General features: G+C 41.5%; 2 protein-coding genes, 1 long non-coding RNA gene and 4 other non-coding genes across 7 annotated transcripts in view; 6 read left to right on the forward strand and 1 right to left on the reverse strand.

Annotated features, from left to right (window-relative positions):
• LOC138962795 (oligodendrocyte transcription factor 3-like) overlaps positions 1-1,967 on the forward strand; it is an 8,916-nt gene extending 6,949 nt beyond the window's left edge. Inside the window, exon 3 of the mRNA XM_070334757.1 lies at positions 1-1,967. This exon is cut by the window's left edge and continues 1,080 nt beyond it. The gene's annotated coding sequence lies outside the window, so the exon portion shown is untranslated.
• A 4,779-nt stretch (positions 1,968-6,746) lies between these two features.
• On the forward strand, positions 6,747-9,130 carry LOC138960985 (uncharacterized). Its single transcript, XR_011454109.1, has 2 exons — positions 6,747-7,899; positions 8,304-9,130. It is a non-coding gene; the product is annotated as an uncharacterized lncRNA (long non-coding RNA).
• Positions 9,131-29,775: 20,645 nt separating this feature from the next.
• Positions 29,776-113,488, reverse strand: LOC138962796 (phospholipase D1-like). The gene is made up of 25 exons (XM_070334758.1): positions 113,254-113,488; positions 99,956-100,121; positions 82,070-82,201; positions 80,845-80,956; positions 79,562-79,627; positions 78,364-78,521; positions 77,129-77,281; positions 75,400-75,549; positions 74,791-74,874; positions 70,433-70,514; positions 69,957-70,067; positions 68,545-68,687; positions 67,911-68,016; positions 66,228-67,105; positions 65,431-65,551; positions 54,708-54,784; positions 51,316-51,467; positions 51,018-51,136; positions 49,061-49,171; positions 47,450-47,560; positions 45,348-45,439; positions 44,034-44,200; positions 43,199-43,266; positions 41,577-41,915; positions 29,776-41,288 (listed from the first exon to the last, which is right to left on the reverse strand). The coding sequence occupies exons 1-25, from the start codon at positions 113,408-113,410 to the stop codon at positions 41,064-41,066; spliced, it is 4,080 nt and encodes a 1,359-aa protein (XP_070190859.1). The 5' UTR covers positions 113,411-113,488; the 3' UTR covers positions 29,776-41,063.
• On the forward strand, positions 55,806-56,025 carry LOC138963365 (small nucleolar RNA U3). Its single transcript, XR_011454826.1, has one exon. It is a non-coding gene; the product is annotated as a small nucleolar RNA U3 (small nucleolar RNA).
• LOC138963366 (small nucleolar RNA U3) lies at positions 56,689-56,908 on the forward strand. Its single transcript, XR_011454827.1, has one exon. It is a non-coding gene; the product is annotated as a small nucleolar RNA U3 (small nucleolar RNA).
• On the forward strand, positions 57,800-58,019 carry LOC138963368 (small nucleolar RNA U3). The gene has a single exon (XR_011454829.1). It is a non-coding gene; the product is annotated as a small nucleolar RNA U3 (small nucleolar RNA).
• LOC138963375 (small nucleolar RNA U3) lies at positions 59,551-59,760 on the forward strand. The gene has a single exon (XR_011454834.1). It is a non-coding gene; the product is annotated as a small nucleolar RNA U3 (small nucleolar RNA).
• Positions 113,489-115,681: the final 2,193 nt, after the last annotated feature.

Here is a 115,681-nt window from a genome sequence, read left to right on the forward strand (position 1 = left end):
TGACCAACTGACCAGTCAAGTGTCACACGAACGATTATATTCCGCTGAGCGATAACAAAAACGGGTGGCAGTTTTCGCTGGTCTTTTCATCAAAGTTCGGCTAGCCAACCTTCTCGGAGGTTTTGTTCTCTCGTCAGTTTAGCTTGGTGACTTCAAGATTCGACGAGACCAGCAAGTCTGTACGCCTGAGGCTCGATATTTGAGTCTTGCCCCTTGGTCATGTGAATGACTTTGAACGAAAGACAAGAGAAAGCGTATTCATCTCATTGTGAACGAGCCATGAGTATAGACTGAAGACTGAGTGTACAGAAAAGGCAAAAAAGGGTTTGAGCTTATTGTATATTGAATGAGCAGCTTTGTTTTTGAAAAAATAGATATACACTGAGGGGAAAAGGTGGATGTTGTTATGCTTTGCATATCAATGTCATAAAATATGCAACAAGCCTGGAAGACACACAATGAATACGTTTCCCCAATGAAGCAAAGGTCTTGCTCGCGAGGATGAACAACAACACGTGTAAGCCTTTTTTTGTCTTAATGCTGTCGTTTCATGCAAACGTTTAAAAATTACAGAAGGTGGGGTGAGAGATGGAGGAGGTTGGCACCTTTTACACTTCAAGATATTGCCAAAAGTATGTTTGAAAAACATGCTTGGAGTATTGAATATTTTCTGTATGTGGGTGTGTGACATGATGAGAATTTATTATAAGAGACCAGTATTTCTTTCTTATTTCTGACACTTTTGCCAAAAGATATATTCCAGTTCTTTTTTTTCTTCTTCTCGTTCTTTTTCTTTTCTTTTTTTTTCTTTCATCTTTTTCTTCTTCTTTGGTTTCTTCTTCTGCACACAGCTGTTGCCAAAATGCATTTCACGCTTCTTATGTTCACTTTTTATTTGTTAGTTTCCATGTACTGTACCTTTTCGTCAAGCCTTTTTTTTTTTACCCGGATTTTGTTGAAAGAAAGAAGGTGGGTTTTTTTAACAATATTTGTATCTACTGTTTCTGAGAGTTGTTAATGTGTTGGCTGATTGATTTTCTACTGTTTAGATTTTGGTCTGTTGGTTTATGTTTATTAGGTGTTGTCAAAAACGTATACTGCCTAGTTTCATGCTTGCAGCATTTGGATTTTTAATGCATGATAGCTATTAAGATGAATATGTTAAACTGCCGTGAAATACAATTGCTTCATTATTGCACAACTGCTTTTTTTTATGTAGGTCTAATCTAAAATATGTAATTGATGTACACATTATATTTCGTTTCGTCTTAAAAAAGAAATGCAGAACAATCAACATGTACAAATATTTTTCTTAATTAGATATTTTGCTATGGTGTAAAAACGCTTTTCTTTCTGGACTTTTTTGTATTGATAATTTGACAAATCATTGGTTTTCTAACATGCGTCTAAATCTATTCAAAGAAAATTATCAATCAATTATCTTTATTACTTTCGTTTCTCTGAGAAGGTTTTTTGTTCTTCTTAATTCCTATTTTTCTTTCTGTCACTGCAGTTTATTTTTGGTTTGCCTTTGATTTTTTTTTAATCTTTTTTTTTAGCTTGAATCAAAATAATCTTCACGAAAATAGGCATCCGAAAGAAATCATTAGAAGTTCTGTCAAAGACAAAGATTCAAGCTTGATAAAAGCAAACGCCCAAGTTGAAACTAATATCACCCTCAACCCCCACCCCCTGCGAGAGTTTTCTGTTGTCTTTTTTTTCCAAATCGACTTTCGCGAATGACTCATATAATTTTCAAAGCTGTATTTTTTGTCCATTGTGGTTGTTGTTGTTTTCGAGTGTTTACACAGCTGTCGTTTGTTACAACAATGTATGCATTTTCAGTTACCATGCAATCATGAACATTATATTCATGCAAAGAGTCCGCATCTTTTTTGTGTTTTTACTTGGTTTTAAGTGTTAACATTGTTATCATCAAGGCCACTGGTAATTTTCTGCATCAGAAATAGTATTCATTGAATCAATCAATTTGTTTTATTTATTTAGATAAATGCCGTTATGATAAGATTCGTTGTTGAAGTATGCACTTATACTTGAATCTGACTTGACTATTTTTGAATTTGTGCAACATGAATAAAATCTAGAATCATATATATGTCTTCTGTGTTTGTCGTCATTCGCTGACAAACGTTCGTACTAACTGCGTGCGCACGCGAGTGTATCAATGCGAGTGTGTGTGTGTGTGTGTGTGTGTGTGTGTGTGTGTGTGTGTGTGTGTGTGTGTGTGTGTGTTTGTGTGTGTGTGTGTGTGTGCGTGTGTGTGTGTGTGTGTCTGTGTGTGTGTCTGTGTGTGTGTAGAGCGATTCAGACTAAACTACTGGACCGATCTTTATGAAATTTGACATGAGAGTTCTTGGGAATGATATCCCCGGATGTTTTTTTCTTTTTTTCGATAAATACCTTTGATGACGTCATATCCGGCTTTTTGTAAAAGTTGAGGCGGCACTGTCACACCCTCATTTTTCAATCAAATTGATTGAAATTTTGACCAAGCAATCTTCCACGAAGGCCAGACTTCGGTATTGCATTTCAGTTTGATGGCTTAAAAATTAATTAATGATTTTGGTCATTAAAAATCTGAAAATTGTAAAAAAAAATTTTTTTATGAAACGATCCAAATTTACGTTTATCTTATTCTTCATCATTTTCTGATTCCAAAAACATATAAATATGTTATATTCGGATTAATAACAAGCTCTGAAAATTAAAAATATAAAATTTATTATTAAAATAAAATTGCCAAAATCGATTTAAAAACAATTTCATCTTATTCCTTGTGGGTTCCTGATTCCAAAAACATATAGATGTGATATGTTTGGATTAAAACCACGCTCAGAAAGTTAAAAAGAATAGAGATAAAGAAAAGCGTGCTATCCTTCTCAGCGCAACTACTACCCCGCTCTTCTTGTCAATTTCACTGCCTGTGCGTCGAGCGGTGGACTGACGATGCTACGAGTATACGCTCTTGCTGTAAAAATGCAGTGAGTTCAGTTTCATTCTGTTAGTTCGACAGCTTGACTAAATGTTGTAATTTCGCCTTACGCGACTTGTTTTTTAGTATAGTAGGTATTATCCCTCTCAATGGTGAAGTCTACACGGGGAGGTATGTTATTTTCAAAAATCTAGTATTGTGTGACTAATTTACAGAAAGAGCATGACTACTGGAGCTTCTCTTTCATCTGCCTACCAATGTGTCAAAAGCAGACGAATAGAAATGTGCCTCAAATGGTTTTGCACGGAAATATTTCAGCAAGCTCCATCAAAGCTTGAAAAAGATTTCTGGAGACTTGCTGCACAATACTTCAACACAAAAGCCTTTCTTTGATTTATTGTGTGAATTTTGTACAGCTACATAATAATTGTACAATGAAATTAAGATTATCAAAATCGTCACATTCTTCTTTGTAAGAACAACAAATACATAGACCCCCCCCCCCTCCTCCTCCTTCAATCCCTTTGATGCTAGCTACTGCCGTTTGCCAACAGATAGTCAAGTAATGCAGTTTCGCTGAATTTTTTAAAAAATCTAGATTAAAATATGTGCAATCTGGCGCATTCTGGGAGTATTTGTCATGAGTTTTAAAGGCAAAACAAACTGACTTTTTATTTTTTATTTTTAATAAATATATATATATTTTTTGTAACCCTTGGAGGAGGTACATGATCATGCCAGGGGAGGGGGTGGGGGGTCCGGGCAACAGGACCCCTCCCCCCCCCCCCCCCTGGATCCGGCCCTGAAATGTAACACCTTCTGTCGTTATCGCTACAATGAATTGACTCTGCAATCAGGAAGTAAATCTTCCACTTTGATCTTTAATCTTGTGTTTCTCCAAATTCAAAACTAGTATGAAGAATTTGTGTGGCGTGAATCTTAATCAGGACTATTGCAACGACATGTAACAATAACAAAACAAAAGAAATTGTTTCAGAAAGCAGTTGGTTCTTCGTGGACACTACCCCTTAAAAAAAAACACGTTTCTTCCCGTGCGAGTCATTTTGTAAATCACCACGGGTTCATGCATGCCTTTACATAAGGTCATCCCCCACGTGTACACATACCAACACTCAAACGCCTGACACACACAGTCAGTGTGTGCAGAGTGACAATGTTGTCCTCATTTGATTTCTCAAGATACTTTTTCATTGAAAACATTCTCACTCTGCAAAGGAAGCCGTGAGGGTGTTGATTTTTGGTATGTGTCACTTGATAGGGCGTTCCTTCGCATTGTTTATTACACCCCCGGTATAGGGGTGTGTATAGGTTTCGCTCGATGTGTTTGTGTGTTTGTGTTCGCATATAGATCTCAAGAATGAACGGACCGATCGTCACCAAACTTGGTGAACAGGTTCTATACATTCCTGAGACGGTCCTTACAAAAATTGGGACCAGTCAAACACACGGTTAGGGAGTTATTGGTGGATTAAGATTCTACAAGGACTTATAGAGTGTCAAAGGGAAATAACCTTCTCAGTTGGTGGCAGTGAGAATGGTTATTTCCCTTTGACCAACGGGGGTGTTTTTCCTACCTCGAAGGAATTTCTTGTTGCCTCCTGGTTTCGTTTGTTCGCTAGAGACACGGAGGTGGTTGCGTCCAGATTAAAGTTACATTTCTCCTCGTGATAACGATTTTTGCACTCTTAGTTGAAATGTTTCACTTTTGGACATCCTATATGTAACCAGCTTTGAACACAGTTTGACATAGTAAATAACTCTACTGGAAAAAGGTAGCACATGGTAACTATACTAGCGTTCAACTGAACACTGGTATTTTTCCGTACGCTACCTTTTGCTTCCGCGATATCATACTTTGTTCATAACCGGTTGAAGAAAGGGTGTTAACAAATGGAATAGTTCAGTTTAGTGAGCTAGTACACCCCCTAGAATCTGCTCAGGATTTTTACATGGGATGAGAACAATCTTCCACTGTAATGTACAGCATATACATGTAAAAAAAAATTAAATAAATAAATAAAAAAACTCCACAAAAAGAGAATAAAAAAAATAAAATAAAAAAAACATTCTTCCACTTAGATACGTACTAAAACTCAATAGCCTGTCTGATTCCTGTGTAGAGTAGGAACTATTTACTGAATTAGTTGTGCAGATTGACGTTAATAGTGTCACTTACATCCTAATCAATATGAAAAAAAGCTGATCTTCAGAGAAAGCAGTCAGACAATTGAAATTCGGTGTAGGTTCAAGTGGAATGATACTCTTATCGCATGTAAAATCCGAGACTGATTTTAGGTAGGGGTCCAAGTGAAAAAGGTGTTCTCATCACATGTAAAATCCTTGGCTGATTTGTGGTGGTACACACGATCACTCGCACCAGAAGGACGGAACCTTGAATATCTTCTTTACACGAGCTCAAGATTAATTAGGTACGGTTGAACTTTTGTTTTGCTTCAATGCCAAGTTTAAACATGACAACAAAAAGGTGATAGCTACACGCTCTGTTTGACGACGGATAGACTGTCACATATTCTAGCATTAGATTTGATATTGACAATATTTTTCTTGGCTTTAATTTGGTGTGATCAAAATGGCGTTGTTTTGAGGGATGATTTCACACACGTGCATACGCACGCACGCACGCACGCACGCACACACACACACACGCACGCACTCACGTACACACACAAACACAAGTAAGCCTGCGCGTACGCACGCGCGCACACACACACACACACACACACACACACACACACACACACACACACACACACACACACACAGAGTTTCAAGCGAACAAAGAGTAGTCATTAAAGTATTTTAATCAGCTGTAATTCTTCCACACACCGCATCCACCAAGAAGAATATCTATCAATTAGTATTGATAACACTAGGTAACACCCGTTCATTGTTCAACAGGATGTCCCTGTTTTGTCAAGGTTGCGTCGGTTTCTTTCTCACGATCATCACAGCAAGTTCAACTGTCAGTTAATATAAGAACTTTATGCGCGCATGAGCTTTATTTCATGTTATGTAATGCAACTGAAGGTTAAGTCAAAGATATGCAAAAGGTGAAAGGAATTGCAAACCAGCATCTACACCATTGATCTCTCAGTGCAATAATCAGTAACCTGTTAGCCAATCATAGCCGTGCAAGGTCTTAACAATTTTCTTGAGCAAGTCTGCATAAAACAGAATAAAACGTACAATAATCACATTTTCCAAAACGTTTCCAAAACAGCATCTAAACCATTGATTTTTTACACCCCCGGTATAGGGGTGTGTATAGGATTCGGTCGATGTGTTTGTTTGTTTGTTTGTTTGTTTGTGTGTTTGTGTTCGCATATAGATCTCAAGAATGAACGGACCGATCGTCACCAAACTTGGTGAACAGGTTCTATACATTCCTGAGACGGTCCTTACAAAAATTGGGACCAGTCAAACACACGGTTAGGGAGTTATTGGTGGATTAAGATTCTACAAGGACTTAAAGAGGGACATATTAATGGTCAAAGGGAAATAACCTTCTCAGTTGGTGGCAGTGAGAATGGTAAGGACGGGGGTGTTTTTCCTACCTCGGAGGAATTTCTTGGTTTTTTTTTACAACAATCAGTAAGCCAAGCAGATAGCTATTCGAGGTCTTGTCGGTTAACTGGAGTTATTCTACATTACATAAAAACAGAATAAAATATTATTCATACTTTTTCCAAAACGTTTCCAAAGCAGCATATTAACCATTGATCTTGTTGTACAACAATCAGTAAGCCAACCCAATAAACATGCCAGAACTGGGCCACTGCTGGCTTTTTGCTGGCAAGTTTGGTAAAGCTGGCCATAAAAAAACCAACACTGGGCCAATTATGGTTTGCCAACAAAGGCCCAGTTATGGCTTGCCATCACTGGCCCATCTCTGGCATTCCAGTAATATTGTCGGCCAGTAAAATGCCTTAATTGGCCCACTGTTGGCACGCCATTGGTGGCCCAGTGCTTGTTTGCCAGCATTGGGCCATAGGTGGCGATTTGCTGGCAATTATAGGTGGGTTTTTGCTGGCATGCCAGCAGTGGGCCAATGCTGGATAATTGCTGGCAAGAAGATCTGCGACAGCACAGCGGTATGACTTTCTCACTTGGAGTGACGTAATGTACAAACAAATGTCGAAATATCTTGACGTCACTCGTGATGATGACGTATTGTCAACTAAATCCGGCCCGCGGTGGTTCTGCAGATGTCCGGTTATTTGTTTTGCATTCAACTTCAAGGAATTTCCAAAGCACCTTCTTCGATTTCAGTACGCGTCCGATCTCCTCCGGCTAGAAGCAAGCGTGGTGAGTTTCACAAACAGTTGTGTGAGCAGGTCGTCGCAACGGCGTTAGATCTAGTATCTTCTTGTTCTTTTCCTCCGTTGTCGGTCTTTTTTTCAACTTTCTTCTGCTGGACGTTTGAGTCAGTTCGCAAAATATAATAGACTTTAAGAAGTCGTCCTCTCTGTAAGAAAGAATCTGCGCGCGCACGCGCGCGTGTGTGTGTGTGTGTGTGTGTGTGTGTGTGTGTGTGTGTGTGTGTGTGTGTGTGTGTGTGTGTGTGTGTGTGTGCGCCCGCGCGCGCGGTTGTGTGTGTGTGTGTGTGTGTGTGTGTGTGTGTGTGTGTGTGTGTGTGTGTGTGTGTGTGCCTTTTTCCTTTCTTTGTGTGATTGAGTTTGTTTTGTCTCTGTCAAAAGAAAAGCACCATAGGCATTACCATAAGCTTACTTGTAACCAAACAAATTGCATCTTGTGAATGTTGACATTGAGTATGTGTCTATTCACTCCAGGACAAAGATTTGTGCAAGTGTCTGACTGCCCAACTGGATAAGATGCAGCTCGCCTGGGTCTCAGTTCCTGAGAGAAACGCAAGAGAGCTGTCCGAGACAACGTAAGCTTCGCAGGTTAGATCAAAATACATATTCCTGTTGACCCCTTACTTCTGCTTGGCATTTTAGTCAGTTCAGAAAATATGATAGATTACAAGAAGTCGTCCTCTCTGTGAGAATGCCTCTGTGTGTGTATGTGTGTGTGTGTGTGTGTGTGTGTGTGTGTGTGTGTGTGTGTGTGTGTGTGTGCGCGTGTGTGTGTGCGCGTGTGTGTGTGTGAGCGCGCGCGCGTGCGTGCGTGCGTGTGCTGTTTGCTTGCATGCCTGCGTGTATGCTTGCGTTTGTTTGGTTGTTTGGTTGTGTGTGTGTGTGTGTGTGTGTGTGTGTGTGTGTGTGTGTGTGTGTGTGTGTGTGTGTGTGTGTGTGATATGGAATAATGAATTAAAACCAACAAAACTCGTTTGCTTTCATGTTTCAAGAGGTGAACGGCAGGAGGACTTGAGAGTTTCAATGGCTTACCGTAGGCTACGACGTCAGGACAAAGAAAAGAAGCGTTATCTCAACGTTGCGGATGCGAACAGAGAAATGACAGAATCAAGACAATCCTACGGAGGTTTACTGGGAAGTGAACAAGAAACATTCCTGCCTTTGGTCATCATGTCTCGAGTGTGAAATTTAGAACGCTGTACAAATAAAATAAAACAGTGAGCAACTGAAAACAAAGCGTACGTTTCTGTAATGTTTCGGTAATGAGTCGTTGCTGTTTGGAAGCTTTACATTTGTTTTGTTTTTAATATATATTACTGTATTGTTGTTGTGCCCGCTATAACTGCGTTGATGACGATATTCTGTCAAAACCACTGCCTTTACTTGCCAGATAAGTTACACGACAAATGTGATTAGCATTTCAATTGCATTTTACTGATGAATTTGATAATTACGCATATGCATATTGCTAATGTACAGCTTGACAGCATTGCCCTTTGCTTTATTTGCGCACGTCTTGCCGCCAGCATGGGTTGAAAAGTCCATTCATGTGCTGTGTTTTGTTATTGTTATTACATTCACAGTAAAAAATGACAAAACAAAGCATATTTATAGACTTCTAACAACCATCTATGGGCTAACAAGACTGTGCAGATCGAGTACATGAATAGAGCCGTCATTCTATCCGAATCAGTGGTATTGGTATATTTCCTGCAACTTATTGGCATTTTGCTGGCAATGGTAAAGACAGAAATATGGCATTTTGCCGGGCCAGTTGTGGCCCGGTAATTTCAGCAGGTAAAGGGCCATTAACGGAAAATATATGGAAAAAAGTGTTTTTTTATATGGAACTAAAAACCTGCAAAATGCTGGCGAAATGCTGGCAAAATGCTGGGTTTTTGATGGCAAGCCATCAATAAGCCATCAAATAAATGATGGGTTTTTGCTGGCAAAATTCTGGCAAAATGATGGCAAAATGATGGCAAAATGATGGCAAGCCATCAAAAAGCCATCAAATAAATGATGGGTTTTTGCTGGCAAAATTCTGGCAAAATGATGGCAAGCCATCAAAAAGCCATCAAATAAATGATGGGTTTTTGCTGGCAAATTGCTGGCAAATTGCTGGAAAAATGATGGCAAGCCATCAAAAAGCCAGCAAATAAATGATGGGTTTTTGCTGGCAAAGTGCTGGCTTGCCAGTGATGGCCCATCAATTTGCCAATGTGCATACGGGTAATATGCCAGCATTGGGCCATAGGTGGGCCTTTGATGGCAGTAGTTCTGGCAACTGGCATTGCCATCAAAACGCCAGCAGTGGCCCAGTTCTGGCATGTTTATTGGGCAAGCAGATAGCTCTTGGAGGTCGTGTCGGTTAACTTGAGTTACTCGACTACATAATCACAAAATGAAACAAGAAATTCCTCCGATAGGAACTACACCCCCGTCAAAGGGAAATAACCTTCTCAGTTGGTGGCAGTGAGAATGGTTATTTCCCTTTGACCAACGGGGGTGTCCGTCTGGGTGGCCGAGTGGTAACGCACTTGCGCTCGGAAGCGAGAGGTTGCGTGTTCAGGCCTGGGTCAGGCCGCAATTTTCTCCCCCCTTTCCTAACCTAGGTGGTGGGTTCAAGTGCTAGTCTTTCGGATGAGACGAAAAACCGAGGTCCCTTCGTGTACACTACATTGGGGTGTGCACGTTAAAGATCCCACGATTGACAAAAGGGTCTTTCCTGGCAAAATTGTATAGGCATAGTTAAAAATGTCCATCAAATACCCGTGGGACTTGGAATAAAGTAAAAGAATTCCATCTCACACGGCATTAAGTCTCAGGAAACATGAATACACGCATGCAGGAAAAAAAATATGGGTAGCGCCGTATGTATGGCAGCTCGCTTTCCCCGGGGAGAAAGCAGCCCGAATTTCCATGAGGGTAACCTCACTGGACTGTAAATCTTATCCAATCCAATCCAATCACAGTCTATACCAGGCCTTGTATAATTTTAATCCACCAATAACTCCCTAACCGTGTGTTTGACTGGTCCCAATTTTTGTAAGGACCGTCTCAGGAATGTATAAAACCTGTTCACCAAGTTTGGTGACGATCGGTCCGTTCATTCTTGAGATCTACTTGCGAACACAAACACATCGAGTGAAACCTATACACACCCCTATACCGGGGGTGTAATAATACTCAAAGCGGAGCACGATGCAAGCGTAGCAGGATACCGATTGGGAGAAGTGCTTCACATATGTGAAGCTTAGCCCCCCCCAAAAAATTGTCTGTTTCTGGTCACCCGACCGACCCTAAATTTCGGCGCCGATCCTAAACTTTTTTTTTCCAAACTCAAAAAATTTTTAATTTTATTTTGGTGGTAAAGGACAGGGTGAGAAAATGAACAACAAAAACGTGTGAAAACGAAAGTCCGCTGACGATTTGTAAATGTGTTGAGTGTCTTGTCTCTATGTATAGTGAATCCAGTCTCTTTGCGCGATTTTTAAAGTTAGTTTTATTGGTCTACATTTGGGGTAAAATAAAAAATAAATAAATAAAAAAATAAAAACATCCCGACCTACCGACCCTATTTTTTTTAGCCATGTTACCAGAAACAGACAAATTTTTTTTGTTGGCCTTACATATAATCATGTGGATTTTCTGTGGCTGTTGACTCAGGAAGGGTTTCATCAACATGCCTTTGCCGTGGGAACACTTATCTTGTTAAAGTTTGTTGTGTTCGTTTTGATGAGTAACTTTGATTTTTATGTTAGAATTTTCTTTTGTTCATTTCTTGAAACTGTTACAACGGAGCTATGGGTTGCGTGCGTGCGTGCGTGCGTGCGTGTGTGTGTGTGTGTGTGTGTGTGTGTGTGTGTGTGTGTGTGTGTGTGTGTGTGTGTGTATGTGTGTGTATAGCCACAAGGAATTAAAATCGATACCAATAGTGACAACGCTATAGGTGTTATACAAACCCGCTTTGCTTACAAGCAAAGAAAAATACAGTTTTTAAAAACTGCCACTTATTCATGCCAAGTTGTAACATACCAATAGCTTTATTTTGTTACACAAAACTGTAAAATGCAATCGAAACCAGTGGGGTTAGCCCTTTAACTCTTTTTTGGTATTTTCCGGTAATTAAATTACCAGAATCTTCTTTTTTTCTCAAGGTCTGCGTCGTGCACAAAATTGGACTAACAGCATCACACTCTGAGAAGCCAGAACAAACGGCTGTTAAAAATATTCCCATGATCTCTGCCTTTAAATCCCGACAGCCAAGTATTGCATGAAATCGACAGGTTGCAAGGGACACTTTTGGGGATGGGTTGAACGTCAACGTAGGGCCCACTCCTAAAATGCTTTTTTTGGCTCCGTGTGTTTGAACTTTTCTCTCTTTTCTTCTATGTCTGCTTTTGAACGCAAACAGGGTGTAAGCTCTGTTTCCAACCCTTTCTAATTTCCCTGCCCGAAAGGCCACAGGATTAAACATAGTCCGACTCTTTAGAGTTCAAGCCGAAAAGTGTTCCGGTAAAACTCAGCAGCGACGACTTTGTACAACGATGTTTTGTGCCTTAATATTCAGCGATTCATAAACGACAAATGAGGAATTTCAAGGCGTGTTTGAAGGCTGAAAATAAACCACACCAAATCCGTCGCAAGAACTTCAAAGGGCTGTGGCGTCAACTCACACAACAACACGCATGGCAAAAATCAAAGGGGACATTTCTTTTTGAAAGAAAAGCCGCGGCGAACAGAACAGAGAACAGATCCTGCTGTCTACGGGTAATTTACGACGCCCGCAAGGTTGCAGAGCGATGGCTAGAGTTCACCCTGAATACGCAACCACCCGGCTCAAAGCAGGGGGGATTTTCCAACCTGTCAGCCCCACAGCACGACTCCGTAAGGCTTTTGCAAGCGCCGTTCCGTTTTGGGGCAATCAGCGACGACCGTAAAGTGTACTGCATTTTGCGACAATCAATCACCGACACGACAAGACTTGCCCTTTATGGCGGATTCCCGAGGAGCTGACTTTACACGTCTCGTTCACAAAAGAGCGCTTTTTCCGCTCTGGGGAAAAACAACATTTTTGTTCTGTCCAAATCTATCGGCGTCGGCCTTTTTCAGGTGCTAGTTAGCCGCCGCGGCCGGGTGGAGAGGTGGAGAGGTTTAATGATCATGGCTGGCAACGCGAGCCACCCCTTCATGTTTTCAATTTCACCAGGTCGGTATGAGTGATAGTGACAGCTGTGTACAAAAACACGTCTTACGCCAGGATTGAGGGGTTTGAAAGCTTTAATAAAAAAACAAACTATTTCTTACTTTCTTTTTTTCCCCTTTTTTGTGGTTAGCCAAGGCGTTTAGGTGAATATCTTTTTTTTCTTCTCTTTTTGTGTGTGTGTGTGAGCCAAAGGGTGTTGGGGGAAGATCTACTTTCAGACAATGGCCGCAGAAGGTTAGGCCGTGTCTCTGTCATGTTGCACCGTACAGTCAAAGGTGACCCGCTGAGTTGTGTCCCCTGACGCCTGCCAGGTCTTCCGCTGCAGCGCTTGTGTTAGTCACACACGATTATCTTCCCCTGCGGCTTAGCGCGCTAATTATCTGCCCCTGACGGGAACTCTTCTGCTTCAACGCGCCTCCTAATGGACTGGAACCCGCGACCGCGCGCGGTTTGAAACCTGACCGAGGGTTTGGGCGAGTGACGGCAGTGTATGGGACCCATAAGCGTCAACTGTCGGACTTTGTGTTGAGCTAAACAGGCGTAAAGAAGCCATCCATGGACAGAGCTCATCAGTGGCGATGCCATTCACACCTTCTGAGTTTGGCGAAGTGGTTCCCTTGTAAAATTCTATATCGGCCGTCGGGCATCACTGCTGCTAGCTCAACGGACGGCAGTGTATGCGATCCATAAGCGTGAACAGTCGGCGCTTGTGCTTGGTTAAACGGGCGTGAGGAAGCCAGCTATGGACACAGCTCATCAGTGGTGTGGCCATTCAATTAGACCTTCACAAGTAGTTTCCCTAAGTTTAGAATTCTATACCTGCCTGAGCGAAGAGGGCTAAGAATCTCAGTGTCAGTGCGACGATCGAGGCATCACTGCTTGCTGGCCTAACTGACAACAGTGAATGGTAGTGTATGAACAAAACATGTCCGTAATTGGCTACTTCTGTCGCTGAGAACGTTAAGTCTGAACACCATCGTGCATGGAACCTATACAGAACCCGTACGCGTGAACAATCGGGACTTCCGTGCAGCTAAACAGACGCGAAAGATGAAGCCAGCAGTAAATGGACAGAGCTCATCCAGCTCATCAGGCATGACTTATCAGTGCTTCCCCTATTCACAGCTTGTCAAGTACGTACGTGAGCCTTGCAAAATCGTCCGGGTTTGCTGATTTGAAGTGGGGCTCAAAATCTATGAGTGCCAGTCATCACGTATCATTCGCCCCATCAAGTGGCCTCAGCACCGAGCTATAGAAGCGAAGACTGAGAACAGAGTCCTTACTTATGTATCGTATGCCAACATTTAGTCCATCATTTGGAAATAAAGAATACTTACTAACCTACAGGCTAAATATTTCGCCTCATGATATGGGTTATATAATAATTCGAGTGTTTACGCCCTCACGGCTTTTGATGAGATACGCAAGTGTGTGCGTGTTTAGGTGGTATCAGCCATCTGCACTTATGGCATTTATGTGATTATGATGTAGTTATATGTCGAATAAAGGCATATAGTATGTGGTTTCAGGACATTAAGCTCCCATTATTTTGTCGCCGTAGAGTCCTACCAGCGAGTCACAGCTTGTGAGCCTTGCAAAGTGTTCGCTAGCTTGTAGCTAGTGTAGGCTGGGTGAGGAGGGCTCATAAAATCTGAGTCGCATCAATTATCTCTGCCTCCCTCGTTCGCTCCACCAAGCGCCCACAGCGCTGAGCCACAGAAGCCAAGGCTGGGAACAGAGTGAATAGACGAACTCCGGAAATAACTCTGTCTCGTTTGTATGGGTTGTGAAAGAGTGAATGCCCTTGCTTTGTGTGGGGCAAGCTTTCTACACGTGTTCCTTGTCCACGTGTTTCAGACACACCCCTCGCTAGTGATTGGCCTATAATGTCACGTGGGAATGGTTCATGACTCACTAAAAGCAAGAGTATTCACTCTGTCACAACCCATACAAACCCGACAGAGTTATTTCCGAACATTGTCGGGTTATTTCCGGGTCATAGAGTCATTTTTATAAAACTGAAATGCGTAGTTCTGAGAGGCATCACGCATCACAACACTCCTAATTCATTCCATCGCGTGGCCTGAAGACTGATCCATTGATGCAGTGGCCGGGAAGAGAGTCTCTCCAGTCGAGCCACAGAGTCGTTTTGAAAAGTTGACAGGCGTGGCAGGCTGTTCACCGATGTTCACCAAGCCGGAAGGTGACAAATTCAGATAGGCAAAAGGTGTCGACTAAAATGTAATGAAGTGTGCTTTGAGTCGTTTGAATGGAACTGTACTAGCGCGTGACATTGTTCTATTTGGTCATGCTTACATTAATAAATAGGCAGTTGATTGTTGGTATGTGTCTAAGTGGAAGCATATGGTCTTATCCCAAGTAAAAGCCCAGACAAATATGAGATGCTACCGGCACGGTTGGCCTAGTGGTAAGGCGTCCGCCCCGTGATCGGGAGGTCGTGGGTTCGAACCCCGGCCGGGTCATACCTAAGACTTTAAAATTGGCAATCTAGTGGCTGCTCCGCCTGGCGTCTGGCATTATGGGGTTAGTGCTAGGACTGGTTGGACCGGTGTCAGAATAATGTGACTGGGTGAGACATGAAGCCTGTGCTGCGACTTCTGTCTTGTGTGTGGCGCACGTTATATGTCAAAGCAGCACCGCCCTGATATGGCCCTTCGTGGTCGGCTGGGCGTTAAAAAAAAAAAGAAAAAAAAAAAGATGCTGACCCGTAAGCATGCAAGGGAAGGACTGTGCTTTAAAGTTCGTTGATGTGCAGGCAGGTTTCAAATATGAAGCATGTTTTAGCTTGTGTGCTTCTTTCGCTTAGCGAATTTAAATTAAGAAAGAAGACTGCCTGCGTTTGCTTTTTTTTTTTTTTAATGTTATAGTACGTTTCAATCATGAAGCAAATTGAGAAAGCATGGGTGTTTTTTTTGCCAAGACATTGTTGCCAAGTAAACTTTACGACTTAAGAAAGATAGCATTAAAAAGGTGCTAGCGTTTGCTATCTTCTTTGATGTTTGAGAACATGTCAATCTTGAAGCTGATTAAGAAGGCATGTTTTACTTTTGGTGCTTATTTAGCTTAGTGAATGTGTGGACGACGGTGTCATTCACAGTGACTGCACTTCTATCGAGAGGAAAGAACACATGATTATCGGTGTCGGCATGGTTTGTGCTCAAAGGGAAAGAAAACATGATTATTGGAGACAAATTGTCCCCCAGTTGTTGTGGAGATAAGCCTCCAATTTGTCGTCTGCGTGTTTGTCAAGAAAACACCGAGATGGGTTCATATATAATTGTTTAGATAGGACAACTGTGTGAGATATGTTATAACAAACCACAAAAGAAACGCGAACATAAAAATACAAAACTATTTTAAAAAGTTCGGAGGTTAAACCGCAGTGATAATCTCTTTGCCTTGATTTGTTGATTGGCTGATAGATTCAGTTTTGAAAATCTTCTGGGTACGTGTGAAATCTGAATACTATTACGAATATTTATCAGATACAAAGTTTTGAGTGAGCAGTCATGAAATACGATGCGTCGAACTCAGTTAAGGATGAGTATGCCCGATAAGTTGTTGATGAGCAAACAATTCTGCCAAACAAAACAAAAACAAAACTATCCGTTGGGAAATACTGTCCAAATCCTTATTTTTTTCTGTAGCGTTCGACACTTGAGTCGTATCCAAATACTTACGTTTATTTCGTAAAAGGGTATAGGTTGCATAATTTCTTTTGTCAAAATAAACGTGGGAAAGACATGCTGAAGATGTATGATCAGTATATAGACAGAAGATACATACTGCTTGTCACTTGCTATTAAGGATCACAATTCCGGCTGTGTAAGTTTTCACGGACATGTGTTAACCCGTGATTTGTAAAAATGTAAAACATTTTACAAATCGCGGGGCGCGGTTTTACAAATCACGTAAATGCGCCCGATATTTTCTTGTCATCTCCAAAGTCAAGGGATCTATTAGATTTTTTTTGGATTTTTTATTACTTTATTGTCCCATCGCTGGGAAATTCGGGTCGCTTCCTCCGAGTGGAACGCTAGCAGCAACAGAGTCGCGTTACCCCAAAGTCAAGGGATCTATTAGATTTTTTTTTGATTTTTTATTACTTTATTGTCCCATCGCTGGGAAATTCGGGTCGCTTCCTCCGAGTGGAACGCTAGCAGCAACAGAGTCGCGTTACCCCAAAGTCAAGGGATCTATTATTTTTTACAATATTATTTTTTCATTACTTTATTTTTCCATCGCTGGAAAATTCGGATCGCTTCCTCCCGGCAGTGGAAGGTTAGCAGCAACAGAGTCGCGCTACCCCAAAGTCAAGGGATCTATTTTCTTTTCTTTTTTTGTTATGCTAAAAACCGTAATATTTTACCTATCCGGCCCAAACCACCCCCCACCACCCAGCATAGAAGCTCTAAACAACAAATATTAATAATAATAAAAGGCATGTATTACTTTGTGGAATGCGATATTTTTACATTTTTACATTTGTACAAATCGCGGATTTAGGTTCGACGTAATTTGTCAAAAGTGTTTACATTTTTACAAATCACGGGTTAACAACATGGTCTCTCTCGCCCATTATCTCTCTCGCCCATTATCTCTCTCGCCACCCCCCACCCCTCTCCCATCCCCTCTTTCTCTAGGACAGTTTGTTTGTGTGTTTAGTTTTTTTTCATGCCCGGTCTGCGGTTCATGTGAGTGTTGTAGTAAGAACTAGCGGTAAGAAAGGACCATATTCATGGACCTTACACTATTATCCTTCTGTAATAAAGTTTTCCAGTTCGCGTTCTCTCTTTCTCTCACCCCACTCTCTCTCTCTCTCTCTCTCTCTCTCTTTCTCTCTCTCTCTCTCTCTTTCTCTCTCTCTCTCTCTCTCTCTCTCTCTCTCTCTCTCTCTCCTTTTGTATCTCTCTGTCCCTCTCTCTCTCTCTCTCTCTCCTTTTGTATATATCTCTCTCTCTCTCTCTCTCTCTCTCTCTCTCTCTCTCCTCTTTTGTATATATATATCTCTCTTTCACCCTCTCTCTCTTTTTCTCTCTCTCTCTCACACACAAAACCCCCTGTCGCCCCTCCCCCTCTCTCAATCTCTATATCCAAACCTCGCCATCGCACAGAAGTCGTCCGGGCTTTAAAAGCATTATTGGTCAAGCTCATCCCAGCGGGGCCAACTGTCCGCCCCAGGGCCTTGAAGATGGTCAGTAATTAGCAGTGTTTGTGGCCACACTGCGACCCTAACATCAGACGGGGGTTTTGTTGCCCATAATCACCGTCTCCGAAATCTGTTGTGTTCCCTAGCGCCCCTCCCCCCAGCAGGGAGTACGTGTTCCTCCCATTTGAAGACTTTGAAAGCCTTGAGGGCGAAATGCCGCCACAAGCTACCCTGCAGATGAACAGATTTTCCGAGCGATTTTTATCTTGTCTTGTTTGGTTGTCGGTGGAAGTGTGCTGGTCGTAAAGTGTGTTGCTGTTTGAAAACAGTCATCTTGAATTTGTGAGCATCAAAGCTTGAAGAAAGATGTCCAGATGCTGTGCCCAAAGCCCCCCTCCCCCCCCCCTTCCCCAAACAGCATGTAAACTTACATGACACTCGTTCATCATGCTGCTAGTATAACTAGAAGGGGAACAATGCTTTACAGCTATACATGTATGACTTATATTTGGGACAGTATTATAATTTACAACCAATGCATATTCCAAATTTTAACTAGATTTGAAGAACAGATGTGAAAAGACATGAGCTTTGTTAATTTTAGAACCTTCCACATTTTTTTGAAACTAGTTTCAAGCATGGCTACTGCCATGTGACGGAGAAAGGTCTTGGATAGCTATATTTTGGCTGTGCGGACGATACAAAACAATAACCAACCAACCAACCAACCAACCAACCAACCAACCAACCAAACTTATTACATTGCACACGATATTATGTACAAAGTTCCATAACTTCCATACGCACGTTGACAATAAGTCTGTCTCGACATTCAGAATCTTAGTCCTCGATAATTGTTTAAACATGAATAGAATGTTCACTATTCTGGGCCCTAGTTTACAAGCAGGATACATTCTTTTTGGATATCTACAATTGTGTCATGTTTTAAAAGCAATGCATGTATAATGCCGTATCCGGAAACATACGACAAGTAAGCCCGTTTTAATCATATCTACTTTTCAAGAACGATTACATCTTCTGCATCTTCAATTAAACATTTAAAAGAAAAGTTATTGTCTTTATCAATTTGCGGCAGCTATTTTCTATATTTTGTCCAACGCCACATGGAACGCATAGCAATGCTGTTAACCCGTGATTTGTAAAAATGTAAAAATATTTTACAAATCACGTCGAACCTAAAACCGCGATTTGTAAAAATGTTTTTTTTTTCTTTTTCATGTCTTTTTTCTCCCATCGCTGAGAAATTCGGATCGCTTCCTCCCAGTGGAAAGCTAGCAGCAACAGAGTCGTGCTACCCCAAAGTCAAGGGATCCATTAGATTTTTTTTCTTTCTTTCCTTTATTGTCCCATCGCTGGGAAATTCGGATCGCTTCCTCCCAGTGGAAAGCTAGCAGCAAGAGAGTCGCGCTACCGCAAAGTCAAGGGATCCATTAGATATTTTGTTTCTTTCTTTTCTTTAATATTTTCCCATCGCTTGGAATTCGGATCGCTTCCTCCCAGTGGAAAGCTAGCAGAAGTCAAGGGATCTATTAGATTTTTGTTTTTCATTTCTTTATTGTCCCATCGCAGGGAAATTCGGGTCGCTTCCTCCCAATGGAAAGCTAGCAGCAAGAGAGTCGCGCTACCCCCAAATCAAGGGATCCATTAGATTTGTTCTTCTCATTTCTTTACTAGATTGTCCCATCGCTGGGAAATTCAGATCGCTTCCTCCCAGTGGAAAGCTAGCAGCAACAGAGTCGCGCTACCCCAAAGTCAAGCGATCCATTAGATTTTTTTTCTTTCTTTTCTTTATTGTCCCATCGCTCGGAAATTCGGATCGCTTCCTCCCAGTGGAAAGCTAGCAGCAACAGAGTCGCGCTACCCCAAAGTCAAGGGATCCATTAGATGTTTTTATATTTAGTCAAGTTTTGACTAAATATTTTAACATCGAGGGGGAATCGAAACGAGGGTCGTGGTGTATGTGTGTGTGTATGTGTGTGTGTGTGTGTGTGTGTGTGTGTGCGTGCGTGCGTGCGTGCGTGCGTGTAGAGCAATTCAGACCAAACTACTGGACCGATCTTTATGAAATTTGACATGAGAGTTCCTGGGTATGATATCCCCATACGTTTTTTTCATTTTTTTGATAAATGTCTTTGATGACGTCATATCCGGCTTTTCGTGAAAGTTGAGGCGGCACTGTCACGCCCTCATTTTTCAACCAAATTGGTTGAAATTTTGGTCAAGTACTCTTCGACAAAGCCCGGGGTTCGGTATTGCATTTCAGCTTGGTGGCTTAAAAATTAATTAATGACTTTGGTCATTAAAAATCTGAAAATTGTAAAAAAAAATAAAAATTTATAAAACGATCCAAATTTACGTTTATCTTATTTTCCATCATTTGCTGATTCCAAAAACATATAAATATGTTATATTCGGATTAAAAACAAGCTCTGAAAATTAAATATATAAAAATTATTATCAAAATTTTTTTTTCGAAATCAATTTAAAAACACTTTCATCTTATTCCTTGTCGGTTCCTGATTCCAAAAATATATAGATATGATATGTTTGGATTAAAAACACGCTCAGAAAGTTAAAACGAAGAGAGGTACAGAAAAGCGTGCTATGCAGCATAGCGTAACCACTACCCCGCTCTTCTTGTCAATTTCACGTTCGACAGCTACTTGACTAAATATTGTATTTTCGCCTTACGCGACTTGTTTCTTTCTTTTCTTTATTGTCCCATCGCTGGGAAATTCGGATCGCTTCCTCCCAGTGGAAAGCTAGCAGCAACAGAGTCGCGCTACCGCAGAGTCAATTAAGGGATCCATTAGCTTTTTTTCTTTCTTTCTTTTCTTTATTGTCCCATCGCTTGGAATTTTCGGATCGCTTCCTCCCAGTAGAAAGCTAGCAGCAACAGAATCGCGCTACCGCAAAGTCAAGGGATCTATTTAGCTTTTCACTGGGAGGAAGGGACCCGAATTTCCAAGCGACTGGACAAGAAATACATACACAAAAATATATATAATAGATCCCTTGACTTTGGGGTAGCACAACTCTGTTGCTGCTAGCTTTCCACTGGGAGGAAGTGACCTAATTTCCCAGCGATGGGACAATCTAGTAATGAAAAACAAATCTGGAAAAAAAATCCAATAGATCCCTTGACTTTTGGGGTAGCGCGACTCTGTTGCTGCTAGCTTTTCATTGGGAGGAAGCGACCCGAATTTCCCAGCGATTGAACAATAAAGAAATGAAAAAAAAAATCGAATAGATCCCTTGACTCTTGGGTAGCGCGACTCTATTGCTGCTAGCTTTCCAGTTGGAGGAAGGGACCCGAATCTTCCAGCGATGAGACAATCTAGTAATGAACAAGTCGCGTAAGGCGAAAATACAACATTTAGTCAAGTAGCTGTCGAACTCACAGAATGAAAGTGAACGCAACGCAACGCAGCAAGACCGTATACTCGTAGCATCGTCAGTCCACCGCGCACGGCAAAGGCAGTGAAATTGACAAGAAGAGCGGGGTAGTACTTGCGCTGAGAAGGATAGCACGCTTTTCTGTACCTCTCTTCGTTTTAACTTTCTGAGCGTGTTTTTAATCCAAACATATCATATCTATATGTTTTTGGAATCAGGAACCGACAAGGAATAAGATGAATGTGTTTTTAAATTGATTTGGACAATTTAATTTTGATAATAATTTTTATATTTTTAATTTTCAGAGCTTGTTTTTAATCCAAATATAACATATTTATATATTTTTGGAATCAGAAAATGATAAAGAATAAGATGTACGTAAATTTGGATCGTTTTATAAAAAAAATATTTGTTTTACAATTTTCAGATTTTTAATGACCAAACTCACTCATTAGTTTTTAAGCCACCAAGCTGAAATGCAATACCAAACCCCGGCCTTCGTCGAAGATTACTTGACCAACATTTCAACCAATTTGGTTGAAAAATGAGAGCGTGACAGTGCCGCCTCAACTTTCACGAAAAGCCGGATATGACGTCATCAAAGACATTTATCAAAAAAATGAAAAAAACGTATGGGGATTTCATACCCAGGAACTCTCATGTCAAATTTCATAAAGATCGGTCCAGTAGTTTAGTCTGAATCGCTCTACACACACACACAGACAGACAGACACACACACACACACACATACACCACGACCCTCGTCTCGATTCCCCCCTCTACGTTAAAATATTTAGTCAAAACTTGACTAAATATAAAAAGAAGACTAAAATCTAATAGATCCCTTGACTTGGGGATAGCCTAGTGCGACTCTGTTGCTGCTAGCTTTCCATTGGGTGGAAGCGACCCGACTTTCGCAGCGTTGGGACAATCTAGTAATGAAAATTTAAAATCCAAAAAAATCTAATAGATCCCTTGATTTAAGGGTAGCGCGACTCTGTTGCTGCTAGCTTTTCATTGGGAAGAAGCGACCCGAATCTTCCAGCGATGAGACAATCTAGAAATCTAATAGATCCCTTGACTTGGGATGTGAAGCTAATGGGATGGGAGCGAAATGAGATAACGGCGATCCGGGATTGTGCCAAAATGGGATGTGGAACTAATGGTACATGACATGGTGGTAACATGACACTTGGCCTGAGAAATGTCGCCAAAATGGGATGGGGGCGAATTGGGATAACGGCGAAACAGGACTAATAGATCCCTTGACTTTGGGGTAGTGCGACTCTGTTACTGCTAGCTTTCCACTGGGAGGAAGCGACAGGAATTTCCCAACGATGGGACATCCCAGTAATGGAAGATAAAACATCTTAAAATTAACAGAGTCGCGCTACCCCAAAAGTCACGGGATTTCGTTTTTGTCCCTTGACTTTGGAGATGACAAGAAAATATCGGGCGCAAAACGTGATTTGTAAACATTTTTACAAATCGCGGGGCGCGCCCCGTGATTTGTAAATTTTTTTACATTTTTACAAGTCACGGGTTAACAAATGCTAAATGGCAGACTCCTCGGTTTACCAGCAGACGACCGTTAGAGCAACAGAAGGAGATTACAACAGCCCCTCCTTTATTAGAGAGCGTTTCCTTGCCGTAAAGCGGTCGCGTGGGGGTGCGGCAGTTAACAGATTGTGCGAGGAATGATCCCAGAGATAAACGGCGTCGGTCAATGGACGGGTTTTACTCCCCAAGAGATGAATTTACGACAACTAGTAGAATAGTTCAGGTATTATTAAAATATCAAAGTTTTAGCGAATTGTTGGGGAATATACGGTCGGGAGGATAAGTTGGTAATGTCTGCATTACTGTCACATGAATGTGTATTTGTCGGTCGGTTTGTATGCTTGTTGGTTTGTTCGTTTATTCATTCATTTATTTGTTGATTGTTTGTTTGTTTGTTGGTTGGTTTGTTTCTTTGCTTGTTTGCATCAGTGTTTGTTTGCTCAGGTACGTTTAGCAAAAGAATAGTTGTTTTCGGCCACTCCTCCCTTCTTTTCTCAATCAATCCTTGTGTTTCTTCGAAGCGAAGTGATATACATGGTACACACATACGCTTGAATAATGCATGCAAAACACTGAAGTTATCACTACTTGAATCTCACAGGCGATACATTCACTTTTGCATGCGGCTTATTTTGTTGTGGTGAAGAATTCTGAGGCGACCATTTTAGACTAGCCAGGGGTCAGTGCTTGTGGATAGTGGACAAAGCCACATTACATCGTCTGTTGTCCAACAGGAGGTGTCCATTCACAGATGTTGCGGCAATGGGATGGTCAGTGGGAAGATCTTGTCTCCATCAGAAAATCTGCCAAATTACTGACCCGTCTGAAGGAAGCGCTGGAGATAACTCTGCGAGCACTTCAGCCGGTGATTATAATAGCTTTTGCCTGCTATCAGTCTGCAATGCTGAACTGGTGTTATTTTCGTTTCTTTTAGAAAACAGACATACTTGGCGGATAAGAATGCCTGTAATTCTTTGGTGTTAACCACACAAACACACGTTCACACACACGCGCGCGCGTACACGGAAGCACGCACGCACGCACGCACACACGCATATACACACACACACACACACGCACACGTACACACACGCGTGTTCATGCACTCACACATACATATACACACATACACACACATACACACATACACACAAACATACACACAAACATACACACACACACTCATATTTTTTTCTTTAATTTCTAATCAAGTCATTTTCACCTAATAGTATTTATTTTCAGACATTATACAGTTGCCTATCTTATCAAATTAAATTTTGTCATAGAGAAAAAGTTTTAGAAATTATGATAATATAAATGTTCAATTCTAAGTCAAACTTGTCCTTGTTTGGACTCCTCTAACATCGGCCTCCTAATCGGAAGGTCGTGAGTTCAAATCCCGGCCGCGCCGCCTGATGGGTTAAGGGTGGAGATTTGTCCGATCTCCGAGGTCAACTTATGTGAATGCAGACCTGCTAGTGCCTTATCCCCCTTCGTGTGTACACGCAAGCACAAGACCAAGTGCGCACTGAAAAAATTCTGTAATCCATGTCAGATATCGGTGGATTATAGAAACACGAAAATACCCAGCATGCTTCCCCTGAAAGCGGCGTATGGCTGCCTGAATGGCGGGGTAAAAACGGTCATACACGTAAAAACCCAATCGTGGAAAAAACATGAGTGAACGTGGGAGTTTCAGCCCATGAACGAAGAAGAATAGAAATAGGACTCCTCTAGCTCTGGTTCACGCCCTAAGTTTGCCATTCAATATTTTAAACATTTCGCTTCCACTCTCATGCTCTACCCATGCAAATAATTTTGTTTACCTGACTTCGGACATTGTTCGTATAATATCCCATCAGGTATCCATGTTCCAGTCGATCTACTGCAACATCGTTTTGTAAGCATGGACCAAGGCTGACTAATCCAAGACAATTAAAAGAGCACATATTTTGTATTAGTATAAAGGAATTTTTGTTTCGCTTTTATACATTGTTTTTAAAGTTCCTGCACTTGTGCATCTGTTTTCTTTTCGCACAGCTTCACTAGAGAGGAAGCTATTCTCTCACTTCATCTTTCGTGGTTCTTTATATTGGACCCAATACTAGTCTGGCGGGCCGAGACAATTTACGGAAGAAAGCAACGTATTCATACCACATTTCACTTCAGGTGGTTGCACTCAAACCCTTAAGTTTAAATGTCTGTCAGTGTCAACATCTTTTGTACAATATCGACGATTTAATAGCCAAAACTATGGGAAGCAATATGACCCGAACAAAACGCACTGAAACCAACATGCAGCACGATTCAAAAAGCCTCTCGAAAATGCTCTCCTCTAGAACTTTGCGAAGAAAAGACCGTTCAGTCTTAAAGTAGCAGACGTTCAAACCGTAACGCGTTTGCCAAAGGAGGTATTCTTTACCCGTGAAAGTTCGCGCTGAGTAATAAGCCTTGACCAGTGTATGCCAGTCCCAAGGTAGCAGACGATCCCTTTGTAACGCGTTTGCTGAAGAAAGTATTCTTGACCAGTGAGAGCTTTCACTCGGTAATTAGCTCTGAATGGCCAAGCCAGAGTAGCTGACCGGAGGACGACAGACGTTGAGTGGTCAGTCGCCTGCTGCTTTTAATTGACGGCTCTGTATGTCCACAGTAGGAGAAGTGAAGCTTCAAGATGGGAGGTTTCTGGGATGGTTCTGTGTCAGCCATTCTCGATATGTGGTCTCAGTCTGTCTTTTTAATTTTTAAAGCAAAAAGGAGCCTGCACGCCAGCCTCCTTGTGTTGCGGCGTGTAGCATAAGGTCTTAATTAAGCCTTTTTATTAATTGGGCTAAGTCGACTTCGCGAAGTCAACTTCACAAAGCTCGCTGCACGAAGCGTTGGAACTTAGTTTTCAGTTAAAGACTTTTCGAAGTCGACTTCGGGCTCAGTGGACGGCCTTTGGGGAGAAAATGCACTGCAGAATTAGTACATAAAATGTATGTAGAACATCATGATAGGAATAGTGAGTGTTCGATACAAAGACACATACAAATACTTTCTTTACTTTCTTTCTTTATTTGGTGTTTAACGTCGTTTTCAACCACGAAGGTTATATCGCGACGGACTTTCCTTACTGTTTCAACCGACTAAGTATCATTTGGTAAACAAGTAGAAACAGTAGGATCAGCAAAGACTGCCCTTTAAGACTCTCCTTATAATTGAGCCCAAAGTTGTCTTCGCGAAATCTTGTTACCGACAATTCAGTGCCAACTTAAGCTTCGTACAGCGAGCTTCGTGAAATAGATTTCGCGAGGTCCACTCAAGCGTTGACACTGAATTTTTGGTTAAAAAAACAACTTCGCGATTCAGCGGTCTTAGTTGGTGATTCATTTCAGCCTCGTTTACTTTGTTGCCCGGCAACCCGACCTTCAGAACTACCCTCCGCTGGAAATGATCTATCTGAGAAATGATCTATCTGAGAAATGATCTATCTGAGAAATGATCTATCTGAGAAAGCTAGTTGTGTACCATCATTGTATTCTTCAGGATGACGACCGGTGTAACACGAAATTTGTACTCCACGAAAATTTTACTCCGGAGTAAAAATTTCGTACGAAATTCTTACTCCGAGTAAATTTTTCGTACGAGAAAAGAACTTCCCAAGGCACGAACAAATTACTCCCTCCACGAAATTTTTACTCCCCATTTTGTTTACTTCCAGTAAAAATCTCGTAGGCGAAAGTGGGATGCGGGCGAAGGGATAATACCAATATGTGATCTCGCGCAAACGAATGTCGCGCTACCCTCCCTCCACCCCTTCCACCACCAAGACTAACAGGGAACAAGGGAGTACATGTATACATTTCGTACACCTGGCATGGGAAGTTAAATTGCTCGTGTTAGGGTGAAGTAATTTATTCGTTTTTTATTCGTCAGGGGAGTAACATTTGTGTACGAAATGTTTACTCGGAATTCACCTGTCGTGGGGAGTAATTTTCTCGTGTAATGGGGGAGTGCTTTTTTCGTAAAGGGAGTAACATTTTCGTACGAAATTTTTACTCCGGAGTAAAAATCCCGTGGGAGTATTTTTCTCGTGTTACACCGGCTTCTACAAGAACGCTTTTGTTCTTCATTTTCTCTACTGGCTCAGTGGTGCGAAAACGTTGACTGCAAAATCGACCGAAAAAAAGATGATGACAAAAAGGGAGAAAAAGAGTAGAGTTCAGTTGAAAGATGAGGAGAAGCCGGGATGACTTGACGTGGAGAACTACAGTTTTTCATTTCCATTACTTTATTGTCCCATTGCTGGGAAATTCGGATCGCTTTCTGTCAGTGGTAAGCTAGCAGCAACAAGAGTCGCGCCACTCCGTGTTTATGTGTAATAATCAGTCAGTTGCACTTCTGTCAGAATGACCGAGGTCTTTTACGTGCCACTGTGGTGACACGGAGTGGGACACGGATACCGTCTCTGAGCCTGCACATCATGTTGACCCGTCCCGTCTTTCCAGGCCTGGATTGGACCCGTGACCTAAGGATCGCAAATCATGGGCTCTGCCAACTGAGCTAACCGGGTTCAGCTGTAGCATATATGTCTCCATTTGAGACCTCAAAAATCTGAGAAAAGTCAGGTCTTACGAAGGAGGGAGTCTTCAAGTGGGCGTAAATGCACAGAGGTTATGGACAGACACTCTGAAAAAGCAAGTTAAACATTTGGAAAAATTAGGTTTTAAAAAGGAGCGAGTTTTAAAAATAAAAGTAAATTTACAGAGGTTATGAACAAGAAATATGATAAAATCAAGGTTTTAAAACTTAAAGGGGGGGGGGGGGGAGGGCTTACTTCGGGGAAAGGAGGGGGGGGGGGGGGGCCTTGAAAGGGAGTTCCGCTATATTGACTTCAAGAATTGCCAGTTCGTGCGTTACAAGTTCAGGAACTTTTTGTCCCTGCCGGGTGATTACTGATTGGGTCTTGACTTCAATGGCACCCGGCGGCGATTCTTCAACCCGTCACTTCTCACCTGTGAAACCCGCGGATAGAGACCCTGCACTTTCTCCTTAACCTTGTGCGCAGGGTCCCCAAAGCAACACCTGATTACAAGAGTCTTCACTCCACCACACCGAAACTATGACGACACGCTCGTGCCAACAGTGTAAGCCATGAAGATTAAGGTGATTTGTGTTACCATTGCTGAAACTTGGAAGGGGAACGTCTTAGTGTACACTCACGTATTCGTCTCCCCCCCCCCCCCCTCCCACCACCCCCCCCCCCCCCCCCCCCCCCCCCCCCCCCCCCGTTAGGGGGAAGAATTTACCCGATGCTCCCCAGCATGTCGTAAGAGGCGACTAACGGATTCTGTTTCTCCTTTTACCCTTGTTAAGTGTTTCTTGTATAGAATATAGTCAATGTTTGTAAAGATTTTAGTCAAGCAGTATGTAAGAAATGTTAAGTCCTTTGTACTGGAAACTTGCATTCTCCCAGTAAGGTCATTTTTTGTACTACGTTGCAAGCCCCTGGAGAAATTTTTGATTAGTGCTTTTGTGAACAAGAAACAATTAACAAGTGGCTCTATCCCCCCCCCCCCTCCCCCCTTTCCCCGTCGCGATATAACCTTCGTGGTTGAAAACGACGTTAAACACCAAATAAAGAAGTATTTCGTCTGGGTAAAATGTACTCTGATTTACGACCTGTTGCCCTGGAATCCCACCAGAAAAAAAGAGTGAAATGTAGCGTGTATTTAATGTACGCTTGACATTTGGCATAGCACATGCATGTTATGTTTTGATATTGATATCGGTAGTTTGATAGCAGCGATCTTTGAAATTATCACTGAAAATTAAAGTAAGATTTCTGTATTTGCTTTCGGGTTTTTACTGGCGACATACTACACTGACCTAGTCTTAGTTGTAATTATCTTACAGGATATCGGTAACTCAACTGTAGTATCTGTAATTTTTAGGCACACTGGGTAATGCCGCAAAGACCGCTGTGATAACGTTATGAATACACTTTTGTCTCAGCTCATTATTCTATTATTATTATGCCTACGTACTTGCACCAGTAGTCTACATTACCATCACAGAGGGATTACGGTATTTCGGCGATGTCCTTTGTTTTTATTATATATTATCGGTGCTAATTTGTAAAGAGTGATCCTCGTAATCTGTTTTCAGGACAATTTCCAATGATGTTTATGCTATATGGCGGAATACATTCTTGTTCTATTGTTCTCGTAATCATGACTTTTGGCGCTAGTATGACCACCATACTAAACCATTCTGAGAATCTCGCCCGAGGGTTGAGGGAGGTTTCTCCCGCCTTCGCGGGCTGGGAGTCGGATGGGAACGTATTCTGACCATTGGGCAATGGAAATTGAAAATTTCACATTCGATCGAATTTAAACGACTGAAGTAGATCCCCTACTGGTTCGGTCCAGATGCAGGATGACCGAGACTCAGCGAGGGTCTGGGACAACCACGGTGAGTACGCCCTCTGGCGTTGGTGAATGAAGAGTTGTCCCCCGTGACAATTAGCACCCGTGTGAACGGGAGGGGAGGTGAGGGGGAGGGGCAGCGGTGTCATGATGGCTTGCAGGTGCCTCTTCTCTTTCTATCGCTTTCTGCTTCCCAACACCGCCCACAATTTGTAGGGAAAGGGGGGTGGTGTTGAAAAAAAAAAGAAAAAAAAGAAGAAAAGATTCTCTCTCTCTCCCCCTCCCTCTCGATCTCTCTAACGCTATAATCCTTCTGTAACAACGTTTTTGAGCTCGAGTTCTCTCTCTCTCTCTCTCCCAGCAGGTAATTGTGGTGAGGGTCAAAGACCAAGGTTCTCATTCACACATTCAGTTAGAACACACAAATAGTTGTTGCAAGTGTTATTTGGTTGTTCAGCAAGTTATCCCTGGTGTATATGGCGTAATTAATTGTCATGATCTTAAACTAACACCAAAAAATGTGTGTGTGTGTGGGGGGGGGGGGGGGGGGGGGGGGGGGGTGAGAAGCTTTGGTCTTTGGGAACACATCTGCAACAATTTTGTATATCCCTTTCCTGAAAGTAATGCTTGAAAAATCACAAACACACACACACTCACACACACATGTGCACTATCTAACACATGGATAAACAGAAACTAGTTATTCATTCCAGTATTTTATTTGTACTCCCATGCAAATGATTTCGTTGTGACGGGAAATCTGCATACCGGTATATATTACATTTTTTTCTGCAACTCATCCAGCTATACTTCGTTTTCAAATCTTTTTGGGGGCAACTCTGCGATAATATTTGGAACACAAAATATGCATATTTGTGGAATACAGGTAAATGGTGAGATCAAAAACATGGAACATTCAAATGGAAATAACACTCAAACATACATCAGAGAAAATCCTTGCTGAACTAGCTATACCTAATAATAAACTGCCAAATATATTTTTTTAAAAATACAATTTGAAAGCAAGAGAGATACAAGTCGCAGATATGCCCATAAGTTTTTACTGGCAAGTGGAATGGAAAGTTGGATTCACATAATGATGCAGTAATCATTCTGGTTAGACGAAAACATCTGTTTATTGTTAGACTGAGAATAATTAGCTAATGAAATAGCACAAGACAGGCTGCAAACTGACTGCACTTTTTCAGCTGTTACAGTGAAACCCCCCTTTTAAGACCTCCAGAAATATGAGAAAATCAGGTCTTAAAAAGGATGAAGTTATGAACAAAGAAACTGAAAAATTAGGTCCTAAAATGGGGGTACATTTACTGATGTTATGAACAAAGAAACTGAAAAATTAGGTCTTAAAATGGGGGGAGTCTTAAAAACAAAATTATTATTATTATTTTTGTTTTATTTTTTTTTGTTTTTTTTGGGGGGGGTGGTTCCTCTGTACATGTGTTCTATCAGTCGCAGTTAGCTGACTAGATGCTTTGTAACTGTTAACATTTGACCACTGAAAGGATAACTTGTGATGGTGCCCTCTTCCTGTTCGATAACACTTAGGTCAGCATAGAGGTCAATGCACATATCTTGACAAAACCTGATCAATCTGATATTACATTACACACACTTGCCCTTGCATGACAAAAACAAATAAATTCAAAAAAATATTAAGGAGAAGGTATTCTGCGCAAATACATTACAAAGCAAAAGCAGATGCAAGTAGCTAAACAACAAACTTTAAATATGGTAAAGATAACAGAAAAAGATCGATGTAAAATTTACGACTAAAGACTATAAAACTGGCCAAAAAGTTTTAAATAAAAATCAGGATGTGCAAATATCCAAGATTGTTAATCTCATTTAAAACAAACCAAGAACATTACAAAGACTATGTCAGTCGATCTAAAACCTACTTTTGCTATGCTTAATTACCACAGTATTAATCAATTAAGCCTCGTTCCCAGGGGAGTGCACAGACCAAGATCTTATTAAAAATCAATTGTCACAGTGACATCTCAAAAAGAGTAGTACTGTACCAACACAAAACATCCAAGACTCTAGAAAAAAGCAGACATTCTCTCCATCCTGCAGATTATATGTAAAACACCATAAAAAAAAATTCAAAAAAGTTGCCATTACCGTAAAATCCCTAGCAAACGCCCAGTATCTAGCAAACGCCCACCCCCCACTTTTGGCCAAAAGTTGTGCAGAGGGGTCAATACCTAGCAAACGCCCACCCCGGTTTAAAGAAAACAAGTTTTAGGACAGTCGGCCTCCTATATCTACGATTGGTGCACACTGTTCGATGGTTCTCCTTTTTTGGGGTGGGCCCGGGGGGGAATAAAATTACGTCATGTCCCACAGTGAAGTCGTTCAGTGACGTTTTTTAATGAGTGTTTAACACTTCTCTATGTTCAGCCATGCCGAAGCACAAATCCTTTACAGCGACATACGCTTGTACAAACTAAAAGCCTTTAAATATCTTGAAAACGAAGCTGCAGACAATGTTTCTGTATGTGCCCGCGAGTTTTCTTCCAGAAGAAGCTGAGAGTGGACACGACAGTGAAGACGATGATGTTGACTTCGAAGGACTATAATGAGCCCACGATCATCAACCCTACCAGATGTCCAAACAAGAGAAGAAACTGTGTTTGTGCTGACGTTAGTCCGAGAATGAGAAGAATCAAGGTCACTGTGTTCTTTTTTTTTCTTCTTTTTTTCTAGCACAGATTTATTTGTGTAAACAAACGGTGTGTTTAATTTTCATTAAAATTGCATAAATCACATGGTTGTTCCACTTTATTTCTTCCGTGAAAATGTGATGACACGTTATCTTGCAAAGGGGTGGATACCTAGCAAACGCCCACCCCCTACTTTTACCCGAAATCTGTGCGGAGGGGGGGTGGGCGTTTGCTAGGGATTTTACGGTACACACCATTCACCAAAAAAATTCCATGCAACTATAGAGTAAATGACTGTAGGGTTGAACATTTTCAAGTTACAGACATGTACTTTGTGTCTGGGTTAGTGGTAGCACAGATTAATTAAGGCACATGAAAAGACTCGCATGGGAAAATATATACATGCAGGCACACTTAAAGACAGTAAGTAATAAGAATACTCCAACATCAGTCGACATGTCAATGCCATGGATGCCCAGTTCAACTTTCCATTAGTTCCTCATATATTGTTTCGTTGTGGTTTTTTTTCTCATTTTTTTTTTCTTTCTAAAGCTGTATGCATGCATATAATTGGTTAGAATACTGTTAAAACACACACACACACACACACACACACACACACACACACATGTGCAGGGCAGCAAATATCAACCAGCTTGCCTCTGACAATAATTGCTTGAAAGTTGGTAAAAAGATGCTCGTTAAGTCTGCCATGTGAACAGCACTTGAACATTTTCCAATTTTTGAAAAGGAATAAGATCCTGAAATTGTGAAAAACACCTGGAACCCCGACCCCTCCCCTGGACATTTAAAAAAAATGATGTAAAATCATTCTCTCTGGTGCTATCTCGAAATTTTGAGAATGATTCCTGGAGCATCCAAGACATTGAATGAGGTTTTGACTAGCATTCAGAACAGTGGAACCCCCCCTTAAGACCTCCCAAAGTCTGAGAAAACAAGGTCTTAAAAAGGAGGGAGTCTTAAAATGGAGGTACATTTACAGAGGATATGGACAGAAAGTCTGAGAAAACAAGGTCTTAAAAGGGAGGGAGTCTGAGAAATTGGGGGGTCTTAAAATGGGGTTCCACTGTACTGACAACAATGCTTTTAAAAACAATAAAGTATTTAACCATGCAAAAAAACATCAACAACAGCAGCAGACAAACAAACAATTAAGTCATGGTTACATCGAGTAAATACAAGAGTAAGAAAATGTAGTAACAGTAGAATTCGCAGAAAAGTTTGCGTAAAAAAATAAAGCAGTTAGCAGAAAAAGCTGGAGTAAAATGCTGAGTTACTTTAGCACATTCTTTCAATGCAGAACAAAATGCATCTTAACAAAGAACATCCTATAATATTCATTTCATGCACATAAGATATGGAAAATAGTTAGCTGTCAACAAGTTATGATAATACACTACATGAATGTGCATGACAGTCTGTAAAACATATATGTCGATTCATTCGTAAACAAACAGAAGAAAATGAAACACTTCTAAAAATACAGAATAAAACTAGTCCTTAAACATGTATGTATTAAGGTGGCAATTTGTTTCAAGTGATCAATGAGGATGTGCATGTGAATGTTGTAAATGTACACGCTCTATAAGAATTCACTAGTGATTCCACCACCACCACCACCCCCAACCCAATTAAGTCCTACTAAAAACTCCTACAAAAAGGAGTTAAAATGAAGCGCCAAAGTCTGTGGAAAAGAAAAACAGTGAATAGGTATATAAATCAAGTTTCTGGTCTACCAGGAACTATGGAGGTTTAAACCAATATATACCACTTAAAAGGCTATCAGTGATCTTATTGTAAAGATAAAAACAGAAAGGTCCATTGTGTCTGGCGAGAGGTACATGTATATATACCCTACCTGAAACTGAGTACATTGCAACTTGTGAGTAGTTGCTTGTTCGCTTGCTTGCTGGCATAATCATGAGATTAACTGTTGATATAAATGAATTGATCTAGGTAAATTAATTTTAGCTTAATGATCGCACATGGGACATTTATTCAATGGGGAAATCCTAATTCAATGTTTATACTGCTTGAACAAAACAAACAAAACCCCTTGGAAAACAACAATGATGCAGTGAAAAGAAACTGAAAGGGAAAATTACTACATAAAAGGGGACAACAAGAATAGAGAAAAAACTGCTATGAAAAGATGCAAGAATTCAGGTTTTGACAAAAACATGCCCACACATGAGCATTAAACACACACACACACACACACACACACACACACACACACACACACGCACCATCTAAACAAGCAAGGATAAAAAGCAATATAGACACTAACCAATCATGGAAGCTCTGCCTCTGGAGATTCTCTTACATGCAAAGCAATACAATACTGTAAAACATGAGTGACATCGATCAGCATGACAAAGCAACTTAAAAAACAAGATTTTTGGAGCATGTATTAAGATGTTCTTGCAAAAGCAACTCTCATAAAAATTGGTTTCAGAGAAAGTGTCTTACAGACAAGATTTGCAGATGCAGGAACCAAATTGATTCTGCAATAATGATTTTACACTGACAAAAATGTTGGGCATCCAACTTTGCAGTTGATAAGCTTCCATAGTCTGTGGACAACACAATATCAGAAGTCAAAATTTAGTTCAAAATTAATCTTTCTTACTTTATTTGTATTTGTAACTTTTTATATGGAATTTGTTTAAAGGAGCTGACAATAACAGTGGTATAAATGTCCGCATCAAAGCTCTGAGAGGTACATTGTGTTTTGTTAACATGCTAATTCACAAAACAAAGAATAAATATGATTTACTCAAATTACCCATAGTGAATAGAGATGTAACTCTCTAAAAGCGTGGAATGATAATGATGAGGTAATATGCCACAAGGAACAACGCAATTTATATGCACAAGAAATGCTCAAGAAAAGCATCAAAGAAATGTCATAAAAAATGTAAGTGACAGCTAGTGGCCATAATACATGTATTTGAAACATAATTATAGGTATATTTTGTTTGTTTGTTTATTTGTTGCTTAACGTCCAGCCGACTACGCAGAGCCATATCAGGACGAGGAAGGGGGGGATGAAGGGGGCCACTTGTCAAGCGATTCCTGTTTACAAATGCACTAACCCATTACTTGTGTCCCAGCAGGCTTTAGTAAAACTAAATTAATACCTACTGGAAGATTACCAGTTTCCAGTATGTTAAAATAGGCTTAACCTATCTACTGCTGGACTTACATCAGAACACTAACAGATTAAACTATACATGAATCGCGAGACAAGCGGCAAGAGAAGAGATTTTTGGAAAAAATACAGGTGAATGAGCAAGAAGGCAGAAAAAAGAAAAGAATTCATGAAGAAAAAGAGAGCATGACAGGAAAGAGGAACCAAAAATCTACCCAACAGCAAACTAGAAAGCTCCTGCGGTTCCAAAAACAGGAGGGGCCTTTAATTTCATAACCGCAGTGCCCCACTGCGGGAAATTATAGGTATAAAGATGAAATGCAAATTAATAATCATGTACACAAGGCAGATTATGCACTATATGGTTTAGAATATTTATCATTTTCAATAGCCTGTTCAATTTGTGAATTAAAAAATGAAAATAGTTCAACACCTATTAAATCAGTGTAGTAAATACATGATCTTTTCAAATGCATTATATAAATAACACTTTGAGGTCTGAAGTTACAGATTATACCTATTTTATCTTGCTAAGCATTCCACTGAGTATGAAAGTACAAGGATGAGAGTGTCATATTGTACGTGTTGTCATTTACCGGTACCTAAAGAATTACTTACCATAAAAAAAATAAGACGATAGAAAAAATAGAGAGATAGAATTACATAAAAAGTCCACATTCATTTGTTACAATACACCTATTAAATACTGTGACTAAAAAGCAATGCTATGTGGATTAACTCTTTTCATTATGTTCGTTAATATTAATGCCTTGTAGGAGTCTTAGCTTCTGCAGTTATTTTAACAATTATACCAAACATATGTTATATATAATCACACATATTCAAAGGGAACAAAATTAAACAAACATTTTTTTTACGTCACACAAATAAATTGTGTTCATACGGCACGACTTTGTTGGCACCGAGAGGAAATTTCATCAGTAATTCTTCGTCTGATCCAAATCACATCTATCTACGTTCACAACACAGATTCGGATTTGAGCAAAATGGTTTGTCTGGTCGACATATTTTTTGTTTGCAAACAATCATTCACAATTCATTCAAAAGCACAGCGATGAAGACTTCTGTAGCCTCCAAAAAGCAGATAATATATGTACTCTCTATGATTTAGATTATATCAAAGGAATGTTGGGTTTCAGGGCTGCGCAAGTACACATAGAAAGCATGAATCTCCTTATTTGGCCAAAATGAACTTACCATATGATATAAAGTATAAACCCGCTAAATTTAATCAGAAGTCCCTCTGCGACCATCTAACCAAAATGATCATGCACCTGCCTGTTATCATCACGAGTCCCCGACGAGGGTTTTTTCGTTGTATCTTTTTGCATTGTGTACATCAGACCTGGGAACCCCTGTTTTGCATTTGGAGTATTCTCAAACAAACTTGGTGTATTTTCAGGAAAATGAGCGTACTCCACACAGCATTTGAACATCCATGATTCAAACATGCTTCACACGCATCCGTCACATCGTTAATTAAGCTTACCAATACATTTAAAATAAATGTTTGTTTCAATGTTTACTGACAAAAACTAATCATGTGTCAAAATACATGGATCGGCTTCGGGATGCGCTAGTGAACAAAAGTAGTCTAGGAATTTTTCTTGTCGTATTTTTTCCCCACTGACCGTACTGATCGTATTCTAGACAATCATGCGTACAAAATATGGTGAAATTATATGGGTTCCCAGGTCTGGTACATGGTCTTTACAGACAGGTTCGGCTGTACTTACACTTTACTTAGCTTGAAATATACGACTGCCTTAAAGCCTGTCCTTAACTGGGCCAAGTCGACTACGCGAACTATACTTCACAAACCTGGCGTCTGGGTGAGGAAGCTTTAGCACTGAGTATTCAGGGGATATAGCTCAGTTGGTAGCGCGCTGTATTTGTATTCAGTTGGCCGCTGCCAGCGTGAGTTCAAACCCACGTTCGGCGGAAATTTATTTCTCAGAGTCAACTTTGTGTGCAGACTCTCTTCGGTGTCCGAACACACCCCCCTGTGTACACTATATTGGGGTGTGCACGTTAAAGATCCCACGATTGACAAAAGGGTCTTTCCTGGCAAAATTGCTTAGGCACAGTTAATAATTATCTACCTATACCCGCGTGACTGGGAATAATAGGCTGTGAAAGGTAAATATGCGCAGAAATGGCTGCAATCTACTGGCCGTATAAAATTTCATCTCACACGGCATCATTGCAGAGCGCCTAGAACTGTACCCACGGAATATGCGCGATATAAGCCTCCTATTGATCGATTGATTGATTGATTGAGTATTCGATAAAAAATCTTCGCGACGTCGACTCCGGGCTTAATCAAGGACTCCCTTTAGGGTCACGCATCCCCCCTGAATGTCTTAATTATATACCATACTGACACATGCTGAGTAAGGACTGGGTGGCCGAGTGGTAACGCACTTGCGCTCGGAAGCGAGAGGTTGCGAGTTCGACCCTGGGTCAGGGCGTTAGCAATTTTCTCCCCCCTTTCCTAACCTAGGTGGTGGGTTCAAGTGCTAGTCTTTCGGATGAGGCGAAAAACCGAGGTCCCTTCGTGTACACTACATTGGGGTGTGCACGTTAAAGATCCCACGATTGACAAAAGGGTCTTTCCTGGCAAAATTGTATCGGCATAGATAAAAAATGTCCACCATAAATACCCGTGTGACTTGGAATAATAGGCCGTGAAAAGTAGGATATGCTGCGATCTGCTGGTCGATGTGAATGCGTGACGTATTGTGTAAAAAATTCCATCTCACACGGCATAAATAGATCCCTGGGCCTTGAGTCCGAGTCTGGAGATACGCGCGCGATATAAGACTTCATATATATATAAAAAGTCTTCGCGACGTCAACTCCGGGCTCAATCAAGGACCTTTAGGGTCAGGCATCCCCCCTGAATGTCTTAATTATATACCATACTGACACATGCACTGCAGTCTAGCGGTGACCTTAGAAGTAATTTTCCAATGCTGATCTATGACCAAGTCAATGAGACAATTAACTTCATTCTCGAAAACTCTAATTGTATTTTCCTTAAGAAGTGACTGATGTTTTATTTAACGCCACTGTCGGCATTGTGAGATCTTCTTGAACTCTGTTTCACTTTTGACGTCAGAGATTTAACTTCGGAAAACTCAGGGTCACAGTAGTGATTGTCGTATCTCAAATAGGGAGAAAAAAAATTACATCTGGATTGGAATCCAGGCAGCAATAATGTAACAGAGACAAGACATCTTTGAAATTTCGCACAAATCCCGATGATGGCAACGTTGTGATATGTTTTCATCATAATGTAAATAATGTGTACAAAGAACTTAAATTTTGCACCTCAGTCATATTTCTTATTTAGCTTATCTATCACTCAGCATACAGATTTTGAAAAAAATATTTGACTGTGTCAAGTGTGATAAAATGATTTAAAAAAATTCATCTGACTCTGAATAAATGCTTAGAAAATGCACTTAAATAAGCGAATAACTAAAAAGAAAGACATGGAAAGCAAATGTCTAAAATGCTGATAATTAAAAGTTCATAGTGATTTGGGATGTTAAAAGTATAAACATTAAAAGCATAATCAAACTTTCTCATATTACTACATCGCTGAAAACGGCAGTAATTCAAAACAGTACAGAAATCATAATCCAAGGACACCAATCAAAAAAGTAATTAATCCTGACAGAAACACTACAAAAAGGAAAAGAAAAAAGGTGTGTAAGCATAATCAACTTAAACATGAAAATCTTGCTGTATAAATAGTAATAATTAAGTTGAAGAAAACGCAATAACTGAATACCTCACATAATCATTCAACAATAAAATAAAAAAGCCAATTCATATTTTTCTGTTTTCTGGTTAAAAAATCAGATCTCTACTAATTGTTTTGCTTGTTTTCATGCGAAGGTTCTTACAAATTTGAAAAAAAGCCATGCTGCGTGCTCTTCAGACTTATTACAACAACGACTAAAAAAAACAATCATGTAAAACTGTCTGCTTTTAAGACAAAGGGGTTGGCAAAATAAGATCGAAAAAAGAACATGTGACTTTAATGCATCTCTGTAGCAGTGAAACCCTTCACTGAACTCAGCCAACAACTCAACAAAAAACTAATCCGGGCAGAGCCAGATCGGCTCTGGCTAAATAAAACTACTAAGTTACAAAAAAGCTTCTTTCACTCTAAATGACAATGACTTACAATATTCACTCAATGATTGTATCGCTTGGAACCTGTGTATAATATATAGAGCCAGAAGGCTTTGACTTAATACAAAAGTTTAACTTGAAAGAAAACAAATTCTCCTTCCACAGGACATGCAAGGATTCATAACATTAACTGTCCCATACAATTGTCAGTATCTTAACATGATTGTTGTGCAGTGCAGTGATAAACACTGTGTCGCTTGGAACCTTTGGTATGTCACTATTTTGAACTGGCCGCATAAAACCTAATTAAAACTGGTCTACGTAAGTCAGGAAAAACTGTCAATAATACCAGAAAACTTTGCACTCCCATCCCCCCCCCCCCTCCCCCCCTCCCTCACATTAAAAAGAAAGTTAGAATGCTGCATCCAAAACCTTACTTAACTACAATCGTATGTGAAACATGCCAATATTAAGCCACTCAATGACTGGTTCAAAGTTCACGCATAAATAAATGTGATGTTGGGAAAAGGGAGAAAAATAAGGAGAGGACCCCAAACACACACCTCTCAGCATAAAATGAAGTTGTTTATCCTCATTTGACACAAGTCAGCAAAAATTTCTCTGCGTAAGCACAGCTCACAAGGCACATTATAATTGACAAATCAAAACCCGCTCACCCACCTACCACGTTATTCGTTGATCACTCATTTCACTTTCACAAAATCTAGTGTGGTAATACATGTTTAATGCACGCGCCAAGTGCTACTCCTTCACCAGAGGCAGGCATTTGGTTTAACATGGTTTACCATTCCGTTGTTTTCATGTGACATCATGTCAAACCAAAATTTGCCACAGCAGCCATTTTTATTCTTAGACTATAAAAGTCGCCAAGGCATGAGCTGTGAGGCGCTATATATATGTGTCATGCCGAATTCACGGAATTGCTGACTTCGCGGAATCGGAACATTTTTGCCCATTTCGCGTAATCGGCAAAACACTATCCATTACGCAAAATCGGCAGCGTTTTGCCGAAAACGCGAAAAGGTTTCTAAAATTTGCCCATTTTGCGAAATCGGCAGCCACTTTTTTGTTTTAAAGTTCTCAAATGCCTGGGATATCATCACACTTAGACAACTAGATACTTGAATACTAGAATGGATAGATATTGCAATAATCGATAAGTTATGGCAAGTTATTGCAGAAAGTGTAGTTTTCGTGCATTTCCAGAGTTATGCTTGACACAGACCAACATAGACCATAAAAAACATAGTAGGGTGGTAAGGCAATGTTAATGCAATGTTCTGGTGATACAAAAAGTAACAGACTAGCTGTCGCTTTTGCGAAATGGGCCGATTTCACATAATGGGCAGCGTTTTGCCGATTACGCGAAATGGGCAAAAATGTTGCCGATTCCGCGAATTCGGCAATTCCGTGAATTCGGCACGACATATGTGTGTTCACATGGGTGATTAAAACAACTGATTTCCATGCATGGGGAAGTTCAGTCTCATTGCACACATTTAGGCTTTTCTCCTTATAGGAATTTCTGTGTGAGACATGGCCAATGCGAGCCATCCAAAATACTCAGTAAGACCAGCTAGCAGCTGAGTTGAACTTTTTGCCTCTAATTTCTGTATGAGACATGCCTCATGCGATCCATCCAAAATACTCAGTGAGATCAGCAGATGAGTTGAACTTTTCGCCTCTGCAAACCATCCTTAAATTTCCACACCAAAATTAGATCACTTCAAAAGATTTTGGAGTTGATGACCTGTGAATAGTTTCACACAAATAAAACTCTGTATGAGACATGACTAATGCGAGCAATTCAAAACACTCATTAAGATTCAGCAGTTGAACTCTCCGCTTGTAATAGTTCTCTCAACTTTCACACCACCAAAGCTTGTTCACGTGAAACGACTTGTGAGTCGACGATCCCTCAAATTTTCCACGTCAAACTCATGTCCACAAGTATGAAGGGAGGAGAGCCTCTTTCTGGCCCATCCTCGGGGTCAAGGACTCGTCCTTGAGGAACATGAGGGGCATCAGGACAAGGTGACCTTTGACCTTGGCCAACTGGGTCATGGCCGCGTCAGGGTCAGTGGTGGCAAGGTTGGGTTCCTGGCTGTAGTTGTTCAGCTCTTGGAAGGTGTGGACTTTGTTTGTGGGAATACAGTGGAATACCTGCCAACAAGGTCACACAAAGGATTGAAGCGTCTGATTTATTTCACCTCCTAGAGGCTTACTCTCCCGGCACCACTATAAACCCCCACCTTACGTCCAATCATCATAATATCAAACCACAAGCTAATGTTAAAAAAAATTTCTAAAATGAAACACACATCTAAAATAAAACACCGACACCAACAACAACAACTGCAAAACAACACAACAACAACAACAAAAGAGAGATTATATAACTGTTGAATTGAATTGAATTGAATTGAATTGAATTGAATTGAATAGACATACCTCGTCGAAGGCGTAGGTGTTGATGGCAGCCTGCTGCACCCAGATGTTCTTGAAGAAAGCGTCACAAGAGATGTCCCTCAAGTCGATGCCCTCCTTCCCCTCGGTCAAGCCCAGGTGCTCTCGGAACAGAGTGTGTCGCATCGATGAACCAAACGGCCCTGGTTCAATGATGTGCCCGTTGAGGTGAATTTTTTCTCGCTTTCTGTCGCGGAAAATGATGGCTAGCTCGGAGTCTCGTTTTCCCAGCATGCTCCTGTCGTTGATGTTGGCTGAGCCCAGGATGACGGTGTTGTCGTCGACGATCATCAGTTTGCTGTGGATGTAGATCAGCTCTGTCATCTGTGGAGAAAGATGGAATGAAATGAAACAATGACCGGATATACATGAGTACAGCAGAGCCCCCCTTTTAAGACCCCTTCAATTCAAGATTCTTCACTTTTTCAGATTTTCTTTGTTCATAATGTTTGTAAATGTACCCTCCCTTGTAAGACCTGATTTTCACAGATTGTTGGAGGTCTTGTTTGTTTGTTTGTTTGTTTGTTTGTTCGTTCATGGGCTGAAACTCCCACGGCTTTTACGTGTATGACCGTTTTTACCCCGCCATTTAGGCAGCCATACGCCGCTTTCGGAGGAAGCATGCTGGGTATTTTCGTGTTTCTATAACCCACCGAACTCTGACATGGATTACAGGATCTTTTTCGTGCGCACTTGGTCTTGTGCTTGCGTGTACACACGGGGGTGTTCGGACACCGAGGAGAGTCTGCACACAAAGTTGACTCTGAGAAATAAATCTCTCGCCGAACGTGGGGACGAACTCACGCTGACAGCGGCCAACTGGATACAAATCCAGCGCGCTACCGACTGAGCTACATCCCCGCCCCGTTGGAGGTCTTAAAAGGGGGGTTCCACTGTACAGTCAAACTTGTCTGTTATGAACCCCGTTGTTGACAATCATTTCTGTCAAAATCGAACTGCCCGACCCAGAAAGTTGTCCTTTCAAATCTCAGAAATAAAGGGACATAAGTGCTCTAAATGCATAAAGCATGAGCGCTTACGTCCCTTTGTTTCTCAGATTTTGAAATAGCGCTTTGTCCAAGGCTCTGTCTTATTTGATTGAGATTGTCCTTCCAATTAAAAGTCAGTTTTTTTCTTCTGATTTTGTCCCTGACTTAAAAGGGAAAGCAAGTTATGCACAGATCTGGGGCAGGATATATTTGTTTTAAAATAATTTTTAAAAAAAGGCTGTATCAAAGATTCGGGTAATTATATATATATAAGAGGAGTTTAAGGCAGTCCTTGGCGTAATTAACATACTTTCCCCCATCAAGAAACAATTCAGCAGCTCTGTCGAAATGAGGGTGAAGAATTCGGCAATTTCAAATAAGTTTAGGTGTTTTTTTATCTGATGGCGTTATATAAACAACATCCCTGAAAGTTGCAAACCATACGCTCACATGTCAACAAGGTGATGAATGCTCTCTCTCTCTCTCTCTCTCTCTCTCTCTCTCTTTCTCTCTCTCTCTCTCTCGATCTCTCTCATAACAAATGGCACAAATACTTGGATCATGAACACACAAAAACAGAGTTAAACCCAGGTAGACAAACTTAAACATTGAACTCACCAGTTTGTTATCCAGTTTGTCCCAAGTTCTGAGACCACAGAACACAATGTACTTGTTGGGATCGGGCACTGTAACAAAGCACAGCAAAATGGTAGAACTTTGAGTACACCATGCAGTATAAACAACAACGAACATGCGTAGATGTGCTTCTTCAAAGAATAAGACATTAGCCAATCAGCTGTTCTCGGAGACCGCAATAGCAGTCAAGGTGAAAAATGACTGTAGAGATCTGTGTCAAATGTCAAATTTCGATCAGCAATGCAAATCATATTTGTTTATTGCACACATTTGAGTCAGAATTCTTCTTATTTGTTACGAATGAACGCACAAACACATGCACTCTTTTGTAGTCTCGGCCACCCACCTAAATATGAGTTTTAGTCAGCCTCAGACGTCACATGGCTAAAAGATAGAAAATCCAATGTTTGTTTGTTTGTTTGCTTAACGCCCAGCCGACCACGAAGGGCCATATCAGGGCGGTGCTGCTTTGACATAATTATAACGTGCGCCACACACAAGACAGAAGTCGCAGCACAGGCTTCATGTCTCACACAGTCACATTATTCTGACACCGGACCAACCAGTCCTAGCACTAACCCCATAATGCAAGACGCCAGGCGGAGCAGCCACTAGATTGCCAATTTTTAAGTCTTAGGTATGACCCGGCCGGGGTTCGAACCCACGACCTCCCGATCATGGGGCGGACGCCTTACCACTAGGCCAACCGTGCCGGTAAATCCAATGTTCAATCAATGCATAGCATATTTTCTTTCTCCATTAATCAAGCGTTTTAATTATAATAAAAACATTCTCATTTCAAACATCCAACACCCACCTTCACTCTGTGCGAGTTTCTCCAGAAGAGAGTTGCCGCCACGGCAGATGGAGGCGAAGTTCCAGTGCGTGACGGCCTGAATAGCCACACCAGTCGCCGTGCCAAACTCTCCCTCAAACGCTGGCAGCAGCGGCATCATCACGTACACCTTGAAAACCTCGTCGTTTCTGTCAGAGAGAGAAGAGGAAAGAAAATCGTCACATTCATGAGAAAATTGCATATTTCATTTTTTTGAAGTTTTGAGAAAAACGAGATTTAGAGATTTGCTCTCATGTCAAGGCATTTAGGCAACTCTACTCTTAGACAGCAGAATTATGCAGGTTTTGCATGTAACTTCTGATCCCCTTTTTTACATGTTACAGAAGTGATCCAGAGCAGTAGAATGGATTATCTGCTGCAAAACTGCCTACATATTCGTTATGTAATTATGTTATGATCATGTTGATACGGAATAAAGAATACAGTGGTACCAATTTCTCATTTGTGAGATAGCAAAGTTTTCTATGTCTATAACTTAAAGGCACAGTGCGCCTCCCGTAAACCATCACAGATACTATCAGGCTTTTACACACAGTACAAACACCCTTCCATTTGAACGCTCACCAAACGGGAACATCCTAGGTGCCCTACGTAAAGAGCGAGCAATTTTCAAAGAAATAATTTTGCGGAGAGTGTCAGAGACAATCGGACCGTGGTGCGTTTTGGCGCTAGACCTAACTTTTAAAGTCTAAATAATAAATTGACAGCTTGTTACACAAACATTCTTAAATCATAAAAGAATTCTTTTTTCATCAAGACAAGATCAGTACAATTCGAAGTTTTGAAAGTTTGAAAAAAGAAACGCCCGGAAGCAGGGTCACGCAAGGTCGTGGTTCTCGTAGCAGACGACGGTTTATGTCTATCGCCAGTTCCTCTGAACAGTCAAAAGCCATCGCGAGAGTTCTTGTGAACTACAGCCGTTTGTTTCGTGCATAGTCAGAGGTACATAATAACGTGCTATTGCAGATAAGCTCACAGCGAGTCGCATTCAAATTACTAACTGACGACTGCATTGTGAAAAAGGGAAACTGGATCACACGGGTTCATGATGGCTCAGGGGTAAGATAAACCACGCAAAAATAAATTCTTTGAAAATTGCTCGCTCTTTACGGAGGGCACCTAGGATGTTCTCAAGCGGCGAGTGTTTAAATGAAAGGGTGTTTGTACTGTGTGTAAAAAAAGCCTGACAGTATCTGTGATGGTTTATGAGAGGATTACTGTGCCTTTGATGTAAAAAGTACCAGAATGTTACCCACAAAGCACATCAATGCTCACCTGTACGCACGTATGATTCTCTTGTACAGGGCATTCCCAATGCAGTTGGACACATATGACGCATCACCCACCTGGGTGATGAAGAACTGGTTCTGGAGGAAGGGAGACAAAAGAAGTCAACATTGATCATCTTATATTCCTTGTCTTTCTTCGGCATTCATGGGCTGCACATGCACATGCGTGTACATGTACCGTAAAGTACCGAGTATAAGCCGAGTATAAGCCCACCCCTCCTCTGCACGAATTTCGGACAAAAGTGGGGTTTGGGCTTATACTCGGTACTTGACCCTATGCACAGACATATTCTTCATTGCAATGGAGACATGATTCATATAATGATACCATCTGGTATGTAAAGTGTTATGTTTGTTCAAACTAAAGCAAATGTGAAGCAACATGAAGATATTTTGTGTATTATTAAAAAAACACGGCGAGGAATCTCTCCAGTGCGTTCTTTGAAGATCAGAAACGCTGGCAGTTTGCTGCCGTCAGCAGCGGCACAGAGGGCGACTGTAAAACCCTTCTTCTCTGCTTTTGTTGTCTTGAGGCGCACCCGCTTTGATCATTTGATCTCATTTGTGCGGTTGGGTGGCATGTCAAACCTGACCATTGTTTGGTCCATGTTTAGCATTTGTCCTAATGCGTACATGTGGCGGTGACGAAGTCGTAGGATATTTCTTCTGAAGTGCAGGAGCTGCTCCTCAAAATCTGCCGGCACCTTCTGGTTACTGGACGTACAGAGGCAAATGGATACATGGTGCCGTTTTTTCCACCTTTGTAGCCACATGTTTGACGCATCAAAGTCTTGAAGGTTCAGACCCGCCCCTATCTGTCGCGTTTTTCTCTGCAAGTCTTTATTTCTAACAACTCGCCCTTCGCTTCTTTCTTCTTGTAGAAACTCAAAAAGTATCACCTCCAACTCCTCCAACTTCACAGTCTGACCAGGGTGCAGTTTCCACTTTCGCTTTTCTCTGCCAGTTTCATGCTGCAGAAGGACATCTCTGTTGGCTCGCTTTGTTTTCTGTCCACACCAAACTCTTCGGCCGTGGCACTGACATTCCCGTGTCTGTCAAGTGGTCCAGAGCAGTCAACTTGAATTCTACTGTGTAAGATTTTCGCTTCGGCATTTTCTTGGAAACAAGCGCCAAAAGCAAGGGGAAGCAACTCTGACACGACATTCTTCGGCATTCCTTTTTTCTCTCCCTGTTCTCGATTTTTCGTTGTTTTTTTTAGCCATGCAAAAGTGGGGGGTGGGCGTTTACTCGGTACTTCACCTTTTGTACGGATTTTGCTCCAAGGTGGAGGATGGGCGTTTACAATGTCATGGGCTTATACTCGGTACTTTACGGTACATGCATGCATACATGCGCACACAAAGATATGCATGCATGCACGCATACATACATACACACATGTAAACACACACACACACACATAAACACACACACTCACACATATATACACACTCACGTGTAAACACACACACACACAGTGACACACATGCAAATCACATATACACCTGTATTTTTGCACGACTGGGCCTTTTCGTGTATAGCTGTTGTTTCCTCCCAAAAATTAAGCAGTCACATATACTCTCTTCCTGGTAGATGCATACTGGTTTTTTATTTTTTATTTTTTATTATATAACCGGCCAAACTCTGTCATGGATCACAGGATCTTTGTGTGTGTACTTGGTATTGTGCTTCTATATACACACAAAGAGGGATAGTTAAAGACACTAGCTGGTCTGCACATAAGTTCACTTGGGAGATCGTAAAAAAACAACTCAACCCTTATCCCACCAGGCGAAGCCGGGATTCAAACTCCAAACCTTCCACATGGAAGGCTTAACGCCTTAACCATCTAGCTATTTTGTCCATCACATACACAACAATTCGCTTCCCTTCTATTTGTGTTTTGAGATCTTTTTTTCTCTCCCGAATATGGTGTATGATTTACTTCTTCTTGTGTTTTGAGCAATTGTTTTTTCTCTTTAATGTTTGATGTAATGCCTACTAGGGTGGGGGGGGGGGGGGGGGGGATGGTCGTACCAGTAACAGCCTCGTGTGAAACACAAATGCACATGGGAGTTGCGTACAAACCTCAATGTAGATGTAGTTCTTGGCACTCTCAATGAGGAACTCGTATGCCTCATGGATGGATTTCTCCGGAGTCTCTATGCCTGACGACCAGCCGCACAGACTGCGCAAAACCTGGAAAAACATACGTTGGCAGAGTAGGAATTAAAACATTCTTACATGTGTAACCCAGTGCTTGAAGCACAACAATGACCTTCGGAGGTAAATCCAACCAAACAGGGTTGAGATTTTAGAGCTAAGTTAAAGGCACACTCAGCTTCACGTAAACCATCAGTTTCTAATCACAGGCACTGCCAGGCTTTTACACATAGTACAAACAGCCTTTCATTTAAACACTCACCGCTTGAGAACATCCTAGGTGTAAGTGTGTTCCATAAGGTTAGAACTGCTTTTTTCGTGAGAAGATGTAAATCATTCTGTAAACCATTTGAGACAGACTGCAGGGGCTTTAAAATAGCCCAATAAAAACTGCCATGGGTACGCAATTGTTCCCAAGAGCATACAAGGAGACAGCGGCAGCCAGACTCTATCACAAACAGAACCCTGCAATAACAGGTGTCTAGCCCGCAACGTAAAAGAAACGTTGAGCTACTATAAATAGCTTGCGTTCTTCGCCGGCAGACAATTCTGCAGAGTCATGCCGTAATGGGAGACTATTAAGTCACCCTGTCACACATGTAATGAGCTAAAATAGATCTGAAAGTAACGTGGCTGTATTCTGTTGGTGTGCCACTGAACGCCCGGTTTTAATTGTTCACGGAGATCAAGGATTTCAGCATATTTTCCTTCATGTACTGAATCGACTGGAGATGAAGTTTAGTGAACCCAAATCATGAGAATTGTTTTTTTGGAAAGTTGTAATGAGTTCACTAATGGTCGGTCATAAGTCGCAATAGAGAGAATAATATTAAACAAAATAGAAGGAAAAATATTTCGTCAGAGAAAAGTGGGTGGTAAGGCCAAAAAAAAAAAAAAAAAGGTCTGTTTACGGTAACATAGGCCAAAAAAATAGGGTCGGTAGGTCGGGATTTTTTTTTTTTTTTTTTTTTTTCCCAAAAAACCATATTTTTACGTTATTTTACATAAAAAAACCAAACGATTTTTTTTTTTTTTTTCCCCCAAATGCCAAAAAAAAGTCTAGGGTTGCGCGAAAAAAATAGGGTCGGTCGGGTTACCGTAAACAGACCTATTTTTTTTTGTGCCTAATATTGAGGGAGCAGTTAACTCTACTCAGCTTTAATCTCAACCCAGTAAGGCAGATCAAGTACTATACTAGTGACAAGATCTGGAACAAAGGGGCATAAGTGATCTAAATACAGACAATACTGAGTGAGAATTGTATGGAACCAGCCTCCTGGCATCTAGTAGGGAGAATAAGTCTAAGCATTGAAATGCAACCCCTCTAGAGTGCTTACTTTGCTTATTAATACTTCATTTCAGCATATCCTTAATTAACCTGATGAAGACCTCAGGGTCGTAATCGTAGCTTTTTCCTATCAACAGGGGTGAAACAAGCACTTCAAAAATTCCCTAAACAGCAGTAACCAGCTTTTTAACCCACACCCCTGCAACATTTTGTATCTCCTCCGAAGCTGGTCAACTGGTCATTCTTACCTGCGTTTCCACGTCAAAGGTGATATCCTTGATGGCCTGGGGGACGCTCATCTGGGGGTAGTTCTTGGGCAGCAGTAGGGGGAAGGTGGTCTTCCTCTTGTACTTTGCTAGCTGTGAGGGGGTAAAAAAACCAGACAGACATTAAGAATAAGAAATACACAGTCTGTGTCTGTGTGTGTGTCTGTGTGTGTTTTGTTTGTTTGTTTGTTTGCTTAACGCCCAGCTGACCACGAAGGGCCATATCAGGGCGGTGCTGCTTTGACATATAACGTGCGCCACACACAAGACAGAAGTCGCAGCACAGGCTTCATGTCTCACCCAGTCACATTATTCGGACACCGGACCAACCAGTCCTAGCACTAACCCCATAATGCCAGACGCCAGGCGGAGCAGTCACTAGATTGCCAATTTTAAAGTCTTAGGTATGACCCGGCCGGGGTTCGAACCCACGACCTCCCGATCACGGGGCGGACGCCTTACCACTAGGCCAACCGTGCCGGTTTGTGTCTGTGTGTGTGTGTGTGTGTGTGTGTGTGTAGAACGATTCAGAGAAAACTACTGGACCGATCTTCATGAAACTTAATTGACATGAGAGATCGTGAGTATGGTATTTCCAGACGTTTTTAAAATTTTTTTGATAAATGTCTTTGATGACGTCATATCCGGCTTTTCGTGAAAGTTGAGGCGGCACTGTCACGCTCTCATTTTTCAACCAAGTTGGTTGAAATTTTGGTCAAGTAATCTTCAACGAAGCCCGGACTTTGGTATTGCATTTCAGCTTAGAGGCTTAAAAATTAATTGATGAGTTTGTTCATTAAAGTTGTCATTAAAATCGATTTTTTGCAAACAGGTTTAAAATTGATTGCATCGTATTCTTCATCACATTCTGAATCTTAAAATATAATACATATGTCATGTTTACTCTTAAAATGTGATCACAATTAACGAAAATAGATTAATTAGTCTTACGATTAAAATGTAAGAAATCGATCCAAAAATAATTTCATCTTATTCTTTATCATTTCCTGATTCCAAAAGCATATAGATATGATAGGTTGTATTCAAAACAAGCTCAGAAAGTTAACAAGAATACAGAAAAGCGCGCTTTCCTGCTTAGCACAATACGCGACCGCGGTATTCTGGCGTGTTAATTTCACTGCGTTTTGCACGTGGGAGGTGAGCGATTTCCTTCTCGCGGGGATTGACAAAGCTGTACTGTCTTGGTGAAAAAATACAGTGCGCTCAGTTTCATTCTGTGAGTTCGACAGCTTGACTAAATGTAGTAATTTCGCCTTACGCGACTTGTTAAGACCTGATTTGCTCAGATTATTGGAGGTCTTAAAAGGGGGGTTCCACTGTACCACTAAAATTATTTGTACTGGGAGTGGGAGGTATTGTACAAATGTTTCTCACTATTACATGAGTTGAGTTAAAAACTGAAAGTCACCTAACTTTACCTCACAATCCACTGTCTTCTTTGGTAGTGTAGCTGTGTGGAGATTTCAGGGCCATTGTCTAGTTCTTCACTTTCAGCCCTGTAAGTCTTTGTCAGTGTGGTGTTATACTTGTGTGTTGGATGCTGTGTCTTGCTTGGTTAATTGTTGACATGCTAGTGTTGATTGGTTAATCCTTAAATAATGTGCACGCTCAGGGTCTGCGCTAAAATGATGACTCTGGAAAATAAATCTCTTGCCAACCCTGGGACTGCAGGACCCTGACATGTTGGCGGAAAAAAAGTTGTGAAAGTTCCCCCTCTCCCTGACACCCCCACCCCCCCCCCCCCCTCCTCCATTAGGAGTGAAAGACAAATTATATGATTATTGCAGTGCCTTAACAGTGCTTCATGAAATTGACTATTTTCAGCTAAAAATCAAAACAAAAAGGTGATAATTCATAGAATATTTATGCACTAGACAAAATGTCACTGTAGTTTTGACACCAAGTAAACATGTCCAACCTTTGTGTAGTTCCATCGGCCAATGAAATGCCTGGAGATGTCTCTGGCAGCCTTCCCATAAACCATTGCACCGATGTCGTGCCAAGGCATTCTGGGAGTCTTTGTTCTGTCAATGAAGTCTGAAAATACAGAAGGGTAATTAAAGTGTCTCTTACGTTTTATACTGAATTAAACAAGACGAAATTGGAAACAAGATTGCAGATTTGTTAGCTTCTTCTGTGAAAAACTGTTACAAGCCCTTCAAAGCTCAGTCAGAATGCCAACACTCAGAGGGAGTCATAAAATAGAGAAAAGAAACCTTCAAAGGGGTTGTGCAGGTCAATGAAATCCTTGTGGATGAAGTTGACGTAGTCTTTTCCGATCCACAGTCTGGTCGCCTCGTGAAGACCCCGCTCCAGAATGTCCTGTTCACTGTGGGTGCGATACACGCCTGTCGCGTTCTCGTCAAACCTGCACACATTCCAAAAAATAATAATTTTGAAATAGAAGAAGAAGAAACAAGTCGCGTAAGGCGAAAATACAACATTTAGTCAAGTAGCTGTCGAACTCACAGAATGAAACTGAACGCAATGCCATTTTTCAGCAAGACCGTATACTCGTAGCATCGTCAGTCCACCGCTCATGGCAAAGGCAGTGAAATTGACAAGAAGAGCGGGGTAGTAGTTGCGCTAAGAAGGATAGCACGCTTTTCTGTACCTCTCTTTGTTTTAACTTTCTGAGCATGTTTTTAATCCAAACATATCATATCTATATGTTTTTGGAATCAGGAATTGACAAGGAATAAGATGAAAGTGTTTTTAAATTGATTTGGACAATTTAATTTTGATAATAATTTTTATATATTTAATTTTCAGAGCTTGTTTTTAATCCAAATATAACATATTTATATGTTTTTGGTAATCAGAAAATGATGGAGAATAAGATGAACGTAAATTTGGATCGTTTTATAAATTTTTATTTTTTTTTACAATTTTCAGATTTTTAATGACCAAAGTCATGAATTAATTTTTAAGCCACCAAGCTGAAATGCAATACCGAAGTCCGGGCTTCGTCGAAGATTACTTGACCAAAATTTCAACCAATTTGGTTGAAAAATGAGGGCGTGACAGTGCCGCCTCAACTTTCACGAAAAGCCGGATATGACGTCATCAAAGACATTTATCAAAAAAATGAAAAAAACGTTCGGGGATTTCATACCCAGGAACTCTCATGTCAAATTTCATAAAGATCGGTCCAGTAGTTTAGTCTGAATCGCTCTACACACACACACACACACAGACAGACACACACACACACGCACACGCACGCACATACACCACGACCCTCGTCTCGATTCCCCCCTCTACGTTAAAACATTTAGTCAAAACTTGACTAAATGTAAAAAGAAGAAAAAAAGTCCTTTTTTTAAAGGTCCTTGTCTACATTTTTATACCGAAATCGCCATTTGACCATTAAAATGCAGAGTCTATTATCTACAAATATCAACAATACACCCCCTTTCGATCAGGAAAGACGAAGCCAGTGTAGCCGTTTGAAAATTCATTGTAGTATTCCAGCGTAGTACTCATAGTAGGATATCCTTATTTGGAAAATGCCAACCGCAAAACTCCTCTCAAATCCCGTGCATTTCGTGCGTTTAAAAAAAAGCGTGGACAGCGCTCCAGTGTCAAACGGTTGCTGCACTTGTTTGGGCGTGGCTATAAGCACAGTGACATGAATTTGATTGGTCAGTATTTTTAGGCAAAGCACGTGTTCTCAGCAAACAGAAAACAAAATATTGGAAGCGTGAGTCACGCTACCCAAAAATAAAATCTTTTTTTACATATACGTATTTTGTTTTCTATAACTTTTTTCCCCATGGTTCATTCATCATTTGACATAATTTTGTATCGAAATCTAACCATAAGATTATTGGAAAAAAAAGCAAAAATGTAGACGACCACCTTTAAGATGAAAGTCGCTTGTTTATTTCCATGCTTGTTATTTTCTCAGGTGCCAGGAGACTGGTTCCGCGTAACACTCACTAATTACTCTGTTACATACGTTGTATGCATTTAGAGCGCTGACTTCCCTTTGTTTATCAGATCTGTCCAAATTCAGACAAAATGCAATCGGTTTCTGGCAAAGAATGGAACAGTCAAACCTGTCTGTCATGACCACCCAATGACTGACATAAAAGCGATCGCTATAGACAGGTGAATTCCATGATGAAAAAAAAATAAAAATAAAAATACAATCAATATTTGTTTAAGAACTTATGGTGGATCGTTTCCGGTGGTCTTAATGGGTGGGAGGTTGTTATCAAGAGGTGTTTGCTAGGACAGGCTTGACTGTACTTAGGTTTCCTATGCAACAGAGAGTAACTTATTTTACATGTGGCATCTTAGTTAAAGGACATGTTTTTTTTTTCTTCTGCGTTTGTGGGCTAAAACTCCCATGTACACTCGTGTTTTTTGCACGAGTGGAATTTTACGTGTATGACCGTTTTTTTACCCCGCCATTTAGGCAGCCATACGCCGTTTTCGGAGGAAGCATGCTGGGTATTTTCGTGTTTCTATAACCCACCGAACTCTGACATGGATTACAGGATCTTTTTCGTGCGCACTTGGTCTTGTGCTTGCGTGTACACACGGGGGTGTTCGGACACCGAGGAGAGTCTGCACACAAAGTTGACTCAGAAATAAATCTCTCGCCGAACGTGGGGACGAACTCACGCTGACAGCGGCCAACTGGATACAAATCCAGCGCGCTACCGACTGAGCTACATCCCCGCCCCTAAAGGACATGTATCACAATAAAAGCTCTTGTGTCTGGTATGAAACACATTAAAGTACAACTATCGACAACTTTTGTTCTTCCTCTTTATGTTATATGCAGTCTTCAGGTGTTGTTTTGGGGAAACAAACAAACACGAGTTGATTAAAGTGTATTATAATTGCAGCAGAGTTACTTCTGCCACTCTCCTCTGTGGAAGGTGAGTGTTCAAATCCCGGCTGCGTCTGGTGTCAGTTAAAGGGTGGAGATTTGTCTGATCTCCCAGGTCAACTTATGTGCAGACCTGCTAGTGCCGGCATGTACACACATTAGCCCAAGACCAAGTTTGCACGGAAAAGATCTTAGTGTAATCATACCTGTGAACCCCTGTTTTGTACTTGGAGTATTCTCACACAAACTTGGTGTATTTTCAGACAAACGAGCGTACTCCACACAACATTTCAACATCCATGATTCAAATATGCTTCTTACGCATCCGTTGCACCGTTAATTAAGTTTACCAATGCATTTGAAACAAATGCTTCTTTCAGCAATATTTTACTGACAATAATTAACCGTAATCATGTGTCCAAATACTGGATCGACTTTAGGATGCTCTTGTGAGGAAAAGAGGTCAAGGATTTTTTCTCGTCGTATTCTTCCGCACTGACCGTACTGATTGTATGCTAAACAATAATGCGTACACAATACGGCAAAATCGTATGGGTTCCCAGGTCAGTGTAATCCAAGGCAGAGTCGGTGGGTTATTATATAGAAACACGAAAGACACAAAGCATGCATCCTACGAAATCAGCGCTGCAGCGTATTGCTGCCTAAATGTCAGGGTAAAAACGGTCACAAAAACCCTGGCTTGCAAAAAACACAAGTGTACGTGGGAGTTTCAGCCCATAAACGCAGAAGAATCAGAAGGCTTACTGGTCTTTGATGTCTGGCTTGCTGAGGTCAAAGCTCCCTCTGCGATCGCCTTTGAACTTGTGCATAAAGGACCCTGACTGCAACAGACAGAAACAACCATTCGTAAACACAAGAAAGGGTTTTATTGGACTTTTCAAATCTCAACAAAAAGGTTGGAGGCAAGAAGCATGTGTGCCTGTGTGCAAAAGGGGAGGGGGTGTGGAGAGTGGTGTTGTGTGTGTGTGTGTGTGTGTGTGTGTGTGTGTGTGTGTGTGTGTGTGTGTGTGTGTGTGTGTGTGTGTGTGTGTGTGTGTGTTTGTGTGTGTGTGTTCAGAAGTATACTTGCATAAAAAGCAAATAACAGAATCAAGCAAAACAACATGTGCACACAAAGCAAAAGCAGCTAGTTATGTACCATAGTATTATAACATTCTATGATGCTACTCTGTTTCATTCTTTCATCAATGATCTATAGACATAAATCAATAAAAGAATGGGGGAAAAACACAGTATTAATAACCATGTTAACCCATTTATTATGACAGGCTAACCATATGTTGATGATAAAATCGTGTATTTAACGTCACTCTGTAAAAAACATTGGCGAAATTTTTTTATTTAAAAAAAATACTTGGGGAATTAATCGGCTGCAATTTGGAGCAAAAAAATTCCAGACTGAAGTCAAAGCATTTTACGACTTATTTTCAATGTTGAGAAAAAGCTTAAGCTGCAGAATAAAAAAAAACAAGCAAAGAAAGAAAATATAAAACCAACATTTTGAAGTGATGCAAGTGGGTTCGTAACACGCAGGTGATTTTAACATGGGAGACAACCACTGTTGATAGTAAGGTTCCTGTGTCAAGGGAAGTAACTGCGAGTAGTTCTTGTTCCTCGATACTACCTACATCATCCCCTTATCATTTTCAATAATCTTACTTGGATCTCTTAAAACAGATGACATTGTAAACAGACATATTGTATATCTTTTCCTACTCAACCAAGTACGTGATTTGACTTCTGAGTAAAATCAACATCTATGATCTATAATACATAAAGCACATCCCATATTTTGAGACAAACGTCCCTGAGCTGGGGTCTCTATTAACCCAATTCCTAATTAAGATCATACTTTTAGGGATCACTTCAAAAGTATGTTCTGCCGAGACGTCAGGTAAAACTGACAGGACCGTAACCCGCGAGGACGAGAAGCAGCCTCCCCTTCTGAGCGCGAAGCGGGCATGGCTGACTGCTGGCTCTAGCGGTTGGCTTGTGCCATTGATGAACGTTCCTCTCCTCCCTTCTGTGGGGAGTTGGAGGAAGGGGTGGCATTCTGAGCGGTTACGGTTCAAACCAACCAGTTTAAAAACAATAGTACAACCTTCATAACCGAGAATTCAAATCCGGCCCGCAACCACGTAAACGTTATCGAGATCATGCTTACTCCCTGTCAACCTCTACATGTATAGAAGCAGGATACCCTGTGGTGCACACCCTACCCTACCATAGTAAACATGACATATGTACAGGTTTTTGAAATCAGGAGAAATTGGGGAATACGATGAATTTGTTAGTGAAAATTTTATTTTAATGACAACTTTAATGAGCAAACTAATTATTTCGCTGCGGAGCTGAAATTCAATCCCATAGTCCGGACTTTGTCAAAACTTGACAAAATGTAAAAAGGAACAGAACAATCTCCCCCCCCCCCCCCCCCCCCCCCCCCCCCTTCGGAGGGAAGTAACTGTGATTAGTTTTTGTCCCTTGAAACTGCAGTATCCCACAAAACACACATCCCTTTAACACTTAAAATAACGTCACTAGCATCTCTTTAAACAGACGACATTATGAACAGACATATGGTACACCTTTCTCTGCTAAAATCTAGTCTGTGCTTTGACCGCTGAGTAAAATCAACATCTGTAATCTATAATACATAAAGCACATCCCATTTTCTGGGTCAAACGTGCCTGACCTGGGGTCTCTGTTAACCCATAATCCAATTAAGATCATACTTTAAGGGATCACTTCAAAAGTATGTTCTGCCGAGACGTCAGGTAAAACTGACAGGACCGTCACCCGCGAGGACGAGAAGCAGCCTCCCCTTCTGAGCGCGAAGCGGGCACGGCTGACTGCTGGCTCTAGCGGTTGGCTTGTGCCATTGATGAACGTTCCTCTCCTCCCTTCTGTGGGGAGTTGGAGGAAGGGGTGGCATTCTGAGCGGTTACGGTTCAAACCAACTATTTTTAAAACAATTGTACAACCTTCCCCCACAACACTTCGAGAATTCAAATCCGGCCCGCAACCACGTAGACGGTATCGAGTTCCTATCGAGATCATGCTTACTCCCCATCAACCTCTACATGTATAGAAACAGGATACCCTGTGGTGCACACCCTACCCTACCATAGTAAACATGACATATGTACAGGTTTTTGAAATCAAGAGAAATTGGGGAATGCGATGAATGTGTTAGTGAACATTTTATTTTAATGACAACTTTAATGAGCAAACTAATAAACTAATTATTACGCTGCGGAGCTGAAATTCAATCCCATAGTCCGGACTTTGTCAAAACTTGACTAAACGTAAAAAGGAACAGAACAACCTCCCCCCCCTTCGGAGGGAAGTAATTGTGATTAGTTTTTGTCCCTTGAAACTGCAGTATCCCACAAAACACACATCCCTTTAACACTTACAATAACGTCACTAGCATCTCTTTAAACAGACGACATTATGAACAGACATATGGTACACCTTTCTCTGCTAAAATCTAGTCTGTGCTTTGACCGCTGAGTAAAATCAACATCTGTAATCTATAATACATAAAGCACATCCCATTTTCTGGGTCAAACGTGCCTGACCTGGGGTCTCTGTTAACCCAAAATCCAATTAACCCTTGGGCTGGTTATCGCGACATATGTCGCGCTACTTTACGTATACTGTCACCTGGTTGTCACGACATATGTCGCGCTACTGGTTCAGTCTGTTTGGTCGGTTCCGATTACCTCCCATGGATGCGAAAACCTATATGACTGTTTTTTGTTATTTTTCTCTCTGTTAATTCACCAGTGGCTATGTAACATGTGTTACAGAATTGCACCAGTGTAAGGGTTAAGATCATACTTTAAGGGATCACTTCAAAAGTATGTTCTGCCGAGACGTCAGGTAAAACTGACAGGACCGTAACCCGCGAGGACGAGAAGCAGCCTCCCCTTCTGAGCGCGAAGCGGGCACGGCTGACTGCTGGCTCTAGCGGTTGGCTTGTGCCATTGATGAACGTTCCTCTCCTCCCTTCTGTTGGGAGTTGGAGGAAGGGGTGGCATTCTGAGCGGTTACGGTTCAAACCATCATATTTTCAAAGAATTGTACGACCCGCCCTCCCCCCCCCCCCCCTCCTCCAAACCCAGCCCGTAACCGCTATTAAGTTTCTATTGAGATCATGCTCCCTCCACCGTTTCCTCCTGCCGCCTTACTCGTTATCACCGTCTACATGTAGACAAACCTGATATCCTTTCATCTTCTTTACTATATAAACCTTGCTCTTTTATGCACCCAAAGCCCATTTTATGATGCACAGCCTCACCCATCCCCATAAAGACAAAATCCTAGCAGTTTGGTAAGTAACCTTGTCATCCATTCCCACAGACACATTTGTTTGTTTGTTTGCTTAACGCCCAGCCGACCACGAAGGGCCATATCAGGGCGGTGCTGCTTTGACATATACGTGTGCCACACACAAGACAGAAGTCGCAGCACAGGCTTCATGTCTCACCCAGTCACATTATTCTGACACCGGACCAACCAGTCCTAGCACTAACCCCATAATGCCAGACGCCAGGCGGAGCAGCCACACACACATAATTATTCTCTTTGTATACATGTAGGAAGTCTAACCGGATTTTACCCAGGAAACACAATTCTCCTTCCTTTTCTTCTTTTTTATTTTTATTTATTTATCATAAAGAAAATATAACAGAAAATGTTTTACAAAGAAATACCAGGGGCAAAAGACAAGATGCTAAAAGCTGAAAATATAACAGATATGTCTCTCTTTTGTTATATCTTACTTCTTGCAGGAATCTATTAATCTAGCAGCTTGGCAGTGGACAGTAAAAATAATGGAAAATATGTGTGCAATAAAAAGAGAACTGAACAACCTCCCTAAGGGAAGTAACTGTGAGTAGTTTTTTGTCACTTACAGTGGAGTCCAGCTATAACGAACCTGGGTATAACGAAATCCCGCTTTTAACGAACTGCCATTGATTTCCCGGCAGACAGCCTTCTATTTCTTACTTGTTACTTTCCGGCTACAACGAACCTTTGGAACTCATTTGCATAACGAACCCCTCTTATAACAAACAAGTTTTCATCGCCCCAGAGCCGTTTTGTCTCTAAAAGTCACAAGGCTACAACGAACTGATGTCAATAATTGTCTCCAAAGACAAAAATACACAAAAATACACAAACACAAGTGCACATCGCATGATGAGCGAACTCTGAACAAACAGCGGGAGGTGCACGGAACAGCCACCGCCGCTGTGTTTTCACTATTCCAATCAGCTATGAGAGGTGGTTCTGAACAACCTTCCTAAGGGAAGTAACTGTGAGTAGTTTTTGTCACTTACTGTAAAACTACGGTATCCAACAAACACACATCCTTTATGAGTTAAAATAACGTCACTTGGATATTTTTAAACAGACATTGTGAACAGACATATGGTTCACATTTCTCTGCAAAATCAAGTCTGTGTTTTGACCGCTGAGTAAAATTAAAAAAACTATTATTTTGAAATGTATCTTGCACATCCCATTTTCTGAGTCAAACGTCCCTGAGCTGGGGTCTCTGTTAAACAAAACACTTAAAAAGATCATACTTTTAGGGATCACTTCAAAAGTATGTTCTGCCGAGACGTCAGGTAAAACTGACAGGACCATAACCTGCGAGGACGAGAAGCAGCCACCCCTTCTGAGCGCGAAGCGGGCACGGCTGGCTCTTGCGGTTGGCTGTCATTGATGAACGTTCCTCTCCTCCCTTCTGTGGGGAGTTGGAGGACGGGGTGGCATTCTGAGCGGTTACGATTCAAACCAACATTTCACAAAGAATGACAAGTCCTTCACAAAAAAACTTCCTTCAGACTCAGCTCTTCACCATGTTAGGGTTATCAAGTTTCTATCGAGACCATACTACCTCTAACGTTGCCTCCTAAGGCCTGGTGCTCACCTATGTAGTTTCAGCAGGACAGACGACGCACTGCAGATTATTACAGCCCGCTAAACGCTGCATGAAAAGAAAACAGGCCAAGTACTCCCGCTGCATCAATAATCTGCAGTGCGTCATCTGTGCCGCTGACTCTGCACAGGTATAACTTGGCCCTAATCCCCCTTCAACATGCATACACTAAGAATACCCTGTTATCTTCTTTAGCATTATAAACCTTGCTCTGTCATGCACCCCAAGCCCCTTTTATGCTGACCCCCCCCCACACAAAAAAAATTCCTAGCAGCGTGGTGAGGAGTAACCTTTTTATCCATTCCCACACACATATTCTCTTTGTATGTAGGAAGTCTAACTAAATTTTCCCCAGGAAACACAAGTCTCTTCCTTTTCTTCTTTTTTTCTTTTCTTTATCTATCATAAAGAAAATAAAAACAGAAAATGTTTTACAAAGTAATATCAGGTGCAAAAGACAAGATGCTAAAAGCTGAATATATAACATAACAGATATGTCTCTCTTTTGTTATATCCTTATTCTTGCAGCAATCTATAAATCTAGCAGGTGGGCAGTGAGCAGTTAGGAAAATGAAAGAAATGTGTGCAATAAAAAAAATTAAAACAAGAAGGGCAAAGCCCATACGACTCACATGCTTGACCTTGACATGACCTTGGCCTTCAGGGTCAAGGTCAAATAACTAAACCTAGCAATGACATCATACACTAAGAACTGCTTTACACATTTTTCCTACCAAAATACATGTGACCTTGACCCAAGGTCAAGGTCATCCAAGGTCATGCAACACAAAGCTGTTAATTCAAGACATAGGAAGTACAATGGTGCTTATTGGCTCTTTCTACCATGAGATATGGTCACTTTTAGTGGTTCACTACCTTATTTTGGTCACATTTCATAAGGGTCAAAGTGACCTTGACCTTGATCATATGTGACCAAATGTGTCTCATGATGAAAGCATAACATGTGCCCCACATAATTTTTAAGTTTGAAACAGTTATCTTCCATAGTTCAGGGTCAAGGTCACTTCAAAATATGTATACAATCCAACTTTGAAGAGCTCCTGTGACCTTGACCTTGAAGCAAGGTAAACCAAACTGGTATCAAAAGATGGGGCTTACTTTGCCCTATAAATTATATCATATATAGGTGAGGTATTGAATCTCAAAAACTTCAGAGAAAATGGGAAAAATGTGAAAAATAGCTGTTTTTTAGACAACATTTATGGCCCCTGCGACCTTGACCTTGAAGCAAGGTCAAGATGCTATGTATGTTTTTTGGGGCCTTGTCATCATACACCATCTTGCCAAATTTGGTACTGATAGACTGAATAGTGTCCAAGAAATATCCAACGTTAAAGTTTTCTGGACGGCCGGCCGGCCGGCCGGCCGGACGGACGGACGGACGACCCGGGTGAGTACATAGACTCACTTTTGCTTCGCATGTGAGTCAAAAACTCCTCCCCTCTAAGGGAAGTAACTGTGAGTAGATTGTGTCCCTTGAAACTGCAGTATCCCACAAAACACACATCCTTTCTCGTATCAGTTAAAATAACGTCACTTGGGTCTCTTTAAAAAGACGATATTGTGAATAAACATATTGTACACCTTTCTCTGCTAAAATCAAGTCTGTGTTTTGACAGCTGAAGTTTTACACAAGATACTAAACAGCACAAGCAATGATTTACACATTGAAGAAAAATATCTCCCTAACAGTAACACTATTTGATGTGCAGTGTGGGTGAAATAGACAAATTCCAGAAATAACTCTGTCAGGATTTTATAGGTTTTGGAAGTGTTGCTTACCGTACCCTTGTATTTCCTTGCTTTTTCATAGAAACACTGAGGCAAGCTACACATGACATTGTAGGCTTGCATCAGCGTTTCTATGGAAACAAGGGAAAGCAACTCTTCCACAGCCTATAAGCAGTTGACATAGTCATGTCCAAACATTGTCCAGTAAATGCAGATTTCTATTCTACCTTGAGCAGTGACAAAAACACACAATGCTGTTTGCAGAAAAAGTGAATGTGATGTCATATCGTGCTGATTTCAAGAGAAACAAGAAATTCCTTCGAGGTAGGAAAAACACCCCCGTTGGTCAAAGGGAAATAACCATTCTCACTGCACCCATTCTCACTGCCACCAACTGAGAAGGTTATTTCCCTTTGACCATGAATATGTTTCTCTCTAAGTCCTTGTAGAATCTTAATCCACCAATAACTCCCGAACCGTGTGTTTGACTGGTCCCAATTTTTGTAAGGACCGTGTCAGGAATGTATAGAACCTGTTCACCAAGTTTGGTGACGATCGGTCCGTTCATTCTTGAGATCTATGTGCGAACACAAACACACAAACACACAAACACATCGAGCGAAACCTATACACACCCCTATACCGGGGGTGTAAATATGCAGCTGCTGAGGACAGATGATACACCAAACACATAAAGACAGAGAGAAGCCCGGGCTTCAAGAGCTAGCAAATAAAGTCATATTATTTAAATGCATATTCAAATTTAAAGACACACAACATCCCTGTATTCACAAGGGTTCCAGGTTTATCGCTGAGAAAAAAAATAACAAAACAAACAAAAACAGAGGTTCTGCACATATTTCTCATTCTTTAGGTTTTGGTGTGTCATCGGAACAAAAATTACCTCCTCAGGTTCACTGTCCAAAAGCTGCAAAAAGATTTACGGCAAGAAGCTGCTCACTGACAACTGTTAGCAACACCAAATCAAGCTTTGCTAAGTACAGTGAAACCCCCTTCTGACACTATAACACCCCCCCCCCCCCCCCTTCCTACACCCAACACCCCCCAGTTAAGACTTCTCCCCTTTTAACTAAGACCTTGCATTTTCCAAATTTCCCGTTCATTATGTCTGTAGATTAACTCATTGTCTCCCAGGTACGGATATACAGGTACGGATATATCCGTACCCACTCATATGGCTCTATCTGACCAGGTGCGGATGTATCCGCTCAGACTGTTAGCTTCAGTCGCTTCCTGTAACGTCCATCTAACGCCTGCATTCCAGCGTGTTGATACACAGTTACTACAATTCTGCGTGACCTGCTGCAGTACAGCTAGTCTCGGCTACAAAAAAACCTTGGTCAACATAGGTGGGGTAGAAAGTGTTAACCTCTGCTTTAAGATTTGATTTTCTGAGATTTGTGTGTGGTTGTGAAATGGGGATTCCACTGTAGCTGGAGCAAAGCACACAAAAATGAAAAGGCACAACAACGTCTTAGAAACCGGCACGGTTGGCCTAGTGGTAAGGCGTCCGCCCCGTGATCGGGAGGTCGTGGGTTCGAACCCCGGCCGGGTCATACCTAAGACTTTAAAATTGGCAATCTAGTGGCTGCTCCGCCTGGCATCTGGCATTATGGGGTTAGTGCTAGGACTGGTTGGTCCGGTGTCAGAATAATGTGACTGGGTGAGACATGAAGCCTGTGCTGCGACTTCTGTCTTGTGTGTGGCGCACGTTATATGTCAAAGCAGCACCGCCCTGATATGGCCCTTCGTGGTCGGCTGGGCGTTAAGCAAACAAACAAACAAACAAACGTCTTGGAAGAAAATATCAAAAGCGAAGCAGAAGCAATAGTGAATACCTGTCCTGAGGAAATATCAACAAGTCGCGTAAGGCGAAAATACAATATTTAGTCAAGTAGCTGTCGAACTCACAGAATGAAACTGAACGCAATGCCATTTTTCAGCAAGACCGTATACTCGTAGCATCGTCAGTCCACCGCTCATGGCAAAGGCAGTGAAATTGACAAGAAGAGCGGGGTAGTAGTTGCGCTAAGAAGGATAGCACGCTTTTCTGTACCTCTCTTTGTTTTAACTTTCTGAGCGTGTTTTTAATCCAAACATATCATATCTATATGTTTTTGGAATCAGGAACCGACAAGGAATAAGATGAAAGTGTTTTTAAATTGATTTGGACAATTTAATTTTGATAATAATTTTTATATATTTAATTTTCAGAGCTTGTTTTTAATCCGAATATAACATATTTATATGTTTTTGGAATCAGCAAATGATGGAGAATAAGATAAACGTAAATTTGGATCGTTTTATAAATTTTTATTTTTTTTTACAATTTTCAGATTTTTAATGACCAAAGTCATTAATTAATTTTTAAGCCACCAAGCTGAAATGTAATACCAAAGTCCGGGCTTCGTCGAAGATTACTTGACCAAAATTTCAACCAATTTGGTTGAAAAATGAGGGCGTGACAGTGCCGCCTCAACTTTCACGAAAAGCCGGATATGACGTCATCAAAGACATTTATCAAAAAAATGAAAAAAACGTTCGGGAATTTCATACCCAGGAACTCTCATGTCAAATTTCATAAAGATCGGTCCAGTAGTTTAGTCTGAATCGCTCTACACACACACACACACACACACACACACACACACAGACACACACACACACGCACATACACCACGACCCTCGTTTCGATTCCCCCTCGATGTTAAAATATTTAGTCAAAACTTGACTAAATATAAAAAGTAAAGATCTCATAAACAAAGGGAAGTAAGCGCTCGAAATGCATTTTGTTTGTTTGTTTGTTTGTTTGCTTAACGCCCAGCCGACCACGAAGGGCCATATCAGGGCGGTGCTGCTTTGACATATAACGTGCGTCACACACAAGACAGAAGTCGCAAGGCTTCGTGTCTCACCCAGTCACATTATTCTGACACCGGACCAACCAGTCCTAGCACTAACCCCATAATGCCAGACGCCAGGCGGAGCAGCCACTAGATTGCCAATTTTAAAGTCTTAGGTATGACCCGGCCGGGGTTCGAACCCACGACCTCCCGATCACGGGGCGGACGCCTTACCACTAGGCCAACCGTGCCGGTCTCGAAATGCATACGACACACACAAAAATAATAATTAAAAATAACAAAAACTAAATGTAAAGACATCAATACAGTACATTCAAAATCAAATTGTAGCAAAGCAGAGAAATTGAAAAAGCACTGCAAAAACCATGAAAAATAAAATTTACAGAAATGCAGAAGCAACAGGACAACAAAACATCAACCCCCAACCATCTACCACAGACAACCACGCAGAAGCAATCCACAAGACACCAAGAAAACTAAGAAATCGACAACAAAATGTACAGTAATACACACTGTATCTGTCCTACAAATGTATTCCCCAGTATTAAATGTTTAATTTGTGTTGTTGGCCAAAATATGACATTTTACCCACATCAAGACAGTCATTGTTCTACAAGACAGCTTATTAAGCGCTCTAGGTGAACAATGTATGTCGAGTTCCGTGTCAAATGTCATATTTTGTCAAAAAATGCAAATAACATTTACATAGTTTTTTATATCGATCCATTTCAGTTTATAATTCATGTTAGCTTTTACAAACATGCACTTTTTTTGTAAACTCGGCCAGCCGCCTCAATTAAAGTTTTAGTTGACCTCTGACGTGGCATGGCCCTTATTCTCTTTTTCTGTTTTCTACTCTTGTTTTGTTTTTTCTTACCCTCTTTTTCTTTTTCTTGTCGTTGATGGAGGGCATGAGAAGCTCGGCAGGAATCCTGTCTGACTGCGCCTGTCGCACCGTGGACTCAAACTTCTGTACGTTGAACACCATCTTCCACCGTCTGAAGCAATTTATCATAAAATGAGATGAATAGCACGGAAGGAATGTGTCTGATGTATGAATATTCAAGAAGTTACATACTTTAGGCGATTTTTGGGTTAAACATACAAGACAGAGTCATGGTCTCTTCTAATCTGGCAGCGTCATATGGAACAATTTTCCAGAATTTGTAAGTGTCCCGATGAGTCTCAATACATTTAAAAAGCTTCTTTTTTTTTAATAAATCTATAGTATTTGATGTCACAATACCAACAATCACAGTGATGGAAGACTTAAATACAGAGCCTAAAATCACGACTGTTTTATGATACAAAACTTCATGTTCTGATAATGCAGTTGAGTTTTTTTACAGTAACTTTCCAATCAGTGTACATACATGACATTTAATGTTTGTGTCATTAGCATTCTTGTGTACATATTCGTATGATTAAAAAAAAAAAAGTGTATTTAGTTTTTCTTTGTGTGTGTGCAACGTATATGTACATGTGTGATTTAGAGTAGTCCCTATCTGGGTGAGGGCTGGTATAAAAAAAAAGCTTGCTTGTATGCTTATGCTACAACCCTCGTAAATGAAACATTTATCTTACCTTACCTTACCTTATCTTACCTTATTGTTATCTTATCTTGATTCTTATCTTATCTAACCTTCGTACGCCAACAACAAACAAACAGCCTACCTTCTGGCCATATCAGCGGAGTCACTCTGCCCGCTCTCTCTGCCCTGGTTGTTGTTCTCTTCGTGTTTAGCCTTCTTACGCAGAACGTTTACCACACTGGCTGCCCCCTTGAAGTCCAGGGTATCCCTGGAGCCGTTACCGACACCCGGGTCTGACATCGAAGACATAGGAGGAGCAGGGCGAGGTCTTCGGAGCTGCAGCGCCTCAGCTTTGGTTATCAGCTCGCTGTCAGAGCCTTTGGATATGTTGGATGTGTCGCTCGAAGTTCGCAAGCGCCCGTTTTCTTCTTGGTGCACGTCTCCGCGCTTCGAGACGTCGAGTCTGTCCACCTCATCAGTAGGTTTGTTCGTCTGATCCACATCCTCCTCCTCATCTTGTGACGTCTTCTTGGGGATTTTCAGTTTCAGCATGGAAGCTTTCCCTTCCGCCCACAGGTGTCTTTTCTCACTTCCGGTCGACGTCGTGGAGTCTACGGACTCAGATCTCACGTTCTGCTCCTCTCTGATGTCGGAAGACGTTCTGTCTTTGGGGTTCTTTGTTGGCGATGCACCGTCTGTGGAAGATTCTTTGTTTTCCTGCTCTCCTTCAGAGTTCAACACAACCTTTGCGAACACATGCTGCTTGGAAGCATCCTCTCTCACAATAACGTCCCCATCTGCAGAAGCACCAGAAGCTCCTGAAGCACCACCCTCCCCGACCTTGTCGAAATTACCGATGCTCTGTGGAGGGGTAGGAGGAATGACGGAAACGTTGACATCGTGGTGAGAAACGGGGGCCAGTTTCTTGCCTGCTGCCGTTGATGTTCGGGTGGCTGGGGAGTACGACGGTGCCGTTCGATGAGATGCTAAACTGTCCACGCTTCTCAGGTCTTCGTTCAGCTGATCGAGGAAAAAGGAAAGAATTTTGATTTGTAGGAATAAAATAAAATAAAAAATACAGTGGAACGCACTTTTCAAGACCCTTTTTCATCTGACTATTTGTTCATAACCTTTGTAAATATTCTCCCATTTCATTTTATTAAAACCTCCTCCTTGTTAAGCCCTGATTTTCTCAGATTTTTTTAGGTCTTAAAATGGGGGGTTCTACTATACTGTAAATTGTAATAATTTAAATGTCTTTTTTTATTTATTTTTTATTTTTTATTCTTGGTACGAATGAAGACAGTGATACATACGTTTACTACTACAATGCTACATAAGTTAACAGAAAAAAATCCCTTGAATGAAGACTCATAAACACATGAATACTGGATTTGACATACTGACAAACATAATACACAAAGCACCATGCAGTCTCTTCTACTTCTCAATGTTTTTTCGTCTTCTTCTTCTTTTTGTGCTTAAACTGAAAAACATGAGTGAGCATCTTTACTTCTAATTGCAAATCCAAATGCAAACAACATAATGACAAACATTTCAGTAGCCTTTTCTCTGTTCTAAATCAATCTTTCTCTTATGTAAAACCTAAAAACAAGTGTTTTTTACCCATCTCTGTGTGCTAAATCCATCTTTTTCTCGTATAAAACCTAAAAACGTGTGTATTTCCTTGCTGCTTCTCCTTCAACTTCTATGTTACCATCAATTTTTACTGGTTCAATTACTGTATCCTGAAAAATAACAACCATCCATTCTTCTGCTACTGTGCTACCAACTGCAGCTACTTGTCATCGAAACTTTTTTTTACCTCTGTGAAATCTGTGACATGCGATTCTTCTCGTCGGTTACTGACCTCAGATGCAGGGGTGGGGGAGGGTGGACTGTTTAGAACGATTGATCCCAGGTCTGTCAGCCTGAAATTCATACACCACAGTGAGAATTGTTTGTACATTAAACTTCCATGAAAAGAATTAAACTTCCATGAAAAGAATTAAACTTCAAAGAAAAGAATTAAACTTCCATTAAAAGAGAAGCCTTAATTGTCCTGGAAACAAAAAACTGACAAATCTGAAAAATTGTAGGTTGCATATTACATTAATGGCTTCTGACTTGAGCAAAACAGCATCTTTTTGTTACAACTCACACAGACGCACCAACACACACACACACTTATACAAACTAGAAATCATTCAATCATATCCCTAAATTTAGCTAACTCTCTCTCTCTCTCTCTCTCTCTCTCTCTCTCTCTCTCTCTCTCTCTCTCTCTCTCTCTCTGTCCTGAATGCCCCTCCCAGGTTCAAAGGGCATAACACCCTCAATAGAATCAATGTCTCCCTCCCTCCCTCCCTCCCATACACATTACTTTTTCGTTTTTGCTAAACAACTCCCTTTCTAGGCAAAGAGAGTGCACTTCAATCAGATTACTGGTTGCGTCTTACCTGTGATTGGAGTCATCCCAGCGACCATAGCAGAGGTCAATGCCGCCCACAAAGGCAATCTGCTGGTCGATGGCCACCAGCTTCTCGTGATGCGCCCACAGCAAGATGCCTTTGCCAGGAATGTGGTCAGGGTGACGCAACACCTGTAACACAGGTATTCTTGTACAGTGGAACCCCCTTTTTAAGACCCCCCCCCCATCCCGTCAACTTAAGACTTATAAATCTTTCCTTTTAATACCTTGTTTCATCACATTTCTGTTTTTCATTTTATCGTCGGTCCCCTGGGGCCATGGATCTGCGCCTGAGAGGATTATACAGTTGGCGCTGAAACAGGGCCTGCAGTGACTGTGTAAACTCATGCGTGAGTGGCAATCCCTGCCGCAGCGACTACACTTGTGAACAGTGTCTGAAGGTGTTGATTCTTTGCTGATCTTTTGTCTGGCTTCTGTTCATAACCCCCATCAATTTACCTCCATTTTAAGACTCCCTCCTTTTTAAGACTGATTACCTTAAGATTGTTGGCGGTCTTAAAGGGGAGGATCAACCGTACAGTCAAACTTGTCTATCATGACCAACCAAGGGACTGACCAAAAGTGGCTGTTGTAGCCAATTAGTCGCCATGGAAATCAAGGTGCTTTGAATACAAAAGAAATCATCAGGGCTCCTTCTGTTTGTCTTACATTCAGATAATAAAGTTGTATTGAATTGAATTGTTTGTGGACAGGTGGTCGTTATGAAGAGGTGTAGTCGCCTGCGCAGTTCCGACTGTATAATATTATTGCAAGGCAGATACTTTACAAATCTTGTTGTTTGTTTTCTTCTGAACAAAATCAATTTCTAAGTGAAATGCTCTTGAAGACGATAAAGTGTGCTATCAAGCTACGCATGTGAATCAGCAAAAGGTTTTTCACAGAATTCACCTACCCCTGGGGTAGCCAGCCAGACAGCCTGCCAGCCAGCCAGACCCCAGGGGTAGCCAGCCGGCCAGCCAGCCAGCCAGACACACATATATATATACATATATATATACATCAATTTGCTGTACAGAGGAACCCCCCTTTTGAGACCTCCATAAATCTTTAAAAATCAGGTCTCAAAAGGAAAGGAGTCTTAAAACTGTGGTAAATTCATACTTTATTGACATACAATCTGGAAAACTACGGTCTTGAAAGAGGGGGGAGGGAGTCAACCAAGGATCTTAAAAGGCCCGGGTTCCACTGGAACAAAGTAAAGTAATGCTCAGCATGGTCAAATGTGGTTGAGTTAACAGGAAAACTGATGATGATAACAACGACAACGACGACAATGATGATGGAAATTTATTTTAGAAGGATAAAGGTTCAAGGGATAGAAGTTCACTTAAATGTGAAGAGGTGGAGGGTGAGGAGGGGTAGGTGTTGAAAAATTTGTACCTTGATGTTTTCGTGTCTTCCCATCAGCATTCTCTTACTGTAGTAGCTGTTGATCATCAGGGCTGCCTCGATCTCCTTGTACAGTAAGATGAACACCTTCACGCCCTCTTTCTGTGACACATAAAAATGTCAATATATAAAGGGTATTAGCAGCCAGCAAGCCGTAACAAGCATTTCAATGTCTACAGAAACTGACAGATGGAGTTTTAACTTTGATACAATAGTTTCATATACCTGAAAAACACATGTAAACAGCTTTCAGCTATTCCTCCAACAAATAAATCTGATTGCATTTCACAAAAGTTTATCTATGAAACATGTTCATTCTTATTCCAAATAATGCAAGATTCTTAATCAGACGTTTCTTTCCAAGACAACCCACAGACAGACAGCCAGCCAGCCAGCCAGCCAGACACACACACACACACACACACACACATATATATTATATATACACTGCGCACACACACACTCACAGCTTTTCTCTCCAGTATAACATCCAATCTCCAGTGATCACCGTCGACCATCGGCCGCTTCATGTATATTTCGGGACTCAACCTGTTGGAAGAAAAACAGAAACAACATAATTAAGAAAATTCAAAAAAACACATATACATTGTATATGGGGACTGCTGACAAAAAGGCATAAGCACAGTGCTACTGTTTCTGTTTTAGACAAGACACCAGCATCTTGACAGAGCTTGTTTAAAATGTAACCAACCAAAATCAGAGATAAAAAATAAAATTCATGAATGCTTCCGATGTAATTGTTATAAGTGAAAATTAATAATACAGTGCAATCACATGCTGTAATTTTCTTAAATGTCAAAATAAACAGGTATGTTCCAGCCATTCAGATCATCAGTTGTAGATGAAATGGCACATTAGTGTATGACATTGATCGGTATGTAAATACTCAAATTTACAAAAAGTTATGACAAAAGTTGAAACGTTTCAGTATAATAATGAACTTACAGTAATATAAAAAATATCCATGCCGTATTAATGCTATTTGTACACAGTGATTAAGCGCAAGTTAAACATTAAAAGAAAAAAATAATTTGTTTTTACAACCTATGCCAGATTTGTACAAAAGCACTTTATTGTCCTTTAAAGAACTTTCAAAATTGCAACGATTAGGAAATGCAAAAGTAACTCATATTATCCACAGAAACAAATTGAAAGGGTCAAGATAGGGGACACATGGGGATGAATGCTCAAATGTTATGAGTATACTTGAAAGCCACGGCTATTTCTGACAAACATACAATAGTGGTTGTTTGAATTGGGTCAGAGAAACTTCATCATTTTTTTTCAAGTCTACTTCCCACATTCAAACAATTAATTGTGAATAACATTTCTTTTCTTTATTTGGTGTTTAACGTCGTTTTCAACCACGAAGGTTATATCGCGACGGGGAAAGGGGGGGAGAGGGGATAGAGCCACTTGTCAATTGTTTCTTATTCACAAAAGCACTAATCAAAAATTTGCTCCAGGGGCTTGCAACGTAGTACAGACGGGCGAAGTGGCGCAGTGGTAAGACGTCGGCCTCCTAATCGGGAGGTCGTGAGTTCGAATCCCGGTCGCTGCCGCCTGGTGGGTTAAGAGTGGAGATTTTTCCGATCTCCCAGGTCAACTTATGTGCAGACCTGCTAGTGACTTAACCCCCTTCGTGTGTACACGCAAGCACAAGACCAAGTGCGCACGGAAAAGATCCTGTAATCCATGTCAGAGTTCGGTGGGTTATAGAAACACGAAAATACCTAGCATGCCTCCCCCAAAATCGGCGTATGCTGCCTGAATGGCGGGGTAAAAACGGTCATACACGTAAAAATCCACTCGTGCTAAAACCATCAGTGAACGTGGGAGTCTAAGCCCATGAACGACGAAGAAGAAGCAACGTAGTACAATATATGACCTTACTGGGAGAATGCAAGTTTCCAGTACAAAGGACTTAACATTTCTTACATACTGCTTGACTAAAATCTTTACAAACATGGACTATATTCTATACAAGAAACACTTAACAAGGGTAAAAGGAGAAACAGAATCCGTTAGTCGCCTCTTACGACATGCTGGGGAGCATCGGGTAAATTCTTCCCCCTAACCCGCGGGGGGTTGTGAATAACAAAAACAATCAGAAACACAATTGCTGAAAGAGTAAACTCTTGTTTTTTTCGTGCAAAATGTAGCATGCAATCTCTGTTGGCATGAAAAGCCTTAAGAAAAACAAAGGATCTTTAGCAGAAAATCACAGAACAGTGTATCAGAATACTATAACATATATATATATATATATATATATTAGTCATGCAATAATACACACAGAGACTACATGAAATTGTTGCATCATGTTGAATGAACAGACAACTTAATAGCAAAACAAAAATAGGAAGAAATAATCAGCTTCAAAAGGAACAAAACGCTGGGTTAAACTGATTGATTCATCGACCCAAACTGATTCATCAAACTGAACTGCAAGATTTTCAAAATGACTAAAACTTCCACGAGTCATTCTTAATTCAAATCTTTATGAAAAGTTCAGATATGCAGTACATGTAATAATAAAGAAAGAGTAAATCATCCACAGAAAAATGATCTTTCTGTGTGGATTCACAGCAAAGACAGAGATAGGAGGAAATATGAGATGAACAAGAACATTAATAACAATTAGAGCATGTAAACTGAATGCAAAATAAAAGATGAACAAAATTAACAATTTGGAATACAAATTAGAAGACTATTGTTTCACCTGCAGCCAATGGCTGCTACTGCTGTGAGAAAAAACAGTGATTTTGGAATGTAATTGCTACACTCGGATCGTTACAGATTAAAAAACATGCAAATACATATAACACTACTATGTGCAACTTCCATGGTCACCTACACAAACATATGAACAGGTATTAATAATAACTCACATGCATGCAACCATACACACACCTCCCACACAATTACTCAAACATGTAAACAGGTAGGCATGCAATCAATCAATCAATCAATCAATCAATCAATCAATATGAGGCTTATATCGCGCGTATTCCCTGGGTACAGTTCTAAGCCCACACACACACACACACACACACACACACACACACACACACACACACACACACACACACACACACACACACACACACACACGCACACACAGGTGAAGCTGAAGGATGTTTTTCTTCCATGTGAATACCTGGACTGATTTATGACAATACAGTTAAACTTGTCTATTAAATGTCACAACCTAAGAATTTACCAACCAAAAGTGGTCCTTATTGACAGGTGCTTGTTATGGACAGGTGAATAGCCAACTTGCACAATACCCCGCTTGAATAGCTCTCCGGTGCGAAAGATAAGGAAGGTTCACTTCCCTGCGGGCAAACATTTTGCTCTCACAAGCGCTGGTGTTCTCTGGCTTGTGTTAAAAAAAACATTTTTAAACCTCGATTGCCTTTCCTTTGTGCACGGGCCATGCTTGGGTACTTTGAACGAACTTTAGGATTATTCTCGCGGCTATCATTGCTGCAGCACACTGTTCACATTGAAAATTCACAAATTTGAAGGCGTAGTGTCCGCATTGAAATGCAACCTCTCACAGAGCTATCCGGACATGCCCGCATTTTGCGGCAGATCTCGCAAGGCCATGCAAGTTAACGCAGATTTATCGTGCAATTTGGCGGCGCAGGCCGATAGGGCAAATCGCCTATTATATAGGTAAGAACCTCATTGGTCGTTATACGTTAGGGTGGTCATAATGGGCAGGTGGTCGTTATCAAGGGTCATGGTCACCAGGACAGGTTCGACTGTATCTTTAAATCTTGTGTGACAGGGGAGGCTACCGCTCCTTTCCTTCCACCCGACCTTCCCACATCTGGCGCTTGCGAGCAGGGATGGGACTCGGCATGATATGTTCAGGTAATGGCATAATATGACCACTGAACATTTTCGTGCTGTTCCCATTCTGCGAACTTGGGATGGACAGTGGTCCCCCGGTTCGGAACTTCGGGACGAGGTTCATTCAAACGGGGGCGATTGTGACAGGGGAGGCTACCGCTCCTTTCACAGCAGACTCTGCACCCGAGTTGTTGGCCTTTAAAAGTCAACACCAGTGGATTGTAGAGTTCTGTTTGTGATGGGGTCTGGTGGTTTCCGATTGTCTGTATGTTCATGGAAACCTTCGGGTTTGCATAACAGTTTTTATAGGGCTAAGAAATTAGCCCTAACATTTTCAATCCTGTTTGATTGCACTTCGCTTCCCGAGGTGATCGTAGTGTTTCGGCACTCGGTTACACTTGTATGGGGTGTTTTAAGTTTGTGTAAATAACCAAGTGCCACTGGCTACACTGGAACCCCCCCATTAAAGACCTCAAAAAAAGATGAGGAAATCATGCCTTAACATGGAAAGAGTCTTAAAGTGGGGGCAGATTGACAGAAAATCTCAGAAAACAGGGTCTTAAAAGGGAGGGAGTCTTAAAGTGGGGGGGTCTTAAACACTTCCACTGTACACAGAAGGTCATGACTCAGATCACTGCTAATCATCTTTGAACCTATAAACACCACACTATGCACCAAGAACTATTCACCAATATGTGGCTATTTAAACTGAACAGAAAGAATATACCAATACCAAGTAATATGCATTTTTACTCCTAAACTATGTGCGGGAAAAAAACAGGCACTGGAAAAAAATAGCAAGCCATAATTATGTCCAAAAATGCAAGGATACTAAAACCTTCCCCCTGTTTTCTACCTCTTTGCCAGGCAGCGACAAATTTGGGAGTAGAACTGTAAGTGATTACACTTACACTTATGAAACGTCAAACTAAAGCGTACTTACCACCAGTCTGTGATGTAGATTTCTTCTTTTGCTTTTTCCATGGCCTCTGCCACCGCTTCAAAGTAACCCTTGGTATCCACAAACCTGTAGAACATACAGCATCCATTTTGCATAAAAATGAAAAGAAGATAAGACCTCCACAAATCTGCGTAGATCTGTCTTAAAAAGGGGAGAGTCTCAAAATAGAGGCCTTCTTCTTCTTCTTCTGCGTTTGTGGGCTGAAACTCCCACGTACACTCGTGTTTTTGCACGAGTGGAATTTTACGTGTATGACCGTTTTTTACCCCGCCATTTAGGCAGCCATACGCCGCTTTCGGAGGAAGCATGCTGGGTATTTTCGTGTTTCTATAACCCACCAAACTCTGACATGGATTACAGGATCTTTTTCGTGCGCACTTGGTCTTGTGCTTGCGTGTACACACGGGGGTGTTCGGACACCGAAGAGAGTCTGCACACAAAGTTGACTCTGAGAAATAAATCTCTCGCCGAACGTGGGGACGAACTCACGCTGACAGCGGCCAACTGGATACAAATCCAGCGCGCTACCGACTGAGCTACATCCCTGCCCGGAGGGTCTTAAAACGGGGGGTTCCACTGTTTCAAACTGACCATCTTGCATAAGATTCATCCCTGGGCGGAGCAAAGGAGTGGAACCGGTTGCTCTGGGTGAAGTCATTAGCGTGTTTTTTGGCCGTGCTTTCTATGGCGTCGGCCCACTCTCTGGCTTTGCGAGATGTCCAGCATTTGACCAGCAGGTTTCTGAAAAGCATAGACAACAAGTAAAACGGATGAGCCTGAATTAAGTCAGTACAGTCAATTAGAGTACAAAATATTTCCTCACAGCATTCATTTCCTGGACAATTTCTTCATTACACGATTACATACCTGTCAAGTCCTACGCATTCTGCGTAATTCTTACGGTTTTTCGGTGTTTTTTGGGTCTTACGTCGTATACCTCAAACCATACGCATTTTCAGCATTTTTATTTATTTATTTTTTATTTTTATTTTTTTTTGCTGGCATGGACTGCCGTTCATTCATTTCTGAGGAGGAGCTTGCACCAGCCACACAACAGAAGTTCTGGTATGATGTGCGCCAGTTCTACTTGGCCTATGTGAGGAAAATGTTGAATAAATTTCCATTTGGCAGTGAAACCCTGCAACACCTTCAAGTGCTGGATCACAGTCTGGGAGCTGACACACTGACTGCCTTCTTGCAGGTCAAAATTAACTCTAATGCATGCTGCCATGATTTTAAGGTGACTGGCAGCATGATTGACAAAGCAAAGATTTGCACAGATGAATACAACAAAGAACACAAGTGACAAGTGACAAGTGACAAGTGAGAAAAAAAATGAACGAACAAGAGTGCAGTGTAAATGTATTACATGTAGTGGTAAATAAAGAGCAGTTTGTGTAGAAAGGAATTTATGTGTTTTACTTTTAGTTTGCCAAAAACAATCTGATTGGTTTAGTGTGTATGCGTGAGAAGTTGAATTTGTGCGTTTAACCACATCCTGATCCACGCATTAACTATGGTTTTTGATCCCCAACTATGGTTTCTTATGCCATTTACTATGGTCAGAGGCCAAAAGTACTTGACAGGTATGCGATTACGGTTTTTACCTCTGCCTCTAACTTAAGATTACTGTTAGAATTAACTGAATGGCTTTTGAAAGAAAGAGAGAACACATTAATGCAGCTCCGGTTCATCTTGAACAGCCTGGATAATGTCCCCTGATGTGCTTGTGCATGTCCCATCTGGTCTCCCAAAGTCTCCCACTGCGCGCCCCATAAAATACCTGAGCGGTTGTCACAAGCAGTCTGACTGCAAACCTTGAACCTGTCATTTCTGTCAAAAACAAGCAATGGTAAAAGTTTCTTTCGTGCACTGTATGGCATCAGGGATGGCCAAATTGTCTGCCTGATCGCCAGGGGCGAGTTAAAAATCCAACCGCGTGGCAACTCGCCTGGCTGGCCAGTGAAAACTCTGGTCAAATGCAACATTTTTGGTTGTACTATCGAGTTTCAAAGCCATATAAACACTTTTTGGAAGTTACTCACCCGGCTGGCAAGTTACAAATGTGAGATTTGGACATCCCTGCAGCATGGTGACTGAAGTCAGACTAATACCTAGCTGAAAAGCTTGGGCCTTTTATTTGGGTAGTTAAGCGTGGCTGACTTGGGGAGGACAGTTAAAACATACATTCACGCACATCAGGGGACAGTATCAAGGATGGTCAAAGATAATCGGAGCGGCATTGTGACCCCTCTTTCTTTGAAAAGCCAGTTGGTTCGATTTAATGGTACTCTTCAGCTTTAAACCAAACTACACTGACCGGTTGAGGTTTGAGATGAGGACGCCATGTTTGGCTCCTGTGGCCTTCATCCCACACTCGACCTTGAACTCTCCGTCCATCAGCATGACGTCGCTGATCACGCCATCCTCTGGGCGGATGTAGGCCAAGCAGGTGTCCTTCAGCACCAACCATCTGCAACAGACAGGAGAATATCATTTTGTGCTAATATTATTTTGTGCTAATATTATTTTGTGCTAATATCATTGTGTGCCAGCAACTAGAGATACATGTGTTGTCTAGTGTCTGCAGTTGGAAAAACTAAAATGTTTTACAAATCAGCCCCAAATTTTAACACTCGTTTCAGCAGAAAGTGTGTTAATAATGATTTACCCTACCATCCCCCCCCCCCCCCCTAACAAAAGAAACGAAAGAAAGAAAGAAAGAAAGAAAGAAAAAAAATGAGAGTACTTCCCAGTGCAAAAGGACTTAATGAAACATCACAAAAAGAGCAAACAACTTTATAAAACTATGCAAAATTATGCAGATAAATAAACAAAAATACTGCATGCGTACATTTCAGTATTAAATAATTCATGCATTTTGCATCAATCCTGGATAAAACCAGACGGCACGAGATCTGCCTTATCTGCACTTAAGGCAAATGCCACAAAAAATCAATTTAATTAATTCCATCACCCGTTATTACAGATTAAATATAATTTATCTGAAACCCAAATGCAAAGTATCGACCACGCCACCTGTCAGCGGTTTTAGGTGACTAATCTATGCTCCCTGAACACTCATGGCATCAGAAAAAGCACTATTGCCACAGCTGCTGTTTTGTTGATAATAACAATGGTAAATATGGGGATCAAACACATCTGTGTAATCACGTGTTCAGCTGGAAATTTTGGTATGAAAGTAAAGCATCCACACAAAACTGACACAGAAGGAACTAAAAAGAACACCAACAGCGCGAAGAAGAAAAAAACACCCACTTAAACAAATAGGAAATAGACTCACACACAGAGAGCCACACATACACACATGTATACACTAAAAAAAAGGCAGGGAGGCAGACACGTACGCACGCATGCACACACATACACACACACACACACACACACACACACACACACACACACACGCACACTCACTTACTTACACAAATAGCATTAGCATTCTGAGTTAATCAAAGTCAAAGTTTTGCTGACAGAAGACCAGCTGATAATAATCCCACAGCAAATATCAAATCATCATTTTCACAGCCATACCTTCTATTCCAGGTGCCAGCAAAGTGGACTTTCTGCAGACAGCCACAGCATCCTATGCTGATTCGGCGACCGCCAGAACATTTCTTCACCATTCCTTCTTTAGACTTGGGACCCAGTCGAGCCACAAAAGACAGATGGCTCACCTCAAAAAACTTCAGCTGTTGAAGAAAGATTGCATTTAATTACAGTCAAACCTGCTCTGGTGACCACCTCTCAATAACGATTACCTGGCCGCAATGAGCAACCCCCAAAATCCTCAATTCTTTTTTGTTCCTATATAATACACCTTTCCATAGCGACTGCATTTCTTAAGACATAAGACATTAGACATACCATTCGTTATAACCACGTGCAATACACAGGAATGTTGCTTGGCTTGAGTACATTCGATCACAACAAAATACAGAGTGCTCACCGAATTCATTACACACAACAAAATACAGAGTGCTCACCGAATTCATTACACACACACACACACACACACACACACACACACACACACACACACACATACAGTCACACACACAGTCACACACACAAACAGTCACACACACAGTCACACACACACACCCACACACACACACACACACACTTACACTCACCCACACACACATACATGCGCATACCATTCTATGACCACTTTTGGTCTGTCCCTTCGGAATTCGTTAGAAATAGGTTTGACTGAATCAACAACTAGAATTCTAAAGCGGCTATAAATTACTCTCATTTACTAACTCTCATTATTGTCTTGTTAATATATATATGTATTTCCGTCCACTACAAAGACAAATAAGGTCAACGTACTTGTGAATGTTTTGTTATGTCTACTGAGTTGCTAGTACTCTAAAATACATTCTGTTTTGACGTCTGTTTCAGACTACAAGCTAATTTATGAGTGTATAATTACAATACATGTACTATAGAACATGCGTACAAAAAAATACAAAAAACTATACACAGATACACATACAAGAACATTTGCACCCACTGCATGAATTTCACACAAACATACGCACATATACACGCATGTGGACGCAGACACACACAAACACATATTTTACAACAAACAAAATGAAACAGGCACACATTCAAGTAGATTAACTTGCACCCATGTACGTCCACACGCACACACTCACACACGCACGCACACACACACTACAAAACACAAAAGATGAAGCAAGCAAACAATAACTCTTACTGTTTCTGGATGGTTTCTGTAGGATTTGCATAGTAGTAGGTTTTGAAGATATTTCTCTAGTTGTTGCTGAAACATGAAAACACATGCACACACATCAATTAGGAAGGGCAAATTTCATTTCTGACAGTGAAAAATGACAACAAGGCAATAGTTCTAGGTTATAGGTTATAGGTTATAGTTTTTATATTTAGTCAAGTTTTGACTAAATATTTTAACATCGAGGGGGAATCGAAACGAGGGTCGTGGTGTATGTGCGTGTGTCTGTCTGTCTGTCTGTCTGTCTGTGTGTGTGTGTGTGTGTAGAGCGATTCAGACTAAACTACTGGACCGATCTTTATGAAATTTGACATGAGAGTTCCTGGGTATGAAATCCCCGAACGTTTTTTTCATTTTTTTGATAAATGTCTTTGATGACGTCATATCCGGCTTTTCGTGAAAGTTGAGGCGGCACTGTCACGCCCTCATTTTTCAACCAAATTGGTTGAAATTTTGGTCAAGTAATCTTCGACGAAGCCCGGACTTCGGTATTGCATTTCAGCTTGGTGGCTTAAAAATTAATTAATGACTTTGGTCATTAAAAATCTGAAAATTGTAAAAAAAATTAAAAATTTATAAAACGATCCAAATTTACGTTTATCTTATTCTCCATCATTTGCTGATTCCAAAAACATATAAATATGTTATATTCGGATTAAAAACAAGCTCTGAAAATTAAATATATAAAAATTATTATCAAAATTAAATTGTCCAAATCAATTTAAAAACACTTTCATCTTATTCCTTGTCGGTTCCTGATTCCAAAAACATATAGATATGATATGTTTGGATTAAAAACACGCTCAGAAAGTTAAAACAAAGAGAGGTACAGAAAAGCGTGCTATCCTTCTTAGCGCAACTACTACCCCGCTCTTCTTGTCAATTTCACTGCCTTTGCCATGAGCGGTGGACTGACGATGCTACGAGTATACGGTCTTGCTGAAAAATGGCATTGCGTTCAGTTTCATTCTGTGAGTTCGACAGCTACTTGACTAAATATTGTATTTTCGCCTTACGCGACTTGTTATCTTTTACAGAGGCAGAAAAGAAACAAAATACAGTGGAACCCCCCTTTTATTAGTTTTAAGACCCCCCAATTAAAGACTCCCTCCCTTTAAGACCCTGTTTTCCAGACATTCTGTTCATAACCTCTGTAAATTGACCCCCATTTTAAGGCTCCCTCCTTTTTAAGATCTCATTTTCTAAGATTTTTGGTGGCCTTAAATGGGAAGTTCCACTGTACTGACCATTCGATGTGGAACGTCCTCCTCCTTGATGAGAGCCTCTGGTCGAAGGGGCAGCCGAACACTGTCCTGCTTCTGCCATTCTTTCTTGAGCGTCTTCTGACGTTCCTTGCCTCTGCAAGCATAAAACGCATGCATATAGTGTTTCATCTTGCTGTTTGACCTCAGGACTGGGATTAAACATTCAGGAAAGTGTGCGACTCTGTCTGCATAAAACGCATGCATATAGTGTTTCATCTTGCTGTTTGACCTCAGGACTGGGATTAAAAATTCAGGAAAGTGTGTGACTCTGTCTGCATAAGACGCATGCATATAGTGTTTCATCTTGCTGTTTGAGCTCAGGACTGGGATTAAACATTCAGGAAAGTGTGCGCCTCTGTCTGCATAAGACGCATGCATATAGTGTTTCATCTTGCTGTTTGACCTCAGGACTGGGATTAACCATTCAGGAAAGTGTGCGACTGTCCGCATAAGACGCATGCATATAGTGTTTCATCTTGCTGTTTGACCTCAGGACTGGGATTAAACACTCAGGAAAGTGTGCGACTCTGTCTGCATAAAACGCATGCATATAGTGTTTCATCTTGCTGTTTGACCTCAGGACTGGGATTAAACATTCAGGAAAGTGTGCGACTCTGTCTGCATAAGACGAATGCATATAGTGTTTCATCTTGCTGTTTGACCTCCGGACTGGGATTAAACATTCAGGAAAGTGTGCGACTCTGTCTGCATAAAACGCATGCATATAGTGTTTCATCTTGCTGTTTGACCTCAGGACTGGGATTAAACATTCAGGAAAGTGTGCGACTCTGTCTGCATAAGACGAATGCATATAGTGTTTCATCTTGCTGTTTGACCTCCGGACTGGGATTAAACATTCAGGAAAGTGTGCGACTCTGTCTGCATAAGCATACAGTGGAACCCTCCTTCAAAAACACAAAGAAATCTGAGAAACTCAGGCTGAAAAAAAAAGTCTTAAAACGAAGGTACCATTTACTTAAAAACCTGAATTAATTAACTAAGGCACATGTTTTCTTTTAACTGATTATATTTTTCCTGCGAGTGAAGGTGATCACCTGAAATACAAAAAACAAAAAAACAAAAAAACAAAGAAAGGATTAGAAATAAAAGCGTTACCCTTCTCGTTTTAATACTTTAGCAACTCACTTGAATACCATATTCTTTCCAGCGACAAAACAATTTACAAGAGCAACAGAAACGCTCTTACCCCTCAGTACGTGGTATACGAAGACGGTACTTGGCCCTGAACAAGGCCAAGGCATCATGTAGTTGTCTGAAGTGTTTGTACCGTCTTTGTACAATCCAGTCATGCTCTCCGTGTTTCACCTTGATCTTATAGCTGTTTGAGAAAAAAAAGAAAGTGTAATTAAAGGCACAGCAAGCCTCCCGTAAACCATCACAGATACTGTCAGACTTTTACACACAGTACAAACACCCTTTCATTTAAACACTCACCGCTAAGTGAGTATGTTTACATTCCTTGAGAGCCTGTCAATGGGAAGAAGAAAAGAAAATTAAGCAAGAGATGGAGACAAACAGACAGACAGACAGACAGACAGACAGACACAGACAAACAGACAGACACAGACAAACAGACAGACAGACAGACAGAGAGACAGACACAGACAAACAGAGAGACAACAGACAGACAGACACAGACAAATAGACAGACAGAGACAAACAGACAGACAGACAGACAGACACCAGACAAACAGACAGGCAGACAGACACCAGACAAACAAAAACTGACAGACACTCAGACACACACAGATAATGTATTTGGGAGCCTGTCAATAGGAAGAAAAAAATTTAAAAAATTAAGCAAGAGATGGAGACAGACAGACAGACACAGACAAACAGACAGACAGAGACAGACAGACAGACACATACAAACAGACAGGCAGACAGACACCAGACAAACAAAAACTGACAGACACTCAGACACACACAGATAATGTATTTGGGAGCCAGCTGTCAATAGGAAGAAAAAAAGAAAAAAAATTAAGCAAGAGATGGAGACAGACAGACAGACAGACAGACAGACAGACAGACAGACAGACAGACAGGCAGACAGACACCAGACAAACAAAAACTGACTGACAGAAACACACAGACAATTTACAGACAGACAGAGGAACATTATTTCCGACAGGCAGACCGACAACGAAGAAGAAAGGATCAATGCGGCATTATGGGGTCAGCGTACTGGCTGCATCAGAAAATATTAAACACGCGTGTGCCAGAAACTGCCAGTGTTGTTACTTCATGTTTGCATCTCTTATTGATTTCTTCACATTGTTTTTCAGAGGGCAATAATACCTATCTCAGCACACCACTCCTTCAGCTAAAGCAACCACACCAAATCCTTTTGTTATTGACAAAACAATAAATTGTGTGTGGCAATGATACAGGAGGTAGATTGTGCATAAATATAACACAGCAGCTAGCTCAGACTGCTAGTGCTAATCAAATATTATTTGCCCGCCCTGACTCTGTTACCTTTGCATTATTGATGCCTGGAGCAAGTCTTGGCCAAAACACATTATCTGAACTTTCTTGGGTTGGGGATCGAATCAGGTTTTTCAAATCATAAGCCTGTCTATAATAGGTGTAGCTTTTTATTTTTAATTTTATAAGGTTAAAGTTAAACACGATAATGATTACTTTTGCATGCAGCATAGAAAAAGTCGTGAATCAGTCCGCAAAATGAAATTTGAAGCTGACAAGAATGAATTTATGAAGGTCCTATAGTGGTCCATTTCTTTTGAAAAACCTAAAATACCATGTAACAATCAATGAGTCATACTCATACAGTGTAACCCGCCGTCCAGGGCCCACCATTTTAAGAACCCCCCCCTCGTTTTCATATGTCATGTGCATGCCGATGTGGCATGCAGTCACCTACTTTTGTTGTAATTACGTTTGCTCAAGCCATTGCACGATGTAAAAAGAAGTAAACCGTGTTTTTATTGTGGCACCTTGTTGTGACCCGTTTTGTGGAGCGTTAATATTTTTACGTGAGATTCACGTGCTCCTTGTTCAGTTGTTGTGACCTGGTTTTGGTCGGAGTGTCACAAACTGCGTCGTTTAGTTCTAGAACACCGTGAGATTCACGTGATATTTTCCGTGTTTTGATTTTGAGGTGAGCCCTGCGAATCTGCGTTGCAAGTTTTAGAATACGTGTGACTCACGTGTTTTTAGCTTTGTGATGTCAGCTAGTTCCTTGGTCTTCTTTCTGTTAAATATACCGTTTTAAGTTTTGGGCATGCACGGAGTGCGTGATCGGTTACTGATTGGTTGTAAAATAGTAGTTTCACCCGATTCTGTCTTAGGAATGTTGTTGGTTGGTCAATCCGGTGACCTTTGACTTTTGAATAACTATTCCATGTTAGGTTGTTGTTTCCATAAATACCGCTGCTTGACTCCTGTCTCGTCAGTCGATCTGAGGGTTTTAGGAAGCGTTTGGTTTTGATGTAAACGTATGAAGGTTATCAAGTGAACCAACGGAGTGTTTCTTATGTTTTAACGTCAACGTAATGTTCTTGGAGACAGTTGTTTCTCAAGTGTGAATCGTTTTGTGCCCTTCGTTTGTGAGGCAACACGTTTTGGTACTGCTGGTCAACCCACACAGCGCATAAGGTAATTTTGTTGTTACTTGTTTGTGTTGTGTTTTTGGTCGCCATTTTGTAATGACTTTGTGAGTTGTTTATGTATAACGTGAGTTGAAAGTCTGACTTGTTGTAGTGTTTCTTTATTGTGTGTTCAACTGTTCTAGTGTTGTGAACGTACAGCAATGTTTTGTAGACGCTAGAAAGTCGCTAATGTTTATAATGATAACTTGTGTTTTCTGTGGTTAACGAAGTTCGAAGTGAAACGTTTTCTCCGACTTTTTCAGCCTTACGTTAAAAGAATTTAGGTAAAAGAAGCTTGCGGTCTGTGGTGATCGTTTGTAAACGGGCTTATTTCTTGTAACGTTATTGAGGGAAAGTGGATGAGTAAATATCTTGTTTGTGACTTTGATTAACGCAGGAACGTTGTCGTTAGACTTTTTTGGTATGACAGTTTGCTTTGTATTCCTGGCCTGATGAGTCAACGTTTTGTATTTTTCTGAAACTAGCCATTTTGGTTTTAAACGTATGTATGCTAAGTTTCTTGAGTATTCTTAGTGCTTATGGTATTGTTGAACGTACGGAACGTAATTCTTTATTGTTGTTGAACGTACAGAACGTAACTCTTTATTGTTGTTGAAGGACTAACCAACGAGTGTTTGGTAATTGTAACTTTCTTGTCTGTTTGTCTTCTCCTGTCTTGTGATTGTTTATTTTTCTTGTTTTTACTTCTCGTGTCTTGTTAATGCATTTGATACTTTTGCCATGTCTAATAATTTGTTTTCTTTTTCTTTCTGTTCATAAGTTTTTTACCGCATTACGTGGTACTGTAACTATATATCTATACATTACTGATCCCTAGTGTCAGATGTAAAATAATAAACCAGTACTTTTGCGCGTTATCGCTTGTAACCTGTGTTTGTCATTTCGTATGAACAATATGTAGTACCAGCCTCGCTCACGAAGGCGCGCACAGTAAAAAACTTAGCTGCTGATGCCCAGTGAAAGAACTTTAGCTGAAGTAAAAAACTTAGCTGCTGACGCCCAGTGAAAGAACTTTAGCTAAAGTAAACAAACTTAGCTGAAGTCCAGCCAAGTGAATGTAAAGAACTTTTGTTATTGACGCTCAATGAACGTAAACGTAGCTGTTGATAACCAGCAAAAGACTTTATTGTTACCTGTCACTGTGTTAGTGAACCATAGTTTGACACAGATCAACTTGTCGGTTAGAGATCTTCCTACTCCATATCCGGCGCATCTTTTGTGACTTTTGTGTATTATCCCAAACGACCCTCAGATCGATTCATTTTACTTTATAAACAGATAAACCTTATGTAGGTTTTTAGTGCTTTTGAATAAGCGAACATTGTAATGGAGGAGATTCCAGCAGATAAACCATTGGAAGCTTCAGGTTATGACATTAACGGCGATGAAGATGAACATTCTCAAAGGCCTAGGCGTGACATTAAGCCTACTGAAAAAGGTAGAGAGTACCAGATTGAGATCAAAACTAGAAACTTTGCAAGACAACGAACATTCTTGGAACGAGCAATCGGTGAGGTAGTAACAGAGCTTAACCAAGAAACTCCTAATCAAGAGTCGTTAACCAGTCAGAAACAAATTGTTTTGAGCATGTACAAGGATCTTGGTGACATAGAGAAAGGTCTTCGTAGTATTGGTAGCGGTGAAACCATTCAGGAAAGTTGGGATGATGTTCAGAGAACAGTTCAGAACATTATGTTTGACATTGATCGAGCTCTTGACAGACAAACGACTAGCGTTCAGGTGGCTAAGGAGCCTACTTCCAGGCATAGCAGTGTTACACCTAGCGTTGGGTCATCCACCCACAAGTCAGCCAGTGGTAAGACTGCCAGCCATAAAGCAGCTAGCATTACGTCAGCCATCCACAAGTCAGCTAGCCACAAGTCAGGTAGCAGGAGATCAGGTAGCCAAGTAGCTTCTCGCGCCGAGTCTCTCCGCTCTAAAAGTGTTAGCTCTGAAGACACTAAATTGGCTCTTAAACTAGAGGCTGCTTCCCTGGCCATAAAAGTGGAAGGTGACGCAATAAAGGAAGCTCAGTTTAGTGAACTGGATCTCTTACAACAACAATATGCTGAGAGAACAGCAGCTAGGCAGACTGAGGAAGCTGAGAGAACTGCAGCTAGGCAGACTGAGGAAGCTGAGAGAACTGCAGCTAGGCAGACTGAGGAAGCTGAGAGAACAGCAGCTAGGCAGACTGAGGAAGCTGAGAGAAATGCAGCTAGGCTGATCGAAGAAACTGCTAGGCAGGCTAAGGAAGCTGAAAAAGACACAGCTAGGCAGGCTAAGGAAGCTGAGAGAATAGCAGCTAGACAGGCCGAAGACGCAGCTGAAGCAGCTCTTGAAGATATTAAACAGAAAAAGGCTTTGAGACAAATTCAGTCCACCGAATTGAAAATTAGCTTAAGAGAACAACAAGCTATGTTACAAGTATTGGAACAAGGTGAATCCGTTCAGCAGGATCTCCCTGATCTACCGTCAGTTGATTTGTTGAACACTAGGTTCCACCCTCGTCCTTTCGTTCCCTTGTACAGTCTTGTAGCCCCTCCTCTTAACAATGAGCAAACAGCGATAGGAATAGGGACAGGTGCTGCCGTCATTGCTGACCAAGGGACACACCAGCCAGCCTTGGACGCCACGTCTGTTCCTGTCTGCCAAGCTGCCGTCATTGCTGACCAAGGGACACACCAGCCAGCCTTGGACGCCACGTCTGTTCCTGTCTGTCAAGCTGCCGTCATTGCTGACCAAAGGACACACCAGCCAGCCATGGACTTCACGTCTGTTCCTGTCTGCCAAGCCGCCAGCACCCATGACATCTCGACTGTCAACGTCAACGCTGCTGTCACCAACTTCGTCGCAGGAACCACAACGACTGAGCCACAACAGCACGCGTTACCTGTCGTGGACCTCGTCGTTGGAGTCAGCGCCTCGACAAGCGCCGCTACTACCAACAACGCCACCTACGAGGCGTACGGACCTCAACGTAGAGAGGATGTCAACGCCCCCCATCACGTCGGAATGAGCGCTCCTTTCGTCCATCAGGAGCCCTTCACACCTAACTACACGACGGCTGCAACTACATCCTCCATGCGGCCTACAGCGCTGCTGACCACACTGCAGCACCCTCTCGGTGCATACACTGGTCAGCCGCCTCTGCACAACGTTGGACACTCAACGACAAGCGTCACAGGCTCTCGCCCGCCTGATCTCGACCACACAGGTTGGTCCTATCACCTACCAGAGACAAGGGAAGGTGATGAGATGCAAGGACAACACACCTACTTCCCAGAAGAACGTCACCAACGCATGGACCACAGACGTTTTCAAGTTACCCCACCCTGTTTCCCCTATGATACCCACCTACATCCCAAACCAGAGCCTTTCGTGCCCACATTCCTGGACCCACATCAGACCACCCCCAAAGTTATCTGGGGAAACGAAAACGCAAGGCCCCCTGCGTACATGAACTTTGACAAGGAATGTCATGCAGATCGTCCATTTGCCTCCTACCCCCCGTCTGCGTACTACCAACGTCCACGTGCTACTCCTGCCAAGCAGGACACTCCTATGGACTCTCTCGCCAAAACCCTATCAGACGCTCTGATGATCAACCGTTTGCCGATGCAGGAGCCGTGCATTTTTGTTGGTGACCCTCTCCAATATCCAATTTGGAGGTCGTCGTTTGCGTTTCTCATTGAGAGACAGAACATAACCAGCAGTGAGAAGTTATTGTATCTGCAACGGTACATCGGAGGTCAAGCAAAGGAGGCCGTGACCGGCTTCTTTCTGCTAAGAGAAGGTGATGCCTACGAGAGAGCCATGGAAGTGCTGGAAAATCGGTTCGGCAACTCATACGTCGTTTCGCAAGCTTTCCGGACCAAGCTGGACGAATGGACCCCAGTCAAAAGCAAGGATCCCAAGGGACTCAGAAGTCTGGCCGATTTCTTGCAGCAATGTTCCGTTGCTGCCCAGGAAGTTGGTGGACTGAGCATCCTGGATGATGCCCAATACCTACGGAAGATCGTCGGAAAGCTCCCAGACTGGATGAGTCACAGATGGTCTAGAACAGTTGCTCGAACCAAGGTTGAAAAGAAGAGGTATCCTCTGTTCCATGAACTCGTGTCGTTCATTACCCTCGAAGCAGACATTTCTAACGACCCTGTTTTCGGCTTGACAAGTGCATCGGGGACACCAAGAAAGTTCACAACGAACCTGTCAACCCTGACAGAGGATGTCTCCGCATGTCTGCACTGTCAACTTCCGGACCATGACGCTGGGACATGTAAGGAACTCATAGTGAAGCCTCTGGTTGAGATACGAGATTTTCTGTTCAAGAACCGTATCTGCTACGGATGTCTGAGAAGCAAGGATCACCAGAGCCGTCAATGTAAGCAGAAACAGACGTGCAAGAAGTGCAAGAAGGCTCATCCCACTTGTCTTCACGATGACAATTTCAAATATCAGAACAGTATGAGTGAAAACAAAGGGGCGAGTGAACACAAGAACAACTACCGTACCTCTGCTGCTGACGTTCAAGAGCCACTGTCATCGTCGACTCCTACGGTGTCTGCTCTTAAGGCCAGCGAGGAAAACAGCATCGGTTTCACGTCTATGATCGTTCCCGTTCTCGTTTCCAGTGACTCTAACCCCAACGTAGAAGTGCTGACGTACGCACTACTGGACACTATGTCCAACGCCACTTTTGTAGTGCAGTCAGTGGCTGAAGAAGTTAAAGCCAAATCGCAGCCGACTACACTCAGGGTCTCCACACTGACTGAGGACAATGCTGTGGTCTCCGGCAGGAAGTACTCTGGATTGCGTGTCCGCTCTCCTACCTCCAGTGAGTTTGTCAGGCTCCCTTCTGCCATCTCACGACCTTATCTGACCGTTGACCCCACTCATATCCCCACCTCAGAGACTGTCAAAGTTTACCCACATCTCCAACACCTGTCTCCAAAATTGCCCCCCTTGTACCCTGACTGTGAAGCAGGCCTCCTCATCGGCTACGACTGCGCTGAAGCCCTCATGCCCCTAAACGTTGTCCAAGGACTGCCATTTGCAGTAGAGACTAAGTTAGGTTGGAGCATCGTCGGCAAGGCACCGCATTCCGTCGCCTTTGATGGCATAGCCTCGTCCATGCGCGTCATCGTCAAGCCAGGATCGAGGGAAGAAGAACGTGTAGCTCACGTCTACAAGGTACAGGTGGACGAAGTCTCGTGTACTGACCCATTACATGTTATGGAAAGAGACTTTGCAAGTGACACAGGATCCATGTCTCAAGATGATGTGAAGTTCATGAAGATCGTGAAGGAGAACGTGAAGGTCAACGAAGCTGGTCACTATGAGATGCCTTTGCCTTTTCGTCCAGAACAACCGTCTCTTCCTGACAATAGAGGTGCCGCAGTCAAGCGTCTCGTGGGACTGAAACGCCAGTTTGAGAAGAAGCCTGGGTACCGTGAAGACTATATCAAGTTCATGAACGTGATTTTGGAGCGAGGTGACGCTGAACTGATTCCCAAGAACGAAGTCGAGGTCCCTAATCGCTGGTACATCCCACATCACGGCGTGTACAACGACAAGAAGCCAGGAAAGATTCGTGTGGTTTTTGACTGTAGTGCACGTCACCTAGGCACGTCCTTGAACGATCTTCTCCTACAAGGCCCAGACCTAATCAGCTCCCTTTCCGGCGTTCTCTGTCGTTTCCGCAAGGGTCCCATAGCATTTTCCTGTGACGTGGAAAAAATGTACCACCAGTTTCACGTCTCCGAGCCCCATCGAGACTTTCTGCGCTTCCTTTGGTGGAAGGACGGTGATACGAGTGGCCAGCCGCTTGACTACCGCATGAAGGTGCACATCTTCGGAGCTACATCGTCTCCAGGCTGCGCAAACTTCGGCCTCAAGCAGGTGGCAAAGGACAACGCCACAATCAGCGCCAAGGCATCAGCCTTTCTGCAGCGTGACTTTTATGTCGATGATGGACTTCAAGCCAAAGACTCTGTTGAAGAAGCAGCAGATGTGCTCATGAAGGCTAGAGAAATTTGTGAACACGGACAATTGAGGCTGCACAAGATAGTCTCCAACTCAAAGGAACTTTTAGAGTACTTCCCCGACTCTGAAGTTACGTCAACCAAGGCCACAGAACTCGCAGTCCCTTGTAGCACACCAGAAATTGAGCGGACTCTTGGCCTTCACTGGTGCACTGATGATGACACGCTGGGTTTCACTGACAACCCCAGACTGGGTCCCTCGAACAGAAGAGGAGTTCTCTCTACAATTGCATCAGTCTACGACCCCCTTGGTTTTCTGGCCCCCTTTTTGCTGACTGGAAAATTGATCCTCCAGGAACTATGTCGCCAGGAGCTCGGCTGGGACGATCCGCTGCCACCATCGCTTCAAGAACGTTGGGAAGAGTGGCTGAAGGATCTATCCCGACTGGGTTGCGTCAAGGTACCCAGGAACTACTTGCCCACAGACTTTGGCACCGTGAAGAATGTAGAGCTACATCACTTCTCAGACGCGTCTACAGCAGGATACGGCCAGTGTTCGTACCTTCGCTTTGAGAATCATCTAGGCAACATTCACAGTACGCTTGTAGTCGCCAAAGCACGCGTGGCTCCGCTTCGACACGTCACTGTCCCTCGTCTGGAGCTAACGGCAGCAGTACTTTCCGTCAAGATGGCAAGATTTCTTCAAGAAGAACTGGACTTTGAGAGCATTGAACATTTCTTTTGGACTGACTCTATGATTGTACTCGCTTATTTGAAGAACGAGTCCAAGCGTTTTCACGTCTTTGTCGCAAATAGAGTCCAACAAATACGTCAGTTCTCACAGGCCAGTCAGTGGAATCATGTTACTACAAAGGAGAACCCAGCTGATTATGCATCACGGGGATTGTCTGTGAGTGACCTCATGACATCAGAGTGGTTCCATGGTCCCGCGTTCTTGAGCCAGTCCCTTCCGGAATCAGATGACTTTTTCGAGATCCCAGATGACGATGTTGAGGTGAAGGTGTGCAAGGCTACTACCTCTAAAGAAGTGTCTGTCCAGTCGTTTGAGCAGATCGCCCAACGATTTTCCTCCAAGACATCTCTGATAAGAGCCATGGCTGTTTTGGTACGCAAATGCAATGCCATTAAGGGGCACCAGTCGTCTCCCCTTGAAGTGCTTGAAGTCACTGAGAAGAAGTTCATCGTATGTCTTCAGAAAGAACATTTTGAACGCCCAACGCCTTCTTTACGCAACCAACTTCAGGCACTCAACGCTCACAAAGACACTGATGGTATACTGAGAGTATATGGTCGCTCTCAAAATTCATCATCCTCTTCAGCTGACAAGTTTCCCATACTACTACCTCGAGACAGTCACTTCTCTTTGCTGGTGGTTCAGGATTGTCATGCCGCGATAGCCCACCAAGGGAGAATGTTCACGATCAACCAAGTACGAGCCAGCGGTTTCTGGATCATTGGTATTCGTCACGTCGTCTCTTCGTTGGTGCGCCGCTGTGTTCACTGCCGATGGCATCGCTCAGGGCCAGCTGGACAGAAGATGGCCGACCTCCCTCCAGAGCGTATTGACCCATCCCCACCGTTCACGTACTGTGGCATTGACTGTTTCGGCCCATTTCACGTCAAAGATGGACGTAGGGAGGTGAAAAGGTACGGACTGATCGTGACGTGTTTTGCCTCTAGGGCAATCCACATTGAAACCCTGGATGACATGTCAAGTGATTCCTTCATCAACGCCCTACGCATTGTTGTCTCCATGCGAGGAAACATATCACGCATTTGGTGTGACAAAGGAACGAACTTTGTAGGTGCATGCAATGAGTTCAAACTGGCATGGAAGGAGATGGACTCTGAACGACTGACATCGAAGATGCTGGAAAGCAAATGTGAGTTCAAGTTCAACCCCCCTGCAGCTAGTCACATGGGTGGCGTTTGGGAGCGTCAGATCCGAACGATACGCAGCATCCTGAATGGTCTTCTCAGAAGATCAGGCCAGCGTCTCACTACTTCATCACTTCGTACGTTCCTATACGAGGTGATGGCCATCGTGAACAGTCGACCACTGTCTGTCGAGTCACTGGAATCGGCAGATGGACCACGCCCTTTGACCCCCAACCACGTCCTCACCATGAAGTCAGGTGCCATCCTTCCGCCCCCTGGTGTGTTTGAAGATCCAGACCTGTACGCCAGGAAACGTTGGCGCTGTGTCCAGCGGATGGCAGACGAATTCTGGCTGCTATGGAAGAGCCAGTACCTTTCACTTTTGCAGAAACGTCGTGTCTGGCAACGTCCCCAGGCAAACGTACAGGTGGGAGATGTTGTTGTCTTGCATGACCAGAACTTGTGCAGATCAGAGTGGTGCATGGCTCGTGTAATCGAGGTGATGCCTGGATCTGATGGACTGGTCAGACGAGTGAAAGTGCATGTTGGAACAAAGGCTCTAGACAATCACGGCCGTCCCACTGGTGATAGTCGCATATTAGAGCGACCTATTCACAAAATGACCGTGTTAGTTGATCGTGAAAATCACGAAGACAAAGCTGTGTAAGCGAACTGAAAGAACATTGAACTTTGGAGTGTTTTTCCAATTTGACAGTTGTAGATTGTTGCAGTTTGTTTTTATACCAGATGATGTAACGGACATTTATGTTTTAAGTGGTGCGTTTTCTTTATGCCGTCGAGTAAATGACCAGTGGCATTTAGTTGAAACGAGATGTGTTGAAACACTGAAAGTGATTGAACCGTAATATTGTTGTGTAAATGTTTTGCAACACAATGATTTTGAGTTCTAAATTTGAAATGTCTAAATCTGCGTCGTTATTCTTTTGATATAAGGAATATGTTTGTACAAAGGTTTTTGAAGTAAATTATATTAATATAATTTCCGGTGGGAGTGTGCATGCCGATGTGGCATGCAGTCACCTACTTTTGTTGTAATTACGTTTGCTCAAGCCATTGCACGATGTAAAAAGAAGTAAACCGTGTTTTTATTGTGGCACCTTGTTGTGACCCGTTTTGTGGAGCGTTAATATTTTTACGTGAGATTCACGTGCTCCTTGTTCAGTTGTTGTGACCTGGTTTTGGTCGGAGTGTCACAAACTGCGTCGTTTAGTTCTAGAACACCGTGAGATTCACGTGATATTTTCCGTGTTTTGATTTTGAGGTGAGCCCTGCGAATCTGCGTTGCAAGTTTTAGAATACGTGTGACTCACGTGTTTTTAGCTTTGTGATGTCAGCTAGTTCCTTGGTCTTCTTTCTGTTAAATATACCGTTTTAAGTTTTGGGCATGCACGGAGTGCGTGATCGGTTACTGATTGGTTGTAAAATAGTAGTTTCACCCGATTCTGTCTTAGGAATGTTGTTGGTTGGTCAATCCGGTGACCTTTGACTTTTGAATAACTATTCCATGTTAGGTTGTTGTTTCCATAAATACCGCTGCTTGACTCCTGTCTCGTCAGTCGATCTGAGGGTTTTAGGAAGCGTTTGGTTTTGATGTAAACGTATGAAGGTTATCAAGTGAACCAACGGAGTGTTTCTTATGTTTTAACGTCAACGTAATGTTCTTGGAGACAGTTGTTTCTCAAGTGTGAATCGTTTTGTGCCCTTCGTTTGTGAGGCAACACGTTTTGGTACTGCTGGTCAACCCACACAGCGCATAAGGTAATTTTGTTGTTACTTGTTTGTGTTGTGTTTTTGGTCGCCATTTTGTAATGACTTTGTGAGTTGTTTATGTATAACGTGAGTTGAAAGTCTGACTTGTTGTAGTGTTTCTTTATTGTGTGTTCAACTGTTCTAGTGTTGTGAACGTACAGCAATGTTTTGTAGACGCTAGAAAGTCGCTAATGTTTATAATGATAACTTGTGTTTTCTGTGGTTAACGAAGTTCGAAGTGAAACGTTTTCTCCGACTTTTTCAGCCTTACGTTAAAAGAATTTAGGTAAAAGAAGCTTGCGGTCTGTGGTGATCGTTTGTAAACGGGCTTATTTCTTGTAACGTTATTGAGGGAAAGTGGATGAGTAAATATCTTGTTTGTGACTTTGATTAACGCAGGAACGTTGTCGTTAGACTTTTTTGGTATGACAGTTTGCTTTGTATTCCTGGCCTGATGAGTCAACGTTTTGTATTTTTCTGAAACTAGCCATTTTGGTTTTAAACGTATGTATGCTAAGTTTCTTGAGTATTCTTAGTGCTTATGGTATTGTTGAACGTACGGAACGTAATTCTTTATTGTTGTTGAACGTACAGAACGTAACTCTTTATTGTTGTTGAAGGACTAACCAACGAGTGTTTGGTAATTGTAACTTTCTTGTCTGTTTGTCTTCTCCTGTCTTGTGATTGTTTATTTTTCTTGTTTTTACTTCTCGTGTCTTGTTAATGCATTTGATACTTTTGCCATGTCTAATAATTTGTTTTCTTTTTCTTTCTGTTCATAAGTTTTTTACCGCATTACGTGGTACTGTAACTATATATCTATACATTACTGATCCCTAGTGTCAGATGTAAAATAATAAACCAGTACTTTTGCGCGTTATCGCTTGTAACCTGTGTTTGTCATTTCGTATGAACAATATGTAGTACCAGCCTCGCTCACGAAGGCGCGCACATGTCAGTTTTTCAGACTTTCTGGTCCTTGTAACGGGATCTGTAAATTTACTTCTGTTTTAAGACTATAATCTCTTTAAAATATCATATTTTCCTCAAATGTTTGGAGGTCTAATCTAAGGGGGGTGCCACAGTGTACTGACATTTCTTGAATTCAAATCACCTTACTTCACATTTGTATCTCAATATTTAAATAGTTGTAATGTGCCACTTTGGGTACACCAAAAAGGCTCTTGCATGTTTAATGCATGTCTCCTGGTGAAACAATTGGGTGAAATGCTACATTGGTTGATTGTCCAATGAAACCATCAGTGTCAGTTAGACATCAGCTAATCGAGTGTGGAAGAAATTAACGTCTGACACACGACCAAATCTAAATGTAATGTCTCACAGCTTCAACAGAGTAGAGAACAAACACATTTTGCGTACTCACGCTTTGACAAGGTTTACCACATCAGCCATTATTGTGGAGAGGTGATCTACTTCTTCGACGGAAGTGACCCAATAACTATAAATATGATATTCTGCTCTTACCGCAAAACGATATGTCTGAAAATCAAGCCTAATACAACTGGATCGAGTGATGTATGCTTTTACAACCCATTAGCCTTGTTGCCACAATTTTCAAACAGTGGAAGAAAAACAAATGCCACCACTTTTAACTGCTCTGCACAAGTGCTATTTTCCACTATACAATTACAATGTTAAATTTCCCTAGAAATCATTAAACTGACAGACATAATCTCATTTTCTACCCGCATGCAATTGAAGTGTGCATGCATGCATGTGTGCGTGTGCGTGTTAGTGAGAGAAAAAGAGAGATCCAGAGAGATCAAACATCACACACACTCACACTCACACACACACACACACCTCTAATTATATTGATTTTGACATTCAAACAAGCACCTTGCATATCCCTGCCATGAAACAGACCACTCCTCCGCATTTTACCATAAACACATTACACATTGTACAAAAAAGGTCAGTCACATTGATTTCATTTCGATTCCAAGCTTGGAATTTTTGCTTCAGACATTCTTAGGTTTAAATTACCCAAAGGCATGAAAAAAGGTGTTATCGATTCCCTCACTCAAACTGCAAACCTGCAAAAAGGAGAGTGCCTACAGCAAAAAATACTGGGTGACCCGCCATAGCTGACAGGGTCTACTTCAACCAGTACTTTTATCTGTACAGTGGAACCCCCCTTTTAAGACCCTCCAATTTAAGACCCCCCAGGGCGGGGATGTAGCTCAGTCGGTAGCGCGCTGGATTTGTATCCAGTTGGCCGCTGTCAGCGTGAGTTCGTCCCCACGTTCGGCGAGAGATTTATTTCTCAGAGTCAACTTTGTGTGCAGACTCTCCTCGGTGTCCGAACACCCCCGTGTGTACACGCAAGCACAAGACCAAGTGCGCACGAAAAAGATCCTGTAATCCATGTCAGAGTTCGGTGGGTTATAGAAACACAAAAATACCCAGCATGCTTCCTCCGAAAAACGGCGTATGGCTGCCTAAATGGCGGGGTAAAAAACGGTCATACACGTAAAATTCCACTCGTGCAAAAAACACGAGTGTACGTGGGAGTTTCAGCCCACGAACGCAGAAGAAGAAGAAGAAGAAGAAGAAGACCTCCCGCTTTTAAGACCTTGCTTTTTCAGACTTTCTCTTCACAACCTCTGTAAATTTACCCCCATTCAGATGTTCTCTTCACCGGCACGGTTGGCCTAGTGGTAAGGCGTCCGCCCCGCAATTGGGAGGTCGTGGGTTCGAACCCCGGCCGGGTCATACCTAAGACTTTAAAATTGGCAATCTAGTGGCTGCTCCGCCTGGCGTCTGGCATTATGGGGTTAGTGCTAGGACTGGTTGGTCCGGTGTCAGAATAATGTGACTGGGTGAGACATGGAGCCTGTGCTGCGACTTCTGTCTTGTGTGTGGCGCACGTTATATGTCAAAGCAGCACCGCCCTGATATGGCCCTTCGTGGTCGGCTGGGCGTTAAGCAAACAAACAAACAAGAAGATGTTCTCTTCACAACCTCTGTAAATTTACCCCCATTCAGACTTTCTCTTCACAACCTCTGTAAATTTACCCCCATTCAGACTTTTGGAGGTCTTAAAAGGGGGGTTCCACTGTAATGGGAGTGTTGCTGTACTTTTTCTTTCTTTCTTCTTCATCTCTGTTTGTGAGCTGCAACTCCCATATGCACCTGTGTTTTGCAGGAGTGAATTTTTACATTTTTTGGCTGTTTTTCCCCTGCCATTTGGGCAGCCATACTCTTTTTTGGGGGAGGATGCATGTCGGGTGTTTTTGTGTTTCCGTAACCCATCTTTCTTTCTTTATTTGGTGTTTAACGTCGTTTTCAACCACGAAGGTTATATCGCGACGGTCCGTAACCCATGAAACTCTGAGGTCGGTGATCAGGTTTTTTTCGTGTGTACAGAGGAACCCCCCTTTAAAGACCTCCTAAAATCCAAGAAAATCAGTTCATAAAAAGGGAGGGAGTCTTAAAATGGGAATAAACTTATAGAGGTTATGAACAGAAAGTCTGAGAAAAAAAGTCTTAAACGGGAGGAAGTCTTAAATTAGGGGGGGGGGGGGGTGGGTCTTATTGTTTTTTAAAAAGGGGTTCCACTGTACTTGACCGAGGCCTGAGAACAACACTGCACCATGAATATATATGCCACAAGAGGCAAACTGTTATGTGTTGATAAGTCCACAGTCTGTTGGAGGGACCATTGCCCGAAGAAGTCTGTTATTCGATTATGAACCCTTCACCCCCTCTATAAGGCAACACCTCTTGGCATTATGCAAACAACTTGTGTGATAAGGAATAGGCTGAGAGCCCTGGTAACTTCTTCTGCAAATGCTTAGAGTAAACAGGAGAGAGGGTCTTAATCCAAGAGTGTTACACTGGTTATCTAATCTTTATGCGCATGTTTTATCTGTTAAGGCTGTCTTCTAGGCTTCTTGATACCAAAATCAGTAGTTAAAGCTGAGTGGTAGAATAAAAACTGGACACTGCAGCCTGCAATCACATTACTATTTCAATCTCATTTGCAGAGATTGTTATCATAGTACACTACTTATGAACAGAGAATTGTTAGTTCAGTACAGAGCTTACAAGTAAAATAATACTTGACACCACAACCTGCGAACACACATTCTACTTCAGCAGAGATTGTTATTTAGTACTGAGTTCTTACGAGCAGAGATTGCTTTTCTTCCTGACAGCGACAGAACAGCTAGAGTGGTAGAATAATACTTGATATTGCAGTCTGTGGTCACACTGTACCTGTCCAAGTAGAGATTGTCACTTCAAAATGCAAGTGGTAAAACAGCTTTTGCTATTTAAAGATTAAAACTCTTTCTCTATGGTGAATTCAGTGGTGCCATAAGTAATTGACTTTCATGGCTTATCAAAGATAAGGGCTATTTAGCAAGAACACATATCTATTGAGTTACAGCTGCTATCTGTTATGAGACATATATATCCCCCCCCCCCTTCACACATACACCAAAATACATAACAGTTTTTATTGACATATTTATTTATTTACCAAACCATTTTCTTTTACTTTCATTTGGCACAGGCACACAATGCCCATCCCTTATTTTTGCCCATGTGAACTAAAATTGAGCTGAGTGAGGATTTTACTGCATCATCAAAACACCAAGTTGAATAAATATATGTTCCCTGTGTCAAGCTGGGGCCTGCCTATACATTACATTTGATGGAATTTTAAGGAATTGTGTTGAACTGCAGTGATAATTAATTCCAAGTTAGCAGTCACTAAACTTGGCAAAATTATGCAGCATTAACTTAGTTACTGTACCTAGTTTGTGCTAATTCTATGCCATCTGGCCTCTGTCAAAGTGGGTCATGCATAATGGGTCACCCGCAGTACATCCAAAAATCCTACAGCTTAAAATAAAACCCTTCAAAGGTTCCATCCTTTCTGTGTACCGTAGTCCAATCTTGTATTCATTTATCATAGAACATCCTTCCTGATTTTAAAAGCAGACCCTCACTTGGACACATAGCAAAAATCAACATTCACAGAAGAGTTGGTATTTTGTTACGAATTATTTTGCAGATCGACATAATCGATTCAGAAAAAAATCCCCATACTTAATACACACAGAAAGTAGCAGTTAGGGCTGCAGTTAGTGTTGGTATGTGTCCAACTGGCAGGATGCCCTTTGGCTTATTACATGGACTGATCTATGTGAACTTAGTTCTGCATGATTGCTTCCATAAGTAGGTGTCTGTTATAATCTTTGAAATCAAATCCTATCAGGTTTACATTATAACATGATAATTAATGACTCTGTCAATTTCAACAAAACCAGGCACTCCAGTAAATCAAAAGATACAGAGCCCACTGCCAATGTCCTCTTCTGTCAGCGACTAACTCATTTAGTTTCCCATGTCATAAGTGGAGGGTTACTAATAAGCATGATATCAGCAGAGACAATATTAATATTATACTCCCCTACCCTGTTTGACATTTTCACAGGCAGTATGAAAAAATGTAATACCATTTCACACTTTCAATAATTAACAATTTCAGAACTTAATGAATACTTTTCACCCACATCCTTGTTGGCATGGACACACACACACACACACACACACATACACACACACACACACACACATTCTCTCTCTCTCTCTCTCTCTCTCTCTCGATCTCTCTCTCTCTCTCTCTCTCTCTCTCTCTCTCTCTCTCTCTCTCTCTCTCTGTGACACCTTTCGGTTGAACACACACCACACTCAACTCCCCCCCCCCCCCACCAACCTCTCCCACCACCCCCATCCCCACATAGGATCAACACTTACAGGTTTGGGTTGAGTACTTTCAGGTCTTGACGCTCAAACTCGTCCAGGGTGACATGCACTGGTTGCTTGGGCAACCAGAAGTTTGTTTTGGTGCTGGCATAGGCCCCTGCTGGCTCAAAGATGGACTTGAAAGGAATAATTTGCTCCCCAAGGTCCAGCCTTATATCTGAAAATAATTATCAGAAAAATCAATCAAAAAATGAATGCAAAGGTGGCAGCCTCCAGCTATTATACCTCTGAGGTTGAAATGAGGAAAACATCCAGTCTTTTAGTTTTATCTAAAAATGTCATAAAAAATAAATTAAAAAATGAACGCAAAGGTGGCAGCCTCCAGCTATACCTCTAAGGTTGAAATGAGGAAAACATCCAGTCTTTTACCTGAAAATGTCACAAAAAATAAATCAATAAATGAATGCAAAGGTAGCACTCACAGTCTCAAAGGTGGAAATGAAATTGATTAGTTTGCCAGTCAATTTTTATCTGAAAATGTCACATTGATGAATCAATAAACGAATGCAAATCAAAGCAGGACTTTATAACTGCACTCATGGTAACAGACTCTGGCTTAACCTCAAAGACAGAAGGGGAGCCTTCCAGAAAATTGATTGACACCTTCCTTTCCGTGTAAACGATGATTATATCACACCAGCAAAACCCTGTCCAAGCTTTGACATTGGGAATGGATAAGAACATTGTTCCACTTGGACACATACCACACTCAACTCCCCCCCCCACCAACCTCTCCCACCACCCCCATCCCACGAATACGAATACGAATACTTTATTATCTCATACTGAAATTTCTCTGTATGAGATAATAAAGTATTCGTATTCGTATTCGTATTCGTATACCCAAAACTGACAGCCAAGCTGCTTCTTATTTGTGCAGATCGATTGGCCATTATTTTTTGCTGAAATAACTTTACACACATTTCATTTACGAAATCAATTTAGCGAAATATTCCAGTGAATTATGACTCTAACAGCGAGTGGGGAATTCAAGGTTTTTGGAAATGACAGCTTTCTTTATCTTTGTTCCCCATGCACATCATTGTGGGGCATTTATTCTGTTAATTAACATGCATTCATCCACTCACAATGTACTTTCACGCATACCTATTGACGGTTGATGATTTTCAGCCCAATTTACTCAAAAATGTGTTGTGTGACTTGCACCTCTTTTTTTTTCCAAAATCCAGGTGCAAAATATGAAACTTTAAACCCCTTTAATGACTTAAAATGCCACGATCCTCAAATTTCCAAGAAGCAAAGTACTTACAAAACATTCCAGGACCTCTTAGTCTTATTCATTGGTTAACTCTCAACAGGAAAGGGAGGAGGGTTAAAGATAATGGGGGTGGACTGAGCTGAAAGGGGGGCCCGGTAGCTCAGTTGGTAGAGCACTGGACTTGTGATCGAAAGGTCGCAGGTTCGAATTCGGGCCGGGACGGACACGGGTCAACTTTATGTGCAGACCCAGAGACGGAAGCCATGTCCCACCCCCGTGTCATCACAATGGCACGTAAAAGACCTTGGTCATTCTGCCATAAGTGCAGGTGGCTGAATACACCTAAACACGCAGACACCTGGGTAGCGCGACTCCGTTGCTGCTAGCTTTCCACTGGGAGGAAGCGACCCGAATTTCCCAGCGATGGGACAATAAAGTAATGAAAATGAACAACAACAAAAAATGAAAGGGGGTGAGTGGGTGTAGATTATGATGGGGGAAGGGGGGTATAGATGTCAAGTGCAGACAAACTGAAGGCACAGAAATCCCATTTTGATCTAGAAAGTATTGGTATTTCTCCTGACTGAAAAAAAGACCAGCACATTTGCTTCTGCCTCCAATCACCTTTCTGTTTCGGTTTTTGGCAACAAGCAAATTCACAAAGACAAGCTTGCAGGCCCTTGGAAACCATACATTATTATTTTTTTGTTTCCATTCCTTGAACAAAAACGAAAAAGGTGAAGCTTTTTGTTGATGCCAACCTGCCTCCAATGTCTTTCCAATCATTAGCCTTTATTATCAAATTTTACTTGGTTGATACATCATTGTAAACAAAAGTCCATTCTCCCAAATACATTTTGAATTATTTGTTACCAATGTTAACCCCTTGACTGCCTTAGGACGGGTATACCCGTCCTGCACTTGTGCATTATTTCCATGATTAGATACTAAAAACAGATTCTTGGTTGAATTTCTTTTAAAAATAACATAGGTTTTACTTTTCTACCTACTGCCAGTTTGGAGCTGGAATTTTTGTGAATTATTACACCCCGAACTCCAATATTCCCTGGCAGTCAGGAAGTTTTGATTGGCAGCGAAAGGGTTAAAAGTTGAAAATGAAAGAAAGAAAAAAAGGGAAAAAAAACTTGCCTGGAGATCATAAAGTTGCTGACTTTTTTAAGTTTTGCAGGATAATGTTATCCTGAATGGTTTGAAGATCAGAAAATGTATCATAAAGTTGTTATTAATCAGGAATTCCTGATTTCCTGATGAGATCGTTCATCCCTGGATTGCTAGGGTCCATAAATATCACCTTCAAGTAAAACTGCTTCACAAAATACACTTCTTAAATTGAACTTTGAAGGTCAAATTAGAGGAACAAATTTGTTTTGGCACAATTTACTGCCCTAATGAATTATTCACTTGATTGAACTTCTGAGTCAGAAACTTTAAAAAAGGAAGACCCGTTCTTGCAACATGCATACTTTTTAACTACAAGTACCTTAGATTATGCAATCAATCCAATGGTTCATTGATTCACACATGATATCTTCAAAGACAGCTATTTTCCAAAACAAAACTTCACATCAGTTGAAGATTAGATCACTTAATAGAAGTTAGAAGGAATTTGTTTTGACACTTAACTACTCACACGAATTGCTTTGTTACTTCTGAAAAAATAAATTAACTTTTTTTGATCAGGTATGGTGTTTTAATTCATTACAGGTGACGACTCATTTCTGGTTGAATTTCCATCTCCAAATGTCCTACTGGTTTCTAGCTATACTTGCAGGAATGTTCAAGCGAAGGTGGAAGAAAACGACAATACAGTGCATTTAAGGTACATGTACCGGTAACTGACCTGTGCTGACGTTGACATTAAGTACCACTGACAGAGAACAAAAATGTCTTTGAATATGAACACACAAACTCACAGTTCTTGTTGACTGGAAATGTCCAGTATTTCACCAGATTTTAAGGGAAAACATCAGAAACAATTTCCAACCAGTGATCAGTCCTACTTGATAGGTTTTCACATAAAAATAAAGCTATGGTTTAATTATCATCACAACTTTGTTTGATCAGCTTGCGTTGAATAAGTGACCGTTTTTTTTTGTTCAATGCATTGCTCTGAAACAGTTAGAACCAAAAGAAAAACGTCCATATATAAATTTATACAAAACAAAAACATAGACATCAAAGTGTTCTTATCTTACCTTATTTTATCAATATATCTTGCCTTCCAGTTTCGAGTTTAGATCAATGTATAATTTACATTGCAATGCATTGTAACCACACTCAAAAAGTGTCATTTACGTTCTTGCAATATCACTACAACTTAACCTTTCTTCTCTACATTTCACCTTTCCCTAGCAATCACCTATCGATAGCAATTGCTTTTGATCGATCCCTTGGGTAGTTGTCATAAACAGGTTCGACTGTGCCAAAGGTCACTCAGACATATTAATCAAAATAGAAGAAATGGAACCCAGGAACCTTTATCAAATTACTGAATAAGGTATGCATACCCCGAGACCTCTGGTGTGTTTTTGCTACAAGCATGGAGAAGAACAAATGGTTTCCTGATGGTGAATAACTGAATAGTAAATAAGAGAATAACACGGGAAATAATTGAGGGACTACTGCAGGGAAAGCTTCAATATATATGCATGGACTGTCTCCGACCTTAAAGATGCCAACGCGATCTTTGAGTTCCAGAGAGATCCAGAGAGAGAGAGAGATCCAGAGGGAGAGAGAGACAGAGACAGAGACAGAGAGACAGAGAGAGACACAGAGAGAGACACAGAGAGAGACAGACAGACAGACAGACACAGAGAGAGAAAGAGACAGACAGTTTAGACTGAGACAGACAGTACAGTCTGACCTAGATGCTGCCAGTGCAATCTTAGTCTGACAAAGAAAGAGAGAGAGAGAGAGAGAGAGAGAGAGAGAGAGAGAGAGAGAGAGAGAGAGAGAGAGAGAGAGAGAGAGAGAGAGAGAGAACGAACGAACTTTATTTTACAAGGATAAAGGTTTAAGGCACACTGCCTTGTCTAACAACCTGTCCTCGAACAAATACTAAACATATAATATTCACTAAAGAAGCATGGAGAGCAACACACACAGAGACAGCAATAGAGAGAGAGAGAGAGAGAGAGAGAGAGAGAGAGAGAGAGAGAGAGAGAGAGAGAGAGAGAGAAAGAGAGAGAGAGACAGACAGACAGACAGACAGACAGACAGAGAAAGAACAAAACAAGTTTAGGTCAGCATGTTTTTTTTTTCGTTTTTTTCCCTTTTCTTTGTTGCTTTATATCCCATGGCTGTGAAATCAAATGTGGTCGCGTTTTGAGTAGAAAGCTAGATTTTGTGTGTTTGCTTGTTTGTTTGTTTGGTGCTAAGAAGAAACCTCATCAATGAATATCTCCCATAATATAAGGTACCTCCAGCATTGCTTTTGTGTATCGTGTGTTACCTTTCATGATAGGACTGGGAGACATGCAATAAACGTGTGCCACTTTGCAAAACTTATTTTTGACCTTCCAATCCAATCAAAATTGGGTTTCCTTCTTCCACAAACAGAACTAGGACACTGTAAAACTCCTCACTGTTTTTTGTCTTCTTCTGCACGGTGATTTGTAAGTGTCAGGTCGAGATTTATTTATTTTATTTTATTCAGCACTCGAGGTTTCTGTCAGGGTTACCTCACCCTTAGCTCATGGCCCAAGGACCTGCCCTGTGAGCACAAGGTTGGTCCATATTAGTCTGGCCTCTACCCTTCGGCCTGTCCAGCTTGGGAAGCCCTGCCAGGAGTTTACACTCCCGCTGGCATAGCTCTTAGGGTCACCGAGACACGCAAACCACCACACCACGTTAAGGAATGGGCCATGTGGTGGATTTTATTTTATTTATTTACGAGGATTTATATCGCGCACGTATCTCACCACACAAGGCGACTCAAGATTTATGATTTTTATTTTCCATGAATTCGATTTAAAAAAAAAACATTTTCTGCAACCTCATTAGACTGACATATTTCTTCTGAATGCCACCTTGGACTCAGAGCTTTTTCCTCATGACCAATCAAGTCTAATAGCCCATAAAACCCTTGAATGTTCCACAAAACGTGTCTTGATTGATCTGGGTTTTTTTCTCAAATCTGAGCCAGCAACCTGGCGTCTCAGAGTGCTTCCTAATCCTTTAATAGTACCCATCGTGTGTGTGTGTGTGTGTGAGTGTGTGTGAGTGTGTGAGTGTGTGAGTGTGTGTGTGTGTGTGTGTGTGAGTGTGTGTGCGTGTGTGTGTGTGTGTGTGTGCGTGTGTGTGTGTGTGTGTGCGTGTGTGAGTGTGTGTGAGTGTGTGTGAGTGTGTGTGTGTGTGTGTGCGTGTGTGTGTGTGTGTGTGAGTGTGTGTGAGTGTGTGTGCGTATGTGTGTGCGCGTGTGTGCGCCTGCGTGTTGCTTGTGTCTCACGGATTGTAATAGCTTCAATAGTGGTTCTTTTCAAGCCTCAACAAATGTTCTTGTTGTTGTAACTTCTCTTCCAAAGTAATGGCTCTTATAAAGAAGACAAACTTGCATGAGCAAGCAAATTGCTCTCCTCAAAATCCCACAATATCAGAATTGATCTCTGCTGTTAACCTACACAAATCACACCTGTTCAATACGACAGTATCCGACAAAAACAGCCCATATATAGTGCAGCCAAGACCACTGGTATCTAGTTGCCCTGGCAGTCAGAGCAAACCCATAACCCCTTTCATTGAAATCCATAAAATCACAGCTGTGACCTCCCTCCCCAGTCCTTATACAGCGCCCACGAACATCTCCCAACTCGGATTTGATGACCTCAGAGTTGCCATCGACACTATAGACCTTTTCGGTATCTGAGCAGCTCTCGCGAGACACGCTCTTTGTTATGCTTTGAACATCGCGAGAACTTCGAACCTTCGCTTGTGCAGCTCGCACGAGATCGCTGTACCGCATGCTTTGCTATGCTCTGAAGCTTGCGAGAGATTACGAGAGCTTGGAATACCGATAGGGTCTATTGTACGCCCCCGTTAAAGGCACAGTAAGCCTCCCGTAAACCATCACAGAGCTCCCCGAGCGTCTAAATACAGTACAAGCATACTTCCATTTGAACGCTCACCGAACGGGAACATCCTGGCTGCTTTCTGTCGAGCGTGAGACATTTTCAAAGAATTTATTTTCGTAGACTTGTTCCGTTAACAACAACGGCGCCTCGTTTTTGCGCTAGACCTAACTTTTAAAATCTAAATAATAAATTGACAGCTTGTTACACAAACATTTTTTAATCATAAAAGAATTCGTTTTTCATCAAGACAAGATCAGAACAATTCGAAGTTGTGAAAGTTTAAAAAAAGAAAAGCCCGGAAGCAGGGTCACGCAAGGGTCGTAGCAGACGACGGCCGGTTTATCAGTGCAAATCGCCGTTCCTCTCAACAGTCAAAAGCCATCGCTAGAGTTCTTGTGAACCACAGCCGTTGTTTCGTGCATAAAAAAAACGTGCTATTGTAGATAAGCTCACGTCGAGTCGCATTCAAATGACTAACTATGACGACTGCATTGTGAAAAGGGAAAACTGGATCACGCGGGTTCACGATGGCTCAGGGGTAAGATAAACCACGCAAAAATAAATTCTTTGAAAATTGTTCGCTCTTTACGGAGGGCACCTAGGATGTTCTCAATTGGTGAGTGTTTAAATGAAATGGTGTTTGTACTGTGTGTAAAAGCCTGACCGTATCTGTGATGGTTTACGGGAGGCTTACTCTGCCTTTAACGGGAAACATTCAGCGACATCAGCTGTCCCTTCTGCTCGTCAACACTGATTGAATGTGTTGATTTAAACAGGCGGGCGGCGGGGAGAAAGAAAAATACTGGGGATGAGTTATCATGGCTAATGCATTTACCAAAGGTACGCGTTCAACGCATACATAAGCCTATCACAAACCTTTCAATGACAATCAGTCTGAGCTGGGTGAATGCATTCTTTCTTTTCTTTTCTTTATTTAGCTTACAGATGAACTGACACTATTGAATTCGGACAAAGCAGGCGAAGCGTTAAACTTTTGACACCACATTTATAGACGTGTCCGTCATTATTTGTTTTCTTCTTCAACAATAAAAAAAAAATCCGTCAGCAATTCGGTTCCTCGTTTCCTCTTCAAATGTCAACTCACGCTTAGAAGCTAGCGTTCTGGATGGATGATGCTTCAGTCCCACGGAGCTGAGTCCATTAGGGAGTGGATTTGGTGATTCGCTAGTTGAAAGCTAGTGTTCTCCATCCTAGCGTGTTTGATATACAGACAGGAGAACCCCATTTTACTACACACCCCCCCCCCCCCCCCACCTATAACTTCCCCCCATTTCAAGATCTTTAGAGACATTGCTTCTTGAGATAGGTCATGGCTAAAAAAATTTAAAAAATAAAAATCCTTTTCTTGTACAAACTACCTCTAAACAAAGTCCGAAGTTTCTCTCCGTACATTTCGCTTTCGTCTATCGTTCTTTGACAGTTGTAAAAAGGTAAAGGGTCCACAGCATAAAATAGGGTCGGTCGGGCTATCTTAACCAAAACGTTTCCCCTCCACCTCTGTGATTACAATTGTATGGACACTCCTGTAGAATGAGTATCTCATTCAGCAAAGAGGCACTGATGGGGTGCAGACCAAACAGGGGGGGGGGGGGGGGGGGGGGGAGTATACAAAGCCAACATGCTCTCTTCATCTGTCAATCAATTGATAATCATGTCTGCTACGCTCAGTATCACAAGTAAAGTAACCCATGATAAGCATGGCAGTGAACTCGTGCACTTGTGTGTGTGTGTGTGTGTGTGTGTTTTATTAATATGACGCAGTCCTGATCGAGACTCTCTCTACTCTGAGACTGACTGTCTCTGTTCTGAATCTGAGACTGTCTGTGTTCTGAGACTCCGTCGCTTTCTATCACACACACACACCATGTATGATTGTATTAGATCTGAGCTCTCTCTCACTTAATTTCTCTCTACGGACAGGTTGTAAGGCTATATAGGCTGTACCTTAAACCTCTATCCTTATGTATTAAATCTCTCTCTCTCTCTCTCTCTCTCTCTCTCTCTCTCTCTCTCTCTCTCCCCCACACACACACAGAGTCTCTCTCGCTCTCTCTTCTAATAGGAACATAATATAATGTGAACAATTAGTGAGAGAGGCTTAGTGAGAGAGGCTTATTTAAGTTAAGTGACTGACATCAGATTGAGAAATTACGGACATTATTGCATCCAACTCCAAGAACTCTCTCTCTCTCTCTCTCTCTCTCTCTCTCTCTCTCTCTCTCTCTCTCTCTCTCGCGCTCTCTCTCTCTCTCTCTCTATCTCTCTCTCTCTCTCTCTCTCTCTCTCTCTCTCTCTCTCTCTCTCTCTCTCTCTCTCTCTCTCTCTCTCTCTCTCTCTCAATGAGAGTGCAGACCAACCAGGGGGAAAGTCGGGGAGGGGGGGTACAAAGCCAACATGCTCTCTTCATTTTTATATTTAGTCAAGTTTTGACTAAATATTTTAACATCGAGGGGGAATCGAAACGAGGGTCGTGGTGTATGTGCGTGTGTGTGTCTGTGTGTGTGTCTGTGTGTGTGTGTGTGTAGAGCGATTCAGACTAAACTACTGGACCGATCTTTATGAAATTTGACATGAGAGTTCCTGGGTATGAAATCCCCGAACGTTTTTTTCATTTTTTTGATAAATGTCTTTGATGACGTCATATCCGGCTTTTCGTGAAAGTTGAGGCGGCACTGTCACGCCCTCATTTTTCAACCAAATTGGTTGAAATTTTGGTCAAGTACTCTTCGACGAAGCCCGGGGTTCGGTATTGCATTTCAGCTTGGTGGCTTAAAAATTAATTAATGACTTTGGTCATTAAAAATCTGAAAATTGTAAAAAAAATTAAAAATTTATAAAACGATCCAAATTTACGTTTATCTTATTCTCCATCATTTGCTGATTCCAAAAACATATCAATATGTTATATTTGGATTAAAAACAAGCTCTGAAAATTAAATATATAAAAATTATTATCAAATTTTTTTTTTCGAAATCAATTTAAAAACACTTTCATCGTATTCCTTGTCGGTTCCTGATTCCAAAAATATATAGATATGATATGTTTGGATTAAAAACACGCTCAGAAAGTTAAAACGAAGAGAGGTACAGAAAAGCGTGCTATCCTTCTTAGCGCAACGAATACCCCGCTCTTCTTGTCAATTCCACGGGCACTGCCTTTGCCACGGGCGGTGGAGTGACGATGCTACGAGTATACGGTCTTGCTGCGTTCAGTTTCATTCTGTGAGTTCGACAGCTACTTGACTAAATATTGTATTTTCGCCTTACGCGACTTGTTCAATTTTACGCGCAGTATCACAAGTAAACTAATCCATGTTGAGCATGGCAGTGAACTCGTGCACTGGTGGGTTGTTGTTGCTTGTTTTTAAGATGACTTAAACCTTTACCCTTGCAAAATAACGTTCGCTCTCTCTGTCTCTGTCTCTGTCTCTGTCTCTGTCTCTCTCCTACTCTCTCTCTTTTATTCTGAACCTAATCGGCATTGTGAAGAATCGTTGAGTGTCACAGTCAGTCTCACATGCAGATCTATTAGTACTATATGATATATGTATATATATATATGACACACAAACGATTAAACAATTCCTGATCCTACAAGCGTCAAGGGAAGCGGTTTGAGGAAAGTGGTACAGTGGAACCCCCCCCCCCCCACCCTTTAAGTCTACAGTGGAGTCCCCCTTTCAAGACCTGGATGGAGTCTTAAAATGAAGGTATATTTACAGAGGCTATGAACAAACATCTGAGAAAGCAGGGTCTTCAAAAGGACGAAGTCTTAAGTAGGCGGTTCCAATCATTATAATACATGCATGTATACATGTACAAATTGTTTCATTAGTTTCAAGCAGGACATTACAGAGCCTGTGTGAATGTGATTATGTGAAGGATTTCCATGCAAATATGACTGGCTTTCGTTTTCCTGTCAAAGTATCTGGAGACCCGTGGTGAGACTGTTTGTGGTATTGATCCTTTCTTTCTTTCTTTCTTTCTTTATTTGGTGTTTAACGTCGTTTTCAACCACGAAGGTTATATCGCGACGGGGAAAGGGGGGAGAGGGGATAGAGCCACTTGTCAATTGTTTCTTGTTCACAAAAGCACTAATCAAAAATTTGCTCCAGGAGCTTGCAACGTAGTACAATATATTACCTTACTGGGAGAATGCAAGTTTCCAGTACAAAGGACTTAACATTTCTTACATACTGCTTGACTAAAATCTTTACAAAAATTGACTATATTCTATACAAGAAACACTTAACAAGGGTAAAAGGAGAAACAGAATCCCTTAGTCGCCTCTTACGACATGCTGGGGAGCATCGCGTAAATTCTTCCCCCTAACCCGCGGGGGGTGTATTGATCCTGCTTTAAACTTTTATTCATCATAATATACAGGAAAACTACTGACTCAGTGTCCTCTTTTTGCTGACTTTTGCCAGTCAGTTCAAAACTGTACCAATTACCACACGTGTATTGTGTTATAACCTCTGAGCACATAAGGGTACTAATATAGCACTCAGTAAGAAAAGTACTGCAAGTGTGAAACAATATTGTTTTACAATAAACTAATTAAAAAAATCCACTAAATTACAGTCATCCCATTACAGGAAGTGTAAAGCACTCATGTCAACAAGCATGAGCTACAATCTACACATGATCTGAGGCGGGGATATGGGATTAACTTTGACATGAAACAAAAGTCATCACTTTTTCATAGAAAACATTACGGCTCCACTCTACACTGGTTAACAACACTTACATTTGATCATTTGATGTGGTCGCCTTCAATGAACCTGACCTACACCAAAGTAATTGCTGAGCTGTATTTCAACTTTAACACTTTTGAAAGCTTTAACAGAAAGAAAACACCTGTCACTGTCAGTGAAGTAAAAACAAAAGAATTTCACCTGAACAACACTAAAGCAATAGCTAAGCTGCCAGAAAACTGTGTGCATTGTCATTTGATCTTTGTTTAATGCCTGAATTGAAAAGGGGGTGGGGATGAAACAAGCAGCTGTGGCTAAATTATAATTCAGAACTGCAGACACTCTGCAGTCCATACATAGGCATTATATATCATCCACACATTTTTCATGTTGATAAAGATACACATATATATCTAAATGATCATTATACAAAAGCAGCCGATTGGCTTATGCCTGAAAATTACTTCATTCATATATATATATTAGTGTTAGTGTTACAACACTTACGCTGTTCGTTGTTGTTACAGTTTGAATGTTGTTCTTGTTTTTTGTTTGTTTATTTAAGTTACGGTTGGTTAAGGTGAGAAAGAAAACTGCTTCAGTGTTTAAAGTCTGCAACAGGACCATGTATACATGTGCAAACACACACACACACACACACTAGCGTGTGTAAACACACCCACGCACACACTCACAGTCGGAGATATCATTATGTAATACTTAGACAAAGTTTATACAGACAGACACACACACACAGTGACTAACAGAAAAGGCAGATCAGTAATGTTTAACACTAACACTAACAGCAAAGTATCACTTGTAGAACTTGATTTAAAGGAACAAGTCCTATCAAGTATCATATAATATTGTGAGCTTCTGATCTGCTGTCTGAGTCATTATCCCAAAGTACTAGGGAGCTTTTTCGGGAGACAAAATAAAAACAGTTTATTTAATGCTAATTTAAGTAAAACTAAAAGCCAATTTTGAACAGCTCAGTTGTAACAAAGCAATCATACATGTAACTGTAAGGCCTAAAAAAAAAAGGTCGGGTTACCGTAACCCGACCTACCCTATTTTTAGGGGCCGACCCTATAACTTTTTTTTACATAAATTTGTCAAAAAACAAAAAAAACAAAAAAACGAGTGCAGAAAACGCAATGAAAGCGAAAGCGCTCGAGTCGCACACTTATTTCCCTGTCATTGTGTCAAGTAGATTTAATTTGTACACATTAGAAAAAAAAGTTTAAAAAAAAAAAGTGATTGCCTACCTTCCTACTCTATTTTTTTTGGCTATGTTACCTTAATCACACCTTTTTTTTTTTTTTGGGCCTAAAGAAAACAAAACAAAAGGACGCCCCTGCAAAGTTGCAAACCAAGTTTGGATTCCATGTAAACTAGTCACAGAACAGGTTTGGGGCTCATGTATAACATTACAAACAACAATAACAGAACATGTATAGAATTATTCACTTATTACAAAAAAATCTTTCTTTTAAAATTAAATCAGTTTCATATTGTTTCTTCTTTCAAACCGCCTGTGTGTATCCTACGTGAGTGACTGTATTTAAAATCTTACGATAACAGCACTGACATTCAGAAAACTACAGTATTTATAGCTGCCGGCCACTAAGCAGTTGTTATTCGAAATGATTTGTGACTGTGAGTGTGAGACAGACAACAAAAGATCAATGCTATGCTTGCTAACAATTCTCTTTTGCCCCTTGGGTTAGCAACTGCTACAGCCCGATTCATCATGCTCTAAATATATATAACGAATAGAGAATTTCTAGCTGGCTTTGCACTTTAGAACTTTAGGAAAGAAACAAAATATAAAAAGCTGATAATTGTTTATCTTCTGTTTTTGTTTGTTTGTTGTTATTGTTGTTTCTTTCAGTTTTGTGTGCATGCGAGTTGTTGCAGTTTCCTTGATGAGTGTTTTATTTTGTACATCCAATTTTAGAATTTAAATTCGGAGAGCGCATAGTAGAAAATATAACACCCAAAACAGCTTTTGTGCAGTTGCCAGTGCTACTAGTAAGTACTATACATCAGTACATGGCTTAGTTCGCTTGAGTGCACAGTCACTCGAGTCAGATCTACGGGGAAAATGTTTGTTGTGCCACTGACTGACCTACACATCAAAAGAAGCACCACAGAACCAAAGTTCGTACATAGCCCGGGATGCAAGGAAGCAAAACCAAAACAATGATTGAGTGGCTATTGATCAGTGTGAGCTACACAACAGTCATACTCGTGGCTTACCGGACGAGGCCCCATCGATCGCATCTGCTGGTGTCTCGGGAATTGGAGACAATTCGTCAAATTCATCCTCCGAATCGTAATCGACGACAGTAAACGAACGGAGGAACTCTCTGGTAGTGTCTCGCACTCCCCCTGTATCTTCCTCTCCGTTGGACATCCTGTCTGACACTTATCCTCTCATCGCAAACACTTGTCGAAGTCAAACTTTCAGTGTTGGCATATCGGGACAGCCATCTTGTTGATCACAGGTGACGTCACGTGACACTTGCAAGAAGTTTCCGGGTCGTCTGCTATGCTATCTCGCTGTGTTTATTTTTTCTTAGTTTGGGTTAGTTGAGTTAGTTTAGTTTGTTGGGGCAGGAACGCAGTAGGACGTTTGTAAAATCACTTTTTTTCAAGGAGGAAAGTTCACATTAGAAAATCCTGGCTGTTCTGTACTTAATGTTTCTTCTGCTAGAGTCGAACCCAGCTGGGGCTCGAATGCTTGGTGTTTATAACCGATGTTCGTGGCAGTAGACGGTTCCTAAAAAAGAAGACAGAAACTTTGTTTCTACAAATCTGATAGCCGGTTCTCTTTGAGCACACTTCAAACAATCCACGTGGTGGACTGACAAAATTAGTTTCAGTTCAGTTGATCCACACCCGCAGTTTCGGAAGTTCGAATCGGAAATCCTGCACTGACTTTTCTGTAGTGGGGTTGTTGTAAATGGTGATTTTGTGTGTCCGTGAAAGAGAGAGAGAGAGAGAGAGAGAGAGAGAGAGAGAGAGAGAGAGAGAGAGAGAGAGACAATGATAATGACAATGACAAATTCTTTATTTACGAGGGTAATGGCATAAGCAAACAGGTGCTTTTTTTACATCCAGCCCTCGCCCATGGGAGGGTTTAATCTAATGATAATACGTTTTAAAATGTTGGAATATCAATTAAAGAAGTAATAAAAGCAAACGGCAAACAAGCAAACGATTAACAGACTAAACAAACAAACAAAAATATACATACAAACGAACATGACATATTATTGTCAAAGGTATAATAAAAACTGCTTCAAGCAACAAAAAACGTGTGAAACTTCGAGGGAAGAAAAAAGAGAGAGAGAGAGCCTGAGAGAGAGAGAGAGAGAGAGAGAGAGAGAGAGAGAGAGAGAGAGAGAGAGAGAGAGAGAAATTGGGATTGAAATCATAAAGAGACATGCCGTGTTTAGGCACAGGCGCATGACAATAGAAAAAGAGGGAGGGTGGGGGGTGGTTCGAAAGCGTGGGAGGCCCCTCCAAACCAAGAAAGCTCATGTGCCTGTGGTCGCTTACCCTCTGCCGAGAATAACTAATCATACAAAATCATGTCGTGCTGAATTCCCGGAATTGACGAATTCGCGGAATCGGTAACATTTTTGCCCATATTGCGTAATCGACGAAACGCTCCCCATTTCGCGAAATCAGCAGTGTTTTGACAAAAATGCGTAAAGGCTTCTAAAACTTAATTGCCCATTTTCAAACAAGCTTTTTGTGTCACCAGAACATTGCTTCACTTCCCTATTATGCTTTTACATTTGGTCAAGTTTTGCCGGACTAAATGTTTTAACGTAGACTGGGAATCGAGACGAGGGTACGGTGTGTCGGTGTGTGTGTGTGTGCCCGGTGTGAGTGTGTGCCTGTGTGTGTACAGAGCGATTCCAATAAAACTACTGGACTAGGAGATCTTCATGAAACTTTACATGAGAGTTACTGCGGATGATATCCCCAGAGATTTTTAATTTCTTCATTTTTTTTAATAAATGTTTTAGATGACGTCATACCCGGTTTTTGTGAAAGACGAGGCGGCACTGTCACGCCCTCATTTGTTGATCAAATTGATTGAAATTTTGGTCCAGCAATCTTCGACGAAGCCCGGACTATGGGATTGCATTTCAGGTTGGAAGCTTAATAATTAATTGATGAGTTTGGTCATAACAAATTTGACATTTTAGTAATCGATCCAAAAAACGATTTAATCTTATTCTTTATCATTTCCTGATTCCAAAAACATATATATATGTTTTAAGATAAAGAAGGGGATTGGAATGATGTTTTTGTTCATTTTCCCCCGTAATCTGTCCTGTACGTCTGCGTACGCACCACGTTCTACGTAATGATCCTGTACGTTTCTACGACTGATGACGGTCAGCCTAAGATGATAACATGAGCATTACTTTTCATCCAGAGAAAAATACCGCTCAAAACATTATCGAAGAGTTAATACTGTTCAATAACAGTATCCTCGTGTGACGCCGTGGTCAGAGTTAATCTAATATGGCAGTCTGAGCGCCTGATTGCAAAAATAACACGGACGGGAGACATGGGTTGCAGACGTTTATGCCCTTCGGCGTTACCCTTTTTATATGGGAGGTGGGGTAGTTAGCTGGAGGGGGGAGGGGATATGGAACACCAAAGC

Source organism: Littorina saxatilis, linkage group LG3 (genome assembly GCF_037325665.1).
Source record: "Littorina saxatilis isolate snail1 linkage group LG3, US_GU_Lsax_2.0, whole genome shotgun sequence".
Taxonomy (NCBI): domain Eukaryota; kingdom Metazoa; phylum Mollusca; class Gastropoda; order Littorinimorpha; family Littorinidae; genus Littorina; species Littorina saxatilis.

What these genes read in the sequence shown, in the direction of transcription:
- LOC138962796 (XM_070334758.1), bottom strand. Translation starts at nt 113,410, where the DNA reads ATGTCCAACGGAGAGGAAGATACAGGGGGAGTGCGAGACACTACCAGA. An exon ending in CGTATACCACGTACTGAGGG is followed by an intron (nt 80,957 to 82,069) that starts GTAAGAGCGTTT and finishes TTATGCTTGCAG; the next exon opens with AGGCAAGGAACGTCAGAAGA. An exon ending in ATGTCACAGATTTCACAGAG is followed by an intron (nt 67,106 to 67,910) that starts GTAAAAAAAAGT and finishes TTCCTCGATCAG; the next exon opens with CTGAACGAAGACCTGAGAAG.